The 144179-nt window shown below is 45.9% G+C and overlaps 5 protein-coding genes across 12 annotated transcripts in view; 2 read left to right on the top strand and 3 right to left on the bottom strand.

Annotated features, from left to right (window-relative positions):
- EMC3 (ER membrane protein complex subunit 3) overlaps positions 1-3352 on the bottom strand; it is a 33879-nt gene extending 30527 nt beyond the window's left edge. Inside the window, exons 1-2 of the mRNA XM_068133210.2 lie at positions 3120-3352; positions 1-49 (exon numbers count right to left, since the gene is read on the bottom strand). The exon at positions 1-49 is cut by the window's left edge and continues 9 nt beyond it. Of these exons, the coding sequence (XP_067989311.2) occupies positions 1-49; positions 3120-3274 (204 nt within the window). The 5' untranslated portion in view covers positions 3275-3352. The remainder of the gene's footprint in view (positions 50-3119) is intronic.
- A 463-nt stretch (positions 3353-3815) lies between these two features.
- On the top strand, positions 3816-41301 carry LOC137438185 (twinfilin-2). The gene is made up of 10 exons (XM_068133211.2): positions 3816-3910; positions 4120-4203; positions 7846-8024; positions 25897-25992; positions 26185-26289; positions 26475-26600; positions 27991-28141; positions 34029-34150; positions 38430-38589; positions 40325-41301. Exons 1-9 carry the CDS (start codon positions 3886-3888, stop codon positions 38586-38588), a joined length of 1047 nt encoding a protein of 348 aa, XP_067989312.2. The 5' UTR covers positions 3816-3885; the 3' UTR covers position 38589; positions 40325-41301.
- A 7604-nt stretch (positions 41302-48905) lies between these two features.
- On the top strand, positions 48906-52599 carry LOC137438186 (twinfilin-1-like). Of its 2 annotated transcripts, none has more exons than XM_078766494.1 (4): positions 48906-49656; positions 51246-51341; positions 51532-51636; positions 51814-52599. In XM_078766494.1, exons 2-4 carry the CDS (start codon positions 51258-51260, stop codon positions 51898-51900), a joined length of 276 nt encoding a protein of 91 aa, XP_078622620.1. In that variant the 5' UTR covers positions 48906-49656; positions 51246-51257; the 3' UTR covers positions 51901-52599. The 2 variants fall into 2 exon arrangements, with proteins under 2 accessions (XP_078622620.1, XP_078622621.1); XM_078766495.1 differs by lacking the exon at positions 48906-49656 and having other exon boundaries at positions 50232-51341; positions 51814-51946; positions 52263-52599.
- Positions 52600-54349: 1750 nt separating this feature from the next.
- BORCS6 (BLOC-1 related complex subunit 6) lies at positions 54350-70151 on the bottom strand. Of its 6 annotated transcripts, none has more exons than XM_068133217.2 (5): positions 69931-70151; positions 64939-66180; positions 61324-61484; positions 60075-60158; positions 54350-54956 (listed from the first exon to the last, which is right to left on the bottom strand). In XM_068133217.2, the coding sequence occupies exons 1-5, from the start codon at positions 69953-69955 to the stop codon at positions 54831-54833; spliced, it is 1638 nt and encodes a 545-aa protein (XP_067989318.1). In that variant the 5' UTR covers positions 69956-70151; the 3' UTR covers positions 54350-54830. The 6 variants fall into 6 exon arrangements, with proteins under 6 accessions (XP_067989318.1, XP_067989317.2, XP_067989316.2 ...); XM_068133216.2 differs by having other exon boundaries at positions 61324-61481; positions 69846-70082; XM_068133215.2 differs by having other exon boundaries at positions 69846-70080.
- A 2500-nt stretch (positions 70152-72651) lies between these two features.
- On the bottom strand, positions 72652-141604 carry ELP2 (elongator acetyltransferase complex subunit 2). Of its 2 annotated transcripts, XM_068133221.2 has the most exons (22): positions 141459-141604; positions 140077-140167; positions 136235-136305; positions 132997-133144; positions 127149-127226; positions 126139-126203; positions 117726-117792; positions 110508-110651; positions 109105-109200; positions 106340-106434; positions 103010-103141; positions 96387-96530; positions 91822-92019; positions 88876-88945; positions 88616-88714; positions 85139-85196; positions 84969-85041; positions 84659-84854; positions 84009-84130; positions 82500-82633; positions 79338-79451; positions 72652-72993 (listed from the first exon to the last, which is right to left on the bottom strand). In XM_068133221.2, the coding sequence occupies exons 1-22, from the start codon at positions 141585-141587 to the stop codon at positions 72849-72851; spliced, it is 2469 nt and encodes an 822-aa protein (XP_067989322.2). In that variant the 5' UTR covers positions 141588-141604; the 3' UTR covers positions 72652-72848. The 2 variants fall into 2 exon arrangements, with proteins under 2 accessions (XP_067989322.2, XP_067989323.2); XM_068133222.2 differs by lacking the exon at positions 88616-88714.
- Positions 141605-144179: the final 2575 nt, after the last annotated feature.

Raw genomic sequence — 144179 nt, 5'->3', positions numbered from 1 at the left:
GATATACCTTCCATTCTCTCGCAATATTCTGCTTCGCAGGAGCACCTGGCTGCAAATACAACAAACCCATAAGCCTGACATACGCAAAACATAGACACCCAGACACAGACACAGAGAGACACACACACAGAGAGACACACACACAGAGAGAGACACACACAGAGAGAGACACACACACACACAGAGAGACACACACACACACACAGAGAGACACACACACACACACAGAGAGACACACACACACACACAGAGAGACACACACACACGCAGAGAGACACACGCACACGCAGAGAGACACACACACACGCAGAGAGACACACACACATGCAGAGAGACACACACACACGCAGAGAGACACACACACACACGCAGAGAGACACACACACACGCAGAGAGACACACACACACGCAGAGAGACACACACACACACGCAGAGAGACACACACACACACGCAGAGAGACACACACACACACGCAGAGAGACACACACACACACGCAGAGAGACACACACACACACGCAGAGAGACACACACACACGCAGAGAGACACACACACACGCAGAGAGACACACACACACGCAGAGAGACACACACACACGCAGAGAGACACACACACACGCAGAGAGACACACACACACGCAGAGAGACACACACACACACACACGCAGAGAGACACACACACACACACGTAGAGAGAGACACACACACACACGCAGAGAGACACACACACACGCAGAGAGACACACACACACGCAGAGAGACACACACACACACGCAGAGACACACACACACACACGCAGAGACACACACACACACACGCAGAGAGACACACACACACACACGCAGAGAGACACACACACACGCAGAGAGACACACACACACACGCAGAGAGACACACACACACACGCAGAGAGACACACACACACGCAGAGAGACACACACACACACGCAGAGAGACACACACACACACGCAGAGAGACACACACACACGCAGAGACACACACACACGCAGAGAGACACACACACACGCAGAGAGACACACACACACACGCAGAGAGACACACACACACGCAGAGAGACACACACACACGCAGAGAGACACACACACACGCAGAGAGACACACACACACACGCAGAGAGACACACACACACGCAGAGAGACACACACACGCAGAGAGACACACACACGCAGAGAGACACACACATGCAGAGACACACACACACACACACACAGAGAGAGAGACACACACACACACACACAGAGACACACACACGCAGAGAGACACACACACGCAGAGAGACACACACACGCAGAGAGACACACACACGCAGAGAGACACACACACGCAGAGAGACACACACACACGCAGAGAGACACACACACACGCAGAGAGACACACACACACGCAGAGAGACACACACACGCAGAGAGACACACACACGCAGAGAGACACACACACGCAGAGAGACACACACACGCAGAGAGACACACACACGCAGAGAGACACACACACGCAGAGAGACACACACACACGCAGAGAGACACACACACACGCAGAGAGACACACACACGCAGAGAGACACACACACGCAGAGAGACACACACACGCAGAGAGACACACACACGCAGAGAGACACACACACGCAGAGAGACACACACACGCAGAGAGACACACACACGCAGAGAGACACACACACGCAGAGAGACACACACACGCAGAGAGACACACACACGCAGAGAGACACACACACGCAGAGAGACACACACACGCAGAGAGACACACACACGCAGAGAGACACACACACGCAGAGAGACACACACACGCAGAGAGACACACACACGCAGAGAGACACACACACGCAGAGAGACACACACACGCAGAGAGACACACACACGCAGAGAGACACACACACGCAGAGAGACACACACACGCAGAGAGACACACACACGCAGAGAGACACACACACGCAGAGAGACACACACACGCAGAGAGACACACACACGCAGAGAGACACACACACGCAGAGAGACACACACACGCAGAGAGACACACACACGCAGAGAGACACACACACGCAGAGAGACACACACACGCAGAGAGACACACACACGCAGAGAGACACACACACGCAGAGAGACACACACACGCAGAGAGACACACACACGCAGAGACACACACACACGCAGAGAGACACACACACACGCAGAGAGACACACACGCGCAGAGAGACACACACGCGCAGAGAGACACACGCAGAGAGACACACACGCGCAGAGAGACACACACACACGCAGAGAGACACACACACACACGCAGAGAGACACACACACGCGCAGAGAGACACACACACACGCGCAGAGAGACACACACACACGCGCAGAGAGACACACACACACGCAGAGAGACACACACACACGCAGAGAGACACACACACACGCAGAGAGACACACACACACACGCAGAGAGACACACACACACGCAGAGAGACACACACACACGCAGAGAGACACACACACACGCAGAGAGACACACACACACGCAGAGAGACACACACACACGCAGAGAGACACACACACACACGCAGAGAGACACACACACACGCAGAGAGACACACACACACGCAGAGAGACACACACACACGCAAAGAGACACACACACGCAGAGAGACACACACACGCAGAGAGACACACACACACGCGCAGAGAGACACACACACACGCAGAGAGACACACACACACGCAGAGAGACACACACACACGCAGAGAGACACACACACACGCAGAGAGACACACACACACGCAGAGAGACACACACACACGCAGAGAGACACACACACACACGCAGAGAGACACACACACGCAGAGAGACACACACACACACGCAGAGAGACACACACACACACGCAGAGAGACACACACACACACGCAGAGAGACACACACACACGCAGAGAGACACACACACACGCAGAGAGACACACACACACGCGCAGAGAGACACACACACACACGCGCAGAGAGACACACACACACACGCGCAGAGAGACACACACGCAGAGACACACACAGAGACACACATTGCGGCCTTCACTCCACTCCTCTCTTCGATCAACACTCTACCTGTCAGACACTTGCTCCAGTTCCACTTTCTTCTCACTGTGCAAAAGATGTGACACGTAATGCCTTATGATCCCAACAAGGAACGTAATCAATACGATCGGGAGAACAACCCAGATTCGGATATTTGAATCGAGAAGAAGCTCCGGCTCCGTCATGGCAAAGCTGTCACTGCGGGTCCGGTCTGGTGCGGTCCAATCAGATTCTTACTCTTCCTTTTCCTCACCCTCTTCCTTATTTTGTTTTTGGATTCTTCAACTCGTTTTTGTTTCTCGTCATCAGATGCTTTTAAATTGCTTTGATTTAAATTATAAAACATAGATTAATATACCCTTACATTATTAAAATAGAAAAAATTTAAATTAACCAACGGAGTCTTCTGTGTCTCGTTCTCATTGAAAACTCTTCGTCACCAATCATCTTTCTGTATTTAATGCTATAAATCCTCATTTTCTCGATTTTTAAAACGTAGACATTAAAAATACACAGATTTTAAATTTAGGAGGTGTATTGTTAAAACCAAACTGGAATCGTTGGTTCCTCGTCCATTACTGGAAATACAATTTGGAATAAAAAATTTTAAGAAATGCTGTCTAAAAAAAAAAAGATCATAATATCGATCAAAGTAACATATCAAACGTCAATTAATTTTATTAAACTCTGGAACGAACGTTGAATAAACGAACAGGTTCGGTGAACGGAACGTGGGCGAGATTAAATTAAATAAATCGCTCAGAATCACTTCCGCGTTCCTCCAGCAGGTTCGGAAATGTCCCATCAAACGGGCATCACCGGTGGGTTTCCTATCATTGTGTCGATGTTCTCCTATCGAATGATCAAATTTCGTTTTCGGTTCCATTTTTTGTTGTCCAGAGCGTCTTTGTTTTAATGGACGTTCGGTACGAGCTCCATGAGGAGCTTCCAGGCCGCGCAGACGTGGTCACGTGACCCCGACTTGTACTTCACTTGTGATTGAATTTTTATTTGTTTTCTCTTTCTCCAGCGAACGATGAACTCAAAACATTCTTTGCCAAGGCCCGGAATGGCGACGTGAGGCTTGTGAAGGTTTCCATCGACATCGAGGACGGTAAATGAATGCATTAACATTAAATAAGTAAGTCATGTATGTATTTCGATGAACGACAAACACCCGCTCCCGTCATAGGAAGTGACGTCATAGGAAGTGAAGGGGTATTTATTTATTTATTTACATATACCCTGGGTACTACACTACCAACATGTATGCAAACTTTGGTGGAAATTGGGCCAGCCCTGTTTTATTTATTTATTATTATTTAAATAATGAACGTGTACACACACACATATATATATATATATATATATATATATATATATATATATATATATATATATATATATATATATATATATATATACACACACACACACACACACACACACACACACACACACACACACACACACACACAGTGTATGACCAGGATGGCTGTCCGTTCCCGGTTCCGCTGATTGGCTGTGTGAGATGAGATGCAATGTGATAGGCTCCTGGCAAGATGGAATAATGTATCGTAGAGGCTTAATAAAAGCTGATATTCGGAATCTGATTCCATATTTCACGATCAGAACTCATGGCCTAAATAATTATGTCGAAATCTCGCGTGAAATCGGAACAAAATTAGGAAAAAGCGATTTAAAAAATTTAGTAATAGGCACCGTGAGACGTGAGGTAAAATTGCTCCAAAATTCATATTTTTCTTTCTTTTACAGGTAATTATTGTAAATTATTTTTCGTAATTTTAATAATTGGTAATTATTGTAAACTAGTCGAAAGCACCCGGCATTGCCCGGGTTCTTTTTGAATGAATTTACTACTATAATTCAGCTTTTACTCGCGGCCGTAGAAGATTGACTACTATAATTCAGCTCTTTGCGAACTCGGCAAAGCTCGAGCTATAAGCTCGGCTTTTAATTGCGAAATGGGCCCAGCCCGGCCGAAGCGGCCTGGACCAGCCTCGCCACCTAGCCTATAACCTTCCCGGGGCCCATTCCGACATTTTTTGTATTGGAGGTTTCCTCCTATCTTTCACCGTTCAGGAGATTAGCGCGTGCAGACAAACAAACAAACAAACAAACAAAAACTTTCTTTTATATATGTAATATATTATTTTTCATAATTTTAACAATTGGTAATTATTGTAAATTATTTTTCGTAATTTTAATAATTGGTAATTATTGTATGCCTCAAACCTGACTGATCTCTCTCCATACAGATTGCTTCTGACAAACCAGACTTAATCTGCTTAACAGAAACTTTCCTCCTTCATGATGTCTCTGATTCCTTGGTATCTCTCCCAGGTTACTCCCTCCTCCGGTATGATAGACCTGAGCCTCGTCCTGGAGGTGGGGTGGCTATCTTTATCAAAAACTCTCTTCCGCACTCTCCTTGCACTGTCCTCTCTCCACCCCACCCCCAGGAGTACCTCTGGCTCTGGCTTCCCCTTCGCTCCCGCCTTTTGTTCATGTATGTGTTCTGTACCGTCCACCAAACAGTGATGACTCCATTTACATTTCGCTGTCTGATAACATGGACCAACTTCTATCTACTCATCCCAACTCTCTCTTCCTCATATGTGCGACTTCAACTGTCACCATGCCAGCTGGCTGGGTGTGGATTCCTCTCACCAGCCATGGCACCTCAGCAAAGGACTTCTGCGACTCATTGGGACTGACACAATCTGTCAATTTCCCGACCTGGATCTCGATCAATGGAGTATCTTCTCTTCTCGACTTGGTTATGACAAACGTCCCAGCAAATGTCTGCTGCTCTTCTGACCATATGCTTGTTAAAGTGGACATCTCTCTCTGGCCGTTCTCAGAGAGCCTCCTCAGCGTCGGCGAGTCTGGCATTTCACTCAGACCGACGGGCACGGTCTTCAAGCAGCCATCAATCATCTGGACTGGTCTTCCATCTCTACTGCCTCTTACATCAACTCCTCCTGGGAATTCTTCCAAAGTAAATTGATATCTCTATCTCTATCTCTATCCCTATCTCTATCCAAAAAATCCAAAAAAAACAAACAAAAAAAACATCCCTATCTCTATCTCTAGTTGTCATACCATTCCTCCCGTCCATGGTACTCTGAATATTGTGGTGAGGCAGTTGCCCTGAAACAACTTGCCTTTACCTCCTGGAAAGCAAATCGAACAGGAGGAAATCTCATTTCCTTTCACAAAGCCTGGAAGTTTGGGTGAAGTTATTTTCCTTTTTTTTTTTTTTTTTTTCTTTTTTTTTTGTGGGTGAAGTCTTTGAAGAACCTCATAGTTGGTGTCGACATTCTCCTGAAGGTGACGAGGGTTTGTAATTTATTGAGGGTGCGAGAAATAACTCGCTTCCTCAGCACGAGAGTCGTATGTGGTTTAAAAACAGTCGTCATCTTCCACCAACTAATGCTATCAGACAGGACACCCAGCTTAATGTATATCTGAGGGACGGCGCACTTTGTGCTGCAACTTCCTGCATGTGAATCACCAATCTGACAGTTTATCGTCAGGTCGGGTATCTAACCCAGACTAAACAACTCAAAGGTAGGTCTGCACCATCCTGTCGAACAATAATAATAAATTGTTGCCTTGTTGCAGGATTATAAAAAATATAAAATAACCACCTTTAGAGGCCATTTTCCCCCGCAAAGCGGGGGTTGGCCTTTTTCGGGAACCGTGGTTGTTGTTGTTTTTTGGTCCCCTTTTTGAAACAATGTTTTACGGCCGGATGCCCTTCCTGACGCCAACCCTTTTTGCCGCCTTTAACGACAAACAGGGAATTACCAGTGAACTGGTACTCAATTAGCCGACCTCGGAAGGATGACAGGCTGAGTCAACCCCCCTGGCGTTAATTCAGCGATCGACCGGGATTCGAACCCAGGATCCTGGGATCCTAAGCCGGCACCCTAGCCGCTAGCCCAACACCAGGGTTTGAGCTAGCAGGATTGCAGGATTGATAATCATAAATGGATACAAATTTAACTATGCATAATTGAAGTCATACTTGTATACAGTCAACCCTCGTTAATCCGGACTACCTGTCTTGTGAGTTTGTGACCGAGGAACAACTTGTTTAAATCGAATGTTATATTTTGAACACGAATCGGAACATGAATATAAAGAGAAGCTTGCAGTTTCGCAGTAGTTTGGTTCTGAATTCGTCCCGACAGCACATGCGCAGACAGGAGTGAGATCATTATTTATTTTATTTTACAATGTCTGCCTCCTTGGCAGTCAAACAGAATGGAAAATCATTCCAAACAGGAAACTTACTGTTTTTAAGGATGTCATGATGGACCCACACGACAAGTACGAGTAACTAATGTAATGTGTTAGATAAGGTGTTGTGATAGAAACCGGGAAATGGCGTTAAAAAGAGAATAAATTTATTTATACGACTTTAACAATCATATATATTTATAATTTTTCTTTTTTTATTATTATTATTATTTAAATTTAATGAAATACTTTAAAATTGTAGAACACAAATCACCTTCTTGTCACTTTTAATAACCTCCAGTTTTGCAGTACTCAATTTAAATGAAGGTTCAATGGGATGTTTATGGGTGGTGTTTGGGACTGCTTCTGTATTACTACAATAACTTTCGGATTTTTTTAAACGAACATTCAAATATCTCTTCTATTAAAATTTCAGTAACACATTTCCCATATTTTTTTAGCGAGAGTTTTTCATTTCTTATTTTAGAGTCGCTGGTGCTTGCTGGGAGTGAGACCCCGATTGGGTCTTGGGATGTGGACTATGACAAGTTTGTTCTGTCAAACGTGATGGATGATCAACCGTGCTACCTGCTGTATCGTCTTGACTCCCAAAATGCTCAAGGCCACGAATGGCTTTTCATCACATGGTCACCTGATTCATCTCTGGTATGGGAGCTCTTATGTCAAAGGTGATCTTTTGTGATTTGGGGCACAAGTTGTCGCAGTCGACGCAGATGCTTGTACTTGCCAACAAACGTTTACTCGTCTGGCTGGAAGGCCGTTCATCGTTATTGCTCAGGTTTAGTATGATTACTCTTATTAGCTCACCTGGAACATAGTTCAGGGGAGGTATTAGCATCGTGTGGTGTCGGTCACTGAATGCGTAGACACTTGGATCTTCTTCAAAACTACATATACATAATACACGATTTCAATGAAACTTGACCACAACCTTCATCACCTGTGATGAACTAAAAATTGTTCACTACATTAAAAACATCGGTCTAAGGAGTTCTACGGGGAAGGGGAGAGGGTGTTGGGATGGAGGGGTCAAAGTGGGTCCAGGTTTGACCTCCCAAAATAGACATTTGCTTTCTTCTCTGAAACTGCATAAACAATGTCGATGAAACATCCCTCCATATTTCAAGACGTTTTCCCCCCTCTGAGGTGCTGTGGATAAATTTAACTTCACAGGGTTGTTACAAGTCGAGATCTACTGCATACCCTGCAACAAAGCCGACTAATTGGAAGGAACTTTGACATCTTCAAACTTAAAAAAAAAAAAATCCCCATTAAATCAAACGCCTGCCACAAACAAATCAAAACTTACCGTTTTTCGGCATCAGGAAGTTAATGGAAGAAAGTGGTCTCCATAGGTGATATGCCATAGCAATCACTCTTTGAACCTTTGTGACCATATTCCGCAAATCCTTCCTTGGCATCTGTTATGGCATCCATAGCAACCGAGGCGCAAATGCCTACAGCAAGTCGCTGATATACGTTGTGGATGCTTTTCCTAAAAACTGCGACGTTGTACAATTTCCCTTTATATATAGTGTTATAATTGGGGGGATGCATTGCCAAGAAAAAGTTTTGGTCACTCTACCTTAACTTAACCATCACTTAAGTACATATTACACATCCTTAAGTACATATTTAAGTAACCTTCACCACAGAGTGAAATGCGTGAGATTGGGAGATAAAGTGATGTGCATCCACTTAGCGCTTGTCTGTTTTCCACCAGTGGGTGACATGATGTCACTTCCACACTGGCAGATGACACGCTACTGTACTGTACTGTACTTAAAATTTAGAGGGAAACTGTCAGACGAGCGCGACTTTAATAGACTATTATCCCATAATAAGTCGACGACGTTCTATTGAAACTACGCAAATAGACTCAAGGTGAATCAGCGATTTACTGTATTTTGACAAGAATAACAGGCTTATGTAGGTTTATAGTCATGTTTGTTTCCAAAATGCTGAATTTGAAGTTGTCTCTGCGTGGAAGCATTGCTAGTTGCGTGCAACTTTTATTTCTCTTTTGACAAATCCAAACTGTTAATAGAAAGATGTTTGAATCAAACCATTCTTCATTGAACGACTGTATTTCAGTCCTTATGTGGTTCTCTTAATTTTTCATTGCTTCCAGTAAAACTGCAGGTAATTGCAGAAGTGCACAATGTGCCATTATCTTTGGTTAGAACTTCATCATTTCTGTTCTTGCACTGCACCATGATCAGTTAATGTTCACAATTAACGTTTCATATTGTTGTGTTCCCGGCGTGAACACCCCTGGGGACGGATAGACGAACGAGCTTTACACTCCGAGGTGTTCAATTCAACGATTGCGGAGTTAATACGTGCGGGGGATGAGGCAGCGAAGGGTACCGACACTCTTACCACAAACCAATCAAAATGCCTACAGCAAGCTCTTGCCTGCACTGACCCCACTGGACGTGTTCAAACCTGGTAATCAACTCAACCCGACACGGAATTAAAATGTGCAATAAAATTGTTTTATAAAGTAAATGCACGATAAAACTAATATCCCAAATGGAGCGCTCCCCACACAGACTCGAATACAACACAGTGGTTAGAAAGTAAAATTAAAAAATGCAAAAAATAAAAATAAAGGAAAGTAAAAACAAAAAAGTAGTGTTTGTGGCTTAGCTTTGGTCCTTTTGATCGTCCGGGGTCGTCACAGGCCTCGACACGCAGTCTGTGTGCGGGAAACACAGGCCAAGCCACACAGCCAATGCGTGGGAAACACAGGCCTCAGCGCACAGTCCGTTCACCCCAGCCTCTGAGCACAAAGCAAGGAGGCAGAGGTCCTTCCTCGTCGTCCGCTCCACACAGCACCTGAGTCCACGAACTTCAAACGCCTTTTGCCACGAATGTCGAAACCAAGAGCGAGGACAACTGTGTCCGCTCATCGTCAAAACCCCGGACCCAGAGAAGAAAAAGTGACTGTGCACAATGGGAACCCAGCGCAAGAGATATATGCGACTGCAACAGGATGAAAGCCAGGGACCATGAAACCTCCAACTGTTCGCTATTAAAGTCAGAACAAGACTAGCAAGAACATGACCTGCGTCCGTCTGCAGTAAACTCGGGACCAAGAAGATCAAAATGTCTGGAACCCAAGCCTTTTGTTCCATGGGCTCGTACGTCATAAGATGACGTCTGCGTGTCCTCCAATATGAGAGTCCCATCTCAGCAGTCCTTGCTTGAACCAATCACCACTCCTCAGGGCATGGCCTCACGGACCTGCCTACTTGGCGTTACGATGTGGCGGCTGGCAGCGCCAGCGGTATTGTTCAATGTCTTGGTTCCGGTTACTTTATTTAATGTTATTGCGCGCCGATTGCTTGCTGGTAGTGTGTGTGTCGTGTTATAAGGAACGTAAGATAAATTGCAGAGGCAATTTACATACAGGGAATTTACCATTAATCCCTAACTAATTAACATAACCCTACCCCTTGTCATGGGGAAAAAAGATACACTTGCACGACATCCGGTCTAATGGAATCCCTACTCTTGTACATGGGGGGGGGGTTTCTTCTTCATTGCGACATTCGGAGCACACTATACTATACAATTCTACCTGGACTAAGGTATTGCACTGCCTACCCCCCCCCCCCTTAAACGTAACAATCTATATTATAATAGCCGTAGATGATTCTGTCTGTCTGTCTGTCTGTCTATCTGTTGGGTGTCTGTCCGGGGTGTGGCTTACTCGGTTTGCAGAGTAGCTCCACCCATAGCTCCACCCATTCTGGGAGTGGCTATAAACAAATATCCACCATTTTATTAACTCGCATAGCTTTGAGTCCTGTTTTGTAGGCCCGTGGTGTCTTGCTCTCCCCCAGTTTTATTTCAAATCAAATTCGATAAATCATTTCATTTTTCACAGTCGCTAACATAGTTTTTGACTCGGTTGAAAAAAAACGGGAAGAAAATCCGATGAAAGTTGCCGTTTATAGAACGAAATGAATTCTCAAAGGCCTGTAACTTCAAGGCCATTGAGTCTCTCTCACGCCTTTATCTCCAATCTAACTCACCATATGATTTCATTTTTATCGATGGTTTTACTTTTAGACTCGGTGTCAGCAATAATTGAGAACAATCCACACACGCGGGAAAATGCAGAGATATATTTTTTAAAATCGCGTCATGGTGTATCATACACCGCCCAACATGACACCGCCGGCAATGTGTCGATATATATTAAAAATTCGCTTTTGCTTTTCCGTTATGATATATTACTATTTCGTTTGATGATAGTCGTCACAAAAACGTCAACAATGATGCCGACATATATTTCTTCGTTTTTATTTCATTCAACATATTAGCCGGAAGTAAAATATGTTTCAGGAAATTACCGAGATATTTCTTCGTTTTTTTTATTAGTTATGTGCGCATACACTTTAAATAGGTTTATTTGAAATCTTTAATTTTCCACAAACATTCCACACACGCGGGAAAATGCAGAGATATATTTTTTAAAATCGCGTCATGGTGTATCATACACCGCCCAACATGACACCGACGGCAATGTGTCGATATCTATTTTAAATTCGATATATCATTTCATTTTTCACAGTCGCTAACATAGTTTTAGACTCGGTTGAAAAAAAACGAGAAGAAAATCCGATGAAAGTTGCCGTTTATAGAACGAAATGAATTCTCAAATGCCTGTAACTTCAAGGCCATTGAGTCTCTCTCACGCCTTTATCTCCAATATAACTCACCATCATGGTTTTAGACTCGGTGTCAGCAACGCGGGAAAACGCAGAGATATATTTTTAAAAATACACCATATCACCGCCCAACAGCCAACAAGTATCATACACCGCCCAACATGACACAGACGTCAACATTTCGACATTATCGCTTTTTCTTTAAACCGAGCCGAACCGAATAAACCGAGTGAATTCACCGTTTACCTTTGATGACAGTCGTCACAAAACGACATATTGTTACAGATACGACTTTGATGGTATGGTGGGCCGAGCGGGATGGCCGCCGTATCCGTACAAGTTACCCGATTGTACTCGAACGTCGACGAAGCCGCGCTATGCTGGCTCAATAGGAAAGAGAAGACACCCGGCTGGGTTATAATGACACAATACGACACCAGGGGTTCAGTTCTCAAGACCTCCGGAGGAGGTTATATTAAGGCGGAAAAGGTTAGATTACAGGGACAAGAGGGAAACATAGGAAGGTGGGCACTTAGACACAACCTTATATTAACCCTAGACAGACCACAGATAAACGGGACAACGCTGACTCACACGGGATTTGATGGCAAGGAAAGCGGCAGTCGATGGCTCAGGTGCACCTGGCTCCGGGACAGAATCACGTACGGTGGTGTCCAGCAGATGCGGGGAGGTCGCTCAGCGCTCGTGGGTCGCGACTTTGGTGGAGATGCCGGGGAGGTCGCTCAGCGCTCGGGAGGGTGGCGTCTTGTCCTTCCAAGCTCGGGGGCGCATCTGACGTCACGTCCGGCGCGGGGCCGCGTATATCCGGCGGGGAGTCACGCCCTCGCTCGTTAGCTCCGCCCCATATGGCATCGGCCCATGGCTTCTCATTGGGTGCGGGGGTTACCGGCTCCGCCCTTGACGAGGGGCCGACAGGGAGCCCCCTTCTGGGTAACCCCGTCGAGCACATGTTCAATGGCGGCCAACCGAGCCGGAGTGAGGACGCAAAGCCGCTGTTGTTGTGGTTGTTGTTGGAGCTTGAGATGATGGGAAGAGATGCGGGGAGGTATGGGAAGGTCCTAAACTCCTACTGGTGCCATATCATCACATTCTGGTGCAACGAAGAGTCATAATTAATGGAAACAAGTCCTTAACTGACATAGATTAAGAATAACTAGCAAGATGTCCTATAATGGTCTACGTGTGGTGCGGGGGACCTGGGCACGACATTTAATGGGGGAATGAAGGGGAAGATCGGCTCTAATGGGTGTTGTTTACAGACAATGGGACTAGGGAATGGGGTAAGGGGAGAGTTGGGGAGTATCGGAGAAGATAGGGGAATATTTACAAGCGGATATGGAGGTCAAATTCCATATTCGCAACATTGCACCCTTCTCTACCCTCGGGGCGTCCCGACCCGATAAATTTTTACCTACTTTAGTGTGGCACGCAATGTAGTTCCCTCTACTATTAACTCTACCCTGAGTGCGACAGTTTTACAGATATTCACAAATGAGTAAATATGTCCCCCTGCGACGTTGCACCCTTCTCCTCACAGAAACACACCCACAGGATAACCGAATCCGGAAAGAATTCTCAAACTAAACATACAGCCGGTAGGGAGCATTATTTACAAGACTACGCTGCTATTTACACTACGATCCAGGACCTGTTTTTGGAGGAACACATGCAGATGTTATGCATAGAGAGAGAGCGCTTGCCAACATCGATACACCAACCCACGAGTGCTCTGTGGCCGACGGCCTTTAATAACGTGCAGAGCACCCTTTCCCAGCATCAAAAGCACCACCCCACCACCAATCGGTGCAGTCACCATTGTTCATTGGAATAAAAATAAATTCGACAACCCCTAACCCTGCAGGTGTCTCTTGCTCTTCTTGTGGTGCACTTGGTGTTTAACTAAAAGTGGTTCACCTGTATGGCATAGGTGCCACGTTGACCCATAGGTCCATCCCCGGGTGGTGCTTGGCCGCAAAAGAGCTGCGGTCCATTGTGGGTGGCCACAAACATTGCGGTCCATATGGTGTATCGATCCAGACAGCCAACAGCGAAAGTGCAGGCCCACAACTGCGTAGCCAGCACCTCTCTCTCCTCTCTCTCTACCCCAAAGCCAGATCCTCGGAGGTGGGAGACAAAAGAAGAAACAAGTGAGTAAGGTGGTAAGGGCGCAAAAGTGCACGCAATATAAGGTAATGCACACTGGGGGCACATGGGAACCAGGTGAGACAGGTACGTTCCTATCGTACGCCCCCCCCCACCAGGTAACCTACATGGCCCCTCCCTTACCCCTTACTGCATCCACAAAACACAACCCTACTCATAAACATCTACTTTACAAATCAACAAACATCCCTACTGTCTTCCCCGTTCCTCCCATATACCAAATTCGTCTTCTCTCCCTCCTAACCAATCAAATTTGCCATTTTCAACTCACATCAAAATTTGCCATTTTCAACTCAACATCATAATTTGCCATCTCCAACTCATCATCAGTCCCTCCTAAGGAGGGAGAGATGGAATCACCCCAATGTCTCATCCACGTCGTGATGCGTCTCACCAACCCACACAGCAATTCATCTCCTGCAACAAACAAAGGAAACACAGGTGTGGAGTCATCATCATCACCACAGGTAAGTGGTTGCGTATGGTGCGACAGGTTCATCAATCCTAACTATCTCCTAAATGACTTTAACAACTTTACACTACCCGGGGTCTTTCTCCGGCCAAACCATTGGCCCTCTTACACTATGGGTTCTAAAAAACCAATTCCCATTGGCCAAACTGTGGTGCTCTTCAATTTGGGGTCTCACTCCCCCCGATTCATCTCCCGGTGCCCTCGCACAATTTCTGGGCTGCGACGTGTACCTCTCCCAGCGGGTCTACCCACCTGCACACCTCCACCACTGCAGTTGCCACCGAGCTTACCTGCTCCTTACCCTAACCTAACTACCAGGGGAAGGCCCTCTGGCTCTCTCCCCACTCCGTGCCCTCTCTGGCACTGGGCTGCCCGATCCACACCCGGGATCCTCAGGCACCCACTCACAACTACCGGCTCCCAGAGCCCACCTGCGGCCTCACCTGGCCGACATCCTCACAGTGGTGGAGTGCCCAACCAACTACACACACTAACAGGCTACACGCCCAGCCATTTCCACAACACTAATGCACCCATTCACAACACCATTCTGCAACCGCACCACAAATGCCAATATCCAACCACAATTTACCTGCACCCTCTACCTAACACTTACACTACCCGCCCCGGGTGCTCGTGAAAGGGGTCCACTCTTCCCCCATCCACACCTTCGCACCATGCACACCACTCCGTACCACTCACTCCAACTCTCTCCACACACCTGTACCTGCACACCTGTGCTCTCACACCTGGTGCCACCTGCACCCTTCTCTCCCCAAGCGCATTCGCGCTGATCCACACACTCACTACTCATACACGGCTCCACACACCTGTCCAGTTGCACACCTGTGCAATCACACTTGTTCAATCCTCACACACACAGCATCATCTCAGCTAACTACTCCCTTCTGAAACTTGCGCTTCCTAGTCGTCCCTTTAAACTATTGCGCTCCCTCGTCATTATCATCCATACTAATCTACCTGCGTCCCCACTACAGGTATCAGTCACTAACTAATCTTAGCGTTACCTAATGTCATCTTCTAGATCCCTACACACAATATCCTAACCCACCCGGGCTAGTTTTCACTGCCATACACCCCATAAGCTATTGCTCCTTTGCCCCCCTCATGGGAAAGGTGGCAGGGATGCCACCCTCTCCCACCGGGCCTATCGCTCCTCAATCCCCCAGTCCTCTCTCTGGCACTAATAAGCCCCCCTTATTCAGAGGTACTGGGTCCCGCCTCGGCATCTAAAGCCGAGGCAATCCACGGGGGCGCCTGCTCGCCGGTGTAAGGTCTTATCCGGTCGGCGTGGACGATCCGAGGGAGGGCTCGTGGCCCCATTTTGATCTTAAAGACCACGTCACAGATTTGCGACAGGACGACTCCTGGGCCTTGCCAGGGGGAGGTGAGTTTTGGGCACCTTCCCTTCCGCCTCCGGGGATTAAAGAACCAAATCTTCGTCCCCGGAGCGTATTGACTCCCCTGGCTCCGGTCGTCGTACCTGCGCTTCATCTTTTCCCCCGCCAGATGGAGTTGGCGGCGGGCGAAGGCATGGACTAGCTCCATGCCTTCCTCTAGGTGACGTGCGTACCCCTCCCTCGGCGGGTTAACCACTGTGTCTGGCACGGGACCGCATAGCAAGTCGGCGGGAGCCCGTAACTCCCGCCCATACATAAGCAACGCTGGACTGCATGCGGTGGCCCCGTGCTGGCTGGTCCGGTAGGCCATAAGCAAATAAGGGAGATGTTCGTCCCAGTCATCCTGACGGGTGGTGGTGAACAGTGCCAGTTGTTGGATTAGAGTTCGATTGAATCTTTCCACCATCCCGTCAGATTGAGGTCTTAAAGGCGTTGTTCTGGTTTTCCGAATTGACAGGAGACTGCACACATCTTTTAGCAATTTGCTCTCAAAATTTCGTCCCTGGTCGGTGTGCAACTCCTGTGGAATCCCATGCCGGCACACAAATCCTTCCACGAAGGCCTGCGCTACCACCCCTGCTTCTTGGTTGGGGAGGGCGTAGGCCTCCGGCCACTTGGTGAAGTAGTCCATCACAACGAGGATATACTTATTACCTTGGCGGGTGCGGGGCAGCGGTCCTAGAATATCCATAGCCACCCGCTCAAGGGGGGCCCCCACCTGATGTAATTGAAGGGGGGCCCTCATCCTCCGTGCTGGTCCCTTTTTGGCAGAACAGGCGTCGCATCTCCGACACCAGTCCTGTATGTCGCGCCCCATATTCACCCAATAGAACCTCCGGCGGACCCGAGATATTGTCTTTGTCCTGCCCAAATGGCCGCCGGAGCGGGTACCATGCACCTGTTGCAATATGACGTTCTTGAATTTGTCAGGGACTATCACCAGCCAGGAAGTTCGATCAGAGGGAACCTCCACCCACTTGCGATACAAGATGTTGCCTTTCAATTCCAGGGTCTGCCACTGAGCCCAATATGCCTTTGTCTGCGCCCCGAGGGGGGTGACCTCTTCCCCCTTTGGTCTTTGCCCCAATTTGACCCATTGGAACACCGGCCCCAGAACAGGATCCTCCTGCTGGGCCGTGCTCCAAGCCAACTCTCCAAATTCCTCGTCCGCGGTTAGTGGCAAAATTGGCCCTCTCACCCGGGTTGCCCGGACGACGAGAATCGGGGCGGAATCGCCCAATTGCTCCCTCTCCTCGTGTCTCGCACAAAATTTACAGTTTTCCCCCAGACAAGGACGCCGAGAGAGTGCGTCCGCATTACCATGGGCCTTCCCGGCCCTATGGGCCACATCAAAATCGTACTGCTGCAACTTTTCCAACCACCTTGCAATTTGGCCCTCCGGTTCCTTGAACCGAAGGAGCCATTGCAAGGAGGAATGGTCAGTTCTAACCAAAAATTTCCGCCCGTACAAGTACGGGTGGAAATGGTTCATGGCAGCCAGCATAGCCAATAACTCTTTGCGAGTGACGCAATAATTTCTCTCGGGCCTACTTAAGGCCCGACTATAATAACCAATCACTCTCTCCACGCCCTCCTGTGTCTGAGACAAAACTGCGCCCAATCCTTCCTGGCTCGCATCCGTGTCCAGGGTAAATGTCCCGTCACTAGTGGGGTAAGCTAGAAGGGGTGCGGATGTTAGACACCCCTTCAATTTTTGGAAGGCCTCGTGGCACTCCCGTGTCCAATTAAATCGCGTCCCCTTCTCCGTAAGCCGGTGGAGGGGACGGGCCAACTCCGCAAATTTCGCCACAAAGCGCCGGTAGTAGGAGCAGAGTCCCAAAAATCCCCGCACCTCTTTGATGGTACGTGGTGCGGGCCACTCCTCTACCGCTTTAATTTTGTCTGGGTCTGTTTTTACCCCCTCGCGGCCAATCACGTGACCTAGATAGGCCACCTCTCTTGCAAACAAAGTGCACTTACTCGGGTTCAGCTTCAACCCTGCCTGTCTGAGGCACCCGAACACCTGGTCCAAATTAGCTAGTGCCTGGGGGAACGTTTGGGCATGTACCAGGACGTCATCCAGGTACACCAGGCATGATTGCCATGGCATGCCGCCTAGTACCTGCTCCATCAATCTCTCAAAGGTGGCGGGGGCGTTACACAAACCAAACGGCATCACAGTAAACTGATACAGTCCCTTACCTGTGGAAAATGCCGTTTTCTCCTTCCCTGCCATATCCATCTCCACCTGCCAATACCCACTCTTGAGGTCCAAAGTTGTGAACCAATTTGAGCCCGCAACGGCATCGAGGGTGTCATCAATCCTTGGCAGGGGATATGAGTCCTTGAGTGTCACGTTGTTTAGCTGGCGATAGTCCACGCAGAACCGCGTGGTCCCATCCTTCTTTTTGACCAGCACAACAGGTGACATCCAAGGACTTCCCGAGGGCTCGATCACACCTGCGTCGAGCATTTTTGCAACCTGCTCGTCAGCTTCCGCCCTCTTGCTCCAAGGGAGCCGTCGGGCGGCCTGACGAATAGGCCGGGCCTCACCGGTGTGGATCTGATGTTTCACCAGGCCCGTACGTCCAATATCCTCGGTGGACAGGGAGAAGAGGTCCAAATGGGACCCAACCAGTTTGTGTAAGGCCTCCCTCTGGGTACCTCCCAACTCTACGCTACTACGATTTACCATCTCGCAAATGGGATCGGGCCAATTCCTACTTGTTATTGAAGGCTCCCCCCGGGGTCGGCTCGGCTGGACGTTCTCGCCCCTCACTGTCGCGACTTCCTCAACTGGGGTGCAGCCAGCTACCCTCGTGCCCCTTACTATAGTGCGTGGTTCTGTACTCACATTTACTACTCGGACGGCCACTACCGGTCCGTCCGTTTTTACAAGGGTGCGGCCCACGATTAAACCCGGTATGGACTGCGCTGCCACCGGTTCGACCAGGCCGCAGGACTCCTGCCATGTTGGGCGAGCTGCCCACCGGGCCGGCACTATCGCCTCGGCCCTTGGGGGGATGGTCACGGCCTCGGAAGCCTCCAGCTCCGCTCTCTCGGCCGTGCTCACTCCCCCTAACGGCAGCTCTTCTACTCCCACCTGCAGGATCCCCCGGCACAAGTCGATTTTACAACCGCTGGCAGTCAACAGGTCCAACCCTATTAAACATGGGTCGCACACCTCCGCCACCCAAACATCTATCTCCCTCCTTACCGACCCTAACTTGAGGGTCACAGAACCACGCCCTATGATCGGGGCCGTTACCCCGGTAGCAAGCTGCAAACTATAATTTTGCAGGCGCTGGATCTTATCCCAGCCACCTGCGCTCGAATCAAGGACCACAGGGCTGATGATCGTGGCGCTAGCTCCTGTGTCCACTACGGCGTCTACCCCCACGCCGGCAATTTTGCATCTAATTGTCAGGCTACCGGTTCCAATTTGGCCACAATAAATGACCTGTCGCGTCAATGAGGGCTCTCCTCCATCCTCTGCTGCCGAACACCGCCCTACGTGCCCGACACCTTCTAGTTTCCCGGGGTCTGGCGGGGGGGTGTCTGGGGTCGGCTAACCCGCTCCCCCCTGGGCGGAGTTGAGGACCTCAACTGCCGGGGATCATCCCGGCGCGCGTTTCGACAGTGCCGCGCCAGGTGACCCAGGCGGTTGCAGGTATAGCACCTCACCTGATAAGGTGCTTGCCTCCGGAATTCCAAATTCCCCCCCCTGTAGGTCCGAATTGGATTACCCGCTCGTGGTCCACCGCGGGCCACCTCCGGGGCCGCCTGCCATGGTCCAGGTCCCGCCAGGCGCTGGTCCACCAGCCTCCGGACCATGCCCGCCAGGTCAGGACCCACGTCGGGGGCGGGTCCCCTAAGGGGTCCGCCCTCCATCGGGGGTCCCACCTGGCGGACCGCCATTGCGAGACGCTCGCCCCCTCGGGCTAGGGGCCTCGCTGCTTCCCAACGGGCCGCAGCGTCAGCCGCCTGGCTCAGAGTCTGCGGGCGCCACATGGCGAGCTGTTGCCGGAGCTCAATATCCGGGAGGGCCTGGATAAAATGGTCCAGCGCCAGGCTTTCCCGGGAATCCGCTGCCATGCTAGCATGTGCGATCCCCACTGCGCGGCGAATGTCGTGGGCAAGTTCCCCGATGGCTTCCTGGGGCTTGCGTTTTCGCAGCGCGAGCTGAGCTTTAACAAGCTCGCTCTGCTGTTCTATGCCGAATCGATTAATTAGGGCGTCGCGGAGGGCTGGCAGGGTGAGAGCACCCGCTGGTAATGCCGTCAGCACCTCCGCCGCCGCGCCGCGCAATGCGGCCACCAGGTGTACTCCACCTTCGTCCTCACCCCAACCGTTGCCCTTACACACACAGTCGAACTGCGCCAGGTACGCGCGTAGATCACTCTTGCCGTCATACGGCGCGAGTGGGACCTTGTGGGACCACCTCGTATGTGAGTCGTTGCCCGCCTGCCGGACCCCGTGCGTCGCCCCTTGCGGGGTCAGCGCGGGGCCGAACCGGCCGGGCCCCCACAGTACACTACCCCCAAGGGGCTCTCGTGCCTCCCCGGTCCCTCCAACAACTACCCCTGTTGGTGTCGATGCATGGGTCACACCTCCGCAACCCGCTACCCATTCCATACCACCACCACCACAACCTTGCTCACCCACACCTCGCACCTCTCGTTCCATACCCTCCGGACCAGCCATACACCTCACTCTTGGCCTCTCACGAACATCCGGGTCTATCTCGACCCCCAAGCTTATTAAATCACCTGGCGCATCATACGCACGACCATATTGGTCACCACTTACACCGGGTCCTCTTTCTCTTCGCTTCTCCTCCATCACCTGCGAATCCCTCATCCGGTTAATGAGCACATCATCACGATCCGAACACAGACTCTGGACCAATTCTTTTACCTCCTCTTTTATCTCTTTCTTATCCTCTCTCCGTCGCTTTTTAATTTCGCTCACCCCTTCTTCCACTTCTTCTAATTTTTGCTTCATCTCCTTCATCTCTTCGTGCGCCCCTTTAAGTTCTTCCTCTAACTCCACTTTATTTTTTTCTATGTGCTCCCGCACCTCCCGCTCTTTAACCTCCATTACCTCTACCACCTTGTCCATTTTCCTCGTCAGGTCCTCATGTACCGTCTGACACTCTTTTTTAATTACCCCTACGTCCTTTTTCATCTCCTTCTGTGTCGATTTTAAACCCTCTATTACCGCTGTGTTCTTCTTTACCTGGTCCCCCAACTCCTTTTGTCCCACTGTCAGTTGTTCTACTCCCAGCGTCAACTCCTCTATACCACCTTGCAATTTTACAGTCCCCTTTCTCACCTCTTTCTCCATGCGCTCCTTACAGTGCCTCACCTCCTCGCGCACTCCTCCGACCTCCTCACTCACTCCTTTTCTGATCTCCTCTCCCATCACTTGCATCTCCTGCCCAGATGCCACCCTCATCTGCTCCATTTCCTCCCTGTGAGCATCCAGTTTGGTTTCTACCCCCATTCTGACCCCCTCTATCTGCTGCCCCATTTGGTTAACTTCCCTTTCCGCTTGGTCCCTCATGTCCCTCAATTTGCCTTCCATGGTGTTTTCTAACCCCTCTAACCCTTTTTGCATCCCTTCCATTTGATTCTCTTGAGCGGCCATTCTGTTTTCTACCCCCGTTAACCCCTCCTGTATTTCCCCTAATCTATCGTCTAATTTCCCAAATTTCATGTCTAATCCCTCAAAATTATTGTCTAACCCCTCACTGGTACCCCTCGCTTCGTCCCTCATTACCCCCATTTGCTCACTCTGAGCCCTCGCTTCGTCCCTTATTACCCCCATTTGGCCCTCCAATCGCTCACCCTGAGCATCCATCCGGTTCCCCATTTGTCCCATTTTGGCTTCTAGCCTGTCCATAAGGGCCCCCATTTGCAGGAGGAAAAGGTTCGGATCCACCAGGGGCGCTGTCACGGTCGCCGGCGCGGTGACCAGCGAGGCGCCATTTTGCGCGCCTGCTACCCTCGCTGTTTCGCTCTCCTCACGTCCCTCATTTTGGTCCTGGATCGACCCTACCTCACTCTCCCCTACCGGACCCCAGCCGTCTTGATCCGCCATAGCGCGACTTGCAAAATTCGAGTTTCGTAAAACAAAACAAATTTCGGCCGCTCCAAATTTTGACCAAATTTTTTTTTTTTCCTCTATTCGTTTTTTTTTTTTTCTTCAAAATTTGGTCGGGCCTCGAATCTCACTCCCGACACCAATTGTTACAGATACGACTTTGATGGTATGGTGGGCCGAGCGGGATGGCCGCCGTATCCGTACAAGTTACCCGATTGTACTCGAACGTCGACGAAGCCGCGCTATGCTGGCTCAATAGGAAAGAGAAGACACCCGGCTGGGTTATAATGACACAATACGACACCAGGGGTTCAGTTCTCAAGACCTCCGGAGGAGGTTATATTAAGGCGGAAAAGGTTAGATTACAGGGACAAGAGGGAAACATAGGAAGGTGGGCACTTAGACACAACCTTATATTAACCCTAGACAGACCACAGATAAACGGGACAACGCTGACTCACACGGGATTTGATGGCAAGGAAAGCGGCAGTCGATGGCTCAGGTGCACCTGGCTCCGGGACAGAATCACGTACGGTGGTGTCCAGCAGATGCGGGGAGGTCGCTCAGCGCTCGTGGGTCGCGACTTTGGTGGAGATGCCGGGGAGGTCGCTCAGCGCTCGGGAGGGTGGCGTCTTGTCCTTCCAAGCTCGGGGGCGCATCTGACGTCACGTCCGGCGCGGGGCCGCGTATATCCGGCGGGGAGTCACGCCCTCGCTCGTTAGCTCCGCCCCATATGGCATCGGCCCATGGCTTCTCATTGGGTGCGGGGGTTACCGGCTCCGCCCTTGACGAGGGGCCGACAGGGAGCCCCCTTCTGGGTAACCCCGTCGAGCACATGTTCAATGGCGGCCAACCGAGCCGGAGTGAGGACGCAAAGCCGCTGTTGTTGTGGTTGTTGTTGGAGCTTGAGATGATGGGAAGAGATGCGGGGAGGTATGGGAAGGTCCTAAACTCCTACTGGTGCCATATCATCACATTCTGGTGCAACGAAGAGTCATAATTAATGGAAACAAGTCCTTAACTGACATAGATTAAGAATAACTAGCAAGATGTCCTATAATGGTCTACGTGTGGTGCGGGGGACCTGGGCACGACATTTAATGGGGGAATGAAGGGGAAGATCGGCTCTAATGGGTGTTGTTTACAGACAATGGGACTAGGGAATGGGGTAAGGGGAGAGTTGGGGAGTATCGGAGAAGATAGGGGAATATTTACAAGCGGATATGGAGGTCAAATTCCATATTCGCAACAATATATTTCTTCGTTTTTATTTCATTCAACATTTTTAGCCGGAAGTAAAATTACCGAGAAATTACCGAGTTCAGGAAATTACCGAGACATATTTCTTCGTTTTTTTATTTATTAGTTATTTGCGCATACACTTTAAATAGGTCTATTTGAAATATTAAATTTTCACAATGTAATTTACTTGCTATTTGTCATTTGATAATTATGAGACACTTCCTATTGAGGATCGTGACAATTCATGCGGTGCGTGGAAACTTCCATTTCCAAAATGGATGAAGAACGCAGCCCTGAACAGGATGCAGCAAGAAAACGAATGAGAAGGGCGAACGAGTCCGTCGTCGAACGTCAATGCAGACTTGAACAGGATGCAGCCAGAAAACGAATGAGACGGGAGAACGAGTCCATCGACGAACGTCAATGCAAACTTGCGGGGTCACCCGTGGGAATCCCTCGGGCATGGATGTGTGTGACATTTCGACATATTGAGTTAGATGCTGCACATTCTTTTTACAAAATGGTTACTGGCAAGTCATCAGATCCAGAAATGGTGTAAAAACCACCGTTTAGAGGCCATTTTTCCCCGCAAAGCGGGGGTTTGCCTTTTCGGGGACCGTGGTAGTTGTTGTTTTTTTGTCCCCTTTTTGAAGCAATGTTTTACGGCCGGATGCCCTTCCTGACGCCAACCCTTTTTGCCGCCTTCAACGACAAACAGGGAATTACCAGTGAACTGGTACTCAATTAGCCGACCTCGGAAGGATGACAGGCTGAGTCAACCCCCCTGGCATTAATTCGGCGATCGACCGAGATTCGAACCCAGGATCCTAAGCCGGCACCCTAGCCGCTAGCCCAACACCAGAAATGGTGTCATGAACACAATTTATTTACGCACAAGCACAAAAGCAAGACGGGCCGATTTCCGATTCCGACGGGCCGATTTGGAGCAAGAAAAAGAACGAGACGGGAGAAAAAGGAGAGAAACGAGACGGGGAAAGCCGATTGGAGAGGCGAGTGAGGCGCGATTGGAGAGGAGTGTGAGGCGCGATTGGAGAGGAGTGTGAGGCATGATTGGAGAGGAGTGTGAGGCGCGATTGGAGAGGAGTGTGAGGCACGATTGGAGAGGAGTGATTGGAGGGGAGTGTGAGGCACGATTGGAGAGGAGTGTGAGGCACGATTGGAGAGGAGTGTGAGGCGCGATTGGAGAGGAGTGTGAGGCGCGATTGGAGAGGAGTGTGAGGCGCGATTGGAGAGGCGTGTGAAGGATTGGAGAGGAGAGGAGTGTGAGGGATTGGAGAGGTGAGGGATTGGAAAGGAGAGGGATGTGAGGGTTTGGAGAGGAGAGGAGTGCTGGGTGGAGAGAGGAGTGCTGGGTGGAGAGAGGAGAGTGTCAGGTGGAGACAGGAGAGTGTCAGGTGGAGGCAGGAGAGTGTCAGGTGGAGAGGAGTGAGGGGTCACATATTATGTGAAATAAATAAATTGTGTTCATCACACCATTTCTGGATCTGATGACTTGCCAGTAACCATTTTGTAAAAATGAATGTGCAGCATATAACTCAATATGTCGAAATGTCACACACATCCATGCCCGTGGGATTCCCACGGGTGACCCCGCTAGTATTTTATATATAGAGCATTATTTGGGTGGGCAGGATGGCCGAAAGGTACGCATACTCACCTCTAAGCTGTTTGGCTTGGATTCAAGTCATGACCCCGCTATGAACTGCCATCCTGGTGGTTCACAGGCAGGGTGATTCATCAATGTGTGTGCGCCGTCCCTCGGATGGACATTAAACTGGCATCCCGTTTGCCAGCATTAGTTGGTGGACGTTAAACATCCCACGGTGTCCTTCCCGAAGAGTAGGTGAGTTATTGCCAGCATCCTGAACAAATTACAAATTCCTTCCCTGCCTTTCTAGTGGCAACTGATCCAGGATTGTAACCCTAGCCAAGAAACCGCTTTTGAAGAACCGACGCTCTGCATGGAGCATGTTACGTGATGATGATCATCATGAATTGCTTTAAAAATAAATAACCTTTCCACATTGCTAAGCTTGACCCCACCATTCCTGCTCTGTTCTCCTGTATTGAACCCCAAATGTGTTGTTCCCAATCCGTACATCAAGCCTGGTGTTGGCTTAACGGTAAGGATGGCTACCTTAAGATCCTAAAGTTTGTGCCCCTGTCGTGCCATTAAATACCACTCAGCCTGTCATCCTTCTGACGTCTTAAATATATTACCAGCATATTGTCAACAGGGGGTGATACATCAGCGGCACAGCCTAGCAACCAGTCGTGGCTCGCTGCATACGAAATAATAAAAAACCTGTACATTATAATTAGTTCCATTGTAACATGTGTGATCATTTGTGGTGAGTTGTGCTGGTTTAATCGATTTGTGCTGTGACTAGGTGAGGCTGAAAATGCTCTATGCTGGGACTCGTGCCACTGTGAAGAAAGAGTTTGGAGGCGGCCATATAAAGGATGAATTGTTCGGTACAGCGAAGGTGAGCTGGTTATGTTTGGGATATCGCAGCTACCAATATTATGTGGATGAACACTGAGTTGCTTTGAGTCTTGAATATTGTATTGATTTCTTCGACCCAGCAATTATTGGAAACTGCTGGTGTTTTTGCTCATTTGTTCGAAGGGTACTATGCGGATGTGGGAAATGGTTTTGTTGATTTTTGTGTTTCCAGGAAGAAATTTGCCTCTGCGGTTACAAGAATTCTTTGCAGTATGATTCTGCTCCCCTACCTCTGACGGATGCAGAGAATGAGTTACAGAAGTTGAAACTGAACGAGGTTCTTTATTTTTATTTGTTCCCCTTTGTTGTGTACTGTCATTTATTTTTATTTATTTATTGCTTCTGCTTTCTGGAATCGCCTTGATTGGTTGATCATGCGACATTGCTCAAATTTCATGTCCTTTATCAACAGCATCTTTAACGTCGGATTCATTCAGCTTTTTTTGGCCATTTCACATCCAGGTGCGAACGGATGTCAGTGTGGATAGTAAACACCAACACCTGCAGGGTATTGCTTTCCCCATTGAGAAAGAGGCCTTGGAAGCCATGCGTTCCTTCAAAGATCAGAAGATCGATTACATCCAACTGGTTGGTACCATATTTGGAGTAAGCATTATTGAACATAATTGGACTTCAGCATCAGGAAGTTGATGGAGAAAACTGATTTTTGTGCTGTAGGCTATAACGATCAGGATTTAAACATTTGTGACCATATCCTGAACATGAATTTGATGAATTTCAAACGCCTTTGGCAGGAAGATCGTTTCCACTCTTAAAAACCGACTGCTTAAAGTAACTTTGAGTAAATTGATAACAGCAATAAGAAACACACTTCAGCTCAACGAAAACACACACACACACACACACACACACACACACACACACACACACACACACACACACACACACACCATTTTCTTACAGCACTTCAATACTCCATTATGACCGAGGATCTTTAACTGTGAGCAAGGAGCAAATGCTTGAGGAATGGGAAGCCGCCCGCCAAGAATGGTCTCCTGGTGGCCCTTAAATAGTCACTCCCAAGGGCACACCCTGATTCTGGGCCGATGACTCATGGAGCTTGCCTGTTTCTTCCAACGGTGCTGTGCTCTCTGACCCACTTCACCTCTAGGCTTGACCTGACCCTCATTTTGCCTTTCTCCTATTTACCAATCCCTTGCCAACTGCTGGTTCCTTCACCCCCCACCCTCGCCTATTCAAGGGGTGAGCCAGAGCATACCTTGCTCAGCCAAAAATCCCTCCACGGCTTTGCCCCCCTCCACATTTCCTGGGGCAGAGTGTTCACCCTCTCCCCCATGTTATCACTGGGAAAAATAAACAGAATGATAAACATGAGTTAGGGAAAAGGGTAAAACGGGTTTGTGGGACATGTGACAATCTATTCTACTCTGTCTGTTATAATTGGGTCCAAGGAAACAACTTTGAATATCAAAACTACATCGTCGTAAAAAGGATCCTAACCCTTTCCCCTCATCTCAGTTCAGCATCTGGTCTGCCAGTCTCTGCATCTCTCAGATTCATATTAGTCCATATGTAGGTGAGGATGCTTAAATCACAGTAGATTAAGAAGATACTTGTGATGGTTTGTCATTACCGATGTTGATACATTTGTTTGCAGATTTCCTTTATTACCTTTGTGTTTGTAAGGTCGAGGTTGCCTCCTTTTGTCAGATGTGCACACGTCTGTGTATGGTCGAATGTTTCTTTTTTGTTGTTGTTTTGCCTTCAGGTTAGGCACTGGTTAGTCTCCTGTGGAACACAGGTGTGGCTCAGATGATTGCTGGTAGATGTCATCTACTTGCTCGATGGAAAATGGCCATTTATTGATGTCATCTGCTTGTTTGTTTTTGTTTTTGTTTTCTACTTGTACGACCGCCTCCAACGAATGTCAAAATGGATGTTGCCGTCATGGTCATGATTATTTTCTGACTATGCTTCCATGTTGCGTCTGTTGCAGCTTGTGGACACCGAGAAGGAGATCATCAGGCTGGTTAGCACAGCACCTACTGACCTGGTCGATCTACCTCAACGCGTGCCCACCAACACAGCTCGCTACCACCTGTTCCTGTACAAGCACACGCATGAGGGAGATTATACGGAATCAGCCGGTAAAAGCTTGTTAGCACCTGGAGTAGCAATGCCATTCGCTTGAGTAATTTTAACGCCAAGTAATGAAATGATCCCAATCTCTACTCGACCTGCTGCTCACGCAGTGAATGGAGTCCTCGCTTCTTCGACCTTAAGGGTAAGGATCACAAATATTTACCCCACGCGCACCAAGTGACGTGCAGGATTAACCAATTGGTTCACTTTGTCGGTCTCTGTCCGTCTACAAACGTCACTTTATGATCGAGGAACAACTTCATTTTGATTGAATGTTATATTTTGAACATGAATCAGAACAGAGACTTGTAGTTCAGCAGTACTTTGGCTCTGAATTAGGCAAATTGTACGGACTCTCATCCTGCGTACGCATGCGCACAGATGGGTAGGGTAATGGTTTTACTCTGTCTGCCTGTCTGGCAGTGAAACAAAATTGAAAATCATTCCAAACAGAAAACTTACTGTTTTTAAGGACATCATTAAAGAACACAAGCAAAAGGCATAAGTAACTAATGTAACATGTTAAATAAGGTGGTGTAAAAGATGCATAAGGTGGTGCATCAACAGCGGTAAACTTCTCAAAAAAATGAATACAGCCTTTAAAGTCTTTATTTTATTTCAATTTAACCATATAATTGAACATTAGAGAACACAAATCGCCTTATTGTCATCTTCCTGAGAATCATCCTGAAAATCCTGAATTATGCAATCAAATCCAAATGCAAATTCATCCTGAAAATCCGAAACACTGAAACCCTGAATACCAGGCATATTGTTACTGAATGTTGAAGAGCCAAAAGTAAACACCTATGATGAGCTGAATGGTGGTAGAAGGTATTATGTATGGCACGTGTGATTTGCAAATTGGAGGGAATCCAACACATTAACCTGAATGGTAGAACAGATTCAGGTGTGTGGGTGGATTGCCAAGCAGTGGAGAAATACATGATGGTGATGGGAACGATTCTCTAACTAGTGGGGCTGGTTGAAGTCGATTGGACAGACAATCGTGTAGAGCAGCATAGAAAGATAGGATCGCAACACGGAAAGTCCAATCGAACGATCGCAACACAGGGAAAGGCAAATCAAACAATCGCAACATAGGAAAAGGCAAATTGAACGATCGCAACATAGGAAAAGGCTAATCAAATGATCGCAACATAGGAAAAGGCAAATCGAACAATCGCAACATAGGAAAAGGCAAATCAAATGATCGCAACATAGGAAAAGGCAAACCGAATGATAGCAACACAGGAAAAGGCAAATTGAACAATCGCAACATAGGAAAGGGCAAATCGAATGATCGCAACACAGGAAAAGGCAAATCGAATGATCGCATCACAGGAAAAGCAAATTGAACGATCACAACATAGGAAAAGGTAAATTGAACAATCACAACATAGGAAAAGGCAAATTGAACGATCGCAACATAGCAAAAGGCAAATCAAATGATCGCAACATAGGAAAAGGCAAATCAAACGATCGCAACACAAGAAAAGGCAAATCGAATGATCGCAACACAGGGAAAGGCAAATCAAACGATCGCAACATAGGAAAAGGCAAATTGAATGATCGCAACACAGGAAAAGGCAAATCAAACGATCGCAACACAGGGAAAGGCAAATCAAACGATCGCAACATAGGAAAAGGCAAATTGAACGATCGCAACATAGGAAAAGGCAAATCGAATGATCGCAACACAGGAAAAGGCAAATCAAACGATCGCAACACAGGGAAAGGCAAATCAAACGATCGCAACATAGGAAAAGGCAAATTGAACGATCACAACATAGGAAAAGGCTAATCAAATGATCGCAACATAGGAAAAGGCAAATCAAATGATCGCAACATAGGAAAGGGCAAATCGAATGATAGCAACGCAGGAAAAGGCAAATTGAACGATCACAACATAGGAAAAGGCAAATCGAACGATCGCAACATAGGAAAAGGCAAATCGAATGATCGCAACACAGGAAAAGGCAAATCGAACAATCACAACATCGGAAAAGACAAATCGAACGATCGCAACATAGGAAAAGGCAAATTGAACGATCTCGCAACATCGGAAAAGGCAAATTGAACGATCACAACAAAGGAAAAGGCAAATTGAACGATTGCAACACAGGAAAAGGCAAATTGAACGATCGCAACACAGGAAAAGCAAATTGAACGATCACAACATAGGAAAAGGTAAATCGAACAATCGCAACACAGGAAAAGGCAAATCGAACGATCACAACACAGGAAAAGGCAAGTCGAACAATCGCAATATAGGAAAAGGCAAATCAAACGATGGCAACACAGGAAAAGGCAAATCGAACGATCGCAACATGGGAAAAGGCAAATTGAACGATCACAACAAAGGAAAAGGCAGCTCGAACGATCGCAACACAGGACGAGATGGTATTCATAGAATACTTACCCTGCGCAGTCAACTTGGTATGAGCCAACTCTTCTGTTTTTGAACGTTTCTTTTTTTTTTTGATCCAATATGGCTGCCAGACCACGTGAGAGATGACATCATAAATTTATATTTTCTAATATAATTGTTGCATAGATCAACAACAACAACAACATGCATTTTATGGCCATTTTCCCTGCTAGAGCGGGGGTTAGCCTTGCGGTCCCCATGACAATCTTCTCCATTTTGCCCTATTTTCTGCATCTCTCCTTGTTAACCCCCTTGCCCGCATTTCTTCTTCCACCATCTTTAGCCAAGCCTTTCTCGGTCTTCCCCGTCCTCTACTTCCTTCTACATTAATTTCCATCACTTCTCAACCAGTCACTTTCATCCTTCCTCAACACATGACCAAACCATCTCAACCTGTTCCTCTTCACAGCATCAATCACAGGCAATATTCCCATCATCTTTCGCAATTCATCATTTGTCTTCCTCTCTCTCAACGATACTCCGCACATCCATCGAACCATTCGCATTTCCACCCTTTCCAGCCTTCGTTGCTGCTCTACGTTCATTACCCATGTCTCGCTCCCATAAATCATAACACTTCTCACACATGCAGCATACACCTTTCCCTTCAGCTTCAGCGACACTCTCCTCCTCATCAGCATGCCACTCAGTTCCCGAAACTTCTTCCGTGCACATCTCATCCGAGCAACCGTTGCCGAGTCTGATCCACCTTCTCCATTCAGCATGTCTCCGAGGTAGCAAAATGTTTTCACACCTTCCAGCTTCACGCCGTCTCCAAGATCCAACTCAACATTTCCTCCATCTGCAGCTCCCTCTGTGCACACCTTACATTTGAATGTAGCTGCCACACTGGTAAATGACCCTCTCAGACCACTACATTTTTGATGAACCCACTCAGCGCACATTGTACATTGAATGGAGTTGACTCCGACACCCTTCCTGCACACAGCACACGGCCACTTCCCAGTTCTTTCCACCTCACCACATGCTTTACCACTTGCCATCACCTTCGTCTTTCCGATATTCACCTTCAGACCTTTTGTCTCCATACATTCCTTCCACTTGTTCATCTTTTCCTTCAGTCCATCCATATTTTCCGCAATCAACACCAGATCATCTGCATACAACAACTCCCACGGTAAACCCTCCTTTACGTTCTGAGCCAGCACCTCCATCACAGCTACAAATAGTAGTGGACTTCGTACAGACCCCTGATGCACTCCCACCTTCACCTCAAACTCACCACTGTTCCCGTCCTTCGTCCTTACAGCTGTGCGCGCTCTTTTGTACATTGCCATCACTACTCTGATCAACCATTCCTCCACTCCTAACTTCCTCAATGCCCATGTCAATACTTTGCGTGGAACCCTATTGAATGCTTTCTCCAGATCAACAAACCCAAAAAACAACTTCTTCCTCTTCTCAATGTACTTCTCCTGCAACTGCCTCACAATGAAAAGCGCATCTGTCGTTCCTCTTCCTGGCATAAATCCAAACTGCATTTCGTCGATCTTCACTTTCTTCCTTATCCTCCTCTCCAACACCCTTTCCAATACCTTCATTCCATGCTCCAATAACTTTATCGCTCGGTACGAGCCACACTCCAGAGGGTCACGTTTCCCCTTGTATAGAGGGACGAGGGGACTCAGTTCCCAATCCACTGGAATGCAGCCACTGTTGTTCACTGTTGTTCACTGTTGTCCACTGTTGTCCAATCCACTGTTGCATGTATCATGCTCAATAAATTTCAAACTGATCAGACTAAGCGTTGTCCCTGTCGAATTATGACGTCATAATTATGGCACCAATTACGTCATCGTTAACACCTATTCCCCATATGGAGTTATTTACAATGAGTCACGTTTCAATTTTTTTTCCATGCAGTGGTTTTGGAGATAGAGGTGCAACGTTTTTTGGTTTTTCCAAGATGGCGCCTGTAACACATGACCTATGTCGTCATGATTATCATCAAAATATTCTAAAGGAGGAGGCGCTCCTCTGGTGAAAATTTCGTGTCCATCAGACCAACAGTTGCTGGAAATTTTTTTAAATAATGATCGGATGGATAAGTGTTGTATTTGTCGAATTATGACGTCATAACGAAGGCACCCATGACATCATCATTAACATATCTTATTCCCCAAGCGGAGTACTTGACAATGAGCCAGGTCTCAAATTTTTCCATGGAGTGGTTTCAGAGATATAGAGGTGCGAAGTTTTTCCAAGATGGCGCCTCTACCACGTAACCTATGACGTCATAATAATCATTACAATATTCTACAGGAGGCGGCCCTACTATAGTGAAAATTTCGTGTCAATTGGACCAAGAATTGCAGATAAAAAAAATTCATACTGATCGAATCAAGTGTTGTACTTGTCGAATTATGACGTCATAATTAAGGTGTCGATTACATCATCATCAACATATTTTATTCCCCAAGCGGAGTACTTGACAATGAGCCATGTTTAATTTTTTTTCCATGGAGCGGTTTCGGAAATATAGAGATGCAACCTTTTCCGATTTTTCCAAGATGGCGCCTGTACCACGTGATCTATGATGTCATAATTATCATTTTAAAAATTCCACAGGCGGAGCCTCTCATATTCTGAAAAATTCGTGCCAATCGGACTAACAGTTGCAGAGGGATTTTTTTTTTCATTCTGATCAGATCAAGCGTTGTACTTGTCAAATTATGACATCATAATTAAGGCACCGATGACATCATCAACATATCTTATTCCCCATGGGGAATACTTGACAATGAGCTATGTTTCCATTTTTCCATTGAGTGGTTTGGGAGATGGAGGTGTAACGTTTTTCCAAGATGGCGTCCGTACCACGTGACCTATGACGTCATAATTAGGAATGAAAAATTTCTACAGGCGGAGGCGCTCCTATGGTAAAAAATTCGTGTCAATCGGACCAACGGTTGCCGAGAAAATGAATTTTAAAAATGGAGACACGGCACACGTACGCAACCAAATGCCTAACCCCGCTTTTCGCTTCGTGAGCGCAGGGTAAAAAGGCAAATCGAACGATCGCAACACAGGGAAAGAAGGCAAATCGAATGCTGTTTAAGGCTGAATGCACCAACGCTATTCAACCCAAATGGTATTGGTCTTCAAGTGCTGTTTGGGTTGTAACATTTGTCCTGTTGTGTGTTCATCCTTGAGGGACTCCAGTGCATATGTGTTGTGGGCCTGTGTATAATTTGACCTCTCTTACACATACGTACCATCTTAAAAGTCTTTGTTATGAGTCGGACAGGGTCCGAACAACCGACGACCGAGACTCAGTGGACGCTCTAACCATTACACCACCGGGTCTGCGAGCCACCCAGTATAATAATTAATAACAATGTTTCCACTCCATCTTTTGTTTAAACCAGGTGGTGTTGAGTTTGTTCTTTTGAAGTGTGTGTTTGTAACTGGCACGGCGATGTCCCTCACCTGTTTTGCAGTGTTTGTATACTCCATGCCGGGCTGCAAGTGCAGCATCAAGGAGCGAATGCTCTATTCCAGTTGTAAGGGTCCATTGCTCGCGACCATGGAACAAGACCTGGGGCTGCAGATTCAGCGAAAGGTGATTTTAATATTTGATTCATTTTGTGAATGTTTTTTTGTTGTTGTTGCTCTGCTATATTTTTCTTTTCCAACTTCATGGAGCTTTAATCGGTGTTATTACCCGTTTCCTTTTTCATGAGGGGAATTCTGCGGCCTATTTGATTGGTCACAGATCAATACTGCTTTTATCCAAGTCGACATCCACGGAAATATTTTCTTACATAACCCGGAAATCAAATGGATTTGCCTGTTTACCCTCGTCTGAGGAGAGAGTATTGCATTTGAGTCCGTCTGTTTGTCTGTCCGCACAGAATAAATAGGATTTTCTCTGCAACCGTTGGTCCGATTGACAGGAAATTTTCACCATAGGTGCAACTCCACCTGTATAATTTTTTAATGATAATTATGACGTCATATGTCACGTGGTTCGGCCGCCATCTTGGAAAAACCTAAAACATTTGCACCTCTATATCTCCGAAAGTGCTGCATAGAAAAAATTGAAACATGGCTCATTGTAAAGAACTCTCCATGGGGAATAAAATATGTTTATGATGATGTCATAGGTGCCTCCATTATGACGTCATAATTCGACAAGTACAAAACTTCATCTGATCAAGATGAAATTTCTTGAACATAATCTAGGAATAAATTGGTGGAGAAAAATAATGTTATCAGTCACGTGGTTCGGCCGCTATATTTGTTTTAACACAAAAGCCTTAAAAACCACTGAAAATACATCCTGGCGAGGGTTTGCAATCTCTGATTGCTCTTTCTTGTTTTAGTTGCAAAACCGATCCAAGCTTCGCGTGAAGGTGAGTTTCACCATGGTGCCATGGTCCCCTCTCCCTCAAAGGTAGGCGCCATGCCCCTTCCCCCCAGAGTGGGTGCCATGGCCCCCTCTCCATCTAAAGTGGGCGCCATTCCCCTTCACTCCAGAGTGGGTGCCATGGCCCACTCTCCCTCAAAATGAAAGTGGGCGCTATGCCCCCATAATTATCATTTATAATCTCGTGCCAAAAAGAGCATCCCTGTGAGTGATTAAAGTTCTGTCGTTTAGCTTCCCTAATGTCGTTTCTATTTCGATTTTTTTCTTTCAGGTCTCTTGTAAAAGTGTGGATATTAAAAATCCCATGTGATCGAGTTAGCATTTTGGTAAATACTGTACAATGAAAATGATACATTAAATTAAGTTGGGGGAGGGAGATGCTGCACCACGTTGTACATGTACAGTAAATGCATACATCGTGGTATTGTACATGTACAGTGCATTGTGGTATCGTACATGTACAGTACATGTGCCAATATGCTGATGCAATAAGTGGCATGGAAGCATCCAGAGTTCAGTGGTTTCATTTCATGCGCATGGTCAATTTATCAACTTTAATTTCTAATCTTCTTCTTTCGCTAATGGCTGCAGTTATTCCCCCATTTGTGTGTGGCCAGGGGAAAGGTTTTGGCCCAAATCTTTCACGAACCACCTGGCCATGCCTGATGTTTGACTAAATAGTTGGGGCAGGAATTTGGAATTTGTTCAGGGTGTGGGCAATAGCTCACAAACTCTTCACAAAGGACACGGTGGGATATTTATCATTCACCAGCTTAAATGCTGGCAAACGGGATGCAAGTTTAACATCCATCCAAGGGACGACAAACACATTGATGAATCACCCTACCTGTGTAACACCATGATGACCATTTGTCGTTGGGCCGAGATTCAAACCCATGCTAGACAGCTTAGAGGTGTGTGCGTACCACTCTAGGCCATCCTGCCAGCCCCCTTTGACATCTAATTTTGCTTCTTTATTGCATGTGTATCCGTTAAGAATAAAAATCTTCCTCCTCCTCCTCCTCCTCCTCCTCCTCCTCCTCCTCATCCCCCTCCTCGTCCTCCCCCACCTTCCATTCCAACTTGGTCCCTTGTGTGGGCAGTGTTTTGTTGGCCATTTTGCGAATGCTTTAAAGACTCATTCACAATGCATGAACTGGTACCCAGGCAAGACAGGAAGGAATGTTGCATCTTTTTAATAACCGTCATTTTCATAAGCCTGCAATTTCTATATGATCCAATATGAATTTTAAGCTGTGTGACGTTTACTCAGCTTTGATGACGTTATTCTGTAAAGATTGTTGTGGACTTGAATAATTAAGTGGATTGTGATTTGGCACCCTGCCAAGTCTAAAAGTTACCCTGTCGTTTTGCATCTAGACTACAGACTAGCCTCAGAGCCAAACTACCAGAGGGAGATTTTAAAGCCTAATACAAATTCCACAAAAACACGACTAAAGAATACAGCAGGCATTGCTCGGTCACCTGACCTTGCTGGGGCATCTACACTGCACTGTCATTACATCTGAGACTACTTTGTAGCCTAAATGTAGGCCCAGGCCTCCAAACTGGCACGGTAACTCACATCATGGCACCCACCTTTGAGGGACATGTCCGTCTGTATGGATGTCCCCTCAAATGTAAACTAATCAGAGCTGAGTATCTGGTCACATGACAGGGTGATGTGATTACGTCTGATGTCATTATGGCGATACGGCGGCTGACTCTCCACACTCTGGCATTTTGATTCCAATTTCGTTCAGACCGAACATATCGTCGAACCTGTCATATATCGCAATCGTCATGCTCTACCTTGACGTTTTTTATTCTGTGGGAAACACAAACAAACCGATTGTTAAAATGATCATCAAATATCGAAAGCATCGGCGTTGCATCTCTTCCAACAATACGGTACAGTACGTATAGGCCTTCGGCGTTACGATTCATCTTCGGACAAATTAAACCCAGGTTTCTTAATATAGTAGTGTATCGTTTCAGTAGTATCTGGTGCAGATGATGCAAATGATCTGGTGTTGATTGTGGAAAGTATGGATGGACTGAAGGAAAAGATGAACAAGTGGAAGGAATGTATGGAGACAAAAGGTCTGAAGGTGAATATCGGAAAGACGAAGGTGATGGCAAGTGGTAAAGCATGTGGTGAGGTGGAAAGAACTGGGAAGTGGCCCTGTGCTGTGTGCAGGAAGGGTGTCGGAGTGAACTCCATTCAATGTACAATGTGCGCTGAGTGGGTTCATCAAAAATGTAGTGGTCTGAGAGGGTCATTTACCAGTGTGGTAGCTACATTCAAATGTAAGGTGTGCACAGAGGGAGCTGCAGATGGAGGAAATGTTGAGTTGGATCTTGGAGACGGCATGAAGCTGGAAGGTGTGAAAACATTTTGCTACCTCGGAGACATGCTGAATGGAGAAGGTGGATCAGACTCGGCAACGGTTGCTAGAGTGAGATGTGCATGGAAGAAGTTTCGGGAACTGAGTGGCATGCTGATGAGGAGGAGAGTGTCGTTGAAGCTGAAGGGAAAGGTGTATGCTGCATGTGTGAGAAGTGTTATGATTTATGGGAGCGAGACATGGGTAATGAACGTAGAGCAGCAACGAAGGTTGGAAAGGGTGGAAATGCGAATGGTTCGACGGATGTGCGGAGTATCGTTGAGAGAGAGGAAGACAAATGATGAATTGCGAAAGATGATGGGAATAGAGCCTGTGATTGATGCTGTGAAGAGGAACAGGTTGAGATGGTTTGGACATGTGTTGGGGAAGGATGAAAGTGACTGGTTGAGAAGAGTGATGGAAATGAATGTAGAAGGAAGTAGAGGAAGGGGAAGACCGAGAAAGACTTGGCTAAAGATGGTGGAAGAAGAAATGCGGGCAAGAGGGTTAACAAGGAGAGATGCAGAAAATAGGGCAAAATGGAGAAGATTGTCATGGGGACCGCAAGGCTAACCCCCGCTCTAGTAGGGAAAATGGCCTTTAAAATGCATGTTGTTGTTGTATCGTTTTTGTAATAATAATAATAATATCGTAAATATGACCATACCACTTTAATCCCAATGTCGTGAATACAAAGTTTGTGGATTGAAGCGGTGTATGGTTCATGAATCAATGATAAGCGGTGTACGGTACTAACAACTGTGGAAGTAAGGAATTAGCCTCGTTTTTTTGATAGCATGTTATAAACCCAACCCTTGTGGGGTATATAGATTACAGTAGATCTTCCCTCAGTTCTGTAAGTAAAACCTACCTCATGGATGTCTGGATTCCTCCAAATTTCTTTGTTTAATGTTATAAACAGCATTAGCGACTGTTTAAAAAGCTAATAATTTGTGTTTGTGGTTTATAATATTTCACAAGCCTGGCTACACCGCTGCTCGACTTCCGGTCTTGTTTTTTCAAAATGGATTTGAGCTATGAACCATTTTTAAGTGCAGTGCAACTCTTTGGTATCTTCCACGCAGGTCGAAATAGAATGCGGTGACGAGCTCACGGCGGAGTTCCTTTATGACGAGGTCCACCCCAAGCATTGCATACAAAAGCAGGCATTCGCCAAGCCACAGGGACCAGCCGGAAAAAGGGGTTGCAAGCGCATCATCCGTGGGCCAGGCGATGAGGACTGAGGTGTTTGTTTATCCGATTGGTTAATTGGATGGATGGATGGAGAAGGGGGAGGAAGGTAACGCGGGAGTGGATTTCAGTAGTCAGGTAGATGACGCGTCGGCTTCACATTGTGCACGTTCACCTCGACCGCCACTCTGACGCATTGATGTGCCGCATGAGACCACTACGAGATTTTGTTCTTCTTCTTCTTTACATTAATAAGCTTCGCACAACACCGTGGTGTAACCGCTGTACAACTAGCGACGGTTTGTGATCACACCGCCGTGTTTACAATTCCATGATGCTCCAAAACTACCTGCTCGGATGCACACGTGCCGATTTGGCAGATTTGGCATCACGATTGCTTTGGATCAAACTGCTTTCACGAATTGCATTCGGAGGAATCATTACAAGTGTGACATTCGTCTGTGATTTGCAGATAACTTGTTTAATTGGAGTTTGTTTGTTTTTTTTCACTGTCCAAAAGCTCACATATCGATTGCGAACCTCGGAATGATTTCCACTGTGAATACTTCAAAAGTCGTTAAATGATATTTTGAAACTATATGGTAAATTTTTCTACAAAAAAAAATTGAACTGGCGGAGCTGGAAGAGTCTGGCCTTGTTGTTCTTCTTCTTCTTTTAACGAATCGGAGCATCTGTATTGGTTATCTTGCAATTAGACCCATGACAAACGCGGCACTAATATACTGTGGTCTATTTACCTTTTATTCTTCTTCTTCCTCTTCCTCCTCTTCTTCTTCTTCTTCCTTTAATGAATCGGAGCATCTGTATTGGTTATCTTGCAATTAGATCCATGACAAACGTGGCACTAATATACTGTGGTGTATTTACCTTTTATTCTTCTTCCTCTTCCTCCTCTTCTTCTTCTTCTTCCTTTAATGAATCGGAGCATCTGTATTGGTTATCTTGCAATTAGACCCATGACAAACGTGGCACTAATATACTGTGGTCTATTTACCTTTTATTCTTCTTCCTCTTCCTCCTCTTCTTCTTCTTCTTCCTTTAATGAATCGGAGCATCTGTATTGGTTATCTTGCAATTAGATCCATGACAAACGCGGCACTAATATACTGCGGTGTATTTACCTTTTTTACTCTTCTTCTTCTTCCTCTTTTTTAGACATTTAAAAGTCGATGCTAAACACTTGTGGGAATGTAAATTTTTTCTTTCTTTGCGCTGCTCATAAGAATTGCTTGATAATCGGTTTTCTCGAACTTGATTTGTGTCGATCTCTAACTTCCAAAAATATCTAATTGTTGGGTTTGTTTCATTTGTGACGTCATTTTCTGCCTCGAAGTGTCATTTTAACATCTCGGGCTTGTCGAGGATCGTGTATGCAAAACAATATCGGAGAAATCGTGAAACTTTAACAACAAGGACGTTTGGATTTTCACCTTGAACACCAAACGAGCAGGTCCAAACTATTCGACCCCACCTTTACCTCGATTTACTGTGTTGATCAAATTTGCGCTTCAGGTCGCATGACTTTTAATAAAAGGATTAAGTTAGGGAGGAGACATTTATTTCATGGTTATGTGGGCCTTGTTACAGCTAGACTTTAAAGAAACTTGAGAATTGTTCCTGCAGATGAGATTTCATGACTTTATTTAAATAAATAAATAAATAAATAAAAACCAAAAGCATGCATTCTGTCTTAAACACCTTTTGCTTTGTTACCGATGGCGAACTTGTCCTGACTTGAATCTGTCTTTCATTGTTCTTCATTTGCTAGTCGTTGCTCAGGTCCGTTGCGTCTTCCTCCGCCGCCTCTGCTTCTTCCTCCTCCATGTGAGCACAACATGCAACAATGTCGTCGAGTTGTACGATCCCGCTCGTGCTCTGAAATTTATAGGTGATGTACGTCGGCATCGTGTAACCATCGCTTCACAGGTGACCTATATTTACCTGCCTGCGCTGCGGTAAGCTTTAATTCTCGCTCATGGCGTTTTATGTCGCGTAAATAACGTTACGAGATTGTTTGGTGCATAATCTGAGCTTCGTTTCCCAGTGGTTCACCGTGGGGACTCTTGAAGTCCGGTTGTTGTTGACTCTGTGCAACTGCGTTACCTGGAACTCTACACAGACATCCTCATAGGCTTGACATGACATGTGAGAGAACATATGATTCGGCAGACCCCACATGTTCCGTTGACTTGATTCTTTCTGGAACCTTCTGGAAGCTCCTGCCCCGTGCTCTGGTTCTCGATAGTTTTCCCTCCCTCGATGTTGATCACCAGGTTGATTTTGTTGCTTTTTATTTTGTACTTTGATGATTTCTGTTTTGTGTTGCACGTCGGTATGTGAAGCGCACGATGTTTCAACGTCACGTGATTGCTTTACACGTACTTGCTCAACTTGGGGGTTTTGCACTTTGCTGCATTCTCTTGGGGGTTTCATTACCCTGTCCACAGTTGTTGCCCCATCTTACTTTCTGAGAAATGGATACTTTAACCTTAGTTATTGTTTTTTTCCTTTTTGCTGAAGTTATTTTGTTTAATTTTTATTTTTTTTACAAAATTACTTGATTTGCTCTGAAGATGATTTGCTCTGAACATTTGCAAGTGAATCTGAGGTTTTTTTTGTTGTTGTTTTTCTTTCAGTCTGGGCTTATCTTCAACATTAAACCTGCATGATTTTCATTGCTCGTGAAATGCAATTCATGCACTTGCAATAAAGTGTTCATGGTGAGTTCGTTTTGAATGAACATTACATTGTTGTTGCAGTGGTCCCGATACTTGTCGTGACTCCGGGCGTGCGTGCGTGCGTAAGCGAAGGACCGCATTCGAATTTGGTGTGTGGGTGCAACCCACGTCAAAATCCAAGATGGCTGCCGCCATGTATGTCTGGTGCCATGTATGTCTGAACCTTGTGAGCGGAATATCTTGAAAAATAAGCGAAGTACCAACTTCTAATCTGGTGTTTGGGAGTATCTCGGCATAAGGAAGAACGCTATTGAAAATTGGGTCGCCACGTCAAAATCCAAGATGGCCGCCTTCATGTATGTCTGCACCTTGTGAGTGGAATATCATATCATATAGCATGTTTTCTGCGTCTTCCACTTTGTCAACTCGCATCACTTCCCCGACGGGGGACCGAGGCGTAACGCTTATTTTGTTGTTGTTTTTCTTTCAGTCTGGGCTTATCTTCAACATTAAACCTGCATGATTTTCATTGCTCGTGAAATGCAATTCATGCACTTGTAATAAAGTGTTCATGGTGAGTTCGTTTTGAATGAACATTACATTGTTGTTGCAGTGGTACCAATACTTGTCGTGACTCTGCCAAAGACGATGCTGATTGTTGATGTCTGTGACTTCAAGAGTTTGTCTTTGGAAAATGCTCAAATTTAGCCATAACGTGATTAAGCTGAGTTGAGCTTTAGAACTGGTTTGTTACCTCCGCCACCAAAGACGTCTGTCTGTCTGTCTCTGTTTGTATGTCTGTGAACAAGATATCTCAAAAAGTTGTGGACCGATTCGGACGAAATTTGGCAGAGATGTAGCGTATGTGACAAGGACGAAATGATTAGATTTTGGTGAAGATCAGATTTGGATCCGGCTTGTAGGGTATTTAAGTGATTCTTCACCATTGGGATATCGGGCCAAAAAAGATACATTGCAGGAAATCTCAAAAAGGTATGGACAGATTTAGACGAAACTTGGTGGTGTACAGGTTGTGTGACGAGGACGATTCGATTGGATTTTGGTGAAGATCTGAATATGGATTCGGATACGAGAGTTATTTAATTTTTACCATTGAGGGGTGGGGGGGGGGGGGGGGGGGGGGGAAGCGATAGATAACGATGTTTAAAAAAAAAAAAAAAAAGTTATGGACGACTTGTGACTAAACTCGGTGAATGAGTTGGTTTTGTGACGAGGACGAAATGATTCGATTTTGGTTCAGGTCCGAAGCCAGATCGAGCCTACCTTTGGGATACAAAACAAACTGTATAGCCTAGTGGAGGTATGCGCTCCACCGGCGGCCGATCTCGTTGTGCATGGATTGGCAGGATAGCCGAGAAGTTTGTGTGCTGAGTCTGAGTTGTCGAGCCTGAGTTTGAATGTCGGCCCAGCTATAAACTGTCATCCTGGTGTCTCGCAGTCAGGGCACAGTATCGTGTGGGCCGTCCTTCAGATGGGTGTCCTGTCTCCCAGTATTAGTTGGTGGACGTAAAATATCCCATGGTATCCTTCGCACAGAGTTGGCGAGCTATTGTTGGTACCCGAAACGAATTGCACATTCTTGCTCTAACCAGCAGGGGGTGCTGCACAGTGGTGTCCTTGTGAGAGCTGAGGTGAACCCACATCCATCAGCTGCAAATGAACTACACATTTTGCACAATTAAACTTCAAGCTACGACTGTGGTCTTCTGGTCCCCGAGTGCGGCGGGTGCCCCCATGTTGTTTTACTCTGCTGCATGCTGTGGAATATGGTCGAGACTTAAACGAATGGCTACGACGACATTAAATGCACTGATACTCGACGTTCTCGTTCATGTTTTCAACACCATGAGGCCCAATGATATCACGGAGTACACCAGTCGTCTCACACATGGGAATTGGAATCGTTCAACATGATGGGGTCTTTGTCATGTATCTTTGGTTTCATCCATTCAAATATGGAAGGTGTCTTCATCCTCTGAATTGCTGAGAAGGGGTGGTGTGTATGCTGAGATGAATGGAGGTTGCCCCCATGGGAATGACAACTCCATACTCTCACTTTCACCCTTTCCACGGTAGTATAAAGTAAAATGGTCCTTTAGATGTGCATTACCAAGGTGAAGGCTTTTACTGAGGGAACAGATGTAAATATTGTCACGTCTTTTGGGTCCGCTAACGGACCCCAGTAAACGTTGCGTCGAGCCCGGTTTTAAATCTCCGTGGGAAGCAGTGATTTTATAAAGCCAATCCCAGCGGTCCAAATGCCAACAGGACAAACAGGACGACGAAGGTGACACGTTCATTAACTATATCGTCAACAGGAAGAAAAACACACAAAATGTCATAGCCCTCCCCCCACCCCCGTAGTTTTAGTAATTTTACTGTACGGAGTCAAAAGCTGTCAGTCGGCCATCTTTGGTCGGATGGCAAAACAAAATCTCCTGCATATGTATGCTCTCATTTCTTGTCTTTGTGCTAAGTTTGAAGAAAATCGGTCCATGCATGTCCGAGAAATGGATGGGGACACGTTTTAGTCACAAAATGGCCGCCAGTCGGCCATATTGGATCTGATCCTAAAGAAACATGACGCTCATAAGTAAGCCATCATTCATTATGTGTCAAATTTGAACAAGATTGGTAAATCTCAAGAAACTCATTTTGCAATAAATGTTCGTTTCCCATTAATCGTACAATTTTCAAAATCCCATCACCCCAAAATCCCATTTCCCATCACCCCTCCCCTCTAAATCTACCCCCTTGCCCCTCCCCTCCAAATCATCCCCATCACCCATTCCTTTCAAATCTCCCCCCACACCCCTCCCCTCCGAGACTCTCCCTCGCTCCTCCCCTCCTAGACTCCCCTCTCACCCCTCCCCCTCAAAGCGTCCTCCCCGCTTCTTCCCCCTTACAACTTTCACCTTCATCTCCCTCAACCTTCTGCCTCGCTCTTCCCCCTCGTCAAATAACACCTCACTGCGCCTCTCCCAATCACCATCAAACCTTTTGTCTGCCCCATTCTTCCCTTTCTCCAAGCTATTCTGTAATCTCCGACACACCTTCAACAGCTCTCCCTACCTCTTCCTCCTCTTCCACATCTTACCCTACCGCTCCCCCCCCTGTTCTGTATCCGATGCTCCCCCTTCCTCTTCCTTAACAGTATAGACCTCAAACATCCGGGGCCTTCGCTCAAACTTGTCTGATCTCTCCATACAGGTTGCTTCTGACAAACCAGACGTGATCTGCTAAATAGAAACTTTCCTCCTTCATGATGTCTCTGATTCCTTGGTATCTCTCCCAGGTTACTCCCTCCTCCGGTATGATAGACCTGAGCCTCGTCCTGGAGGTGGGGTTGCTATCTTTATAAAAAAACTCTTCCTCACTCGCCCTGCACTGCCCTCTTTCCACCTCACCCCCAGGAATACCTTTGGCTACGGCTTCCCCTTCGCTCCCACCTTTTGTTCATATGTGTGTTGTACTGTCCACCAAACAGTGATGACTCCATCTACATCTCACTGTCTGAGAATATGGACCAACTTCTATCTACCCATCCCAACTCTCTCTTCCTCATATGTGGTGATTTCAACCGTCACCATGCCAGTTGGCTGGGTGTGGGTACCTCTCTCACCAGCCATGACTTCAGCGAAGGACTTCCGTGACTCACTGGGACTGACACAATCTGTCAATTTCCCGACCCGGATTTCAGTCAACGGAGCATCTTCTCTTCTGGACTTGGTTATGACTAACTTCCCTGAAAATGTCTGCTGCTCTTCTTCTGCTCCAATCGGCTCTTCTGATCATGTGCTTGTTAAAGTGGACATCTCTCTGACCATTCTCAGAGAGCCTCCTCAGCGTCGACGAGTCTGGCATTTCACTCAGGCCAACTGGCACGGTCTTCAAGCAGCCATCAATCATCTGGACTGGTCTCCCATCTCTACTGCCTCTGACATAAATTCTTCCTGGGAATTCTTCCAAAGCAAACTGCTCTCTCTCATGCACAGATTTATCCCATCTCGTTTTCTGTTGTCATACCCTTCCTCCCGTCCATGGTACACGGAATCTTGTGGTGAGGCTATTGCCCAGAAACAACTTGCTTTCGTCTCCTGGAAAGCAAATCCAACGGAAGGAAATCTCATTTCCTTTCACAAAGCCCGAAACAAGTGTGTGTCCACCCTCAGGAGAGCCAGGAAACAATATCTCTCCATTCTCAGGACCGAACTCTCTTATCTGTCTCCCTCTTCCAAATCCTGGTGGCGTCTGGTCAAATCTGTTTCTGGTGTTTGTTCCCCCTCCGTCCCCTCCCTCACCTCAAATGGCCACACGGCTGACTCCGCACGTGAAAAAGCTGAATGCCTCAACTCTGTGTTTGCCTCTAAATCTTGTGTCCCAAACCCATCCCTCTCTGTACCCACCGTACCCAGTCGTACCCAGCTGCTCCTGGATTCTGTGTCCTTTCCTCCTGACAAGGTGGAAAAGTTTCTGTCAACCCTCGACTCGGATTCTGCAACTGGACCTGACGGCATCAGCCCACGGGTCCTAAAATCCTGTTCTTCCGCTCTTTCACTCCCTCTCTCCGTTCTCTTCACCCTCTCTTTTGCTCAAGGTCATCTTCCATCTGCTTGGAAATCTGCCAACATCACTGCTTTGCACAAAAAAGGTGCAAAAACAGATCCCAGAAACTACAGACCAATCAGCCTTCTCCCAATTATCAGCAAAGTCATGGAATCCATCATTGCTTCAGATATGAAATCTTTCCTCTTCTCCAATGGCTTGATCTCTGATCATCAATTTTGTTTCAGACCTGGACACTCTACTCTGGACATGCTGCTTCTGCTTTCTCAACAATGGATGAAGGTCCTCAATGCCAAACAGGAAATTAGAGCAGTCTCCCTTGACATATCACGTGCCTTCGATACGGTCTGGCACCCCGCTCTGCTCACCAAACTCTCCTCTTTTGGTATCCATGGAAATCTCCACGCATGGCTGGCGGACTTCCTTTCTCGTCGTAGTAAACGTGTGGCCCTGAATGGGTTTCTCTCATCTCCTCTTCCTGTTCAGGCTGGAGTTCCACAAGGCAGTGTTCTGGGCCCTGTGCTTTTTCTGGTCTTCATCAATGATCTCTCTGACTCTCTTGAAAATCCTCTGTATCTCTTTGCTGATGACTCTACTCTCTGTCGCTCCATTCTTCATCCCTCAGATCGGCAGTCTGCTGCCTCCTCACTCTGCAGACCTGGACAAAATCACAGACTGGGCAAACAAGTGGAACATGTCTTTCAGTCCTGACAAATCTCACACTCTTACGATGTCTCTCCGAAAAGACCGACTGGACAACCCTCCCATCCACTTTCTGAATAATCCTCTCCAAGAAGTTCTGTCACTCAAGCTTTTGGGTCTCACTATCTGCCATGATCTTTCCTGGGAAAACCACATTTCAAATCTGGCCTCCAAAGCCAGTCGCCGACTGGGCATCCTCCGTCGTGCAAAGTCCTTCCTTGGCACACCTGAGCTCCTCACCACATACAAGGCTTTCATCCGCTGCTCAATGGAATACTGCTCTCCCCTCTGGGCTGGTGCTCCTGCCTCACACCTAGCTCGTCTTCACGCTGTTGAAACCAAAGCATTCAGAATCATTGGAATCTCCCGCGATGAAGCTAACTCCAAGGGTCTCTCACTCACTCACCGCAGGCAGGTTGGTGGTCTTTCCATCTTCTACCGACTCCTCACTGGCCTTGCCCCCCCCCCCCCCCCAGCTCTCTCTGGGCTCTGTCCCACAAATATTCCTACAGGTCGCACAAGATCTGCCTGCAACCCTCTTATGGTCAAACTGCCAAAATCAAGACTCTGCTCACCTTCACTCCTTCATTCCTCTTTTCTCCTGCCTCTGGAACAAACTCCCTCACTCTCTTCAATTCCACTCCACCCTCCAGGTCTTTAAAACAGCTGTTCACTGCCATCTCTTATCTTCCCCCATCCAAAACCTTGATCTTTTCTACCCCCGCTAATTTCACCCCAATTCCACTTTTTTGAAATACCAACTTCTGTCCTGGAAGTCCTTGGTGTCCTTGTGTTTTATACTTCTCCCTCCACCCCCCCCCCCCTTCCCACGCCTCCTCCCCCCAAGCCCTCTCCCTTCCACACATCTCCCTGCTCTCAAATGTTGTGTTTGTGTGCTTCCCCTTTTCTCCCCATCTTGTTTTCCGCTCCCTCTTTTTATATATTTTGTTTGTCTGGTAGATTTGTTTGTGAAGTAAATGTTAGCTCTTTCACGAGCCTCGATTCAGTATACAAAAAAAAAGAAAAAAAAGAAGCATTTCTGAGAAATGGTTGACATGTTCAATGTAGGAGTTTTTATACCTACGTTGACAAAGTCGCCGGAGACATCATGTTTTCAGGTTGTCGGTCCGTCCGTGGTTTTCGTTCCCGCGATAACTTGAGAACGGCTGAAGGAATCTGTCAAACTTGGTGCAGGTATGTATAATGAGGTAAGGATGAACTGATTCGATTTTGGAGTCATGAGGTCAAAGGCCAAAGGTGAGGTCATATCAGGTAAAAATGTGATAACTTGGGAACAGCTGAATGGATTTAAATCAAACTTGGTACAAGTGTTATAATGACGTAATAATGTGGGCGGAGGCATATCGGTCGACGACGTGACGTCGTATCGGGTTCTGTAAAATAAACGCGTTTCTTTTTGTACATTTAATTTGGTGTTCGCTTGATTTAATCTCCACAGGTTTGAGGGTTGAAGGCGGAACCGTGAGGTAAGGAACTTCAGCATCCTCCCCACTCTCCTTGTCCTCCTCCCTCCCCGCGTGTACGAACTCTGCCATATTTGAACTGAACGCCTTCGGAGTTAAAGCTCGCTCGGTTAATCTGTTTCCTTGGTCGGTTTTTAAATCGCGAGGAACACGACAATATATATTATCTATACTAGCCGAAAGCACCCGGCGTTGCCCGGGTTTTTTTTTTAATGAATTTACTACTATAATTCAGCTTTTACTCGCGGCCGTAGAAGATTGACTACTATAATTCAGCTCAGCTTTTAATTGCGAAATAGGCCCAGCCCGGCCGAGGCGGCCTCGACCGGCCTCGCCACCTAGCCTATAACCTTCCCAGGGCCCGTCCCGACATTTTTGTTCTTTTTGAATGAATTTACTACTATAATTCAGCTTTTACTCGTGGCCGTAGAAGATTGACTACTATAATTCAGCTCAGCTTTTAATTGCGAAATGGGCCCAGCTCGGCCAAGGCGGCCTCGACCGGCCTCGCCACCTAGCCTATAACCTTCCCGGGGCCCGTCCCGGCATTTTTAGTTCTTTTTGAATGAATTTACTACTATAATTCAGCTTTTACTCGCGGCCGTAGAAGATTGACTACTATAATTCAGCTCAGCTTTTAATTGCGAAATGGGCCCAGCTCGGCCAAGGCGGCCTCGACCGGCCTCCCCACCTAGCCTATAACCTTCCCGGGGCCCGTCCCGACATTTTTGTTTCGGAGGTTTCCTCCTATCTTTCACTGTTCAGGAGATTAGCACGTGCAGACAAACAAACAAACAAAAACTTTATTTTATATATATAGATAGAAGATAGAAGATATATATATATATATATTGTAATGGATTTGAGAATCCTGTAATTTTTGTAAATATTACCCTCTGTAAATAGTAATTCTTGTAAATACCTCCGTTTTGTGTGAAAGATCAAAGGTCGTCCTTTTAGTTAGTCCATCGCATGCACGTAGAAAATCATAGACCTCTCTATAGTTATTTCTTATTCTATGTTAGTTTAAGTCTCTGTTTCCCATTAATTGACACTGCATTGCACCAGATCAACTAAGGTAGAATCCCCTTTCAATTGCCCCAGAACCTCCATTGCCAATCGCATTACCAACTACATTCGCCCTCCATTGAACACGAGGTCAACTCGGGGAAGAAGGGTGTGGCCCCACATCGTCAGCAGAAGGAGGAGTGAACCAGCCCCGATCAACCAACCAAGGATGAGGGGTTTGGCCTGAGAGGGCGGAGAGAGAGCGTTCGAGGAGGTTCGCAAAAGTTCCATGGGCGTGGTTATATAACCCGTCGCGCGGAGCCCGCCATAGCAGTCCACCGGAGCTCAGTTGAGAGAGTTCAGTTGAGAAGGAGAGAGTGAGTTCTGGAGAGGAAAGCGCATAACCAAGGAGCACAAGGCGAATGAGAATCGGCACGCCCTGCTCGCGATACCAACCAGCACTCTGAAGAACAACCAGTGCGGGCACGCGAACCTCGACGTGCCGCGGTCCTCGGATCTCCCTGTCGTCCGTTCTGTGAACCAGAGTGCGAGGAGTCGGAGCTGTCACCTCCAGCCCTGCCGTTTGCACGGACCTGAACCTTCTCATCCCTCCACCCATTCCTGCCATTCCATCCTTTTGTGTACGTGAGTTTGTTTTGTGTGTCTTGTCTCTGGGAATAAGTTAAGCTTGTATAAGTAGAATTGCACTGTCTTCTTCTTCTTCTGTAAATTGCTTTCGTTTTCTTTCCTTCTCCTTGGTTTCTTTAATTGTGTGAATAGTAATTAATAATAAATCCCTGTTCTTCCTACCTTTGCCTTCCTTTCTTCACATCCGTTCGTCTTTGTGATTTCCATCATTTAACACCTGTGGCACGATTTTGGCCAACGCATAAGAATCGGGTGTAGTACTTGCTAATGGTTCGAGCCGCGGGCTGCTAACCCGCTCGGCAAATAACATCTTGTCCGTGGTCTCGAACGGGGCTATCCACCGGCTTCGTGGAGAGGTTGGCGGAGGTGTACGTGACTCCCTTGACCAATCACCTCGGCCAATCTCACCCCACGAAGAAGCGGGATAGCTTCAGGAGCGGAGACGGCCAGTGAAAATAAAAGGGGGATTAACCCCCCCCCCCCCCCCCCCCCGCTAAAGGGGAGCGCCGTACTCCGTTTCCGTAACAATATATATATATATATATTGTGCTTTCACATTTCAACATGATGTTTTAACTTGGTCTTCCTAATAATGAATTCATGTTGTACAATGTCGAATAATGATTCAGGAAATCTCGTTACGTTATGCCTTTAAAATATACTCAAATATTGATATAAAATGTTTTTACTGAGTTCAATTAGTAGGTTTTAGGAAGATATGGATGTAAAGAGGAGGTTTTCAAGGTAAAAAATATGATACAGCTGGCACCACGTTGACTGGCCCGGGAGAGAAGCAAATTAACATTCAAAGAACTTTTTTTTACCATGTCCATTGTGTTTGGTAAAACAAATTTCTATCGACACAATGTTTTGCATTTGCAATGATTCATGTGTGTGCATCATGTGATTCAACACATCATGTGTGTGCCGTCCCTCGGATGGGCATTAAACTGGCATCCCGTTTGCCAGCATTAGTTGGTGGACGTTAAACATCCCACGGTGTCCTTCACGAAGAGTAGGTGAGCTTTCGCCGGCATCCTGAACAAATTACAAATTCCTTCCCTGACTTTCTGCGTCAGAGTGGCAACTGATCCAGGATTGTAACCCGAGCCAAGAAACCGCTTTTAAAGACCCGACGCTCTGCATGGAGCATGTTATATGTTGATCATCATGAACTGCTTTAAAAATAAATAACCTTTCCACATTGCTAAGCTTGACCCCACCATTCCTGCTCTGTTCTCCTGTATTGAACCCCAAATGTGTTGTTCCCAATCCGTACATCAAGCCTGGTGTTGGCTTAACGGTAAGGATGGCTACCTTAAGATCCTAAAGTTTGAGCCCCTGTCGTGCCATTAAATACCACCAGGTGCATTGACTCAGCCTGTCATCCTTCTGAGGTCTCAAATATATTACCAGCATATTGTCAACAAGGGGCGCTGCATCAGCGGCACAGCCTAGCAACCAGTCGTGGCTCGCTGCATACGAAATAATAACGATCTGTACATTATAATTAGTTCCATTGTAACATGTGTGATCATTTGTGGTGAGTTGTGCTGGTTTAATCGATTTGTGCTGTGACTAGGTGAGGCTGAAAATGCTCTATGCTGGGACTCGTGCCACTGTGAAGAAAGAGTTTGGAGGCGGCCATATAAAGAATGAATTATTCGGTACAGCAAAGGTGAGCTGGTTATGTTTGGGATATCGCAGCTACCAATATTAGGTGGATGAACACTGAGTTGCTTTGAGTCTTGAATATTGTATTGATTTCTTCGACCCAGCAATTATTGGAAACTGCTGGTGTTTTTGCTCATTTGTTCGAAGGGTACTATGCGGAGTGGGAATGGTTTTGTTGATTTTTGTGTTTCCAGGAAGAAATTTGCCTCTGCGGTTACAAGAATTCTTTGCAGTATGATTCTGCTCCCCTACCTCTGACGGATGCAGAGAATGAGTTACAGAAGTTGAAACTGAACGAGGTTCTTTATTTTTATTCGTTCCCTTTGTTGTGTGCCGTCTTTTTTTTTTTTTTGCTTTGCTTTTGATTTATGGAATCACCTTGATTGGTTGATCATGCGACATTGCTCAAATTTCATGTCCTTTATCAACAGCATTTTTTGTCAACTTTATCAACTTTTTTGTCATTTCCCATCCAGGTGCATACAGATGTCAGTGTGGATAGTAAATACCAACACCTGCAGGGTATTGCTTTCCCTATTGAGAAAGAGGCCTTGGAAGTGTAGAAGTCTGCATGGACTTCTGAATTTCTTGAAATGTCCCTCTTTCTTTGTAAGTGAGTTATCACTTGCATCCTGTTCTAACCTGTTCTTACTCTTCTCATTGCAGGAAAGCACAGAAACATGGGTGTTGCTTTGTAATACTAATTGTGATGCACAGCAGTATTATATAATCTTTGGAATATGGAATGCTAATAAAGTGAAAAAAACATATACTTAGTGATAACTCCATGAGTAATCTGCCTTATGAATTTAAAAAGCTATGTGCTGTGCTTCGATATACCTTAAGGAATAAAACTTACATTGATGATCTGTGCAAAGATGATACACAATATTACTTTAAAGAAACCATGAAACTGCTTTTCCAGATGAAATGGAATGTCTGGATTCTTTGTCTGAAAATGCTTATCTTTATGGATTATCCTGAGATATGAACCAGATGCTTTTCTACCCTTGCTTGGCTGAATCCCTGACCTCTCGTTCGAACCCTCATCGCTCAAGCCAGACGCCACAAAGTCCAGAAGAATTTATTTTGTCTTAGCAAAACACTATAAAAGACAAGAGGCAGACCGAATCGGGCATAAGACCTGCTCTATGTCGTCTGGAGTCCTGTTTGAGTACGCCGGCATAGTACTGTTTGACTGTGTTGTAATCCTTATTATATTCGAGGGAGGCTTCTCCATTGAATTAAAACTTGACATTGTTTTTGAGGTGTGGACATTCTATTTTGTGTACACCCTTCTATGACAATTTTGGCGTCCTTTTGTGGGCCACTAATGCCCTGTGGGTCGAGGCACGGTGCCAGCCAAGGCGACTCCAGGACTCTGACTTTGCGGAAAAAGCAAATGGATCTCCACCTGCTGGTAACATTGTTCCTCTGGACCCTTGGGGTAACGTGACTCCGGATCATGTGAAGATTTAATTCTCTGTTGTGTTATGATGTTACTGCGATGTCAATGGTGTCGTTATGTTGAATTTTGATATGAGGCTAATTCCCTCTGGGGTGAGGTAAGTGCTGGGAAGTGGGAAATCCTCGCATTGATCATGCAAAAATCCAATGTCTTAGAGGTCTGTTTATGGTCTGGAGGGTCTGCTTGGCCAGCAGTTCAGAAGAATGTTGTCTTACCAGCTTTGCTTGTATGTGCCATTTCTCAGCAGGAACTGAGATTGGTGCATTTATGTTGTCTGGTCGGCCTGAGAAGAGGCACATTGTGAAATGTAAGGAACGTCTTGTCCAAGTGTAGATTGGTGAAAATGTGTGATGTATTTTGTTGAAAGAAGCCTCACGATGCCAGAGGAGAGGTTCGTGTGTGCACCAGGAACCTACCTGTGGTCTATATGAGCCAACATTAATGGCTGAGAGTCCGGGTGAATCAAAGAAAGTCATGAGTAAAATCGAATGAGCTGTGTTTTACAACTGGACGGACCTCGGTACGAAATGAATGAATTCTGTTTGCATCCAGCCTGATATAAATGGTTCGCGTAGTGAGAATGGGTGGTGTATAATCGGGCAGGCTTGGTGTGCGGCGTGTTGGGTGTGCTCGCTTGGAAAACCTGTTCGCGAGTGATCCAAAGGAATCTGGAGGAATGCGCCTCCGAGCGTTCCCTTGGAGTGCTGGATGGAAATCGATGTGGAATGGATTAAAGTATTCTTACGTTTGTGGGGGGTAGGCAAATTTATCAATTTGAACTGAAGCAATATGGATAACAAATCATGGCTGTACGTCAATGACTTGCCGACCGAGATACAGAACTACGTCCAGATTTACGCTGACGACAGAAAGCTCTATGGGGATGTCACAACCCGAGCACACTCAAGATCATTACAAGAGGACCTTGTCACATCTGCAAGATGGGTCGATACTTGGCAACTTTCATTCACCCCAGCCAAATGTAAGGTCATGCACACTGGCAAAGGAAACCGGGATGTAATGTACTACCTCGATGGAGAAGAACTACAAGTTACACTGGAAGAGAAGGACCTTGGTGTTATAGCCAATGAGCTAACCTTCCATGCACCTTTTCCAGCTTCACCTTGGAAAATTTCCCACTTCTCTTCAACTCGATGGTTCGTCCTCTCCTAGAATATGGAAATAAAATTTGGAATCTGAGATTTAAAGAAGACGCCGATAAGATCGATAGGATGCAACGGAGAGCGTCAAAGCTCGTAGCAGAACCTAATCAACTCACATATGAGGAAAGACTCAGATAACTGGACATGTTGTCCCTTCACACCACAATTTCAGGTGTGACACCACACAAACATTTTGAAACAATTTACACTTTACAGTTGCTTTGTTTTTCAGACAAACGACTTGCATTTGTCAATCTTTTTCACAAATGTGAGAGCGCCTCGGTTTGTAATGGAGTAGAGTTAACCCCACAGGAAGAGCGATGGAACAAACCCAATGTTGTCCTTTGTAGGATTTCTGTACATGTCCGGTATCCACAGTCATGTTGCTGAAGACTTCTTTATTGCATTGCATGCACTGCATTTCTTGAATACCTTGAGTCACTAACAACGACTCTTGGATACTTTGAACATCTGTACAAAGTTTAGCAGTTACAAAAGCATTCGGTGCCAAATTTTATCAAACTAAATATACAACGGCATTTCATATATACAAACAAACACGCACACAAACAATACATTTGAAAGACATTTTCATTGTACAATTCCACGTGTCAATGCAATGAGGAAATGCCTTAACGGCAGCACATCATGTAGCAAAAAGTCCCCAATTAATTAAAAATTAAACCGCTCAGGAACGACTCCGACTTGTGGCCCAAGTGATGTCGCTAATAACATTGTGAAACCATTTAAGCTTTGTTAAACCCAACGAATGTGCGGCAAATCCGATAGTGTAAGGCTTGTGCGTGATGGTGAAGGCAATAAATGGACCCAAGTAGCAAAAAGCTTTTATTTATTTATTTAATTATTTACAAAGGGTTTCGAAGTAATCCAATAACCGCTTGACTTCCTTGATTTGTTTGGTGAGGGAATGAACAGGCCGCATGGCCTGATCCAGTTCTTCGGTGCGTGCTATCAGCGTGTACATTGCCTGTCCAAATGAAGAGGATGAGGCAAAGAAAGAAAGAAAAAGATATTAACAACGTAACGAAAACCTTTCATAAGGAAATGCATCAGTATGCCACCAATATTCAAGTCAACTCTGTCATTCCAATTAAGGTTGACTTCCAACCAGCCATTGACTCGACATTTTGTGAAAAATGGACAAAATATTTTGTTGGAGGTTGTGGCACATTTTATAAATCCGAAGAATGCAGGGAAATTTTGTCATCCATATTGCTTCAGTTCAAATTGATAAATATTGTGTCATTATGATATTCTTAATGATGCTGCTGTATTTTCAGGGTTGGCACATTCCCAAGTGTTTTCCAAGTGGATAGCTCAGAGAGAGCACACTTTCCTTGGTTTAAATCGTGACCAGAGGTTGCAAAAGTCACTTTGGTGTTTCACAAGTATGTTGTTACATCCATATTGCTGTCCAAATTTCAAAAAGAATTACCATTACGTGACAATGCTGAATATTAAACATCAGGCCTACTATTATTTCAAACTATGGTTTGCCACATTCCCAAGTATTTTCCAAGTGGAAAATTTCCAAGAGAGTATATATATTATTATGCTATTATACACTGGTGTTGGCTTAGCGGTTAGGGTGCCGGCTTGGGATCCTAGGATCCTGGGTTCGAATCCCGGTCGATCGCTAAATTAACACCAGGGGGGTTGACTCAGCCTGTCATCCTTCCGAGGTCGGCTAATTGAGTACCAGCTTGCTGGGATGAATGATCACGGTGTGTACCCCGGTTTAGAATAGGTACACCGTATCCCTGCGCATCGTAAGAGGCGACTAAGGGTTGGTGCCAGGAAGGGCATCCGGCCATAAAAACATTGCCTCAAACAGGGAACCATTATTGTCATGGGACCCGCAAGGCTAACCCCTGCTCTAGCGGGGAAAATGGCCTTAAAACGATCATTCATTCATTTTTTCATGCTATTATACACTGGGCCGCTGTTATTAAATCAAATCGAGACCTTGTTTCCACATATGAGGCTTAATTGGAATCTATCTCCACATACCCTATACGAACAGAACAAAGAATAATATCAGAACTACAGCAAAGATTCTACTAGCATTTCATTGTTTATAAGCAAGCAAATAATTAATTCCCGTCATACCTTTCTCGAGCGTCCGCTCACAAAATACAGATACGAAACCAAAAACTGCTCCTTTCCCCTACAACCCGTCATATACCCTTCTCAAGGCTATTCCATTCGAATCCTCTTCTTCATATTTCATCACAGCCGCCATAAAGGCCGAGCCGAGTGATAGACGTAATGCCGTAATGACATCCCAGACGTAACGCCGTCTTACCACACCGCCACATTACAAAATCCGTCATGTCAACGCCTAGCGTCTGTCGTCTGGCATTTATCCCGTCACTGGCGGATGTCAGTCAGACCGAGTCAGTTATATGGGTCATGGTGTTCAACTGCCGTCAGCGAAGTGACGGGATGGGATGAGTGCTGGACGCTGCCGGGAGGATATGCATGCCCTTGGAGGCCTTGCTTAGCGCCAGACCTAAAGCCGTAATGACGCCCCCGAGGAAGGAACGTGACAGACAGAGGGGTGGATGGACGGATACATCCGGCTACTTTAATACATAGATTATATCAATCCCACCGCATCCTGAAATGCTTCTGGCACTTCCGATATTATTCCTTTAATGGACTAAGTCTGCCAGAGTTAGCTGCTAGTTAACAGGAAAGATCTCACATTGCTTTTTCAAAACAGGAGGCGATTGTTGCCGACATCCTGGCCAACTACCAAATCCTTGCCCCAATGTTTACCACTGATAAGTCAATACACAACAACAACAACATGTATTTTAAGGCCATCTTCCCTGCTAGAGCGGGGGTTAGCCTTGTGGGCCCCATGACAATCTTCTCCATTTTGCCCTATTTTCTGCATCTCTCCTTGTTAACCCCCTTGCCCGCATTTCTTCTTCCACCATCTTTAGCCGTCTTTCTCGGTCTTCCCCGTCCTCTACTTCCTTCTACATTCATTTCCTTCACTCTTCTCAACCAGTCACTTTCATCCTTCCTCAACACATGACCAAACCATCTCAACCTGTTCCTCTTCACAGCATCCATCACAGGCTCTATTCCCATCATCTTTCGCAATTCATAATTTGTCTTCCTCTCTCTCAACAATACTCCGCACATTCACCAAACCATTCGCATTTCCACCCTTTCCAGCCTTCGTTACTGATAAGACTCTGACTGATGTCAATAGCAAACCACTAATGGATTTCTTTTCCAGGAGGCTGCATCAGAAGTTCCCAACACCATGGAAATGGAGTGGGTATAAATCGTGGTGTGGGAAGCAGTTTCTTGGCTAGAGTTACAATCCTTGATGGGTCGCCACTCACAGGAAGTTATGGCAGGAATTTGTAATTCGTTCAGGGTGCTGGTGGATAGCTCTCCTACTCTTCACGAAGGACACCGTGGGATCGTTAACGTCCACCAACTAATGCCAGCAGATGGGACGCTCTTCCATGAATGCCAGAATGAATACTATTCATTGGAACAGGGTACACTGGAGACATGAACAACCTATTTATCATTTGCACATTTGAAATTTCTTTAATTTGGTGAGGAATTTTGGGCAGCACGACCTTTTCGAAGGCAGGGTTGTCAACATTCGGGTTTACACTTCCGGGTTATTGGCGTGTGGACGAAGGCTGCTTCACTCCTCCAAAGCCAAGTTCTACCTGTCGGATTATTTTGAATCTGTCCATTATCAAATCTATTCAACGTTGTAATGTTCATTGTTTTCCTTGACAGTTCCGTATTTCTTCGGATACATTATTAAGTTTCTCAGTAGGTCTCACGTGCTCCACTATTTTCCTTCCTTACTTGGTTGGTTGGTTTTCATCCCATTTCTGCTCTTTGTAGTCCTACCTTACCTGTGAATTTAAATTTTAAACATAAAGTCCCTTGTATATTTATATATTTCTGTTCTATCATTCATTCATGCTCCAAATAGTCTGGTTCCTTCACATCACATCATCTGATTTTTGCTCACCTTATTACCTCCGCCACCAAAGGTGGATGGAGGTTATGTTTTCACCCCTGTCTGCTTGTCTGTTTCTTTGTTTTTCTGAAAGGATATCTAAAAAAGTTGTGGATGGATTCTGAAGAAATTTGTTGGAGAGGTTGGATATGTGACACGGCTGAGATGATTATATTTTGGTGAAGATCTGGATCTGATAATTTTTTGTGGTTCTTCACCATTGAGAGATAGAGCAAAAAAAGGATATATACACAATATCTCAAAGTTGTGGATGGATTCAGACAAAACCTGGTGGACAGGTTGGGTGTGTGACAATAAAGAAGTGATTCAATTTTGGTGAATATCCGAATCCAAATCCGGATACAAGAATTTAAAATTTTAAAGGTGATTCTTCACCATTGAGTGATGGGGCCAAAAACGATGTATAGCATGATATTTCAAAATGTTCTGGCCCAATTATGACAAAACTAAGTGGATCAGTTGCTTAGGCGACAAGAAACAAGCCGATTTGATTTTGGTTCAGATCCGAATCCAGATCCGATCCAATCGGTGGATACAAAACGTAAACTGTTCAGCCTGGCGGAGGGATGTGCTCTACCTACCTCTACAACAATCATAAAACTGTAGAACATAACTGTAGATCCACAGTAGTATATTTTTGTTGGTTCTGGCTCACTGTGCCCCCGACTATGTCGGGGTTCAACATGGTTCAACATGGTTCATTTTTCAATTTTCCAAATTTTTACGATTTTCCAAATTTTTAAAACTAATTTTCAATTTTTTTTTTTTTTTAATTAAATTTTCTATTTTTTTATTTAATTTTCAATTTTCAATTTTTTCAATTATCAATTTTTTTTTTTTAATTTTCAGTTTTTTCATGTTGTGGATGGATTTCATGTTGTGGATTTCCCAATTTTTTAATTTAATTTCCAATTGTTTTTTGCTGAATTTTTTTTTTCCCTTTCCTCTGAGTGATGTGTTATCCGTTTAATTAACTAATTTGGAAAATTACTACTTTTCTCCCATTCCTCCTTAACCTTCTCCCCTTCCTCCCTCACCCTTTTCTCCCATTCCTCCCTCACCCTTTTCTCCCATTCCTCCCTCACCCTTTTCTCCCATTCCTCCCACTCTTCTCCTCCTCCCTCTCCTCCAGCTGAAAAAGCTTGAATGTGTGTCTGTTGGTTTGGAGGTGTTTTTTGTAATTTTAGGAGAAGGAGCAGGAAGAGAGGGAGTGGGAGGAAAGGGAGAAAAAGGAGAAGGAGGAAAGGGAGAAAAGAGAGAGGGAGGAGAGGGAGGAAAGAGAGGAAAGAGAGTTGAGGGAAAGGTGGGCGGAAAAATATAAAAAGATGGGAACCGGTGAGGTTCTTAAAGGATTGGCGGTATTACAGAAAATAAATCAAACTCAACGCACTGCGGAGGAAAATAAAGACTATAGCATGCTAATGATAAGATTACACCAGCTAACCTCCGGGAGATTAAATAAACATTTTGGAAATTAAATTTAAAAATTGGGAAAATTACATAATTGGAAAAATTGAAAATTAAACAAAAAAAATTGATAATTGAAAAAATTGAAAATCTAATTTTTTTTTTTTGAAAATTAAATAAAAAATTGAAAATTAAAAAAAATTGAAAATTAAATAATTTTTTGGGGAAAATTGAAAAATTAACCATGTTGAACCATATTGAACCATAGTCGGGGGCACAGTGAGCCAGAACCAACAAAAACATACTACTCACAGGGAACTTGCATTGCTTCGTTATCATACTTGGACTTGGATTTTTAAGTTGCCATTCATCAAGCCGCAAGGAAGAAGAAGGTTGTCTGCCCTTCCCAGTTTAACATCTCGTCCGTGAACCCTGCCATTGTTTAGCTACTCTGTGGGCCCAGATTTCCATACAAATAAAAATACAAAACCTCTGACATTCCAGCCCAATGACCTTACCACGAGGCCACCACCACATTTGGTCTAAAGTTAAAACATCATTGTTCAGCACTGTCGTCATCATTTGAACATGTACAGATGTCAAGGTTAAGCAACTTTGAGAAAATACGACAATAAAAAGCAATCATCATACCTTGATACTAAAATCCACCGATTCACCAAGGCTGTCGACAGAATCCCGATACGTCTGCACGTAGCCGACACTCAAGGCAGTCATCTGGAAGATAATTCGGCATGAAGCTCAAGTTACTAGGGCCTTGACTCCACTACCTAGTTTGGAATTACTTAGGAGCAACAACTAGGCCAAAGCAGAACTGAGGAATAGGCTTCATTATCTTCACTATCAAGGAAGAAGCCTTGGGCAGACGTAACTATGGTAACGACATATTCAGTTTAAACCAACAGACGTTCTGTTCAGACACATATGGCTTCGTTTGATCACATTCGTACCTGTTTCTGCTAAAGTGCAGGGATAAGGGTTTGCAGTGAGACTTGATCTCAAGCCCCGTGACCAGAGCACTGTCCCATGGAAGTGAAAAATAACCTTGTGCTACGGGCCTTTATCAAGTGGCGTCAACCAATGGTGGCATCTATAACCATTACGATTGCATACAACAAGGGAGATAATATTTCATATATGATAATTGCTCATCAAACCACAACGCAGTCCACATATCAAAAGTCAGTTCAAAGGTCACTTCTAGCTTACGATTGTATAGTCACAGTCACGTTGCTGTGAGTTAGAACTTCCATTTACTCATTTACTGATAATGATGCCAAACAATGTTTATCCTCATGCTTTTTGACAAAAAACGAGGGGATATTGTAATCGGCTCCGTCTGTCCGTCCGTAACGCTATGATCTCCTAACAGTTGGGCAGAAATTTACTAAACTTGGTAGTTATGATCACCACATGGCAAAAATGGGGTGGAATCACAAAAGGTGAAGTACCAAAAAATGCAATTAGGGGCACATTCTTTTTGTAAAAAATTCTGAAAAGAAAATTCCACTTTGACATTATGGGTTATGTGTTGTTCAGTGACAAAAACAAATCTCAATGTAATCCATTTTAAATTCAGGCTGTAACACAACAAAATGTGAAAAAAGTCAAGGGGTGTGAATACTTTCTGAAGGCAATGTAGATATAATTTGTCCGAAGGAAGAATTTTCAAACTTAAACACGAAACACAAAGCCCAAGAATGGTGAGTAGAGTTAACAAGAAACATGTAATTATCAGCTGTTTGAACATTCATTATAGTCAATCAAGAATCTACGTTCCACAAGCGTTGGCTTTGTGTTGAAAAAAAAATAAAAATACTCCGCTTCAGTTTGTATTTCTACTCTGGCCAAAAAACCCTATTAATAATGTGTCCGAACTCACACTTTGTATGGCAGAATTTAAAGACTTCATCATGTTGTCCACATTACTCGCCACCTCTTTTGCCTGAATCTCCAGGTCGACGAGTACAGAGGGGTCAATGGCGGGGATATCAGCGCTTCTTTGAAAAGAACTCGAAACCTCCAAACTTGTCCTCGAGTCTTCTGAAAAAAAAAAGTTTAATCAAGAAATAAAAAATTAAAAACACAAGGATACAAAAGCAGGAATTACAATTTGTTGTTGTTCCGTATGCAGCCTGTGGCTGCTGGTTGCGTCCTTTCTGGAAGCACGGCTAGGCCGCTGATGCAGTGCCCGTGATGGGGATTCATCAGACCCCTCACACGGATGGAGCCAGATTGTGGACAAGACAAAAAGTTTACATGTCGCACTGTGCCCTATAGACAGGAGTCAGAATGTGTGGCTCTGGTTATGCTTTAAAACAGCATTGCATTGATTTAACCTCGCCTCGTCAACTGTGTACTATTTCTCTCTGCGAGGCAGCGATCCGTATCGGTGGAAGGAATGAACCCAAAAAGCATGTTGATAGTTATTTCGACCTTGGGCAAAGTATATTAACGCCAGTGTGACTTGGTGGCTCCCTAAGATTCTGGGTCGTGGGAGCTCAGAAATCTTCCTTACATGTAAGCCTTATCTTGAATAAATTCTCTTGTACATTGTCTGGAGTTCTAAAAGTGCTTTCCTAGGTAATGGATAAAGGTAAAACCCCTGACACCAGTTACCAGTAAACTGGTACTCATTTTCCCGACCTCGGAAGGATGACAAGCTGAGTCAACCCACCTGGTGTTATTTCAATGGAATGACAGGGGCTCAAACTGAGGACCCTAATGCCTAGGTCACACATAGGCGGATTTGTCGGCGACTACTGGCGACTGAAAAAATCGCCACCATCCGCCGACAATCGTAATGAAACCGTAATGGACGGTCGCCTGTAGTCGTGGTTATCCTCCCCAGGTCGCCTGCAGTCGGCAAGAGTCGCAAAGGGGCCAAAAAGTTTTTAAAATGTTTAAAAACGGCGCGCTCAGTCGCAATGGAAAAAAATCCGCCATGCTGTCGTGATGGAACCGCCATGCTGTCGTCGGTATCCGTAATAAGAGCATAAAGCGGCCGCAACCCAGTCGCTCATAGTCTTCCGCAATCGCCCCCACCAGCTAGCACGGCAGAGATGCGAATGCCATACGGCCTTCCTGCGGCATCTTCCCGACTACGGGCCGACACTGTTGCGGCTGCATATCGACTACAGAAAAACTGTCACGTCTCCCCTGCGGCTATGGGAGACTGACGACGACAGCAGTAGGACTAGTGGCGGCCGAGTTACGAGTCAATGTGGCCGCCTGCAGTCGCCATACTGCCGCCTGACCATATTTTATGGTCACATTACCACCCGACATCGCCAGTAGTCGCCAGTAGTCGCCGAAAAATCTTGATCGCCGGCAGTCGCCGGTAGTCGCCAAAATATCCGCCTATGTGTGACCTAGGCATAAGATTTCAGGTCAGCCGCCTTTACCGTTAGGCCAACAACAGGCTTATCCTAATCGATCAAAAGTATCTAAAATTCAAAGCTACATTTCGGTACCGACAACCTTATGTACTGGGGCCTCAGCATCAACTCTCCTGTATTCTGCAGACTCTAAACCTCTCAACATTATTGCTGTTTATTGCAATGAGAACAAAGCACAAGGAACATTGCTCTCTCATCGCAGATATGTCAGGTGGCCTCCTCCAGTCAAATCCTTCTGCCCTCTCCATATTCCAAGCCTCTCCTGCTCCTCCAGGGCAAACATGCTCATCCTGTAACCCCATCCTGGGCCCCAAAATTCAGGTTTCTTGCACACCTACTCTTTTGCTCATATCGTCTCCTCTTTGTAGAACTTAAAACTGCCTTCTGGGGAAGGTTCAAATTGTAACGGGTTACATGGGGGTAGGGGAAGAATTGCTGCACTTTGAAGACATTTAAAAGCAATGTCTTGCAATCAGTTATCCGCCCGTAGATGCTATATTATTGTGTTTCACAATTTCACCTTTTGTAAAATATCAAACTTTACAATTGGATATTTCTATCAAGGAAACGTGTTCACAATTTAAGGGTTGTTTATTTTGTACACTTTTCTATTATCAATTCCGGTTATTGCAAAGAAAGTGCATGGATTTGTTTGTTGTGTATGGTATGTGTGCATTCTGGATCTTTCGATCATCATCTGAGCATCAAGAATAACCGTTGTGGTAACGACCAGTTCGACTGGGGTGGAGGACGTGACTTTAAGTTGGAAGTGGTCATCCAGACCTAGTAGAATGTTCCAATGCATTCCCAGGGTACAACCACTACTTTTCAGCTTATTTCATCAAGTGGTTTGGAAGTGCATGCACAAAATACATCCCGGTGTGCTAACTGCTAAGGGAAACCCTTTGGCTCGAACAAATGGTTAACTCCTGAAACGTCAGCTTCTCCTCACTTCCCACAACGGCTTGGCTTCCATCAATCAAGTCCTGTCGATTCCATCCGTTGAAATGGAATATAATTGAGCCGAGCCCATCATATAGACAAAAGAGAAAAACTATACATAATGGAGAGAAAGTTAACCTATAGTTAACCTAGAAAGTTAACCAAGAGAGAAAAACTACATATCATGGAGGGGAAAGTAATTAAACTTGCACAGGCACAATTTCAGGTGCCCTCGTTAATCCCTGAAAGCTTCAGCTTCCTCGGTCAAATTTTCACAGAGGAGTAGATGATACATGCAACATACTTTCCCTCCATCAAAAAACAAGAAGCACCTGCTCTATATGGAAGCCGCCAGAGGGAGGAGGGGAGGGAGGGGGTCATGTTATTATCTTTATGATTATTAATACCAGAGAAGAGTACCCACCCTACGAGCAATCTTACATGCAACACGTTCTTCTGACGCATCCTTTTATTTGGGCAGTGTATAAGCAATAGACCGCTGCCTCAATCACTCCCAAAAATAAAATAAATCTGGGTTACACATATGAAACGAAAACATGCGTACTGCATATTGCATATATAATGCATTGCGGTTATATAGCTCGGATAATTCCAATTTCACCCACCCTCAACCTCGCCCCCTTACCCCCTTCCCCCCTACCCACCTCCCTCTGCTTCCCAAAAAGGAAGAAAATCTCAAGATGGGTGATGTTTTTTTCCCCCAAAATTTGAAGGAATCAAACGAAACTTGCACAGCCACAACTTCAGGGTGTCCTCAATGGTCCCTGAAAATTTCAGCTTCCTATGTCATTTATCGAAGTATCCTAGCCATGGGAAGCAAAGAGGATCCAATGTGAGAATCTCTCCTTGCTTACCACAAGCCCACGGTGGTTAGAAGACTTTGATTAAGTGTTCTGTCGATTGCATCCATCTTTATACATGTCTGACGCCACAGACAAACACAAGCCTTCACAAACACCCGTTTGCCATAAATATCAGTGAGTTTGTGCTGTTCGCCTGCACAACGGACGACAGAATGGAGCAACGTTTAAACGTGCAAGTGGGTTCTTACCTTCACAATGATATTTTTTTTATTTTACAATATACCTTACCGTGGACACAGCGTTACCGTGGACATATTCACAGAGTTGACTCACCATTTAGATGCTTCGATGAGCTCAGTTTGATTTTCTCTTGAAGATCCGCAGCCACAAAATGGGTGAGGTTGCCTTCCTGAACGACTGTTCCCTCCAGCTCTAAAGAGCTAGCGATGGTTGCTCTCCTTCCTTCCTGCTTTAGCTCCTTTGGTTTTATGTCTTTGGACATGTAAAGCTGGCTTATACCATCCAGGCTTCGACTGTCCTGCAACCAACGTGAAGGCCTGGGCTCTCTCCGAGTAGCATTACCGACTTGGACTTGAGCGAACACGTGCTGAGGTGAGAGGCCTGGCGCTTGTGGGGCAGCACCGCGAGCGACCGCATCATCAGCTGCATCGCCAAAGTGATTCTCACACACGTCTTGACTCAAGTCCTTGTCTTGCAAGTAGTTGAAGGGATTAATTCGCGGCTTTCGAGGACCAAGACTATTGTGGCCGGTAACGGTGCTGGCTCGAACTGAATTTTTGTCTTCGATGCAAGGTGTAAAATCCATGCAGGTGTCTTCGCTTAAAAGCGACCTATCATTATGAAGTACATTTTCTTCGTCAGGAAGGAAGCTCTGCTTCTGCGGAGCAGACTGTCCTCGGCTACAAGACGCACGGCTTGAAATTTGGACAACCGATTCGTCACTAAAGTCCGGATCAGCCCCATTTTCCACTCCTGATTTTACAAGATCTGATGCAGATTTGGAGCAATCGTTGATCGGTCTTTCATTGTCGGAGAAAGTCGTTTTCGTATTATCTTGTAAGTCACGTGATTTTTCATCAGACATCACAAGGTGCTCAAAGGAATTGATGACTGAGCTTTTGACACTTTCCAGTTGCTCATTTTCCATCGTCAATGGCAATGCGTCATCATTCCCAGCGCACAAGAGGCTACAATCATCCTTTTCCAACATACTTTCCGCAAAGTTTGTACCAGTTGAAAAGGTATCATTGGTAGAAGGCAAGCTTTCCATTTCTGGCAAATTTCCTCTCTCTGCCATTAGCGTCGTATCCACAAGGTCTCCACGTGACACGCTCCCAGCATTGCGCGAATCCAAGCTGTTTTGACATTGTCCGTCACTCCGTTGGACATCGAAGGTTCGCTGGCTCTGCGTTCCACTACCAGAGGTCTGTCTGCTCCAAACTCCATCTAAATGGTCGGAATTTCTATCGAATCCAAGGTTATTGTTTTGCAAATCCGGGTGAGAGAAATCAAGCTCCTGCACCTCTCGGCTGCAAGGTGCACCGACATCGTGTTCTGCAAAGCAAAACAAACAAACACAAGCTGGCAAAATCATGCGTTGAAGCCACATAGCAAACAACAACAAACTAACAGGCCATTTACTGATTACAAACACTTACAAATGCATACTGACACAAAGTTCTCAATTAATGTTATAGAGCAATGCAACTGTAAAACAGATTATTGGCCATATTATTAGCTCACCTGGAACGAAGTTCAGGTGAGCTTATGCGATGGCGTGTCGTCCGTCAGTCCGTCCGTAAACACTTAAACTTCTTCTCAGAAACCGCTGATGGGATTGCGACCAAATTTGGCACAAATGATATTTGTTGTGTTGTGACTAAAGTTTGTTCACGGTATTTAAAAAAAATCGGGGTCAAAGTGGGTCTACTGGAGGTCAAAGTGGATCCAGATTTGACCCCCCCAAAATAGGTATTTGTTTTCTTCTCTGAAACTACACATGCAATTTCGATGAAACTTGACCACAACCTTCATCACCTGTGATGTACCAATGTTTGTTCAAGGCACTAAGAAAATTGAAGTCCATGGGGATCCTTCCTCTTCTCCAATGGCTTGATCTCTGATCATCAATTTGGATTCAGACCAGGTCATTCTACTCTGGACATGTTGCTTCTGCTGTCTCAACAATGGATGGAGGTCCTCAATGCCAAACAGGAAATTAGAGCTGTCTCCCTTGACATATCACGTGCCTTCGATACGGTCTGGCACCCAGCTCTGCTCACCAAACACTCCTCCTATGGTAACCATGGAAATCTCCACTCATGGTTTGCGGACTTCCTCTCTGGTCGTAGGCAACGTGTGGCCCTGAATGGGTTTCTCTCATCTCCCCCTTCCTGTTCAGGCTGGAGTTCCCCAAGGCAGTGTTCTGGGCCCTGTGCTATTTCTGGTCTTCATCAATGATCTCTCCGACTCTCTGGAAAATCCTCTCTATCTCTTTGCTGATGACTCCACTATCTGCCGCTCCATTCCTCATCCCCCAGATCGGCAATCTGCAGCCTCCTCACTCTCTGCAGACCTGGACAAAATCACAGACTGGTCAAACAAGTGATTCAATCTTTCAATCCTGACAAATCTCACACTCTTACTATATCTCTCCGAAAAGACCGACTGGACAACCCTCCCATCTACTTTCTCAACAATCCTCTCCAAGAAGTTCTGTCGCTCAAGCTTTTGGGTCTCATTATCTGCCATGATCTTTCTTGGGAAAACCACATTTCCAAGCTGGCTTCCAAAGCCAGTCGCCGACTGGGCATCCTCCGTCGTGCGAAGTCCTTCCTTGGCAAACCTGAGCTCCTCACCACATACAAGGCTTTCATCCGCAGCTCAATGGAATACTGTTCCCCCTTCTGGGCCGGTGCTCCTGCCTCACACCCAGCTCGGCTTCACGCTGTTGAAACCAAAGCTTTCAGAATCAATGGAATCTCCTGCGATGAAGCTATCTCCGAGGGCCTTTCACTCAGTCACCGCAGGCAGGTTGGTTGTCTTTCTGTCTTTTACGGACTCCTCTCTGGCCTTGCTCCCCCAGCTCTCTCTGTGCTCTGTCCCCCCAATATTCCTGCAGGTCGCACAAGATCTGCCAGCAACCCTCTTATGGTTAAACTGCCGAAATCTAGGCTCTCTGCTCACCTTCACTCTTTCATTCCCCTTTTCTCCCGCCTCTGGAACAAACTCCCCCACTCCCTTCAATCCCACTCCTCCCTCCAGGTCTTTAAACAGCTGTTCACCACCATCTCTTATCTTCCCCGATCCAAAACCTTGATCTTTTCTACCCCCGCTAATTCACCCCAGATACACTTTTTTTTGAAATTCCAACTTCTTTCCTGGAAGTTCTTGCAGTGTCCATATGTTTTACACCTCTCCCACCTCCCCCCCAAGCCTCTCCCTCCCACAGTTCTCTCGATGTCCCTGCTCTCAAATGTTGTGTTGTGTCCTTCCCCCTCTCTCCCCATCTTGTCTATCGCTCCCCTTATTTTGTGTTTTATGTGTCGGTTTGACTTTTTGTGTGATTAATGTTAGCTTTTTCACGAGCTCCTGATAAATAAAATTTTTTTGAAGATGTCCAAAAAAAGAAAAGAATTTGACAATCTTGTATACAAAAAACAAACAAAAAAATCTATGGGGGGTCAAAGTGGATCCAGGTTTGACCCCCCAAAATAGGTATTTGCTATCCTGTCAGAAACTACACACACAATTTCGATGAAACTTCACCACAACCTTCACCACCCGTGTTGAACCAAAGTTCTTTCACAGCATAAAAAAAAAATCGGGCCGTGAGGAGGTATACAGGATGGGAGTGGGGGAGGGGAGTAGGGGGGCGAGGGTAGGCGTTGCCCCCCAAAATTGGCATTTTTTGTTTGTTTGTTTGTTTAGTCTTATGATTATGTTCGTATGATTCTACATGTTGCCCTGTCCTGTAGCAACCGTTCAAATTGGTTTAAAATACCTCAAGTCAGTGTAGTATACTGCTTATTCTACCTGGTGAGCGCCGGGAGTATTGCCCCAACGTTTAATACGACAGAAGGGGCGGCTTTTGTCGTCATCTGTAACTGAAATAACTTCCCCCACACTCACCTCTGAGCTGCCTAACCTGGGTTCGAATCCCGACCCAGCAAAAACTGCCATTCTTGTTTCACAGATCGGGCGATTCATCAATGTGTGCGTCGGATGGACGTTAAACTGGGCGTCACATCTGCCGGAATTAATTGATGCACGTTAAAGATCCCACGGTGTCTTTCATGAAGAGTAGGCGAGCTATCGCTGGCATCCTGAACAAACTGTCAGTGTGTGTGAGACACTTTTAAGTTTGAATATGGTTATTCGCAACCAAGATAATGCTAATATCGTTATGTCGAGATTGAAGCTCACTAAACTATTCACAGCTTTTTAACGTTGATCACATTGCAATGAGTTTCCGTTCACCTTAAACGGAAATTTAAAGCAAATTCACCTTTCACCTTAAATTCACCTTTCACCTTTCAAATTCACCTTTCACCTTTCACCCAAAATTCACCTTTCACCTTTTCACCTTTCACCCGTTCACCCGCAAATTCACCTTTCACCCGTTCACCTTAAAGCAAATTTTGAACCTCGAGCGAGAGTGAGCATTGCCGCGAACTACAACGCCATGGAACACACCATATGAACAAGCCGTGCCGAGTTATTTTCCGAGCTTTATTCTGCTCGCTGTGATCGGTTTTTCTGCGCACATAATTAACATAACATGATAAATAATAATACATAAGCCATTTCACATGTTATAACACAATCAACGAAACGTTTTTACCGAAGCGGGGCCATGGCGAATTCGATTTGCAAGGTTCGCATTATACCGACGGCTACATCACCGTAACTGGCGGTGTAAACCGAAAGAGCAATCACGGGGAGAAGTTAAATGAGGAAACACCTCGTTGAAAGGATTGGAACGAAGGCGTCCATGTATGTAGGGGCAGCAAGGCTGCAAAATCGAAGGATTTGTTTCAATGAAACGTCACATTTTGGTTGTTAATGTTAGTCGCGACCGCCGAGCAACTTGTACTAAACGCTAAAAGTAGTGGGTAGTGCGAAGATTGCAATGGAACTCGCAGAGAAACTGTACCGGAAGTTTAAATAAGAGGTTTCCGGGCGATGCGAGACCGGGTTTCCGGAGACATGCGGCTTACTGAAGACCCCGCACTCCATACGGACCCCGCGCGTTGGGGGATCGGCGTGTCGTGTCCATGGAGCCTCCCGAGGTCGGATTCGTACCTTCGGCTGCTGTTGCTGTTGCCATCTTCTGGCAAGTGCTCGCATCATGTCACGTGGCGTCACGCTCCGATGTTTTGTTGTTGTTGTTGTTGTTGTTTGTATGAGGGTGGGGACAAGATGACGGCGACGCGACTATTAGACAAATGAAAAGAATGAACGAACAGGAAAAGAGAGGGAGGCAACAGCCAACAGTGACCCGGAAGGGTATTCCCTGAGCAAGCAGCTTGTTATCGCTCTCCAAGCCAGCCGTTCCGTACCAACCGCTCGGCAAGCGGAGCAAGCGATTCGGTTCGTTATGTTCGCAAAAATGGCCGCCGTAGTCGGATTCAAAACGATGCGACAACCAATTAAACAAAAACTCAGCTGGACACAGTCCAGTTTGCTTAAAGCGACACAATCATTAAAATTTTAAAACAGATATTCTTTAGAGGATGATATCCCTGACCCATTAGCACAAAAATAAATAAAAAATTGGGAGAATAGTTATCCGTGTTAAGTTAGCTTATCATGGTGTTTCGATCCCAGATCTACTGTAATCTATATATACCACAGAGAAGATAGTACCATGACCCTTCCTGTATCCCCTTTAGGGAACAGGTGTACTGGTACATAAAAACTGATAAGGGTTCTGTCACCTGTTGCACTTGAGCATTTGCATCATTTATCTGAACGAGAAAGCATAACCTAGTACCTTGCCGTTTATACCACCCATAAGGACCTTAACCCATGACACGCACAGGTCGACCAGCCACGATCGTGGCCCTACCAAATATGGTCATTATATGGGCGTGTTCTAGCCACTATTTGTATGCAAATGAGCTTAAGCTATCTCAACCCAAATAACGAATCATGGCCTTTCTTACAATGTAGAATACCCAGGGTAACTTATGAAAGCTTGCTTCCAATTGGTGGAGGAAGGCCAATGACAAAAAACATTTGTGTCTTACGAACCAGGGCATCCAGCACTTTATGGGTTAATGTCTGATGAGAAGGTCTTTATGGGTTAATGTCTGATGAGAAGGTCTTTATGGGTTAATGTCTGATGAGATGGTCTTTATGGGTTAATGTCTGATGAGAAGGTACCCTTGTATAGGATCTCTACACTCTGACTTCTCTGGTTCAACAAACTACAGACCCAAAGAATTAAAACCGGTCTAACATTTACATCTATGGATTTCATCACATTATGATCAATCAAATCAAAAGCTTGAGAGAAATCCGTTTCCACCACCGAGGTGTGACTTGGTGGTTAATCGGCATGCTGTACAGATTATTCACAAGTTTAATGAGGTTGTGACTCGTTGAGGAGCAGGACCTGTTGCCACGGATACTGATTTCTGTCAATTTCATCTCTAATATCAATTAAACATTTTGATACAAAACTCTCTGCGACCTTTGAAAAGTATTCAGTTAACGACACCGATCTCAATTTGCTCCAGACTGATTGAGTCCATTTAGGAATTGGAACTACAATTGCTTTCTTCCACTGAGCGGGAACAAGTCCTGCAGTGAAGGAAGCATTCAGAAGATTGGTTATTCGACCTGGAAGTTCACCTGCAAATTCCCGAGTTATGCGAGCAGGAATGCTACCTGGGCCTGAAGCTTTGTTCTGATTGATATGGTGCAGGACTTCATGTCACGCTACTTGTGGACAAGGCAAGGATACAGGCAGGTTTGCCGGTAGGGCATCCGCACGTAACGGTGGAACACCATGTGCGATTCCAGTAAAACAAGCGTTACGCCTAGGTCCCCCGTCGGTGAAGTGATGTGAGTTGACAAAGTGGAAGACGCAGAAAACATGCTATGATATGATATTTCGCTCACAAGGTTCAGACATATATATGGTGGCGGCCATCTTGGATTTTGACGTGGCGACCCAATTTTCAATAGCGTTCTTCCTTATGCCTAGATACACCCACACACCAGATTAGAAGTTGGTACTTCGCTTATTTTTCAAGATATTTCGCTCACAAGGTTCAGACATATATATATGGTGGCGGCCATCTTGGATTTTGACGTGGCGACCCAATTTTCAATAGCGTTCTTCCTTATGCCGAGATACACCCACACACCAGATTAGAAGTTGGTACTTCACTTATTTTTCAAGATATTCATCTCACAAGGTTCAGACATACATGTCATCAGACATACATGGCATCAGACATACATGGCGGCGGCCATCTTGGATTTTGACGTGGGTTGCACCCACACACCAAATTCGAATGCGGTCCTTCGCTTATGCACGCACGCACGCACGCCCGCCCGCACACAAACACGCACGCCCGCACGCACGGACGGAGGGGAAAACCATAGTCCCCCTTTCGCTCCGCTGTGCGACGGGGGACAATAAGCGTTAATGCCTCCTCTGAACTCTTGATATGTTGCTAGGACCGAAGATCGCATAACAAACTACAAAAACTAGAACGGTACTTGGTAGAGAGCACACCTGGAGCCAGGCTGGACGGTATACGTTTTGTATCCCCATCGAGAGGCCACATCTGGATCAGTTCCTGAACCAAAATGGAATTGGCTCGTTCTTGTCACCGAACCAACTCATCTACCTAGTTTTGTAATAATCCATCAATAACTTTTTGAAATAACTTTTGAAATTTTTTTTAAAACAGGGGTGAAAACATAACCTCCGCCCACCGATAATGAACAGAAGGCAGGAAAAGTGGGTGCACAGGAAGACTCTGCATCACTCCACTATTATCAATGAAGTAAAGATGTCCAACACTGTTTTATTCTAAATCAGCATCAAGTCCAAGAAGCAATACATAGCGAATATATAAAGCGTGATTTAAGCAGGTTGCATCGTTACAAGTTGGCAGGAACTTATAAAACATCAAAAAGAGTTCATATACACACACTATGTACAGTACATGTGAAGGAAGGGGCAAGAGGGGGAGAGAGTCGTTTTAGCAAAGAGTCACATCAAATATCTTGACCATATGATCAGCACCCGCACTGGCCAACTGCAGGCCGCGTTTGGTCCTTTCACTCTCGGCTGGAGAGCATAGAGGTCGCCAGCAGAGCCGGTTAACAGTGAGAGCGTGAGACAAGCTGGCAGAAATGTGGGTCAAGGTTAGCAGAACTGAAAACAAGAACCAACAAAAACAATTCTATGGAGAAACCTGGGTAACCGATAACCACAAACCGATGTCGCACTCAACCCCCGAGCTGTCCAGACTGGATTGCAGTCCCGATCCAGCTATAAACTGCCATCCTGGTGTGCCATCAATTTGTGTGCCGTCCCTCAGATGGGCATTAAACCTGGGAGTCCTGTCTGCTAGCATTAGTTGATGGACGTTAAAGATCCCACGGTGTCCTTCGCGAAGAGTATGTGAGCTATCGCCAGCACCATGAACAAGTTACAAATTCCTGCTCTAACCTACAGGGGGAGCTGTATCAGCAGCTCCCCCTTACAAATTCCTGCTCTAACCTACAGGGGGAGCTGTATCAGCAGCACAGCTGCACCCCACAAGTTGATGCCATCCGCAGCTGTGTGTGCCACGCAAAACAGGAAGGATCAAGAAACTGACATATGCATCCAGACAGATGTTTGAACTATCATGTCTGGGGTTCTTGCATTTTGCTTAAATCGTTTTTGTTCATCTATCGTATTTGTTTTTGTTTACAGTATTGACATTTTGTATTAATTTCTTGGTTAATTGTTATTTGCTGCTAGTTTACCTCTTTAATCCTTTCTTTTTATTCTTCCCTCTATGGGATCACCTTGCTGTATCTGCACAATCCTATTCTTTCCAGGTAACTGGGACATAATCCACATTCAAAGTACGCATTCAAATTATTAAATTAGATGTAAAATTGTTGTGGTTACTGTAGTGAAATCGTATTCGTACTGAACCCGGGGTGATGCTCGCTGCTCGTTGACACCGCTAGGGGCGTGACTATAAGACCCGCTGCTGCGAACGGTGCTCCGAGACTTCTCCTGTGACACGTTACATCTGGTAGACTCGCTAACGGTACGCCTGCATAGAATATCCAGCTTGCTTGCATTGAATGATATGAATGGACCCATGTGATGTCACATCGTATACTTATTGTATTTTCTACTTTACAGGATGATGTTATGATCTAAATGCAATTAAACCAACCCGTTGGACTAAAGTTGTGTGGACCTGATTTGGTTTTCCACAACACTTAATTGCATTTAAGATCTACCGACATGGCTGGCAACAAGACGCTGACGGTGTCCGTATTCTGCGCCAACCCGCAAGCCCCGGATGGTGGCTTGCAGCTGAAGCACTGGCTCAGAACATTGGAGAATCTTTTTGATGAGCCTGAGACCGCGCCGACGGCTGCCGCGAAGCTAGCAACTCTACATTCAAAAATCGACTACCGGGTGTACAACTCTATCGCTCAATGCGCGACGTATGACCTCTCCATCGCGGAGCTCAAACGGCTGTACATAAAGGAAAAAAGCCCGGTGTATGCACGATATTTGCTGCAAACGCGACGTCAGCAACCCAACGAGGCGATGGACCACTACGCCCAGGAGCTCCGGCAGCTCTTGCTGGACAGCGTCAGGGAGCCACGGACTCCCGCGCAGGCTCAGGATGATCGTCTTTTAGATGCCTTCATTGCAGGGGTCTCCTCCCAGGAACTAAGGCTCAAACTCTTAGAGAAGACCGACCTGACCTTCGCTACGGCACTCGAGCAAGGGACAGTATACACTGAAGCGCGGATGCAATCGAACACCTATGATCGCACGCGCCTCTTGGCGGGCACCACACTACACGCCCGGCCAGAGAGTGCTACCGCCGAGGACGCGGATCCGCTCGCTGAACTCCGGGATGCTCCGGAGGAAGACCCAGCCCTGACGGCTGCCGTTACGACCAGACCCAAGGCCTTACGCGGGGCCGCATGCTTTTTCTGTGGGGGGCCACGTCATGCCCGGGTCGTGTGTCCGGCACGAGACGCTATATGCCATTTGTGCTCGCAAAAGGGACATTACGCGAAAGTGTGCAGGAAAACGGCACGCGGCTCGCGGCTCATTGACTCGCGGTCGCGCGGGCGCGGCGACCTTGAATGGGCTCATTGCGGAGCCCGCGAGCCGAGCCCGACACCCGGCGCCTTACCCGACTTCGAAGGGGAGGGCCCCTCTCTGCGGGCCCCTGGGCGCTCAGACGTCCTTGGCGGGCGTCACCGGACAGCCACCACCGTCTCATCCTCCATCGGGCACAAAGTACGTGTCCTTGACCAAACTCCGGGCCACGCAAGGGGCTTTGAAGCCTCGCCAAGCCCCAGCGGAATGTTCTCCTCGAGTCGTCCACGAGCTAACGGCGGCCCACGCCCCGACAAAGGCGATTTCAAATACTACGGAGGCCTTTTGCTGCCAAAAGTGTCAAAAGGCGATTTCGAATACTACGGAGGCCTTTTTCTGCCTCTGCTGCCAAAAGTGTCAAAAGGCGATTTCGAATACTACGGAGGCCTTTTTCTGCCAAAAGTGTCAAAAGGCGATTTCAAATACTACGGAGGCCTTTTCCCGTCAGAATTGTCGGATTTTGAATCGCGAAACACCGGAATGCTTGGGAAAGCCCTCTGATGGCGTTAATGGATTCCCCATGGTCAACGCAGACTCCGGCCACGACCGCAAAACTGCTGCTGGCGTAGGATCCACCCGCGAGGCTGGTCCGACCCATTCGGGGGGCTCAGTCCCGCTCCCAGCAGCCTCGTCTGGCCTGGCTCAAGCCCTTATTCCCCTCATGGTCGAAGGCCATTGTGTTCGGGCCTTGGTGGATACAGGATCTACGGATAGTTTTATCGACCAGCGACTTGTGCTCAGGCATGGATGGCGGATCTGGAGGTCTACGAGACGGATCTTCATGGCTTCCCAGGGGCTTCGACTCAGCACGAAGGGGGAATGCCGATTGAAACTCGTGCTAAAGGGACGGGTTTTCCCTGATGTACACCTTATGGTTTTACCCGCATTATGTGCTGATATTCTGTTAGGACACGATTTTCTTAAGCTGCATGGACGTCTGGTAATGGAGTTTGGTGGGCCTGACACGCTTGTTGTGGGGGCGGACGACGCGCTTGCGGTGTGCGCCCTAGCGCAAATGGACGTCCAGCCGCTTTCGCTGTTCCCCAATCTAACCTCCGACTGCACCCCTGTCGCGGTGAAATCACGGCGCTACTCTCGCGCAGACATGCAATTCATTGCGGACGAAACGGCTCAGCTCTTGAAAGACGGCATCATAGAACCTAGTAGGTCGCCGTGGCGTGCCCAGGTCTTGGTGGTGCGTAGCGAGGCCCATCGCAGACGCATGGTAATCGACTATTCCCAAACGATTAACCGCTTTACACAGCTGGATGCCTACCCCCTTCCGGGGATGGACGCGCTAGTGCAACAGGTGTCCCAGTATTCGGTCTATAGCACTCTCGATCTCCGTAGTGCGTACCACCAGATCCCTATCTCTAGGGCGGATCGTATCTATACCGCATTTGAGTCGGGGCAGCGGTTGTACCAATTTACGCGATTGCCTTTTGGGGTAACGAACGGGGTCGCTTGTTTCCAGAGGGCCATGGATGACCTCGTTGCGCGGGAGCACTTAACCGATGTTTTCGTCTACCTCGATAATCTTACGGTTTGTGGATATGACCAAGGGCACCATGATGCTAATCTGAAGCGCTTCCTTGAGGTCGCGCAGCGGTATCACTTAACTATGAACGAGGATAAGTGCCAATACTCCCTACGCACGATAGATCTTCTGGGGTACACCGTGACCCATGGCTCTGTCGCTCCGGATAAGGAGCGTCTGCGACCATTGCTCAACATGGCCCCTCCCTGTGATCGGGCGTCCCTGAAGCGCGCCCTTGGGCTGTTCGCCCATTACTCCAAATGGGTGCAAAGTTTCTCCGCGAAACTTCGCCCCCTCGTGGCCTGCGACACCTTCCCCCTGAGTCCGGCCGCATTGGCGGCCTTTGAAGGCCTTAAGGCCGACTTCGCCCGAGCCGCCGTGGCGACAATCGACGAGAGCGGCTCGTTCGTCCTCGAAAGTGACGCCTCGGATCAGGCCATCGCGGCGACCCTCTCCCAAGGGGGGGCGTCCCGTGGCTTTCTTTTCACGGACTCTTACCACCGCTGAGCGGAGACACTCGTCCGTTGAAAAGGAAGCGTATGCGATCGTCGAGTCTATTCGGCGATGGCGCCCGTACTTACTCGGGCGGAGCTTCCAAATCATCACGGACCAGCAAAGCGTTGCGTTCATGTACGACACCTTACACGCCCAGCGCATTAAGAACGAGAAAATCACTCGCTGGCGTATCGAACTCGCCGACTTCTGTTACACCATCAAATATCGCCCGGGGAAGGATAACCAGGCCGCCGATGCCTTATCACGACCGGCTACATGTGCCGGTATCACCTCTTTGGAGGGCCTACGGGTGCTGCATGCCACTGCGGGCCATCCCGGCGTAACGCGTTTCGCTCATTTTGTGCGGTGTGGGAATCTCCCATACTCGATTGACGATATCCGCCGTATCTGTCGCGACTGCGCTATCTGCGCGGAAATCAAACCGCGTTTCTATAACCCTCCCATGGGGACTCTGGTGAAGGCTACACGCCCGTGGGAACGCTTGGCGATGGATTTCAAGGGCCCATTGCCGGTGTCGAGCGGCTCTCGCTATCTGCTCACTATCGTTGATGAGTACTCGCGATTCCCCTTTGCTTATACGTGTGCGGACATGACTGCAGCCACGGTGATGCGATGCTTACAGAACTTGTTCTCAATGTTCGGTTACCCGGCCTATGTCCATACCGACCGGGGTGCGGTCTTCTTGTCTCAGGAGGTGCACGGCTATCTGCTCCAAAATAACATTGCTTCTAGTTACACCACGCCGTACAGACCCCAGGCTAATGGGCAGATCGAACGCTTCAACGGGATTATCTGGAGAGCCGTCATGCTCAACCTCCGGACCCTCGGCCGGGGCCTCGATAAATGGGCTTGGTCGCTACCTGCGGCGTTGAACTCGATCAGGGCTCTCCTGAGTACGGCAACCAACCAAACTCCCCACGAGCGACTTTTCCACCACCACAGGAGCTCGGGATGTATACGGTCTTTGCCAAGTTGGCTCGCTGGGCCCGGGCCGGCCTACCTTAAATGGGCGGTTCGCGCGAGCAAGTACGACCCCCACGTGGACAAAGTGCAGATTCTCCAGGCTAATCCTGAGCATGCTCGTGTGATGACGACTGATGGCCGTGAGGCTACTGTCTCCGTCCGTCACCTTGCCCCTTGCGGGGTCGCCGACCTAAGTAGGGAATCGGACGAACCGATCGAACCCATCTATGAGACTATGGCCTCTCCCGACGCTCCCATCACCGAAAGTCTACCGACCCTCCCCTCGCCGAGACTACCTGGGCCCGACGACTTGGAGTTACCCCCTTCGTCACCCGACCCTGTTGGCGCCTCCGACGCCGGGGACACAGGGATACGTGATGCCGTACCCGGGGAATTTCGGACGCGTGCTGGCAGAGAAATTCGCCGCCCGGCCCGATATGGTTGGGTCGACTGATGTTCCACCCTGTTCGTGCTGACGCTCACTCGCTTCTAGCCGCACTGCCGTATAATTCTGACGGGGGGAGAATGTAGTGAAATCGTATTCGTACTGAACCCGGGGTGATGCTCGCTGCTCGTTGACACCGCTAGGGGCGTGACTATAAGACCCGCTGCTGCGAACGGTGCTCCGAGACTTCTCCTGTGACACGTTACATCTGGTAGACTCGCTAACGGTACGCCTGCATAGAATATCCAGCTTGCTTGCATTGAATGATATGAATGGACCCATGTGATGTCACATCGTATACTTATTGTATTTTCTACTTTACAGGATGATGTTATGATCTAAATGCAATTAAACCAACCCGTTGGACTAAAGTTGTGTGGACCTGATTTGGTTTTCCACAACAGTTACATTTGACAACTTTGTCAAACTGTGCTTAAGGCTGTCTGGAGGCCAATATTAAGGTTTATCTACATGTGGCCTCACCTACTGAAACCGACACACAGACTTGCCTTTTTGGGAGAAGCTCATAATGGACGGTTGAACAGTAAGCTATCGGTGATTTGAACCTGGGATATTCCTCTACTAGCAAAGCCACATTTCAAAAATCATGTAAATGTTGTGTACTGTGACAGGAAATTTTAACACCGAGACCTAACCTTGCGTAGCCAGAAAGATTGTCTCTGTTTATCCACATTTACAGCTGGGCACTGACCACAACATACAGAACATGCAAATTTGGCTGCAATCACTTTGGCTGCTTCCTTTCAGAAGTTGAAATAGCAAGCCAACCCATTAATGTTTTGGCAAATCCGTTCACGAGTTTGGAATACCAACACAATAGGACCTCTGTGGTGTTCTGCAGGATTATTGAAGGATACTGCTCATCAAAGGAAAGCAATGGCAACCAATCGGCCCCCGTTGCTCGGTCTGCTTTGTGGTTCCACATGTGCAGGACGATTCCTCCACACTCCAGCCCCATTGCCACGATGTAGCTGTACAAACAAACATTAAAAAATAGGCTGGCGTTGCTAAAATAAACGTTGGCTGCATGACCTGCAGACAGCAGTGCAGCAGCTCAAAATACATGGGGGCGGTGGGCGAATTCGCCCTCGAAAGCTACAAAATATCCCTTGAAAATTCAAAGACGGGAGGAAGGGAGAGGGTGTGGGGAATTCAAAATATTGAGAGAAAAGTCGTCCCCCGTAAATATCAGCATGCATTATAGCAAGTTGAAGACCATCCAAAAAAGTTTACTACACGTACGACTTATTTTCCACTCCTGCTCCACGAACGATCACTAGTGATCTGTGTGCGAGTGCGGCCATGACAGCATGGTGCATGCTGGAATAGGCATCGCGACTGAACGCTAAATGATTCAACCGAAACCTGTGAAACCTACCTATGTGAACTACAAAATTTTCAAAAGTGACTTAGAGATCATCTTCTAAAACAAAAAAGTAATCTACCATCTCTAACAATAAGAAGAAGACGAAGCCTATTTCCAATGAAAGCACGTAAATGTGTGAATAAAGTTATAAAAGTGTAAAAGCCATTGGATGTTTAAAATTTCATTTCAAAACTGCAAAAACCCATGCTATCCATTTGCAAAACTACAAAAAAGGTCAATAAAAAGAACAAAACCCAAAAAGATCATTCAACACAATTAAAGATGGCAATGGTAAAACTACGTGACTGCATCACATGACTATAACAGCACTCGGAAGAGCACATACCTCCATCAAGCTGAACATTTTACGTTTTGTATACCACTGGTAGGCCAGATCTGTATCCAGACCTCATCCAAAATGTTACTTTTGGTATCCCACGGATAAGACCGGATCTGCATCCGAACCTGAAGCAAAATCAAATCGGCTTGTTCTTGTCACCTACCCAACTCATCCACCTGGTTTCACCGTAACCTGTCCACAAATTTTGAAATATCATGATATATACAGTTTTTGGTCCAATCTCTCAATAATGAAATTGCTTTGAATTTTTTTTTTTCATCTCGTGTCCGGATACAGATCTTTACCGAAATCGAATAAATTTGTCCTTCTCACACCCGAACCTGTACAGCAGGTTTCGTCCAAATCCGCCATAACTTAATGAGATATCTTGCTCACAGACAAACAGACAGGGGTGAAAACATAATCTTTGGTAATGGATGTAACAAAGAGCGAGTGAATATTAAAAAGGAATCGCCGGAAACAAACACAAAAAAAAAATTAGCCCTCAAAAAAAATTAAGCTAGGCAGTTTTTTTATTCTCAAAAAGAGCCCTCTAAATATATATATATATATATATATATATATATATATATATATATATATATATATATATACATGTATATATGTGTATATATGTATATATATGTATATATATGTATATATATGTATATATGTATATATATGTATATATATGTATATATATGTATATATATATATATATGTATATATATGTATATATATGTATATATATGTATATATATATATATATATATATATGTATATATATATATATATATATATATATAGCCCTGATACATGTGTATCACCATAGTGACATCTCTGAGTATTCTGTGTGTATCACCCTGGTGACGTCTCTGTGTAGTCTGTGTATCACCCTGGTGACATCTGTGCAGTCTCTGTGTATCACCCTGGTGACGTCTGTGCATTCTCCGTATATCACCCTGGTGACGTCTCTGTGTATCACCCTGGTGATGTCTGTGTATTCTCTGCGTATCACCATGGTGTGGTCTCTATGTATCACCATGGTGTCGTCTCTATGTATCACCATGGTGTCGTCTCCGCGTATCGCCATGGTGTCGTCTCCGCGTATCGCCCTGGTGACGTCTCCGCGTATCGCCCTGGTGACGTCTCCGCGTGTCACCCTGGTGACGTCTCCGCGTATCGCCCTGGTGACGTCTCCGCGTGTCACCCTGGTGACGTCTCCACGTATCACCCTGGTGACGTCTCCACGTATCTACCTGGTGATGTCTCCGCGTATCTACCTGGTGATGTCTCTGCGTATCTACCTGGTGACGTCTCCGCGTATCTACCTGGTGATGTCTCTGCGCATCACCCTGGTGACGTCTCTGCGCATCACCCTGGTGACGTCTCTGCGCATCACCCTGGTGACGTCTCTGCGTATCACCATGGTGAAGTCTCTGCGTATCACCATGGTGACATCTCTGCGTATCTACCTGGTGACGTCTCTGCGTATCACCCTGGTGACATCCATGCGTATCACCCTGGTGACGTCTCTGCGTATCACCCTGGTGACGTCTCTGCGTATCACCCTGGTGACGTCTCTGCGTATCACCCTGGTGACGTCTCTGCGTATCACCCTGGTGACGTCTCTGCGTATCACCCTGGTGACGTCTCTGCGTATCACCCTGGTGACGTCTCTGCGTATCACCCTGGTGACATCTCTGTGCATCACCCTGGTGACGTCTCTGCATTCTCTGTGCATCACCCTGGTGTCGAAGTCGTGCAGGCATGATTTTGAACTGGCCTCCTTCGGCATTAATATTTCTTGAAGTTAATATCCTTTAAAGATTAGTAAATACATATGTCGAGGATTTCATGCATTTGGCTCTGTCACGAGGCAACCCTTAAGCATTCTGGGAACTGAGCAAAGCCAGGCAGCATAAACTTTATAATATAACCTGTTGTTGAAGTTTTCAGGCTCCGACCTTGGGCAAAGCTGCGTAGGCAAGAAGATAGCTTTTCCCTTACTAAACAGCCTCAATTGTTGTGCCTTTCCTCTTATCTTCAAAGTCTCCTTTCATTATTTTCTGTACAGTATATAAGCCCTGGCCTGCTGTGGGCTGACTGAGAGGCTGGGCCGTTACTTGCTTAAACGGCAGCTTTCCCATGTACATGTGCCCCTCCCTTTAATAAATATTCCTGTGAATAGTCTGAGTTGGTCAGGTGACTATTCCTAAGGGGGGGCCACCCTGACACATACGCACAAGCATGGATAATGTGGAGAGATGACAGTAGTTTCTGGCTTGGAAGTTAAATAATAAAGTATCGTACCAGCCACTTTGTTCCATTCTGGGAGCAAATGCTACTGCTGTCACAGCATCTCTCGCAGCGTGAACGGAAGAGCATTGCTGGACTGAGCCGAGAGGTGGAATCGGCTGCTCTTGCCCCTCCTTCCACACAACCACCTATAAACACACCATTCAAGCTCTTCTGTCATGTCTGATCGTGAATTATTCATTTACCTGGTCCTAACTTTTCCACTTGTGACACATTCTTCATATTCTAATCCTCTTTTTTGTCTGACCTGAAAGGTAGCTTTCACCTTCTTACATTAAATGCAACAAACCTATACCTCTCCATCATCTTGCTCTTCCATGAGCTTCAATGAGAAAGAGAGAGGGAGGTGTGGGAGAGAGGGAGGTGTGGGAGAGAGGGAGGTGTGGGAGAGAAAGAGATGGAAGTGAGAGTAAGAGATGGAAGTGAGAGTGAGAGAGGTGAAAGAGAGAGAGGTGAGAGACAAAGAGAGAGAGAGAGAGGAGAGAAAGAGATGGGGGAGAGGTGAGAGAAAGCGAGAGGTGAGAGAAAGAGAGGTGAGAGAAAGAGAGGTGAGAGAAAGAGAGGTGAGAGAAAGCGAGAGGTGAGAGAAAGCGAGAGGTGAGAGAAAGCGAGAGGTGAGAGAAAGAGAGGTGAGAGAAAGAGGTGAGAAAGAGAGAGAGGTGAGAAAGAGGAGAGGGGAGAAAGAGGAGAGGTGAGAGAGAGAGGAGAGAAAGAGAGAGAGAGAGAGGAGAGAAAGAGAGAGAGAGAGGTGAGAAAGAGGAGAGGGGAGAAAGAGGAGAGGTGAGAGAGAGAGGAGAGAAAGAGAGAGAGAGAGGAGAGAAAGAGAGAGAGAGAGGAGAGAAAGAGAGAAAGAGAGAGAGGTGAGAGAGATGGAGGTGGGAAATTAAAATATAAATAAACATTGTGAGGTAATTAATACACCGTTAAGATTACTCAGTTCATCATATCTCAACAACATTCTAAATCCCAGCATTCCCATATACTTTACTGTACTGTGCCAAGTATAAGGTGAACACCAAACAAAATGTGTCACACAATGTCCTGCTCTTTTCAAAAGTGAGCATGAGATCTTTAGCCTCAAACCGGAATGGAGATGCAACATTTGACTCCGGAGATGCAACATTTGACTCCGGAGATGCAACATTTGACTCCGGAGATGCAACATTTGACTCCGGAGATGCAACATTTGACTCCACATCGCCCATTTGAAAGATGTTGTGTTCCATGATCCAGCAACGCATGGTAGCTCTGCGCTATTACAGTAGTTTTCTTACAAATACGACTCATGGGGAATAAACCTAGCAACAAACAACTCGTCAACGACAACACCAACAGATGAGTTGAATTGTGCTCCTGCAAATAGGTTGATACCCCGGTCGTCTTCTTCTTCATGACATTACAGCAAGAAATGCAAATTTTATATTTCCTCATATTACCTCACATTCCTTTAACCCACTGCACACCTCATTCCCTCTTCCCTGTCCTTTCCTTTGCTGTACTCACTTTGTGATCACGTCCTGCGGTGACAAAATAATCAGAATCATGTGACCAAGCGCAGTCCCAAATTAGTCGGCTGTGGACAGCAGTTGCTTTGTCTGTGGCACCGATGAGCACAAAAGGAAGTTCTGAATGGGTAGGAGGGGGTAGATGGGTGAGACATGAAGAAGAGATACCAAACGAGTTAAACCGCAGTCTTTGGGAGCAATGCATCCCTAACCCTGGTGTTAGGGTGCCGGCTTGGGATCCGAGGATCCTGGGTTCGAATCCTGGTCGATCGCTGAATTAACGCCAGGGGGGTTGACTCAGCCTGTCATCCTTCCGAGGTCGGCAAATTGAGTACCAGCTCACTGGTAATTCCCTGTGTGTCGCAAGAGGCGACCAACAGGGTTGGCGGCAGGAAGGGCATCTGGCCATAAAACATTCCTTCAAAAAGGGGACCACGGTGCCCGAAAAAGGCCAACCCCTGCTCTGCGGAGAAAAATGGCCTCCAAAGGTGGTTCTTTGGGAGCAATGCATCCGTGGGCATATTGAGCGAATATAATGATTATCCGACATGATAATAATGGGCAGGGCCGAAGGAGGAATTGAACACTCGTGATATGCAAAGCAAAATCAATTTTAAACACGGTGCTTGCTCCAAACAAGATTTTTACCTTCTTTCGACGTGTCCGTTTTGTCACGACGCTGCCAGAGAGACCAAGTGCGGTCTCGCGATGCAGCAAGGAGACGGGAACCATCTGGAGAGAAGGCTAGAGCTGTGACGGTCAAGTTGTGGTGGATCAGGGAGCCCAAGAGTCGCCATTGAGCCACACTCCACAAAAGTATAGCGGCTTGATCGGGATGAGATGCCTGCACAAGCACAATGGGACAAGGAAAGCAGAGCAAGAGATAAAAGGAGGAGGTGACAGGTGACTTCATCCAAAATGTACAATCCTTTCACTTTTTCTCTTCATATCTACTTACCTTGCACGCAGAAGCAATGAGTGTGCTTCCAGGATCAGTGGCAACTGCAAAAATCTCAAAACCGTGCCCGTATCTGCCGAGAGTCATAGAATCATGAAACTCAAGCCAAACAACATTTTCGTATTACAGGATTTTAAAAAAGTGTTTTTTTGTGGCACGACCCCACTCACAGCTTCTGTACTTCCGGCCATAAGGTATTCTGCAGTAAATGATGCTCTGCAGGTGGCTCTGTGTGTGGCATGGTGGAACAGGTATGGACAGAAATTAGCAGACGTTGTGATCCTTGGTTGTCCTCACCAAACAATCCGAGTCAAACGTAACTGAGTCATGTGGAAACCCACCAGGTGATGTTCACAAGACCTATTTCCGTTCGTACGCGTTTAAGCCCACAAATGTAACACGACTCCATCATGCGGGTGAAAAGGTCTTTACAACATGCAACAACAACATGCATTTTAAAGCCATTTTCCCTGCTAGAGCGGGGGTTAGCCTTGCGGTCCCCATGACAATCTTCTCCATTTTGCCCTATTTTCTGCATCTCTCCTTGTTAACCCCCTTGCCAACATTTCTTCTTCCACCATCTTTAGCCAAGTCTTTCTCGGTCTTCCCCGTCCTCTACTTCCTTCTACATTAATTTCATCCTTCCTCAACACATGACCAAACCATCTCAACCTGTTCCTCTTCACAGCATCAATCACAGGCAATATTCCCATCATCTTTCGCAATTCATCATTTGTCTTCCTCTCTCTCAACGATACTCCGCACATCCATCGAACCATTCGCATTTCCACCCTTTCCAGCCTTCGTTGCTGCTCTACGTTCATTACCCATGTCTCGCTCCCATAAATCATAACACTTCTCACACATGCAGCATACACCTTTCCCTTCAGCTTCAGCGACACACTCCTCCTCATCAGCACGCCACTCAGTTCCCGAAACTTCTTCCATGCACATCTCACTCGAGCAGCAACCGTTGCCGAGTCTGATCCACCTTCTCCATTCAGCATGTCTCCTAGGTAGCAAAATGTTTTCACACCATCCAGCTTCACGCCGTCTCGAAGATCCAACTCAACATTTCCTCCATCTGCAGCTCCCTCTGTGCACACCTTACATTTGAATGTAGCTGCCACACTGGTAAATGACCCTCTCAGACCACTACATTTTTGATGAACCCACTCAGCGCACATTGTACATTGAATGGAGTTCACTCCGACACCCTTCCTGCACACAGCACACGGCCACTTCCCAGTTCTTTCCACCTCACCACATGCTTTACCACTTGCCATCACCTTCGTCTTTCCGATATTCACCTTCAGACCTTTTGTCTCCATACATTCCTTCCACTTGTTCATCTTTTCCTTCAGTCCATCCATACTTTCCGCAATCAACACCAGATCATCTGCATACAACAACTCCCACGGTAAACCCTCCTTTACGTTCTGAGCCAGCACCTCCATCACAGCTACAAATAGTAGTGGACCTAGTACCGACCCCTGATGCACTCCCACCTTCACCTCAAACTCACCACTGTTCCCATCCTTCGTCCTTACAGCTGTGCGCGCTCTTTTGTACATTGCCATCACTACTCTGATCAACCATTCCTCCACTCCTAACTTCCTCAATGCCCATGTCAATACTTTGCGTGGAACCCTATCGAATGCTTTCTCCAGATCAACAAACCCAAAAAACAACTTCTTCCTCTTCTCCATGTACTTCTCCTGCAACTGCCTCACAATGAAAAGCGCATCTGTCGTTCCTCTTCCTGGCATAAATCCAAACTGCATTTCGTCGATCTTCACTTTCTTCCTTATCCTCCTCTCCAACACCCTTTCCAATACCTTCATTCCATGCTCCAATAACTTTATCGCTCGGTACGAGCCACACTCCAGAGGGTCACCTTTCCCCTTGTATAGAGGGACGAGGGTACTCAGTTCCCAATCCACTGGAATGCGGCCTTCTTTCACCACCAGATTACAGATCTCTGTCATTCTCTTCACACCCCAACTTCCTGCTGCCTTCAACATATCTCCCACAACTCCCGTCGGCCCTCCCGCTTTTCCACTCTTCATTGCTTTTATCGCTTCCTCAAATTCCTTCTCAGTTATCTTCTCTGCCGGTCCTAAAACTGGGTTACTCTCTATGTTGCCATCCCATTCATTCTCTGTATTCAACAGCATTTCCATATATCTTTTCCATCTTCCTTTAATTCCATCTGGGTCGACAACGATTTGTCCCACTTCATCCTTCAAGCAACTCACCCCCATCACATCACACCTCTCTTTCGCTATGTGCTTTGCAATCCTGAATACTGCTTTCTGACCCTCTTCCGAATCCAAGCGTTCTCCGAACATTTTCCTACATGCCTCCTGCGCCTTTGCTACCTCTTTCTTTGCAGCCTTCCTGGCTGCCTTATAACTTTCATGCTCTGCTGTTTCTGCTCCCGTACCCTTCGCCTTCTGCTCCCGTCTTTACACAGAGTTAAATTCCATTTCCGACATTGCTGGACTTTATCAGAACCGTTTGTGTTCTTGATATTCCAGTTGACCCTTGGGCAAGTCTTCTGCTGAAGAAAATGTCTTCAAACAAAAAGTTTAAAAAAACTAAACACATTTACACTTTGTGACCTATGCAATGTGACCTACGCAATGTGACCTACGCAATGTGATCTACGCAATGTGACCTACGCAATGTGACCTACGCAATGTGACCTACGCAATGTGATCTACGCAATGTGATCTACGCAATGTGATCTACGCAATGTGATCTGCGCAATGTGATCTACGCAATATGACCTACGCAATGTGATCTACGCAAATATCATTTTTGTGATTATTTTTTTCATGCATAGCCGAGGCTCGTGGAACAGCTAGTGCGAGTACACTGAACGGAGCAGGACGTAACAGGGCGAAAGGAATAGTTGGGAGGAGGTAAACACCAACAGTAGAATTGAAAACAAAGATGGAGGCTGACTTGGGCAAACAATGGATGTGGGGCAGGAGAGAATGGTGGAAGTGGACAAGATGGATACAGAAGGAAACTTTCATAAAGGGGAAACTGGAAATGTAGGAGGAAGATTGTGGTAGGGGTGGGGGGATGAGTGGGGAGTTGATGAGGGTCCAAATGATCGTGGTTTGGGATGGGGATGATCTGAAATTGTAGTGAACAGCTGTCTTGAAGACCTGGAGTGCTGAATGATGTGCTTCCGGGCTGGTATTGTTAATGTGGTGTTGATGGAGCACAGGCATGGTGGGCCAAAAGGCCTCCTCCTGTGTCAAACTTCCTTGTGTATACTCTTTGTGTGAATCGTCAATGGTAGTGAGTTTCAAAACAAATAAATAAAAGTCAGTTGGGGAAGGAAATGGTGTTTCGAGTGTGTAGCAAATTCACGATCAGTTCTGAGCAGTCAATGTACTTTTGTTGATTACCTTTTTAAACCAATAGTTAACTGCACTTGAAGTTACTAAAAGTAAATATTGCTCAACAAAATGTTTCATTTAATGAGGATCCCACGCTACCCCTCCGATCCCCCCAACGACCCAACAAAAACATTCCACAACAGCTGCCACCCTCCATTACTTCCTGTTCAACAAATCACAAACCTGTGGAAATACATTTTGAAAAAGGTACAACTAAAATAAACCGTTTACCATCAAGCTGGCAGGCATGAAAGCAGGATTGGGGATAACGGTCACTTGTGCCCGACTTCCTTTCCTTTTCATCATTTGTATTTCCTGTATTCTCCTCCGCTACACAGAAGCAGAGTTGCAACGTAACAAGGAAACTACGCATCTTCATCACATCTGACATGAGGCCATCTGAATGGTCCAGCAAAGTTAACAAGGAAAATTGTGAAGGAAATACAATATTCAATGCAATATGTACATTTGTTAATAATCACGTGACAAACCTTGGAAAACAGCTTTGTTGGAAAGGCCTAATGCTGGAATGCAGGCTCCTTCGGCCAACCTCTCTTCACCCTGTGTGAAGTCAAGGAGATGGACAGATCTCCTTTGCTTTCACAAAGACAAAAACCTTGAAGGTGACGGACAGCAAGCCTGTATGTTACCTTCAGTCTTGAACACGTTATTCGTACATTTAGGGTTCAACACAACAACACACCAGGCATTTTAAGGCCATTTTCCCTGCTGGAGCGGGGGTTCATTGCCTTTAGGGTTCATTGCCTTTAAAATACTCCACTTGTTACCAGCTCATAGGCCATGTAATGAAATTGTGTCTAAGTTGAACCCAAGTGTTATGCCGACTCTGTCCACTGAGAGGCTCCTATAAGAATTCGGACTGGACAGCGCTCCGATGATTCCTGTGACATTTACTCTGTGTGATGTAGTGCATTCTCAGATGGTGCGTGTTACTCTAGGTTCTAAGCTTGCTTGTACTAATTGCAAAACCATTACTTACTTCTATGATTACTGTATACTGATATGTGGCTTGTTGATTTCTTACAGGTATTGCTAGAGATCGATTCTGAATTAAACCTACTCTTGGGACAATGTTGTAGATCTGATTCTTACAACAGGCCACACAGAGGCAGATTGTTTGTCATTTCTACAATCAGAAAAAGAAAAAAAAGAACCGCCTTTAGAGGCCATTTTTCCCCGCTGAGCAGGGGTTGGCCTTTTTCTGGCACCGTGGTCCCCTTTTTTGAAGCAATATTTTATGGCCGGATGCTCTTCCTGCCACCAACCCTGTTAGTCGCCTCTTGCGACACACACGGAATTACCAGTGAACTGGTACTCAATTCGCTGACCTCAGAAGGATGACGGGCTGAGTCAACCCCCTGGTGTTAATTCAGCGATTGACCGGGATTCAAACCCAGGATCCTAGGATCCCAAGCCGGCACCCGAACCGCTAAGCAAACACCAGGCACTATTTCTAGAATCAGAGATTTAAAAAAAAATAATTTGTCTTCACCTTTATCACCAACAACGTCATTTCCTGAAATATCCTTTTTTTTTTTGCACGACACCGCATACTTTCTTTACATTTTGTGGAGCAAGTAAACTATTAAATGATATGTTGCCTTCATTCGTTCTAATCCATCCCTGGTGTTGGGCTAGCGGCTAGGGTGCCGGCTTAGGATCCTAGGATCCTGGGTTCGAATCTCGGTCGATCGCCGAATTAATGCCAGGGGGGTTGACTCGGCCTGTCATCCTTCCGAGGTCGGCTAATTGAGTACCAGTTCACTGGTAATTCCCTGTTTGTCGTTGAAGGCGGCAAAAAGGGTTGGCGTCAGGAAGGGCATCCGGCCGTAAAACATTGCTTCAAAAAGGGGACCAAAAAAACAACAACTACCACGGTCCCCGAAAAGGCCAACCCCCGCTTTGCGGGGAAAAATGGCCTCTAAACGGTGGTTTTATTCGTTCTAATCCATATGTTAAAGTACCCGGATTTCTCCATCCGTCTGTCACGCTCTTTTCGCTGAGATGTCATTGCTGTGTTACATCTAGTGCTAGGCTAGGCCTATACGGATGTACACGTCATCCCGGCGTCCACCACGCAACCCGTCCCATCGATTTGCTGATGGCAGTTGAACACCTTGACCCATATAATCTGATGCCATCTGACATCCATAGGCGATGGGCAGAATGCCAGACACTAGGCGTCGAGACGACGGATTTAGTAAGATGGCGGTGTAGTAAAATGGTGTCACATATGGGACGTCATTACGTCTAGCACTACACGAGGCCTTCACGGCGATTTGTTATTCACTAGGGCATGCCCGTACTATATATATATATCTAAAATTATATCACCCCCCTCTATTTACATGAAATGGTTTGGTCCAAAGCGAACGGCTTGCGAGTACGGTGACAATCCCCCCCCCTCTATTTACATGAAATGGTTTGGTCCAAAGCGAACGGCTTGCGAGTACGGTGACAATCCCCCCCCTCTATTTACATGAAATGGTTTGGTCCAAAGTGAACGGCTTGCGGAGTTTGGTAAAGAAATCGCCATAGCGTGCACAAACGCGCAGGAAAGCGAAAGAATCGCAAATTAGTTTTAATTAGTTTTAAAACATAGTTTAACGCCAACATAGTTTGCCAACGTGAAATAAATGAATACGCTCTCAAATGTGCCGTCCGAGGCAGAGTCTGTTCGCCACGTTCGGCACACGTGATAACTCGCTGCTCTCTGATTGGTTGAATCGTTTTTTGGACATAGCTCGGTAACTACTTGTCCGATTAATATGAAACCTTGAAAAGGCACATCCTCGGGTCCCCAGCAATATACCTGGCAAGTTTCAAGTATATCGGACCCGTGGTTGTCGAGAAACAGCGGTCACAGACAAACACACAGACATACACACATACACACACACACACACACACACACACAGAGATTACTGGAATTATAGATAGATGACTCGGAGAATTGATCCCTGAGAACATAAAACGAATTGATGATGATGTTTTTTTGGTGCTATTGAAGCGGGCACTAGGCCGCAATCTTGGTCGTCGGGTCACCACTCCGACTCGGGAAGTTAGGGAGAAATTTATAATTTGTTCAGCGTACCGGCGATAGCTCGACTACTCTTGGCAAAGCACACAGTGGGATCTTTAACATCCACCAACTAATGTCGGCAGACAGAAACAGAATGCCCAGTTTAATGTCCATCCGAGGTACGGCACACACTGATGAATCACCCTGTCCGTGAAACACCAAAATGACGATATAGTTGGGCCGACATTCAATGCGTAACTCCAACCCATATTTTCAGCCCTTGGCTTTTAAGCAACAGGTATCAATCCAAATTGCTTTCAAACGCATCCAAAACTGTGTGCCTCTTCATCACCTGGTGCGCGCGAGTGTCTTTGATGAAGCATTTTCAGCTCACCGGTGTCGGCTCGAGATCCAGATGCACACACGATAGGCTTGCGAGTCGAGCGAGGTTCTCTAGCGCATGGCGTGGTGCTGCAAAAGCTCTCAACAGTTTCTCATCCGCGCCGGAGACGAAACGGAAATGAGGAAGTGGTGAAAGGCACTGCAAGGCGTAGCCATGAATCTGAGGCCTGCAAAACTCATGCCAAGTGCTCTGCAGAGGGAGGAGAAGGGGGTGGGTGGGGGCATGTAAGTGTGCATGTCTATAATACTCAATTTCACAGTTTGTCATAATGTGTGTATGTCTTGATGGAGTACCGTTACATTCCAATATGGGTACCTGTTCACCACAGTGGGAAAATGTCCAAAGGTTATCACCGTGAAAAGCTTAAACAACCGCGTTGAAAGAGGGGGATATGTACAAATGCCCAAGGAGAAGCGTTCATAGCTATTTTATGGGATTCATTAGGTATTTCAAACGTAAGAAAGGGCAACAGGCAGGCCAAAGACTCAGACTGCCAGATCACTATTTGGATGAGAAATTGTTAAAATATCAGGGTTTTACTCCAGCCGATGTCGAAAACGTACGTGGGTAGACGAGAAACAGCCACTATCCCCAATGTTGATGTCGGTCGTATGGTCAAGAAGTACCGTTTGAAAGCCGAAACTTTCAGAGATTTCTAAAGAAAGGCTCAGAGACTATGAACTCGCAAGAGCTTATTGACAATTGAAGAGAATGCCAAGCACTACTGCATTTTTCTTCTTCTCTCGTATGCAGCACATGCCTGTGGGTAGCATCATTTGCTGATGGCGAAGCTCTGCTACCGATGCAGTGTCCCCTGTAGATTAGAGCAGGAATTTGCAATTTGTTAATGGTGCCGGCGATAGCTCGCCGACTCTTCACAAAGGACACCGTGGGATCCTTAACGTACACTAACTAATGCCAGCAGACGTAACGCCCAGTTTAACGTCCACACGAGGGATGGTGCACACATTGACGCCTCGTCCTGCATACAAAACATCAGGATGACAGTTTCTAGCTGGGAGGAGATGCAAACCCAGGCTAGACAGCTTCGGGGCGAGTGTGCGTTCCTCTAGGTCTAGGCTATCCTGCTATCCCTTATTGCATTCTGGGATAACTGCAGTACCTGAAATTTCAGATGAGAAAGATAGGACGAAGATACAAATTGATTCGCTGGAATACGATCTACTAAAGCCTCACAGAGCGAGATACCCACAATAAGCTAGCAATGTGATGCAACCAACAGTTATCAATGTTTGCAGCAGTGGATGGCATAAACTAACCAGATGGTATTCATAGAATACTTACCCTGCGCTGTGCTGTCAACTTGGTGTGAGCTAGAGTCCCTGTATATAGAGAGTTGTGTCAACTCAAATTTGGACGCCATTTTGTGTCTAAGTGTGTCGGATTAGATATACATGAACATTCGCGATATGGGGTGATATATTCTAAACCTGCTAAAAAAAAAATTACTGCACATATTTAGTCTTATTATTACATACAGGTGATATTTGTTTTGTCAAAAACTCAGCTATTGCCGTGAAAAAGAGCTGTGTGGTGATATTAAAAGTGGTATGGCAATGCATATTACAAGCCAACACTGCATATAAGAGCTAACATTATAAGTAAGACAAACCAATGCTGTCGTTCTCTGAATTTTAATAACTTTTAGAAAGGAGTGTGGGCATTTCCAATATTTTTTAAAGGGTGCCGAGAGCAATTCCGGTGTAGGACTTCCAGCCGACATATAGTCTAACACACTTAAAACAAATTCTGTACGTGGTATTGCCATATTTCTATAGTGTACAACTTTAGTTTTATCGACATTTATATTCAATTTCCATTGTAATGATTTAACAAGCTGCAAGTCAGCTTCTGTCTCTGACATAAATAAAACGTCATCGGCATCTAGTAAGATTGAAACGTTCATTTATTACTACACCCTTGCCCAGAACTCTGATGGATATTGCCTGATCGATTAATAATATGTTTCATAGCTGGCGACTTAATTAACACTTAATTTTCGACTGCGCCAAGCCGTAATTAAACAGAGAAAAAACTTTAAAAAATACCTGCAGTGTGCACGGTTCGTCTAGTCGAACAGATATGGAAAAGCACAGATAAGACGTCGTATTCACCATAACTTGTTTAATTTCACCAGGAACACGATGAGGCCAACACAGTAAACATTCAGTACAAAACTTGGTTCATACATTCAGTACAGAACATGATTCATACATTCAGACCGTAGGAAAACTCTGCCCGTAATACAACACTCTGACCAGACCAACACTTCATCCCACTACGTTCACTCCTCACAAGTGAAACTCATCACTACTCCGTTCACTCCTCACAAGTGAGACTCATCACTACTCCGTTCACTCCTCACAAGTGACTCATCACTACTCTGTTCACTCCTCACAAGTGAGACACCATCACTACTCCGTTCACTCCTCACAAGTGACTCATCACTGCTCCGTTCATTCCTCACAAGTGAGACTCATCACTACTCCGTTCACTCCTCACAAGTGAGACTCATCACTACTCCGTTCACTCCTCACAAGTGAGACTCATCACTACTCTGTTCACTCCTCACAAGTGAGACACCATCACTACTCCGTTCACTCCTCACAAGTGACTCAACACTGCTCCGTTCATTCCTCACAAGTGAGACTCATCACTACTCCGTTCACTCCTCACAAGTGAAACTCAGAACTGGCAGAGTCTCGAGGAGTCGATCGCTTTCCAGCTCTTTCGTCTGACTTTCGCTTCCCAAATTTGTCTTCTGACTTTATCACTTGGAAATCTATACATCTTATATTTCCCAGATTGGTTTGAACAACCAAAAGCAAAACAACCAGTCATTTTGTTTGGCAATAAACAACATTCCCGTACCAAGCTGACGTTCACGCACGGTGAAGTTAGACACAAAATGGCGCCACGAAATCACGTGACCAGAAATCTCGGGTCAGCGCATGGCGCAACTCTCTTTATACAGGGACTCTAGCATAAACTAACCAGATGGTATTCATAGAATACTTACCCTGCGCTGTGCTGTCAACTTGGTGTGAGCCAACTCTTCTATTTTTGAACGTTTCTTTTTTTTTGATCCAATATGGCTGCCAGACCACGTGAGCGATGACATCATAAATTTATATTCTCTAAATAATTGTTGCATAGATCATGCTCAATATAATTTTAAAATGATCAGACTAGCGTTGTCCCTGTCGAATTATGACGTCGTAATTATGGCACCAATGACGTCATCGTTAACAATACCTATTCCCCATATGGAGTTATTTACAATGAGCCACGTTTCAATTTTTAAAATGCTGACATGGCACACACTTTACTTTACTGAAATGCAGACACAAATGTTATATTTTCGTCAGAAATCGTCAATTTCGCCACATCTGTTTTGGTCGTGTGTTAATATACCTCAGTGATTAACAAATCTGAAATCAGAATTTTATTTGAGGTCAAAATGACCACGTGAGGTCGCTCCGTACTTTGCCTGCTCGTCATTTGCAGTGTGATAATTCATTCCATGCCGTGCTAGAAGACTCTTCTTCTTCACGCAATAACAACTTCTAGCTTCCAGACCGTACATCCAATCATCTTCAAATTTTGCAAACGTTTTACTCTTCATGATTTCTACTACAGTATGAAGTTTCACGTCGATCAATGAAGTTGTTCAAGAGATATAAATGTTTTTATTATTTGCGTTTAATTAACAATGTCTGCCAAACCACGTGACCTATCGCAAATTCCAAAAGGGCGTTTTAGTAGACTGATATGCTGAACACATCTGTGAAGTTTCCTCTCGATAGGATAAAAAATGAGGCAAGAGCTAGGTTTCAAAAGTTTATGCTTAAAAACGTCATAACTCCGAAACCATGTGACGCATGACGTCATGCTCACTGACTTTTTGTTCATCATGGGTATGCGATTCCGCCAGCAAAGTTTGGCCTCGATCTGTTCAGTCGTTTTGGAGAAAATTGGATTTCAGTGGTTTTTCAGGCTTTTCACTCAAAACAATATGGCGTCCGAACCACGTGACATACAACGTCATTATAATTTTATTTCTGCATCAATTTATATCGAGAAGATGCTCAATAAATTTTATCCTGATCGGATAAAGTTTTTTTACTTGTCGAATTATGACGTCATAACGGCGGCACCTTTGACGTCATCATTCACATATGGTATTCCGCATGGAGAGTTCTTTGCAATGAGACCTGTCTGAATTGTTTCTGTGCAGCGTTTTTTGAGATATAGAGGTGCAAAGTTTTTTGGTTTTTCCAAGATGGCGCCCGTACCACGTGACCTGTGACGTCATAATATTCACTAAATTATTCTACAGGAGGAGGCCCTCCTTTGATGAAAATGTCATGTCAATTGGACCAACGGTTGCCGAGAAAATTAATTTTTAAAATGCAGACACATGTACACACGTATGTACGTACCCGAATGCTTAACCCTGCCTTTCGCTTCGCGAGCGCAGGGTAATGATTGCTGTCGGGATGCAGACATACATTGTGGGGGATGGTCATGCGTACCACACACGGGCTGTGCACCCACTGAGCGAAGAGGCGCGTCGTCTGATCAGCTCCGGCACTAAGCAGAAACAATCCTGCCGGATCCCAGGCCAGGTCGTTCACTGACCCTGCATGCCCAGAGACCGCAGGATGAAGGTTCCATTCCTGCCAGATGAAGATGAAGGAGATATATATAGGGCCCGGTGGTTATGAATACACAAACAATGTACCCAACCAAACATACTGTTATGGATCTCAGAGACGGCACTCCACTTAGCAAGGGGGGGAGGGGGGGGGGGGTTAATCCCCTTGGCCTGTTAAGCTGGCCGTCTCTAGTCCTGGTACTTATAACGCTCCTTTGCGGGGTGAGATTGGCCAGGGTTATTGGTCAAGGTGTTCTCCCGAATACCTTTACCAATCCCTCCGCAAATCAGGGAGACAAGTACCGCTCGAACCACGGACAAGATGGTATTTGCCGAGCGGTTTAGCAAGCCGCGATTCGAGCCGTGAGCAAAGGAACTAACTCGATGTAAAGCAGTTGGCCAAATCGCGCCACAGGTACTCAATTGGAGACAGGACAAAAGCGATCGGGGGAAAGAAGAAACCAAAGGTAAGAAATAACAGACATTTATTAATTATGTACACCTTATGTGTTTCAGTTAAGGATCTGTTCCCAATAGTTGAATCTGCATTGCATTAATCAAATAAGATAGGCCCCATTCCGTCCATTTTGCTCTCCCTCTCCAAATTGTGGTACTTCGTTTGCCAGCAGCGTTCGCCGCCGTTGCATTGGGCAGTTTGCTGGCACCACGCCGCCATAAGCCATGCGGTTAAGCCGAGGAAGAAGGGGGCTGAGCCACAAGAACAGGGTGTGGCACGTCGACTCGTCAGCAGAGGTGGAGTCAGCAAGCCCTTACCGACCTACCAGCGCCGAGGTGGGCCAACCGGTAGGCGTGTCATCGGAGCCGGCGGCTTGATTTCTACACCGACAATAAAAGCGGCTGCTTGGACAGAGGAGTGAGGGAGTTGAGTGAGAAGGTACAGAGGAGTTGAGTGAGAAGGTTCATGAGTAGTTGAGGAAGAAGACGTGATCCGGCAGATGAGTGAGGTACCCTGGTGTTGGGCTAGCGGCTAGGGTGCCGGCTTAGGATCCAAGGATCCTGGGTTCGAATCCCGGTCGATTGCTGAATTAACGCCAGGGGGGTTGACTCAGCCTGCCATCCTTCCGAGGTCGGCTAATCGAGTACCAGTTCACTGGTAATTCCCTGTTTGTCGTTAAAGGCGGCAAAAAGGGTTGGCGTCAGGAAGGGCATCCGGCCGTAAAACATTGCTTCAAAAAGGGGACCGAAAAACAACAACAACCACGGTTCCCGAAAAAAGGCCAACCCCCGCTTTGCGGGGAAAAATGGCCTCTAAAGGTGGTTTTTTATTTTATTTATTAATTAATTATGTACACCAAAACCAGAGAAGAAGAAACAAAAGTAATATACAGAACGAAGAAGAAGAAGCAGGACACAGGGCAGCCTTAAACAGTCTTATATTATACCCCAGGACAAACACACAGACTTACACGAAAGGGGAATAGCAGGCAGGAATAACTGGAAGAGGGAGAAGGTCCAGGTGGGACAGCAGGGCTGGAAGGTTCGGGCAGAGGCACAGCATTGAGGTCCGCTCCAGGTCCACGCTCCAGGCTGGAAGTGAATAGCCAGCGGCAGCTTCTGGTCTCGTATCTCACACGGTCGGACAATGCGAATGAAGCGCGGGATTGTCGCCGTCAAACGGACCCACTCTCCTCCTTACAATTAGTGCAGCGGCATAGCAAACCAATTGTGCATTTTGTGATGGAAGCACCAAATTTGGCAGAATGATAGAATATTATATGGAAAACATTTTCAGATATGGAACCACTTTGGAATTCACCCCAATGTGGCCGCCATATTGGATTTCAAAATGGCGGCTTAAAAATCTTTAATTACAAATATTTCTGGTTCTATACCAGCTACAGCCTTGATTTTAGTGTCTGGATGTACAAACTTGAGGTCAAGGAATTGAATGGTTCTACTTAGAAGTTGATTTACTGACGCCATATTGGATTTCAAGATGGCGGAAATTGATTTACTGACGCCATATTGGATTCTGGAGAATATAGTCTGGATGTATAGTCTGGAGAAGAGCTCTGAATCACTCTTTGCAGAGGCTACTTGTTGTTTGCTCTTCTGGGCAGCTTTGACCTTGATGGATGAAAACAACGGGAGTTTGTTGCGTTTGATGACATCATTGAGTGGCTTGGATCTGTCTGCCAGACGTTCCTTCTCAAATGAATGGAACTGATCTCTCCCAATCTGTAAAGCTGTACGCACAGTATCTACAACAGCTGGGCCCAAGATCTCCAGTGTGCCCAGGACCAGCAAATCTGTGCTTTCTTCTTCAAAGGGGCTGCCCATCTCTTCGATGACTGTTGTCAGTGCACGGACATCTTGGACGAACTTCTTCTGCACACTGTCGGTTTGCTCATGGTGGTGGGTGTGCTCTCCCCTTTGGCGCAGTTGCTGTGAGGTCTCAAATTCTGTGATGACCCGAGCAACTTCGGGGCCAGCCACCATCCACCGTCGAAGGGCACTTGGATTTTCAGTTAGGCCCACTGCCCCGCCATCGCCTTTGACCGTGGCATTGTTTTGTTCATGAGCCTGGTCTAGGGAGATGGCGGAGAAAGCATGCCTAGTCTTCTTGGATGTGAAGTGCCCCGCATGGAACTTGGCAGCAACATCTGGGTGTTTCTCTGCAATGCCAACCATGTCCCTGATGTGGACTGGTAACCAGCGAGCATAGTGGATATGGCCCAATGCAGCGAACCATGCAGCTAGCTCTGGTAGGGTGTCCATGTACAGCGTGAAGTTGGACTCTCTCAGTGAACGTATGTAGAGGAGTATACAGAGCTCCAGGTTAAGTACAGTGGCCCAGTACTGAAACTGTGGACATGCCGCTGCTCTCTGGTCACACCATGCCTCGAACTCCAATGGTTCCTCATCTCTTGCAGTTGCTCTTTCGTTGTATATGTCATATGCACGATGCTGCAGTATGTGTAGGGCAGCAACAGTTACTTGGTGGGCGCGTCTTGTACGGCTGACGTGAGCTGCACGCAAGAAGGAGTCTGCTGTGCCAGCTGTTGCTATCTCTGCCTGAACCAATGCCTGTGTCCAACCGCTGTCTTGCAGCCAGTCTCCTGCTGTCTTCAAAGCTGCCATCTCTGTGTGTAGACCACCCAGCATGACCACAAAGAGATCTTCACCATGTGTGTCTGGCCAGTTCCATTGCACCTGCTTGGTGATCGCATAAAGTGGTTGGTCCAGTGTGACGACGGGTATCTGTCCAGGGTTTAGCTCATTGATCGCTGCTTTCACGACATCCATGGCATGGCGGATCATTGCCACTGAGTGGGCTTGGTCATGGAAGAGGGGAAGCAAGGCAGTGGGTGTGACTGTGATACTAGTATCCTTGGCCGATTGGTTCTCTGCGTGATGTGCAGCCCAAGAAATGTTTCCTGGATTCTGTGTGTCACCACTGTCACATGCATCCTTCACAGTCTGGAGCCACCTCTTCTCTTTATCCAGTTCAGCTTGTGCAGGATTCCTCTGCAGCGACGCCTGGGTTCCAGCTGGTACAGGGTGGCTTTTGGCAAGTGAACTAACTGGTTGTACATCTGTGTAATACCGTGGAAGGTCCTCCACAGTCTTGACATTTGAGACACCCCCGATGATGACAATACCTCGGTCTGTGCCTTGATTGTCATAGTCTGGATGTTGTATCAATGAAATACCAGTTCCGTGGAAGGAGTCGTGTGCTGTCGTGGAACTGGGATTGTGGTCTATATTATCCACAGCTGATGTGGTGAACACTCCACCGCGGAGCTTTGGGGGACAGACCACCTTCTCCGCCCGAAAGCGCTGACAGACCCCGTTCCCCAGCTCTGCAGAGATCCGTAGCACTCTATCATAGGCAATGCTGATCCCTAGTCCAGATAATGTGTCAACCAGTTCCCTCTTTCTCGTATGGGCATGAAGCATCAAGCCAAGATATATTGGCAAAGGAGTCTCTTGACTAATGCTGTGTCGTACGTCTGTGCCTGCACCTCTCCTCTCATGCTTCACACTGTTGTATTTGAGAAGTTGAGCTATTGTCACAGACGCCGATGCCGATGACTGACATGCCTGATCTTTGATGCCTGCGCCCTCTAAAATCATGGAGACCATTGTCAGCAGCAGTTGTGGCACAGACTCTTCTTGACATTTGTTTGAGAAGGACCCATTGAAAGGCTGAGATGACTGGAACATATCCTTCCTTATAATCCCTGCAGCTCGTGCCAGGTGCACAACATCACTGTCAATATCATGTTGACATGCCTTGGCTAATGCACTGCCAATGTCTTCCTGAAACACCAGCAGGACATCTCTTCCCTGCCTGTGCTCCTGCAGATCAGGGAAGTGTGCCAGGATACGCTCCTTGAGTCTGGTTGTATGGACTCGTGTTTCCAGCACAACTCCGAACTGTTCCATTCTCATTGTGTAGAGCTTGGTGAGGTCTGCCATTTTGAATACAGGAGCAGTGTCTTCTTCTTTAGCAGTTTCCTCTATGTACGTTACCAGTTCAGCAAGGACTATTGCTGAAATGACATCTACCGTGCTCTGGCTTTGCTCAGCAAGCTTTTTTGCTGCCCTCACGCGGTTGTATAGGGATGTCAAACATTTCTTATGGTACTTGGCCTCTCTTGCGACCATGTCCCCAGCACTCAGTTGGGCTAACAAAGTGGTATCCTGAAGAAACTCTGCAGCCTTGCGAACGTGTTTATCTAGTTCCAATGTCGCTGCTTGATGAAACTCCAAACCAAGCTCTTGCTGGCAGAAGAAGCACAAATTGTCGCATATGCTATCAACACAAGCTGCCTGAGACCTAGTAAGCTTGTACTTATCTGTGATTGTACTGGGGATAGGGCTTCCCTCTGAATGATTTCTCTTCTGTACCCGCTGTAGCTTGGTAGTGTTATATTTCACCCTGCATGACTTGTGCCACTTGGCTTGGTGGGCAGCTAGAGTGGCAGCTATCCCTTGGCCTTCACCCAGTCGTTGCAAGTCCACGTCTTGTGGCAGCTTGCCTAGTTTATTGAATGCTGATAGATTGTCTTCAAGTGTCTTGTATCCAGCACCTGCATCAGTTCTTTTCGTGACAGCAGGACACTGTAGGGACTCTCCTATATCAACTTGACACAGAACACAGAGTTCCCAGTCCAGTGGCGTCTTTGGCGTTGAAGTTACATGCTTGGTAACATGAACTAACTTGAACTGCTTCGACATGATTGAAACCTGGATGGAGCAAACAAACAAAAAAGTCGTTTAATTAGGGGTTAATCAACGGACCAGCATGTTTTATCTCCAGGACAATACACGACCCCCCTTGAAATTTGACACCAAATGACCTCTTTTAGGGGTATTTTTGGCCGAAATTTTCAAATTTTTCACTCCCCAGACCCCGAGATGTTCCCTTGAGCTCAGAATCGCCGCTGTAATGTGTCTACTGATGTTAGAAAAGATATAGGGTGAATGGGGCAATAATTGTGCCTGTAGGATTTGTTTCCGCCACCCCCCCTAAGGGTTACAGATTTTTAAAGCCGCCATTTTGAAATCCAATATGGCGGCGACCTTGGGTGAATTTCAAAGTGGTTCCATATCTGAAAATGTTCTAAATATAACATTCTATCATTGTGCCAAATTTGGTGCTTCCATCACAAAATGCACAATTCTTCTTAAATTTTTGCTATGCCGCTGCACTAAATGCTCCGTATCCTCGTCGGGTACCTCACTCATCTGCCGGATCACGTCTTCTTCCTCAACTGCTCATGAACCTTCTCACTCAACTCCTCTGTACCTTCTCACCCAATTCCCTCACTCCTCTGTCCAAGCAACCGCTTTTATGGTCCGTGTAGAAATCAAGCCGCCGGCTCCGATGACACGCCTACCGGTTGGCTCACCTCGGCGCTGGTAGGTCGGTAAGGGCTTGCTGATTCCACCTCTGCTGACGAGTCGACGTGCCACACCCTGTTCTTGTGGCTCAGCCCCCTTCTTCCTCGGCTTAACCGCATGGCTTATGGCGGCGTGGTGCCAGCAAACCGCCCAATGCAACGGCGGCGAACGCTGCTGGCAAACGAAGTACCACAATTTGGAGAGGGAGAGCAAAATGGACGGAATGGGGCCTATCTTATTTGATTAATGCAATGCAGATTCAACTCTTGGGAACAGATCCTTAACTGAAACACATAATAATGAAATAACTACGGAGAGGTCCTATGGTTCGCTACGTGTTGTACATGGACTAACTAGGGTGCGATCTTTAACAAAGCCAATTGATGGGGAAATTTACAGGGGAACATTTATAAGGGAAACATTTACTAAAATTTACTAGTGAAGGTTCTAAAAACCGTAACAATACACATGAATGTTAACAACGTTTGTCAACCATAGGTATACCAACTATGCAAATACAGTACATATCATTCTACTTTGATAGAGGTGTACCAAGCAGGACAGTAATCACGTTGTACAAAGACGAGAGTAAGGCCTTTCTTTAACCTGGTGTGCAAGGGCTGTGCTCACCTGTGATTCGCTGTCAAAACACCAAAGCTGCAGAGCACCATGAAAAACGTAGCCCATTATGGCACGGCCGTCGTCACGAAACTGACAACCAAGAAACCCCAGGGTGTTCCCTCCGACATCACCGACGCGTACCTGTAAAGCACAATATCTTCACCAAACATTCAATCTCAAGAAACACCACGCTCCTCTTCGCACATCATCTCGCCGACCATACTCGATGGATCCCAATTTTCTCACATCTTCTCTCATAATGATCACCCTCAACTAATGAACTCTCGTCATTTGTCAAATCGTCATGCACGGACAATTTGGGTTGAGCATTAAAATGTTACCCTAAATAAATAAATAAATCCCCATTGACTGAATCGAGGATGTCAATAAAATGGGAATTATAGCGCAACTGAAATCCCGGATTTATGTTCAGATGAATCAAAATCTCAGTCAAACAAACCGAGGAGTTAATTCTTTACACTAATAAATGGACAAATCATAAATACTATCGATCCACATCTCTACGGGCTGGCAGGATAGCCGACACTCCGACAGGTATGCGCACCTGCGTCTGAGCTGTCCAGCCTGGGTTTGCATCTTGGCCCAGCGATTTTCGCATCTGCACACCACTGAGATTCTGGTGTTTCACAGGTGAGGTGATTCATCAATGTGTGTTCCGTCCCTCGGATGGACATTAAACTGGGCGTCCCGTCTGCCACCATTAGTTGGGGGACGTTAAAGATCCCATGGTGTCCTTCGCGAAGAGCAGGCGAGCTATCGGCGGCAGCCCGAACAAATTACAAATTCCTGCCCTGACTGCTGAGAAGGCAATGGCAAACCACCCAGCATAACCAGGTACAGAAACTGCTTCGGCAACACCAACACAGTGTAAGGAGTATGGTAAATCTCCTCATCACATCTCTATAAATTACTTTTTACATACAGGCTTACATAAACTATCCATAGGCCTACATAAACTATCTATAGGCCGACATAAACTATCCATAGGCCTACATAAACTATATATAGGCCTACATAAACTATCCATAGGCCTACACAAACTATCCATAGGCCGACATAAACTATCCATAGGCCTACATAAACTATCCATAGGCCTACATAAACTATCCATAGGCCTACATAAACTATCCATAGGCCTACATAAACTATCCATAGGCCTACATAAACTATCCATAGGCCTACATAAACTATCCATAGGCCTACATAAACTATCCATAGGCCTACATAAACTATCCATAGGCCGACATAAACTATCCATAGGCCTACATAAACTATCTATAGGCCTACATAAACTATCTATAGGCTTACATAAACTATCCATAGGCCTACATAAACTATCTATAGGCCTACATAAACTATCCATAGGCCTACATAAACTATCTATAGGCCTACATAAACTATCTATAGGCCTACATAAACTATCTATAGGCTTACATAAACTATCCATAGGCCTACATAAACTATCCATAGGCCTACATAAACTATCTATAGGCCTACATAAACTATCTATAGGCCTACATAAACTATCTATAGGCCTACATAAACTATCTATAGGCTTACATAAACTATCTATAGGCCTACATAAACTATCCATAGGCCTACATAAACTATCTATAGGCCTACATAAACTATCTATAGGCCTACATAAACTATCTATAGGCCTACATAAACTATCCATAGGCCTACATAAACTATCTATAGGCCTACATAAACTATATATAGGCCTACATAAACTATCTATAGGCCTACATAAACTATCTATAGGCCTACATAAACTATCTATAGGCTTACATAAACTATCTATAGGCCTACATAAACTATCCATAGGCCTACATAAACTATCTATAGGCCTACATAAACTATCTATAGGCCTACATAAACTATCTATAGGCCTACATAAACTATCTATAGGCCTACATAAACTATCTATAGGCTTACATAAACTATCCATAGGCCTACATAAACTATCTATAGGCCTACATAAACTATCTATAGGCCTACATAAACTATCTATAGGCTTACATAAACTATCTATAGGCCTACATAAACTATCCATAGGCCTACATAAACTATCTATAGGCCTACATAAACTATCTATAGGCCTACATAAACTATCTATAGGCCTACATAAACTATCTATAGGCTTACATAAACTATCTATAGGCCTACCTAAACTATCTATAGGCCTACATAAACTATCTATAGGCCTACATAAACTATCTATAGGCCTACATAAACTATCTATTGGCCTACATAAACTATCTATAGGCTTACATAAACTATCTATAGGCCGACATAAACTATCTATAGGCTTACATAAACTATCTACAGGCCTACATAAACTATCTATAGGCCTACATAAACTATCTATAGGCCTACATAAACTATCTATAGGCCTACATAAACTATCTATAGGCCTACATAAACTATCTATAGGCCTACATAAACTATCTATAGGCCTACATAAACTATCTATAGGCCTACATAAACTATCTATAGGCTTACATAAACTATCTATAGGCCTACATAAACTATCCATAGGCCTACATAAACTATCTATAGGCCTACATAAACTATCTATAGGCCTACATAAACTATCTATAGGCCTACATAAACTATCCATAGGCCTACATAAACTATCTATAGGCCTACATAAACTATATATAGGCCTACATAAACTATCTATAGGCCTACATAAACTATCTATAGGCCTACATAAACTATCTATAGGCTTACATAAACTATCTATAGGCCTACATAAACTATCCATAGGCCTACATAAACTATCCATAGGCCTACATAAACTATCTATAGGCCTACATAAACTATCTATAGGCCTACATAAACTATCTATAGGCCTACATAAACTATCTATAGGCTTACATAAACTATCCATAGGCCTACATAAACTATCTATAGGCCTACATAAACTATCTATAGGCCTACATAAACTATCTATAGGCCTACATAAACTATCTATAGCCCTACATAAACTATCCAAAGGCTGACATAAATAGGTATAAATAGGTTGATACCTTTTTTGCTTATGGAGTGTGGGTGATACTACTTTGTGGGCAGCATTCTGTCCCCAAGATTTTTATAATACCTTCGGTGTCATGTCATTCATTCATTCATTCATTATTTATTCTATAAATTTATTATTTATTATTATAAAATTTATTATTATAAATTATATTATTATAAATTTATTATTATTAATTTATTAATTTATTCATTTATTCATTCATTCATTCATTCTTCGGTGTCATGTGTGTTATTATTTTCTACCAGCCAGCACATGAGCGCAGTCTTGCTGACCTGTTCCAACCAAACTCCGGTGTCTGGATCGGGAGCCCAAATGACCATCGTCTTATCCATCGAACAAGACAGAAGGCGAAGAGACTGGAAAACCCCTGTGTAACAATCACACAACAATGCACAATAACTAACAACAATACAAATTAACAATAATAATAATTAATAAATATGAAAGTTTCATATGCAAGAATCTCAGAGCTTTGCAGATGCGAAAATTATTGATACATCAAACTGGATACGATAGTATATACAAAAGGCTTTTAGAAATAAAAAGGCCTGTAGAAAACAACCAGGAAACAAATGAATCATTGGATGGACAAAAATAGAAATAATTCAGTGAATTGAGGAGCATATTATCTATAAAAGGAGCTCCCCCCCCTGTCCCTCCCCATCCCTCTCAATATTCCCGTCAGCGAAGCGACCCTGCATTGCGCGGCGTTTCTTGTCTTTATATATAAACGCCATTGTCTGTCCGTCTCCCTGTGGCTTTATTACCTGCACCACCAAAGGTGGATGGAGGTTATGTTTTCACCCCTGTCTGTCTGTCTGTCTGTCTGTCTGTCTGTTTGTTTGTGAACAAAATATCTCAAAATGTTTTGGATGGATTCGGACGACATTTGGCAGAGATGTAGCGTATGTGAAAAGGACGAAATGATTATATTTTGGTGAAGATTCGGATTCGGATCCGGATAGTATAATTTTTGAAGTGATTCTTCACCATTGGGAGATCGGACCAAAAACGACACATAGCAGGATATCTTAAAAAGTTGTGGACGGATGATTTCGATTAAATTCGATTCTGTATTGTGATTTTCTAGTCTACTCTGGGATACAAAACGTAAACTGTTCACCTGGCGGAGGTATGCTCTCTACTGAGTGCCGTTCTAGTTTCTTCTTTGTTCCATATGCACGGCCGCATCCTTCAAGTTACAAACTCCAATCTCGGGGTACAAATATAACTTTGTGTGCGGTTAACATAGGCTACATGGCCGCAGCCTCACACATGGGTATGAGGGAGGGTAGGGGGGGAGAAGGGTGGGGTTAGAGGGGTGGAGAGCATAAATTCTCTATGTAAATGTGTACCATGTAGCGCCACCTGGTGGTGGTAGCATAGGGTATTACCATTTCCTTTTTTATTTGGACAACACCGAGGTTAAAGCACTCTTCACACAGGTAAATTTGGCCTCCATTCCTTCTCCCTCCCTCTTCCCCCCCACCCCCAAAAATGGAGGGGCCTGTCAAAGCCTTTCACAAAAGCCCACAATATGTATAATGCCATACATCTCTCCCCTCCCCTCTACCTTCCCCTCCCTCCTCCCGCTCCCCCCTCTAGCAGCAAGGGACGTGATGACCAATTTGTACGTCAGCAAAGCGCCAGGTAGGCTATTCTATTATTATATAAGCTAGTGAGGTACCCGTGCTACGCATGGGTGGGAGGCCAGAAGCAAGCAGCCAATGCAGAAACGGCGAATGCTAAAGCATGAAACCAATAAGTTCCACATTCCTGTAGCACCTTCAGTCGCACATCAGACATGGACAGCAAGTTCGTGAAGGACTTCCATGAAAAACGTACCAGTTCGCAAACAAATGGGTATGTTTGTTCTATACCCAATCAATGGCGAATCTGCATATGGCGATCCACGAATATCACACTCAGAACGTAAAACCATCACGGCATATCGTCATTCACTAGAACTCGATATCCCTTTTTTCATTCCAAACAGCATAACTCCAATCACAAATTAAATAACATTAATATAAAAAATTAACTTTTAACAACATTCGTGACATAAACAAATATTTAAATCCTGATGTGAAGTTCCGTACGGTTGGGTGAATACAATTACGAATTCAAAATCGTAATTGTATTCACTCAATTCCAATCATCAATTGATACTCTAACAAAACGATTAACACGATTAACGTTTAATGATTAAACATTACAATTGAATGACGGTTGTATTGGGATATTATCAAACCCGCTCATTGCCGTAATCTGTCCACTTCCGCATTCGCGGCAGGTTCATAAGTCTCATCAAAATCTCAACAGTATTTGTAGAATTTCAATAAAAGCCACATCACTGTTCATATCGGTAAATATTATTCCATCGTGTTTGGAAAAACTGGAAAATTGTAAAAACAATATAGCCTATTTTACTCCAGGGTGTCCCAGGATTACCCACCCAAAATATCGTTGCGATCGGTTCAGCCGTTTTTGCGGTACCTGGGAACGGACGGACGGACAGACAGACATTTGGTGAATTATAGTAAGATGCCTGTACACCAACAGTTTTCAGTTTGTTTTTGGTATTGAAAGGAATAAGGCTCAAGGTACTCTACCACATTTAAGATATAAAACAAGAACCACGTCAAACAGGAAAACAGGAACAATCCACGTAAAATCTTAGGAGTGGTCCACAGCAGGCTGGTAGAATTGTACAATGTTTGAAGAAATATGGAGACATTGTAAACGCCCGTTGTAAAAAAAACTGTATTGTCTCGATTACCTGGCTAAGTTATTTAATGCCATGCTGTTCGTAAGAAGAGCAATGACTGTAAATAGGTAGAACCATCCACCCACATACAAAATAAGTCCATTGGAATGCTGCAATATACAGAAGAGAAATGGACGACAAGGTTTGGTACATTTGGGGCCTATAGTAGTCGATGCTACTTCTTGGCCTGCGTGAAGAATTACAGCAGGTGAAAGACCTATTGTCAGCTGTCTGTGTATGGGAACTTCGTGCATTCTGTGGTATACTCACCCTTGCTGGAGGAAGACTGCCAATGCACTCCGAGGACCCATCCATCATGGCCGGCCAGCACCGCCTCGGCTGTAACGATGAACTTCACAACTAAATCTGCAATCACGGTACAGTGGAAAAGGAATACTGCACAAAAAGACAGACAAAGATGAACATATTCAACATATTGAGGAGTTTCAAGGACTTCGTCTGCTTTCTCAGTAACAAATATAGAGGACCAATGGTCCTGTAGCTCACCTGGCTGGTTGCCAAAAAGTGAAGGCTTACTTTGGCCTCCTTATAGGTGGAGGGAGAGGTTGCCATGAACAAACTTAAGTTCTACCACACCAAAGATAATTTTAGCCAAATTTGGTTACAATCCCATCAGCAGTTTCGGAGAAGTTTCAAGTGTTTATGGATGGACGGACAGACGGTGTTCCAGGTGAGCTCTAAATGAAGGCACCGAGTACAGTTCATACCTTTGCTGGCTGGGCAGCTATACCAATTAGTGATGCTTCCACTTTTGAATGTAAATCTTCCCAATTACGAGCGGTTCTTCTTTTGCAAATGTCATAATTGACAACTCTCGTTTCTGTGGGAAAAATGTGACGATTATTTATTTATCCCAGTGCAGGCACAAGGGATGACGCACATATTTGATCGGTGGTTTTGGAGCAGCAGATTTACGAATAATCGCTGTATACACCCAAGTATGGTTCACATTATATTAAAGTCTATACAATTCAACATTTCTGTGGAAACAAAAAAAACAAAAAAAAAAGCAACATGGATATTATTATTAAGCGACAACAGGAAAGAATAAATGTATATCACAAGAGGAGGAATTGTCTTTAACTTTCACCGGTGATCAAACATACAGGTAGTGTACAAAAAAATGGAAATACCTGGGTAAATGAGGGACACAAAGCAACGGCTTCCACGCAGGTGTGGCCGATGTGTCAATTAAGCAAACAACATCCCAGCGTGCTTCGGGTCATGTATAAAAATTCTGCACAGGCCTGATTGCCTATAATTATGGCAAGCATGGCTGCAAGAGGCGACCCCTCAATGCCCCCATCTACAAAGCACATGTGGTCACCCAATGGTTTTATTGGCATGACACTGATGTTATCCATATATGATGGCCTTCCCAGTCACCAGATCTTCACCCAATTGAGCATTTATGGAATATTCTGGAACAACACCTGACACAGCGTTTTCCACCTCCATCAAAAATGTGCGTTAAGACTTTCTTGTATAAGAATGGGGCCCCTCCTGCAGAATTCCAAATGTTGGTGGGCTCAATGCCCCAGCACATACAGGCCATACTGGCCGCATGTGGTGGCCCAACGCCCCATCAAGTGACATTTCATTGGTGTTTCCATTTTGTTGTCCACTACCTGAAGATCGTGTGTATGCATCACCTGCTGTGGACACGATAAAGGCATTTTCTGTCACTCGCAATGGAGCATCCATATCCTGCGGGGGCTTTTCGGTCTGGACACCGATCTGCCAGAGTCGAATATAGCCATCTTGGGAACAGCTAGCAAGCAGGAGGTCTCCAGGACCTGCACACAGCTCCACAAGTAGAGGGATAAATGGTATCAATATCAGGCATGCAAGCTCACCGACTCAATTGCCCGGTGTGTGTGGAGCAGATATTGCAAAGACAAACCATGGTGGTCTAACTCTAAAGAATCCGATGATATATTTTTTTTTAAATATTTCTTTTTGTATACAAGATGGAGGCTCGTGAAAGAGCTAACATTCATCACAAAAAGAAACAAACGGACACATAAAACATAATGAGGGGAGCAGTAGATAAGATGGGGAGAGAGGGGGAAGTACGCAAGCACAACATTTGAGGGCAGGGACATCGAGAGATCTGTGGGAGGGAGAGGGCTTGGGGGGAGGAGGCGTGGGAAGGGGGTAGGGGGTCAACTTTAATGAGTGGATCAATTTGACTTGTTTTCCGGTGTCACTGCGGTTGCATGCGGATCACTTCAAGACTCGTTGTCGATATCGGTTTCTCCCCCTCTCGAAATGCTTTCCCCAACATGTAACGGTGCTCACATCGATGGTGGAGTCACGTACACATTCTTTAAATGCGAATGAATATCCACTGGAGGAACCTCTTCCACAGCAAGAAATTCAACAATTGCGCTCTGCTTCGTACGCACATACAGCAGGGCAGCCATTTTAAAAGCATTGTGTGATGTCACGTGACCGATCACAGTGCTGCTCAACTTAAAATTGGTAGGAGATGCAAACCTTTCATTGTGATCTCACGTCACTTTCCTACGATGCTTTGGTTACAAAACGAAAAACAAGTGGCATTACCTTCATACCGACCCTCACATTCATGTCGATCATACCGACAAAATTCAGTGTAAAAGCACAAATAAATGATTTTTTTCACTCCGTCAATAAACTTCTGATGTAAATGACTTTTTGCATTTTCCAGCAGTGGTGAAGATCACGAAAGTGATTCCAGTGTTAAGTGATAAAATTAAATGACACATTCACCAGGGAATCCTCCATTCTTGCTCATTTAGCTCCTCGCAGGTGGTTTGCTTTTGCGATTTACTGTTCTAATTTGGGTTTTAAAAGCTGATAAAATATTGTTCAATTTCAAGCTTTCATCTGCAGCTCAATGGAATACTGTTCTCCCCTTTGGGCCGGTGCTCCTGCCTCACACCTAGCTCGGCTCCACGCTGAAGAAACCAAAGCGTTCAGAATCATTGGAATCTCCTGCGATGAAGCTGATTCTGGGGACCTTTCTCTCGCTCACTGCAGGCAGGTTGGTGGTCTTTCTGTGTTCGACCGACTCATCTCCGGCCCAGCTCCCCCAGCTCTGTCTGTGTTCTGTCCCCAAAATATTCCTTCAGGTCGCACAAGATCTGCCAGAAACCCTCTTCTTGTGAAACTGTGAAAATCAAGACTCTCTGCTCACCTTCACTCTTTCATTCCTCTTTTCTCCCATCCCCTGAAACCAATTTCCACACTCCCTTCAATCCCACTCCTCTCTCCAGGTCTTCTAAACAGCTGTTCACCACCATCTCTTATCTTCCCCCATCCAAAACCATGATCTTTTCTACCCCGGTTAATCCACGCTAAATCCACCTCCTTCAAATTCCATTTTCTTTCCTGAAAGTCTTATTAGTGTCCATCTTGTTTATCCCGTGTACCCCTCCCCAGCCATCTCTCTCCCACAGAGCTGCCGATGTCCCTCTTCGCTCCTGTTGTTGTGCTTCCCTTTCTCTTCCCCTCTTCCTCTTGTCTTCCGCTCCCTTTATTATGTGTTAGCTCTTACACGAGCCTCAATTTAGTAAACAAAATATACACCGAAACCTGGGAGAATGACAAAAAAGCCAGAATGCATAACCAAGAATGACCGACCGCACTGTAGTCCCAACCTGCAACAAAATCTGGTAACGGGCTGATTAGGAAATGCGTATTTAATGTGCTATTAAAAGATTAACTCGACACCTCTTATCCATGTCACCCTCCTCACGGTTATATTCGAACGAGCTGATTCATTACATGGTCAGGGATTGCTTAACCCCAATGTAGGGTCATTCTAACATGACACAACGCTATTTTTTTTTAGTAATTTGCATAACATTACGCTTGATTACTGTGCGTTATGACAGGCTTGATTAAACCTGACTATTATTCGACATATAATTAGATTTTTCATGGACCCTCGTCGTGAATAACACTTGACCCAAACAAAGTCAATGGAGATCTAATGCAACAAACCCGGGCAGTGTATAATCAGCAGAGGTCTATCGGCCTAATGTGTTAGGCCCACCAGAAAACCAACTCTGTGCTATGGAATTTGGAATTTGACTCTGTGCTATACTGGTTGGAGTCAAGTGACAGATGTGAGTGTGGTCCAGCGGCTGTCCAACCAATGGGTACACATTTAAAAAATCGACCCCAACAACAACAATAATGAGAAGCTCTTGTAGACCTGCAACGTGTCGCAAGTAAAAACGAGTTGACATAGACATAGACAAAGAAAGCTCATTGGAATGGCTAAGAAGAGGTCAGCTCAACTGGGATGGAGAACAAACCATAATAAGTGCCCAATATCAAGACCTAGGATACCAACAACTTTAAGAAAATGATGGGACTGATTCAATCAAATAAGTGTAGCTTCTGCAAGCTCGAAACAGAAAGCACGAGCCAACTCCTATAGGGATGTAAATAGCTCATGTCAGAACATCTGTACACATAAAGGCACAAGAAGGTATACAGAAATTTAATATCCCAGTTCCAGAAAAAGAATGGAATCATGAACCAAATGCAATCACTGAAAACAAGGAAGTAACGCTCATGTACGTCCTAATGATCCCATGAAGCGTGAACATAGAAAACAAAGCATTCCAACCGGATATAGTACTGTGGTTCAAAAAAGAAAAGAAGGCATTGCTTATTGAGGTTTCTGCAACCAGCAATTTTGGCCTAAACAATGCAGAAATCAAGAAAATAACCCAACACCAAGATCTCAAAAATGAACGGAAACATCCTGGAATCTGAAGTACCAAAATTGCACCTGTGACATTTAGAGCAACAGGAATGAAGAAGAACTTTCGGAGATCTTAAAAACCATCCCTGGGAATATTACGACTTGAAACGAACCACAGTTGGAGGCTGTCTGGGGCTCAATGACGATCGTGAAAAGAGTACTTGGAATAAAACTCTGAGTACAACACAACTTCAAAACATAGCCCATGAATCGCAATCCTTCACCAAAGTGGGGGAGGATACTTCGAGTCATGGGAGGACTCGTTTCCACCTTCGAAACCCAAATTATGGAGATAATAACCAACGACACACACATATTTATATATTGGTACGGTGGCCGGAGCGAAATCGTACTCCCGGCACTAAATGTGTTACGGTGCTCGGACAGGAATCCCGCTCCTGAACGGGGTTCGGGTTTACTATGAGGGGGTTAACCTCCGTTTACTACGAGGGGGTTAACATGGGCCCAGCACACTTTCATGAGGGAGGGTAGGGAACGAACAAACGAACGAACGTAGGAAACCTGATAGCACAAATGCTACGATGCTCTGGATGCCTCTCCTCGCGACGCCCCCGTCCCGGTGTTGCCACTGAGCAGCACGAACAGGTAATGACGATCCCAGCACGGACAGGCAGAGTGAGGTCGATCGTCAGCACGACAGAGTGACCCAGGCCAAGAGAGGAGCACATGTGCTAGGTCAACAATTCAGGCCCCAAGAATGGAGCACACGTGCTCAGTGAACCCAGCAGAGTGAGACAGGCCCAGAGTCGACAAAGAGACAGGCCCAGAATGTAGCAATCTTGCAGACACGTGGTGAGTGCACAAAAGACAGGCCCAGAGTGGAGCAATCTTGCAGGCACGTCGTGAGTGCATAAGAGACAGGCCCAGAGTGGAATAATGCAGGTGTAGAGGCCTGCGAGAGGGAGACCAGCCAGAGCAAAATGTCCACGTACTCAGTGGGGCAAGAGAGAGCGGCCAGAGAGAGAATCAATGTCTTGAAATCTCCCTTTGTTCACCCTCGCTGAGGGTGGGGGGGCCTGGTGGTATCTTGGAGGTCTCCTGGCTCCCGACGGGTGGAGCCCGTTACTCCACCCCACAAGCTCCCCCAAAATGTTTCAGGACCTGATTGGTGGCTTTCTGAACCTGGACACCATGGTGTGCCTTGTAGCCTGGTGCGTTGCCTGGTAAATGATCCCTTATGAGAGGAGGACCGATCCTTCCTTTCCCCAACGCATAACGACATACGAACCCAAAATAAGGGGAAGGGCTAAGATAATGGTCTGCTATGAAATAACTATTCGAAGGGACCTGTATGGTGGTTGCCCTTACTTTTTAGTGGTTTCCCAAAACCGCAACAATATATATTATTATATTGTCATGTCGCCGGGGATCTAGAACCCCGACGACAGATAGCCGAAATGAGCTTTAACTCCGAGGCGTATTTTTAAACTTGGCGGGATTATCTTTTCATGCGTGCGGGAAAGGCCTGAAGCCTTATCTAATCGGACGGCCGCCACGGGGTTATTACTCGACCCCCAAACACAACTATGAGACAGCAAAATTCACAATACAATAAATTGAGATTCCAAAAATAAAGGATTTAATGCAAATCGATGCAAGGATAATTTAAAAAACGAAAGGTAAATTAAAACTAAATTCCTATATTGAGACGTCTTCACTCAGACTCGTATACAAACAAGGGAATGATTGAAGAAAATAAATGTTTTAAGTCGGCTGGTACTCAGTTTTGCATCTCAACGAGGACTTTTGAGGAGCTCGGTGGTCGTTGAACCCGCGCGTTTCCAACAACCCGAACAAATCACCGCGCGTCGAGGCATCCGAACAATGGCGCCGGTTAAGCGCGCCCTCACACCGAACCAGCAGCAGGCAGCCAAACGTTCACCTCCCCCCTCCCCCCCCCCCCACCCCCCACTGTTCGATCCCAAAGCCGGCACAAGAGAGAGAGAGCGAGTCCGCTTTCTCCTCCTCCTCTCCACGATCACACACGAGCTAGGAACAAAGAACAAAAGCAACTGCCCGATCCGATTGCCAGAACCAAGAAGAGTCAAAAGAAAAGCGACCGTTCGCCACGCACGCCAGGACCAGAGAGAGAGAGAGCTAACGGATTATTCCTCTTCTCGAACCTTCTAGCTCTCTGACATCATACGACCAATCCTGACGTCCCATTACATCAGTCCATGGCCAGAACCAATCATCGTCTTCGGGGCGAGGCCTCACGGCCTTGCTTGATGCCCAATGACGAAGGTCAAGGCGTGGCCTCCCAATCACGTGTCGTCGTGGGGGCAGAGTCTAATCCCTGTTCGGGAATGTTCGGATGACGTCGGGGCAAATGTGCTGGGTTTCTGTCAGGCTTTTCGGTGTGGTGGTGGCAATGTGCAGATTGCATGGCTGGCCGAGTGAATTTTATAAGAACAAAGGGAAAATTACAGGAAGCGTTACACACTGGGGATTATAAAAAAAAAAAAACCACCTTTAGAGGTGTTGGGCTAGCGGCTAGGGTGCCGGCTTAGGATCCTAGGATCCTGGGTTCGAATCCCGGTCGATCGCTGAATTAACGCCAGGGGGGTTGACAGCCTGTCATCCTTCCGAGGTCGGCTAATTGAGTACCAGTTCACTGGTAATTCCCTGTTTGTCGTTAAAGGCGGCAAAAAGGGTTGGCGTCAGGAAGGGCATCCGGCCGTAAAACATTGCTTCAAAAAGGGGACCGAAAAACAACAACAACCACGGTTCCCGAAAAAGGCCAACCCCCGCTTTGCGGGGAAAAATGGCCTCTAAAGGTGTTTTTTTTTTTTTTTTTTAGAGGCCATTTTTCCCCGCAAGCGGGGGTTGGCCTTTTTCGGGCACCGTGGTTGTTGTTGTTTTTTGGTCCCCTTTTTGAAGCAATGTTTTACGGCCGGATGCCCTTCCTGACGCCAACCCTTTTTGCCGCCTTTAACGACAAACAGGGAATTACCAGTGAACTGGTACTCAATTAGCCGACCTCGGAAGGATGACAGGCTGAGTCAACCCCCCTGGCGTTAATTCAGCAATCGACCGGGATTCGAACCCAGGATCCTAGGATCCTAAGCCGGCACCCTAGCCGCTAGCCCAACACCAGGGTTAACGGGGGATTATTAACCATAATTCCTATTTAACTAGCACAAAACCACCCTCCCTATGGCGACATGCAAATGCTCTTACCCGCACAGTCGGCCTACTTACACTACTCACAATAAGTTAGGGATATTGGCAGGTTCTTCGGTGTGGTTGATTTTGTGTATTAATTATGTTGAAAAAAGTTGTTGGTCCTAATTCTGTGGTTATTAATGAGTGTGAAAAAACACAGCATTCTTGATTTCAATACCATAACCCTAACCCCTATAAAAAAAATAAACTCACTCCCACAATATCCCTAACTTATTGTGAGTAGTGTAATACTTCTTCTTCTTCGCATCATACGGTCCATTCTAAACTATACATTCCTGACTTCACCAAGGTATTTCATCTCCTTCCCTTACAAACGTAACAATATATTTATATACGCATACACACAAATACACACACGCACACCTGAACTTTGCCAAGCCCCTCTCCATTCAAATAAAATTTGTTTCACCAGTTACACAGAAGGGTTAAAACCCCACCTTGTCCATTTCATCACAGGCGAGTGAAGGGCCAAATGACAACACACTAAAGAATGCACAATTATTAGAGGAGTATCACAATTAGCTGGCCTGTCACAGCTTCGCCTTTACTGGGGATCCTTAGAATGAGTTCAAACCCACCCATCACCCCCAATCAGAAGTGACACAAAACCCACCAGTCTGACCACATGGTACTCAGTTATTGCTTTCAATTAGTCTTTGACATGTGTATTGTGTAGTATTACTTTCTCTTCCTATTGACATTTAGTGTATCACTAGGGAGAATGATTGGGGAAATAAATAGAATGGAGGGACAGGAGCAACTGCTTTCCTCGATCAATATCTTGGATTGATATGCCGAACAGGTAATGATTTCACCTGGCATGAACACAGGATGTATAAAACTCGATAAGTTGGAGTAATTGTTAAATGGGACATGGAATAGTTTTGTTTGTGGGACACACCGTTTATAGCAAAATCGAGATCCCGCACCCAGTCCTCATGGCCAACAAGTCTCTGTTTCAGCACCATCTGTGGAGACATCACCACACACAAAATCTGTCACATTTAAATAACTCCAGGTCCACTCTATTAAAGACACCTCCATTTTTGGAATAAAAGATGTTCAAAAAAACTGATCTTAGGATTGGTATACTGATATTACCAACAATGACTCACTGAGGATTCTCCTTCAAAAAGTGAGATAGGAAGCAATGTATAACAAACCATAGTCTGTTTGAATTAAACTCTTCACGTGCCCCGTAATCAACGTAACCCTGGGATATACCGTATTTTTCTGCGTACAAGTCGATACTTGTTTTCGCAAAAGTCCGGGCATCGACTTATACTCGTATTCGATTTCTCTATGGTTTAAGACATAACGATTCTGTCACTTGTTTTAAATACTGTACCCCGATAAGATATGATAACAAACATGTGGTAAAACTACCATATTTACATTCCGAATTTATCTGAAAGGTCGTTCCACAAATTAATTCAAGAATACACACCAAGCAGCTCATTAACGTTCATGGCCCTGACAGAACCAGCTGGCGATGTGTTGCGAGTGTGCAAATATACCGCAGTTGATCTCGCTTCAACCTGTACTCCACATCCACTTGTACGACAAAAAATACGGTAATAGTTCACACTGTATTCACTTGCGGGGAAACTGATTAGCAGGGATATATATGTATGTATATACATATATATACATACATATATCAGAGAGTACGCTAGTACACTCTATGTAGGGATGGCGTGGAAAAAAATGTCGCTCCCATCTGCTACATACAAAACTAAAGTTGGATTATCTTCTTTAAAAACTCACTTAGGCTACATATGAGAGCCTACCTGGTCTGTTCAGCTGATTGTCGAGGTAGGGATCACTTTTCAGTTCTCCAGACCAAGGGAAAAGCAAAATAAAGCGAAAAAACGAGATCGGTCAAACCCGGGAATTCATCTTCTTGTTCATCTATATAATAATAGCGTAAGGACTCGACTTTGTTATCCCTTTTACGCCGCACCCAGTGACCCGATGCCCACGGCACTAATGGATTTACGATCTACGAACCGCGCTCTTTGTTTATCACGTACGTAGACATACTCGAAAAATCTGAATTAGTCGACGTTGGGGCCCAAAAGCATCCGATTAACTGCTGATACGACGCCATCTTACGACGCCATCGTATTGGCGTCCGCTGGTCGAAGGCGAAGCAAGCCGTCCACTGAGTGGACAATCCAGAGCATGCATTTGTGCCGGTGTCGGCGATCGTTGTTCATATACGCACTCTTCATTCTCATCTTTCTTCCTAACTCTTACTCGGACAAGCAAATCCCCTATGCCATCCATAATGGTACACTCTATCCATACACCACATCCTCCCTTCCGTGGATGTTCCATGGGTTTCGGCTAGTAATAATAATAATCTTCTTCAGATGGCACATTTCCGAGCTGCCTCTATCAATGGCAATGATTCTGCTACCATCCGACAGAGTTTTACTTCCTGCAACATCCTTTGGTATTATAATTCTCGCAGCTTGAAAGGATTCCACGAGAAGTACGTAAAACTACATTCCTATGTGAAAGAATCGGACCGGGGTAGGCGTGGCTATGACTGTCAATCAGCGTGATGGGGGCGGAGCCGCCAGACACATTTGCCTCAGTGTCGGTGTTGTGCGTGATAATGTGGAATCAAATAATATCAGCAGAAATAGAATGCCTCGGGAAATGCCTTGTTTTTCAGTTTTACATTTATAAAAATAAATAGCGAGGTACCAGTGCGACACGCCACACACGGGACACGTGATCACGGACCCTCTAGTCGCAGGTCAAGGCAAAAGCAAACCACGTGATCAATAAACCATCTCGAGTCACGGTTTCTCGGCGCCAGATTCGCTACGTCGACACATCACTGATGCCGTCGTATAAAACAACCTGAACAAGGAATCCACGCGAATTGAATCTACAAGTGAATAAAAAATTTTATGCTAAATTAAAAAGGCAATGTAGGGACCACAAACGACAGTCTAAAAAAGGTCCTAAACAAGATAGGGATGATGTTGGTTTAGAGAGTAGCTAACTGTATTGCCATCACATAACAATCCCGACATCACTGCCTCCAGACTATTGTCTAGGGCTAGGCCAAGCTAAAAGTATTAGAATCTCCTATATTTCATTTCTGCATAAGGAGAAGAAGCTCCAATATAATTTCAGGGACTTCTTGCAGCTTCAGTTGTCTTTCCTACTTTTCTTTTTTATCAACTTAGAGTAACCAATCACAAATGGAGATAATTATAGAATGCTGTTATTAGAGATGTCCATGCAGTTTGTAAGAAGTTGATGATCATGTGCTGATATTACAACATTCGCACTTCCTGGGAATTGTACTTGGGCTGCTAATTTGTAGAGTCTCAGTACGTGGCTCCACTACAAGAGTAATCAAGTACTGTTGCAACCAGTGGAGTGTTTGTAGAAGCTCGAAGCAATAACTGATGAAGTGTAAATGTGGAGGTTGAAGGAACTGCGCTCCAACGCGAGTCGAAAGAATTGACGCGACCAAAGACGGAATTCGTCCGAGTTGCTTTATTGAAACAAAACAGCTCAGGTATTCTGACAAGCCCGTTTTTCGGGCAACAATATATATACACATTTATGTCGGGAAGTTTGCCCGGCAAAAGCTAAACCGGGCATGCCCGGGTATCAAGGGCGAGCCTTGGAAAGGCGAGTCTGGACCTGCCCGGGCGTGTTTGGCTGCGGCCTGGCAAGTCGAGGCTGGGCGTGCCCGGGCGCTCTGGGCGAGCACTGGAAAGGCGATAGCGGGCATGCCCGGATGCTCTGGGCGAGCCCTGGAAAGGCGATAGCGGGCATGCCCGGACGCTCTGGGCGTGCCCTGGAAAGGCGATAGCGGGCATGCCCGGACGCTCTGGGCGAGCCCTGGAAAGGCAATAGCGGGCATGCCCGGACGCTCTGGGCGAGACCTGGAAAGGCGAGAGCGGGCATGCCCGGGAAAGACGAGACCGGGCGTGCCCGGGAGGTTCGGGCGTGCCCGGGAACAGTGAGTCCGGGCATGCCCGGGAGAGGCGCGTCTGGCCGTGTTCTGGCCGGTGCAAGGCGATTATGTACATCCAGCGGTAACCGCTACACACGCCCCTCCAGAATCGACCTGCACCGGCAGGGTCAATTTAAGGGGGGTCCGGATGACCCGGCCAAAGCGACCCCTGGAGGGTCGTGGGGAGGGGTCTGACGTGGTGGTGGGTGGTCGAGCGGGGGGAACTGTGGACGGGGGGCGGCCTTGCCGCGGAGGAAGGGCCAACCGTGGTGGTCGGTCGACGTCCATGTGCGCCGGTTTGAGGCGGTCCACAGAAATCCGGTCCGGCCGGCCGCCGAAGTCGACGATGAAAGACTTGTCGCCCCGTCGCAGGACCCGGAAGGGCCTGTCGTACGGCGGCCGGAGTGGCCCCCGGTGCGCGTCATGACGCACAAAGACGTACTCCGCTGTGCGAAGCGCCGGGGGGACGTAGGACTGGGGGCCACCGTGGCGGGACGTCGGCACGGGGGCAAATCGTCGGGCGGCCTCCTGGAGGTCCGAGCGCTGGCGAGCGGCGGACCAGGGACTGGTAGCGTCAGGCACGAATTCGCCCGGGACGCGGAGTGGCTGGCCGTAGACGAGCTCGGCGGCGGACGCCTGGAGGTCTTCCTTGGGGGCCGTGCGAAGGCCCAAAAGGACCCACGGCAGCCGGTCGGCCCAACCATCGTCCTGAAGGCCGGCCATGAGTGCGGCTTTCATGGAGCGGTGAAACCGCTCGCACAACCCATTGGCTTGGGGGTGGTAGGCCGTGGTGCGGTGCAGCGTGACCCCCAACGAACGGGCGACCGCGCCCCAAAGCTCAGACGTGAACTGTGGGCCACGGTCGGATGAGATGTCCGCTGGTGCGCCGAAGCGCGCGACCCAGGTGGCGATGAACGCCTGCGCCACGTCGGCGGTGGTGGTGGAGGTGAGGGGCACGGCCTCCGGCCACCTGGTGGTCCTGTCCACCATGGTGAGCAGGTGGGTGAACCCCCGCGAGGGGGGCAGGGGATCCACCAGGTCCACGTGGACGTGGTCGAAACGCCGTTCAGGCACGGTGAAAGGTGCCAGCGGGGCCTGGGTGTGGCGGTGGACCTTGGCTCGCTGGCAGGCCGTGCAGGCGTTGGCCCAGTCGCGGATGTTTCGTCGAAGGCCGTGCCAGACGAAACGCGCCGACACCAGCTTCTGAGAAACTTTCCGGCCCGGGTGAGAAAGGCCGTGGATGGAGGCGAAGATGCGGCGCTGCCAGGAAACGGGCACGATGGGGCGAGGCTGGCCCTGGGAGACGTCGCAGAGCAGGACGGTGCCCGCGAAGGGGATGTCGGCCAGGCGGAGGCCCGTGTCCGCCACGCGGAGTGCCTGCACCGAGGCGTCGGTGGTCTGGTCGGCCGCCATGAGCGTGAAGTCCACGCCGAGGTGGACCGCGTTCGCGCTGGCCCGCGAAAGGCAGTCGGCCACGGCGTTGTCTTTGCCGGCGACGTGCTGGATGTCCGTGGTGAACTCAGACACGGCGGAGAGGTGGCGCTGCTGGCGGGCCGACCACGGCTCCGTGACCTTAGCCATTGCGTAGACCAACGGCTTGTGGTCGACGAAAGCCGTGAACGGGCGGCCCTCCAGGAGGTGTCGGAAATGGCGAACGCCCAGGAATAGCCCGAGCAGCTCGCGGTCGAACGTGCTGTAGTTTAACTCGTTCGGCCGGAGTTGCCGGCTGAAAAAAGCGAGTGGCTGCCAAACCCCGTCCACCCATTGCTCATGGACGGCGCCCACCGCGTAGTTGGAGGCGTCCGTAGTGAGGGCGATGGGCGCGTTGAGCACCGGGTGAGCCAGCAGCGTTGCGTCGGCGAGGGCCCGTTTGGCACTGGTGAAGGCCGCGTCCATGGCCGCGGACCAAACAATGTCATGCTTGGCCGGCTTGCCCCGGAGGGCCTCGTAAAGGGGCCGCATGAGCTGAGCAGCGCGGGGCACGAATCGGTGATAAAAATTCACCATGCCGAGGAACTCTTGGAGGGCCTTGATGGAACGGGGACGCGGGAACGTGGTGATGGCCTCGACCTTGGTCGGCAGCGGCACGGCCCCGGTCTTGGTGATGCGGTGGCCCAAAAAGTCAACGGTCGTCGCGCCGAAGTGGCATTTGACCGGGTTGACAATTAAGCCGTGCTCGCTGAGGCTACCGAACAGTGTTCGGAGGTGGAGGAGGTGCTCGGCGCGGGACGTGCTGGCGACGAGGATGTCGTCCAGATAGACGAAAAGAAACGGCAGGTCGCGCAGCACGCCGTCCATCAAGCGCTGGAACGCCTGGGCCGCGTTCTTGAGGCCAAACGGCATCCGCAAAAATTCGAACAGGCCGAACGGCGTGATGACGGCCGTCTTCGGGACGTCGGCCGCCCGGACAGGTACCTGGTGGTAGCCCCGTATCAGGTCAATTTTCGAAAAGATGACCCGTCCCGCCAAACGGGCGGAAAAGTCCTGAATATGCGGGATCGGGTACCTGTCGGGGGTGGTAGCGTCATTGAGACGGCGGTAGTCGCCACACGGGCGCCATCCACCCCCCGGCTTTGGCACGATGTGCAGTGGCGAGGCCCACGCGCTATCGGAGCGCCGCACGATGCCGAGGTGCTCCAACGCGTCGAATTCGGCCTTTGCCACGGCGAGCTTGGCTGGGTCGAGGCGGCGGGCCCTGGCGTAGACCGGCGGGCCCGTAGTGGGTATGTGGTGCTCGATCCCATGCCGCACCGCGACGGCCGAAAACGTCGGCCGCGTGAGGGCCGGGAATTCCACGAGCAGGCGAGCGAACTCGTTCGTTGCCGGGAGGGCGCACGCCAGTTCGGTCGGCGCGGAGCTGCTCATTGTGCACGCCAGGGAGCTGAAGGTCTCGGCGTGGACAAGGCGACGTCGTTTGACGTCGACCAGCAGCCCGTGCGCGCAGAGCAAGTCGGCGCCCAGCAAAGCCACGGGGACGCTGGCGGTAACAAAAGTCCATTGAAAGCGCTGGCTGCCGAAGCAGAGGGTGACGACGCGTGGGCCGAAAGTGCGTATGGCCGAGCCATTAGCAGCGACCAAAGAGGGGCCGCAAACTGCGTCCAGCCTGTCCTGCTCGGAGGCAGGTATGACGCTCAGTTGGGCGCCGGTGTCGCACAGGAAACGCCGTCCAGACGCTTTGTCCCGAATAAACAGCAAGTTGCCCGAGTGGCCGGCGCTCATGGCTGGGAATGAACGCCGGCCCGGCCGTTTCCCGACCTGCCGAAAGTGCACGGGGGCCGGCACGTCCGAGCCTTGTGTCCGAACCTGGCGTGGTAATAACACCACGCCCGGTCAGGTGGAGGCCCCGGCCGTCGTGTCGGAAGCGGGCGGTGCGGCGTGGCGGCCGCCAGTTGCACCGGCAGTTCGGCCTCCAACCGCGCAGGGCGCTCGGGCGTCGCCTCGGACGGCGGCGGGCTCCAGGTAACCGCGCCGATGTGCTGGCCCGCCGAGGAGATCTTATCGGCTTCCCTGGCGAGGGCGCGGGAATCCGTGATCAACGTGCCAGCCAGGGCGAGGCGTACCGGGTTAGGCAGCTGACGGAGGAACACCAGCTCCCGGAACAGGAATGCCAGAGAGTGCTCGCCGAGCAACGAGAGCATATAGTCCATGCGCTCGGACGGGCGCGTGTCGCCGAGCTCGGGCAGGTCAAGCAGGCGCCGTGCGCGTGCTGCCGGTGAGAGGGCGAAAGCGCCGAGGAGGAGCGTCTTCAGCGCGTCGTATTTGTCAGCAGCCGGCGGGTGCTGGAGGAGGCTCAAGGCGCGGGCCGCGGTTGTGGAACCGAGCGCCGCCACAACATGGTGGAAGCGGGTGTCGTCCGCGGTGATGCCTCGCAGGGCGAACTGGGAGTCCGCCTGGGCGAACCAAACAGCCGCGTGAGTCTCCCAGAAGGTAGGCAGTTTAAGCGTCACTGCCGTATCCATGTCGGTAGGTCACCAATGAAGGAACTGCGCTCCAACGCGAGTCGAAAGAATTGACGCGACCAAAGACGGAATTCGTCCGAGTTGCTTTATTGAAACAAAACAGCTCAGGTATTCTGACAAGCCCGTTTTTCGGGCAACAATATATATACACATTTATGTCGGGAAGTTTGCCCGGCAAAAGCTATACCGGGCATGCCCGGGTATCAAGGGCGAGCCTTGGAAAGGCGAGTCTGGACCTGCCCGGGCGTGTTTGGCTGCGGCCTGGCAAGTCGAGGCTGGGCGTGCCCGGGCGCTCTGGGCGAGCACTGGAAAGGCGATAGCGGGCATGCCCGGATGCTCTGGGCGAGCCCTGGAAAGGCGATAGCGGGCATGCCCGGACGCTCTGGGCGAGCCCTGGAAAGGCAATAGCGGGCATGCCCGGATGCTCTGGGCGTGCCCTGGAAAGGCGATAGCGGGCATGCCCGGACGCTCTGGGCGAGCCCTGGAAAGGCAATAGCGGGCATGCCCGGACGCTCTGGGCGAGACCTGGAAAGGCGAGAGCGGGCATGCCCGGGAAAGACGAGACCGGGCGTGCCCGGGAGGTTCGGGCGTGCCCGGGAACAGTGAGTCCGGGCATGCCCGGGAGAGGCGCGTCTGGCCGTGTTCTGGCCGGTGCAAGGCGATTATGTACATCCAGCGGTAACTGCTACAAGGTTATGTTTTCACCCCTGTCTGTTTGTTTGTCTGTTTGTCTGTGAACAAGATAACTCAAAAAGTTGTAAACGGATTCAAACGAAATTTTGCGGAGAGGTAGTGACAAGGACGAAATGATTAGATGTTGGTGAAGTTCCGGATTCGGATCCGGCGAGTAGAATTTTTAAAGTGATTCTTCACCATTGGGAGATAGGGCCAAAAACGATACAGAGCAGGACATCTGAAAAAGTTATGGACGGGTTTGGATGAAACTTTGTGGACAGGTTGGGTGTGTGACAAGGAAGAATCAATTGGATTTTGGTGAAGATCTGAATATGGATTCGGATACGAGAATGACTTAATTATTAAGTGATTCTTCACCATTGAGAGATTTGGTGAAAAGCGATACATAACATGATATTTAAAAACGCTATGGACAAGTTATGACTAAACTTGGTGGATGAGTTGGTTAGGTGACAAGAACAAGCCAATTAGATTTTGGTTCAGGTCTGAATCCAGATCCGGCCTATCAGTGGGATACAAAACGTAAACTGTTCAGCCTGGTGGAGGTATGCATGCGCTCTGCCGAGTGCCGTTCTAGTTTTCTAAGCAATGTGGTCTACCCAAGCTACAGTACATGAAGCCATGACTCAAGTTATGATAGAGAAGTGCAGAGGTTTGTAGAAAGAGTATACCTTGTTCTCTTGCAGCGAATACAGGTCAATAGTTCGGTCATTTCCACCACAGGTCAAAATTGGTACTGGAGGAAGTGACAGGTACAATTAACACCAAGTAACCAAAAGTGATGATGTTTTGCACATGCAGATAATAAATGAGCATACATTACAAATAATAAAACGTGTAAAAGAGCGTGTGTGTGTGTGTGTGTGTGTGTGTGTGTGTGTGTGTGTGTGTGTGTGTGTGTGTGTGTGTCTGTCTGCACGAGGAGTGTGGGGGGACGGGAAGTCAAAAAGTTATCGACCTAACGTACTTATTAAACCTGCATGTGTAGGATGTACGTTGGGCCCATATAATTATGTTGAACTCCCCTTGTGCACACGCACACTTGTGCCAGCATTTCTGAACTTTAAAAAAACCCTTTAATTAGTCCCCGACACACAGAGGGGCCCAAAGGTTTGCTCTCCTCCTGTCTGTCCATCCGTCTATCTGTCCCACCTGTCGTTTTCTGCACTTTGTCCCCCATACTCTTTCACATATTTAACTGAAACTTGGTACATGGCTTTATGATGATAAGTTACAGAACAAGTACCAGTTTTGGGGCGTTTCATCAATTATTAAAATTCATTACGGCCTTTACTATGCAAAATTTTGGGACCGGTAGGGGACATTACTGCAGAGCAATTCTCCCTCTTGTTTAATATAAAACAACATTTGTTTATCTTGTAATGCAGGAAGGCCAAAACCCCACCCTTGGCCATTCGCTTAAAGGTGGACGAAACGGATGAAATGCGATCACAAGACACCAGGGAATGCACAATGATTGTACGGACATCGCGACTGACCGGCCTCCCTCAGTTTTGACTTCACGAGCGCATTCTTCGAACCAGTGCAAACCTTCCACGGCCACGACCATAAATCTTTACATTCTAACAAATATTTCAAATGTTCTCAACACCACCACCCAACCTCTTCCCACCTCTACCCCACCACCTTCCAAGCCACCCAAAATGACATGAAGCCTGACCTTCGGTGCCTGGCAGCAGGGCGAGGGCCAGTGCCAACACAAAGCCGTTTCCAAAGGATAACACCTGCACGCACACTGCTGTTGGGGGCATGGGATTGTAGTGTCAGTTGATTAAAGTAAGTACTCCAGTCATTTAACATTTAACATTCCATTGGGAGTATTCCTATACCACGTCGAGGCGGTTAGGTGACATGAAGCTGCTTGTTCATCACATCGTTATTGATGCAAATTTCAGATCGACTTTACAGAGATACAGACGCAGTAGCAAGCCACAAAAGAAGATCAAAAGTACACTTCTTCTTCGTCCGTATGCAGCACAAGGCTGTGGGGTAGCATCATTGGCTGAGAGCGTGGCTGTGCCGCTGATACAGTGCCCTCGGAGATGATGACCAGACTCAGTGGCGTAATGTATAGAGCATCTGCTCTGAGTCTGGGATGTTGGCAGTTCAAACCCGACTCCGACAGTCATATCAAAGACTAAAACATGCATATTAACTGCTTCCTTGCTTGACATTTAGCATTTAAGAGATAAAGCATGGACAAACAACCGTAGCTTGGCCACAATTGGCATTGAGCAGGCTTTGATGGGCCTGATGGCCTCTTCAATCACGAAAGCTCATTGTAAGATAACTCATATAACCATGACTGGACTTACAGCATCGCTTCTTTTATTCAGAGCCATGAGGCCCAATGAAATGTACACCTGCCTAGGTGACATTTACTCTGCTTTCCAAGGTCCTCAAAGCTTCAAGTAAATGTTGTTTCCCGGATGTCCTAGTCTTCCTAAAATGTGGTAAACTTAAGCTTTTCTCAACTTCTGTTCGAGAAAATCCATTATAACAATTATTTGCGAACTTCATTTGATTTTGCACAAAAAAAGTTTGATGGAGTTTCTTTGAATTAATCACTTTGACAGGCAGCGAGATAACTCAAACACTCCAAAGTGAATAAGCTATTTGGGCAAATATTACAGTTGTGTTTCCGCAAAACAATAACAATGATGCTATATTGTGTTTCTGCAAAACGATAACAATGATGCTAAATTGTGTTTCTGCAGAAACAATAACAATGATGCCAAGTTGTGTTTCCGCAAAACAATAACAATGATGCTATATTGTGTTTCTGCAAAACGATAACAATGATGCTAAATTGTGTTTCTGCAGAAACAATAACAATGATGCCAAGTTGTGTATCTGCAAAAACAATAACAATGATGCTAAGTTGTGTTTCTGCAAAAACAATAACAATGATGCTAAATTGTGTTTCTGCAAAAACAATAACAATGATGCTAAGTTGTGTTTCTGCAAAAACAATAACAATGATGCTAAGTTGTGTTTCTGCAGAAACAATAACAATGATGCTAAGTTGTGTTTCTGCCAAAACAATAACAATGATGCTAAGTTGTGTTTCTGCAAAAACAATAACAATGATGCTAAATTGTGTTTCTGCAAAAACAATAACAATGATGCTAAGTTGTGTTTCTGCAAAAACAATAACAATGATGCTAAGTTGTGTTTCTGCAGAAACAATAACAATGATGCCAAGTTGTGTATCTGCAAAAATGATAACAATGATGCTAAGTTGTGTTTCTGCAAAAACAATAACAATGATGCTAAATTGTGTTTCTGCAAAACAATAACAATGATGCCAAGTTGTGTTTCTGCAAAAACAATAACAATGATGCTAAATTGTGTTTCTGCAAAACAATAACAATGATGCTAAGTTATGTTACAGCAAAACAATAACAATGATGCTAAGTTGTGTTAGAGCAAAACAATAACAATGATGCTGAGTTGTGTTTCTGCAAAAACAATAACAATGATGCTAAATTGTGTTTCTGCAAAAACAATAACAATGATGCTAAGTTGTGTTTCTGCAAAACAATAACAATGATGCTAAGTTATGTTAGAGCAAAACAATAACAATGATGCTAAGTTGTGTTTCTGCAAAAACAATAACAATGATGTTAAGTTGTGTTTGTGCAAAACAATAACAATGATGCTAAGTTGTGTTTCTGCCAAAACAATAACAATGATGCTACGTTGTGTTTCTGAAAAACAATAACAATGATTCTGAGTTGTGTTCCTGCAAAAACAATAACAATGATGTTAAGTTGTGTTTCTGCAAAAACAATAACAATGATGCCAAGTTGTGTTTAATGATGCCCAATTGTGTTTCCTCAAAACAATAACAATGATGCCAAGTTGTGTTTAATGATGCCCAATTGTGTTTCCTCAAAACAATAACAATGATGCTAAGTTGTGTTTCTGCAAAATGATAACAATGATGCTAAGTTGCGTTTCTGCAAAACAATAACAATGGTGCTAAATTGTGTTTCCGCAAAACAATAACAATGATGCCAAGTTGTGTTTCTGCAAAAACAATAACAATGATGTTTAATTGTGTTTCTGCACAACAATAACAATGATGCTAAGTTGTGTTTCCTCAAAACAATAACAATGATGCTAAGTTGTGTTTCTGCAAAACAATAACAATGATGCTCAATTGTGTTTCTGCAGAAACAATAACAATGATGCTAAGTTGTGTTTCCTCAAAACAATAACAATGATGCTAAGTTGTGTTTCTGCAAAACAATAACAATGATGCTAAATTGTGTTTCTGCAGAAACAATAACAATGATGCCAAGTTGTGTTTCCGCAAAACAATAACAATGATGCTAAGTTGTGTTTCTGCAAAAACAATAACAATGATGTTAAGTTGTTTCCTCAAAACAATAACAATGATGCTAAGTTGTGTTTCTGCAAAAACAATAACAATGATGTTAAGTTGTTTCCTCAAAACAATAACAATGATGCTAAGTTGTGTTTCTGCAAAACAATAACAATGATGCTAAGTTGTGTTTCTGCAAAACAATAACAATGATGCTAAGTTGTGTTTCCTCAAAACAATAACAATGATGCTAAGTTGTGTTTCTGCAAAACAATAACAATGATGCTAAATTGTGTTTCTGCAAAACAATAACAATGATGCCAAGTTGTGTTTCTGCAAAAACAAAAACAATGATGTTTAATTGTGTTTCTGCACAACAATAACAATGATGCTAAGTTGTGTTTCCTCAAAACAATAACAATGATGCCAAGTTGTGTTTCTGCAAAAACAATAACAATGATGCTGAGTTGTGTTTCTGCAAAATGATAACAATGATGCTAAGTTGCGTTTCTGCAAAACAATAACAATGGTGCTAAATTGTGTTTCCGCAAAACAATAACAATGATGCCAAGTTGTGTTTCTGCAAAAACAATAACAATGATGTTTAATTGTGTTTCTGCACAACAATAACAATGATGCTAAGTTGTGTTTCCTCAAAACAATAACAATGATGCTAAGTTGTGTTTCTGCAAAACAATAACAATGATGCTAAATTGTGTTTCTGCAGAAACAATAACAATGATGCTAAGTTGTGTTTCCTCAAAACAATAACAATGATGCTAAGTTGTGTTTCTGCAAAACAATAACAATGATGCTAAATTGTGTTTCTGCAGAAACAATAACAATGATGCCAAGTTGTGTTTCCGCAAAACAATAACAATGATGCTAAGTTGTGTTTCTGCAAAAACAATAACAATGATGTTAAGTTGTTTCCTCAAAACAATAACAATGATGCTAAGTTGTGTTTCTGCAAAAACAATAACAATGATGTTAAGTTGTTTCCTCAAAACAATAACAATGATGCTAAGTTGTGTTTCTGCAAAACAATAACAATGATGCTAAGTTGTGTTTCTGCAAAACAATAACAATGATGCTAAGTTGTGTTTCCTCAAAACAATAACAATGATGCTAAGTTGTGTTTCTGCAAAACAATAACAATGATGCTAAATTGTGTTTCTGCAAAACAATAACAATGATGCCAAGTTGTGTTTCTGCAAAAACAAAAACAATGATGTTTAATTGTGTTTCTGCACAACAATAACAATGATGCTAAGTTGTGTTTCCTCAAAACAATAACAATGATGCCAAGTTGTGTTTCTGCAAAAACAATAACAATGATGCTGAGTTGTGTTTCTGCAAAAACAATAACAATGATGCTAAATTGTGTTTCTGCAAAAACAATAACAATGATGCTAAGTTGTGTTTCTGCAAAACAATAACAATGATGCTAAGTTATGTTAGAGCAAAACAATAACAATGATGCTAAGTTGTGTTTCTGCAAAAACAATAACAATGATGTTAAGTTGTGTTTGTGCAAAACAATAACAATGATGCTAAGTTGTGTTTCTGCCAAAACAATAACAATGATGCTAAGTTGTGTTTCTGAAAAACAATAACAATGATTCTGAGTTGTGTTCCTGCAAAAACAATAACAATGATGTTAAGTTGTGTTTCTGCAAAAACAATAACAATGATGCCAAGTTGTGTTTAATGATGCCCAATTGTGTTTCCTCAAAACAATAACAATGATGCCAAGTTGTGTTTAATGATGCCCAATTGTGTTTCCTCAAAACAATAACAATGATGCTAAGTTGTGTTTCTGCAAAATGATAACAATGATGCTAAGTTGCGTTTCTGCAAAACAATAACAATGGTGCTAAATTGTGTTTCCGCAAAACAATAACAATGATGCCAAGTTGTGTTTCTGCAAAAACAATAACAATGATGTTTAATTGTGTTTCTGCACAACAATAACAATGATGCTAAGTTGTGTTTCCTCAAAACAATAACAATGATGCCAAGTTGTGTTTCTGCAAAAACAATAACAATGATGTTAAGTTGTGTTTCTGCAAAAACAATAACAATGATGCTAAGTTGTGTTTCTGCAAAAACAATAACAATGATGCCAAGTTGTGTTTCTGCAAAAACAATAACAATGATGCTAAGTTGTGTTTCTGCAAAACAATAACAATAATGCCAAGTTGTGTTTCTGCAAAAACAATAACAATGATGTTAAGTTGTGTTTCTGCAAAAACAATAACAATGATGCTAAGTTGTGTTTCCTCAAAACAATAACAATGATGCTAAGTTGTGTTTCTGCAAAAACAATAACAATGATGCTAAGTTGTGTTTCTGCAAAACAATAACAATGATGCTAAGTTGTGTTTCTGCAAAAACAATAACAATGATGCCAAGTTGTGTTTCTGCAAAAACAATAACAATGATGCCAAGTTGTGTTTCTGCAAAAACAAAAACAATGATGTTTAATTGTGTTTCTGCACAACAATAACAATGATGCTAAGTTGTGTTTCCTCAAAACAATAACAATGATGCTAAGTTGTGTTTCTGCAAAACAATAACAATGATGCCAAGTTGTGTTTCTGCAAAAACAATAACAATGATGTTAAGTTGTGTTTCTGCAAAAACAATAACAATGATGCTAAGTTGTGTTTCTGCAAAAACAATAACAATGATGCCAAGTTGTGTTTCTGCAAAAACAATAACAATGATGTTAAGTTGTGTTTCTGCAAAAACAATAACAATGATGCCAAGTTGTGTTTCTGCAAAAACAATAACAATGATGCTAAGTTGTGTTTCTGCAAAACAATAACAATGATGCCAAGTTGTGTTTCTGCAAAAACAATAACAATGATGTTAAGTTGTGTTTCTGCAAAAACAATAACAATGATGCTAAGTTGTGTTTCTGCAAAACAATAACAATGATGCTAAGTTGTGTTAAAGCAAGATGATGTGTTGTCCATACATGGAATGACCCTACGGATGTTTTTAACATCACCGAGACACAACCAAACCCCATGTAGTGGAAAGAAACCACTTCTTATGTTCCTTGTTCTACCCAAAATTCAGTCTTGGAAGAAACCAAGAGAAAGCATCACAGCGAAAAAAGGATAGAGATAGGTTGAAGTAATGATGTGCCTCCCGTTCCCCAACATTTTACCAGCATCTTCCGGTGCAGGTCGCCGCCACACTCGAACAGAAGAGTCTGCCGCTGCTGTTACAATAATCAGATCATGTGAGGCCAGGTTAATCGAATCAAGTGCTGTTACGGGTCCCTCGTGTCCCTCCAGACGACCAGAACACGTGAACTGCCAAGGTGCACAGGCCAATCTTAAAGGTTAACAGCCTTTCAAGTTCAAGTATATAACCGATTCACCAACTCCACGTCATTCCATAACATAGACTAAATCATAAAGCAAACTGGGATTAACCGGGTCCGAATCGTGCTCCTGAACACCAGTTGTCCGAGTGCGACTCAAACCCAGGTCCAATATTCCACTCCTGGCTACCGTTTGTCGCATTGACATGGTTTGCTTGAGGGTCCAGCCATCCAAGCCACACCAAAGCAATGTGCTTCATGATTGGCCGAATCAAAGGAAATCACACTCAAGCAAGCAACGAAGCCCCCCACCTTCCTCCCGCTGCCCGGTTCGGGATCTCAATGTCGCTACTAGTCTCACTAAACAAATTAACTTTACTAATTTGTACCTCCCACAGGGATTACCCAAACATTGAAACGGTTTTGCGCATGCGCGAAGGCAATAATGAGCCACCACGTTATTTCTTAAGATGCTATTTCTTAAGAATGTGTGTCGCCTGATTACCGCCTTTTCGCATGCACTATAAATGGTGCAAACCGTTTTGGTGTTCGGGAAATCCCTGGAGGAGATATAAGTTGGGAAAGCAAATTCGGCTTGAGAGGCAGACGGGATTTAGATCTCAATGTGGTGAGTGCGCAGGGGCGGAATGTGCGTTGTCCAATCGAACGTGGCTTCCTCTGATTCGGTCATTTGCACAATACATGAGAGTAACTTAAGGCAGGTAAACTAGATTGCCTTGCAAATGATGGGACTAGCTGGGAGTCATTCTGTGTTTCCGTCCGCAAGTCATGCGACAAAAGGGGCATTTACAACAATGCGAGTGTACAAAACTTGTAAACATTATCCTATGCATTTCCAACACATTGTATCTCAAAAATAACATCGCACGAGCATACGTCTTGCCAAATTTAAGTGAAGGATCTGGAAAAAAAAAAGTTGATAAATATAACAAGATGGTGGTATGACAAAACGAGGACAATCAAAATAACGGCAGTGTTTGGCCATAGAGCACGAGAATCCCAGATTTTTTTATAAATATTTGGCAAAATATCCATGTGTTTTACATCAGTCGTGTGACTCTTTAAATCGCTTCACTCGCATTTTACACGTCACACCCATGTTAGCACACTCGACAGCATCCTTGGTGTGAGTTTTTAACATCTGCGGCCAAGCATGGTTTGTTATCATGTCTATCCAGCCAATGATCCTGGAAACTTGATTTCCAAAATGTTAGGTTCATAGTTTTGGTATTCCTGCCTGGTCCAGTAGATAGCCAGACAAACTTATTTTTACATGGGTGCCACCAAGAACATTTAAAGTCCAATGGCTGCATTCACCACATCGCATGCACGCACTACGCCACCAGACTTCTCTTGGCATAATAGTTAAACGGTCCTCTCTGAGTCTGGGAGGTCAGCTCTTCAATACCGACCATGGCGGAGTCATACCAAACACTTTCAAAACTAGATGGTATTCATAGAATATTTACCCTGCGCAGTCAACTTGGTGCGAGCCAACTCTTGTTTTTGATCCTTTTTTTTTTTTGATGCAATATGGCTGCCATACCACATGAGCGATGACATCATAAATTTATAATCTCTAATATAATTAATTGATGCATAGATCACTCTCAATAAATTTCAAACTGATCAGACGAAGCGTTGTCCCTGTCGAATTATGATGTCATAATTATGGCACGAATGACGTCATCATTAATATCACCTATTCCCCATGTGTTGTTCTTTACAAGGAGCCACGTTTCAATTTTTTCCAAGGAGCGGTTTTGGAAATATAGAGAGGTGCAACGTTTTTCGGTTTTTCCAAGATGGCGCCTGTAGCACGTGACTTATGACCTCATAATTATCATTAAAATATTCTACAGGAGGAGGTGCTCCGATGATGACGATTTCGTGTCGATCGGACCAGGAATTGCAGAGAAAAAAATTCATACTGGCGTTGTACATGTCGAATTTTGACGAAAGCCATACTTGAAATTTATACTTGCGAATCAAGCGTTGTACTTGTCGAATTACGACGTCATAATGAAGGCACCGATGACATCATCATCATATCTTATTCCCCACAGGGAGTACTTGACAATGAGCCTCGTTTCAACTTTTTCCATTGAGCGGTTTGGGAGATATAAACCACCTTTAGAGGCCATTTTTCCCCGCAAAGCGGGGGTTGGCCTTTTTCGGGAACCGTGGTTGTTGTTTTTTGGTCCCCTTTTTGAAGCAATGTTTTACGGCCGGATGCCCTTCCTGACGCCAACCCTTTTTGCCGCCTTTAACGACAAACAGGGAATTACCAGTGAACTGGTACTCAATTAGCCGACCTCGGAAGGATGACAGGCTGAGTCAACCCCCCTGGCGTTAATTCAGCGATCGACCGGGATTCGAACCCAGGATCCTAGGATCCTAAGCCGGCACCCTAGCCGCTAGCCCAACACCAGGGTCCCAACAACAGGGAGATATAGAGGTGTAACTTTTTTCCAAGATGGCGTCCATACCATGTGACCTATGACATCATAATTACGAATAAAATTTTTTATACAGGCAGAGGCGCTCCTATGGTAAAATTTCGTGTCAATCGGAGTAACGGTTGTCGATAAAATTAATTCTAAAAATGCAGACACACGCCACACGTACGCACGTCCGCAACCGAATGCCTAACCCTGCTTTTCGCTTCGCGGGCGCAGGGTAATGACATGTGCTGTTTCCTAGCTTGACGCTCAACAATTAAAAGATAGGGCACAGATAAATCCTACAGGTTGTCATCTATGAAAAGGAGGAAATTCCTCTTTAATTGGTGCTCATGTGAAGTTGTGCTTTTCTTCCGGCAGCCTACATTTTCCAAATAAAAAGATATAAATGAATAAAGCGATGATTTTGGAATCAGCACAACACTAAGTGTTTGGAATGAAATGGCAACAATGGAAAAGTACAGCTAAACAGGGAAGGGCAAAGCCAATTAAAGCCAGCCAGTAAATACAAGGACGGCGTTACGGATGAAAGGTAACCAAATATGTCAACGTCATCTTAACATAAGCAAAAATAATTTTCATTTAAAGTACTGTACCTGTTTGTCCTGCCGTTTCCACAAAAGTACCAGATTATCAGACGCTCCAGAGAGCAACTCCAACTCAGACTCTAAAACACAGGTTTACAAGAGGTGGTGGTTGAGTACAACAACAAACATTCTCCTCAAACAGAGATGGGTGGATGAAATTAACAGGATGTTGATTAAGGAATTCCAACGGTGTGGGAAGCAAGAAACCGACAGTTTGGGAGTTTACCCTTCGTCGGAGGAAAAGAGACAAACTTATCCCTGAACAAATCGAAGCGTCTGCTGTTTTGCTCTGACGAAGGGTTAATGTCCGAAACATCAGCTCCAGTACAGCGGATAAGCTCTCATATTTTAACAAATTGTGCATTTTTTGAGAAAAGCATGAAATTTCTAGCATAGTTAGTATATACCATAAGGTTTATTTTCAGATGTGGAGGGAAGTCAGATTTGACCTCTGAGGACCGTGAGAGGTCAAATCCAAAATGGCCGCCAGTCCACCGGGTCTAATGTTCAAACGCGCTTATAGGTGTCATTTCCAACTAAATTGGGGATGCCCATTCATTTGGTGATACTTTTGAGATCGCCAGAACTCAAGGACATGCATTTAGGTCACGGTCAAGGTCAAATTACGTTAAATATCTATTTTTATGATACTGCAGTTGGAACTGCTATTGGAAAAAGTTCATTTGAACTTTTAAAACTTTATTTTTTTCAGGTACAGGGAGGGATAGGTACAGAACACCCAAAGACCAGAAATGATGAAAAAAAAAAGTGTTTACACTGCAAGGAATGATGCAATAACCTCTGAAAAAATAACTGTAGTTAACCAAGTATGTCCACCAAAGCTTACATTAAATCAAGTGCAATGATGAAAATTGGTAATGATCTAAATCTAACAGTCTCCAGAACAGAAGCACAGTGCAGTGCACTTGAGTGCAGCTTTGGCACACTTGCATCGTCCAGTGCACCCTTTCTTGCAGCCACAGTCGATCAATTCATGGCACGATTTTGATGCTTCAGGAAGAGTGGTCCAAAGAGGCTGCCACCCAGTTGTCTCCTTTGTCCAGCCCCAGTCAGGTGGGTCTGGCATCTCTGGATCCATGACCAATGCCTGGTTACAACAGTTGGCCTGGTAGCAAGTGCGCTTGATGTGCTGCTTGAGTGTTGCCTGGGTTGGAGGAATGTTCTCTAGAGTTCTACACTTCTGTGTGAAGAGCTGTTTCCTGGCATCATTCACTTCCGTGCTCTCACTGGTTCTATCGTACATCAGCACCACAAATCGCTCTAGCAGTAACATTGAGCCTTCACTGACCTCACTTGGCATGCCTAGGAGTTCATTGAAAGCATCATTCACCTCTGGGCATCCCCAATTTAGTTGTAAATGACACCTATAATGTTTTTCTACACTATTTGGTTCCAAAATTAAGCGCGTTTGAACATTAGACTCGGTGGACTTGCGGCCATTTTGGATTTGACCTCTCACGGTCCTCGGAGGTCAAATCTGACTTCCCTCCACATCTGAAAATAAACCTTATGGTATGCACTAACTATGTTAGAAATTTCATGCTTTTCTCATAAAATGCACAATTGTTGTTGTTATCCGCTGTACTACTCGCTTTGCTTCCCATGGCGGTGTTAGCATACCTCGTTCAACGTCCTGTTCTACCAGTCCATCAAAGCAGACAAACACGAACCTTCACCAGCGAGACGAGGTCTTTATTAAATGATCATTTTATGGTTTATTCCTGCAATTAGTAATGTGCTCCCTCCAGGAGCGATATATCGTGTCAATACCCCAAAGCAAAAATTGCAATTCCTGTCCCCACCCTCATGGAAAGGGGGGGGGGGGTTATTTTATGCCCATGACATGACCCTGGGTACCCCAAGGATGTATGCAAAATTTGGTGAAAATTGGATTCGCAGTTTTCGATTCTATAACTATCAGACATACGGAGAATCGAATTTTATATCGAAGGTAGCCATTTTGAGAACATCATTATCATGTACCATGCTCTACACAGAGCGTCCGCTCTCCCGAAGCAATTTCTTGACTTGGGTTACAATCCTGGAACCGTGTCCACTCCAACATAAGAAGTCAGGACAGGAATTTGTAATTTGGCCGTGGTGCCGACGATAGCTCGCCTACTACCTACCGTATTCACGAAGAACACCACGGGATGTCTCACGTACCCCAACGAATGTCGGCAGACGGGACTCCCAGTTTAACAACCATATAGTCTAGTAGGAAGACTAGGTCCCCCTGCACCCCCCGGAGATATACTTCTAATCAGTGTTTCTAGATTGGAAAAAATGTGTAGAAAATGACTAGCTATGGCCCCAAGCTGAAATAATGTCCCACATACCATTTTTATGCAAATTACTGCTGCCATTATCAAAAAAAGACTAGGTCCCCCTGCACCCCCCGGAGATATACTTCTAATCAGTGTTTCTAGATTGGAAAAAATGTGTAGAAAATGACTAGCTATGGCCCCAAGCTGACAAAATGTCCCACATACCATTTTTATGCAAATTACTGCTGCCATTATCAAAAAAAGACTAGGTCCCCCTGCACCCCCCGGAGATATACTTCTAATCAGTGTTTCTAGATTGGAAAAAATGTGTAGAAAATGACTAGCTATGGCCCCAAGCTGAAAAAATGTCCCACATACCATTTTTATGCAAATTACTGCTGCCATTATCAAAAAAAGACTAGGTCCCCCTGCACCCCCCGGAGATATACTGAAACTGGCAGTGACTGGTGATTGAAATGCGGTGCCTTTTTGTGTTTCAGGTCGAGGTACGTGAACTCCCCACGATCTACAGCAACCAGGAAGAGACTGATACCAGGGTGGTTCTGTACCTCCATCATGCTGCTACCATCGGATACAAGAACGCTGTAGTCAGAACACCGGACACAGACATCCTCCTGATCCTGCTCCACCATGCCCACAACATCAAGCTGACGGTGTACCTGGATACAGGGTCAGGGAAGCATCGCCAACTTGTCAACGTCTCTGAGCTGGCAGAATCCCTGGGAGAGGACTACTGTGCCACTCTCCTGGGGTACTATGTGTTCAGCGGAGAAGACTGCACCAGTGCCTTCAAAGGGAAGGGAAAAGTCGGGCCCTTGAAAAAGCTGGAGAAGAATCCCAGGTTTCACAGGGCATTCGGTGAATTTCACAGGGTATTTAGAAAAATAAAACTTTGTGTTAACGTCTGTGTAGACGGACCTTAATATGAGTCTATTATTTCGTAAAACTGTGATTATTTTGTAAATAAAGCACTAATTAGCATACTAGTATACCATAGACACATGTAATCATGTTATGAATAGTTCTATCATGATCTATGCCCTTCAAAACATGGGTCTAGACACCTTCATTTTTCAATTATCTGCAATATTGGCTGAGATATGTCAAAAATCGTTTTTTTGATAATGGCAGCAGTAATTTGCATAAAAATGGTATGTGGGACATTGTTTCAGCTTGGGGCCATAGCTAGTCATTTTCTACACATTTTTTCCAATCTAGAAACACTGATTAGAAGTATATCTCCGGGGGGGTGCAGGGGGACCTAGTCTTTTTTTGATAATGGCAGCAGTAATTTGCATAAAAATGGTATGTGGGACATTTTTTCAGCTTGGGGCCATAGCTAGTCATTTTCTACACATTGTTTCCAATCTAGAAACACTGATTAGAAGTATATCTCCGGGGGGTGCAGGGGGACCTAGTCTTCCTACTAGACTAATAAGCATATTCCTGCATTTCTCTCAACAGCTCCACCAACCTTTTTAAAGCTCTATCTGTGCCACTATTTTAAGAGTTCTGTGCATGAAATTAAAATGGTGAACTTACCACGATCAGACTTTGAGATCCAACGCACGCAGTTCACCTTGCCATTGTGACCGTTGATTGCTTGCAAAACCCGTCCTCCATGCTTTGCATTCTGAAACATGAAAAGCACATAAATGGTTTGTATGGCACATGGTATCGCAGCTTTGAACACAAAATCAAAGGAAACTTTAAAAACAAACACACAAACACACACACACACACACACACACACACACACACACACACACACACACACACACACACACACACACACACACACACACACACACACACACACACGCATGTGCTAGTGCCTGGCAGGGATACACACACACTAATTGTGCACACACACAAACAACACACACACACACACACACACACACATAAGTGCATGTGCTCATGCCTGGCAGGGATACAAACACAAACACACACACACACAATCACAAAACACACACACAATAATTGTGCACACACACAAACAAAACACACACACACACACACACACACACACACACACACACACACACACACACAATAATTGTGCGCATGCACACAAACACACACACACACACACACACACACACACACACACAAACATAGTACCTGGCAGGGATACACACACACACAATAAGTGTGCGCACACACACACACACACAATAGGTGTGCACACACACACACACACAAGAAGTGTGCACACACACACACACACACAATAAGTGTGTGCACACACACACACACAATAAGTGTGCACACACACACACACACACAAGAAGTGTGTGCACACACACACACACAATAAGTGTGCACGCACGCACACGCACACACACACATACACACATACAATAAGTGTGTACACACACACACAATAAGTGTACACACACACACAATAAGTGTACACACACACACAATAAGTGTGCACACACACATACACAAGTGCATGTGCCAGTGCCTGGCACGGATACATATATATATATATATATATACACACACATAAACACACACACACACACAAACATAAACACACACACCGTTCTCGGTAAGTATTATACTGGATGGTTTGCCATTGCCTGCCGAGCAGTAGTTCGGGCAGGAATTTGTGGTTTGTTCATGGTACCGGCGATAACTCGCCTACTCTTGGGATCTATAAACAGTATAAAGTCCACTACGCCGACAGACGGGACTCTCCATCTCCATTTAACGTCTATCCGAGGAACGGCTCACACATCGACGAATCACTCTGCCTGTTAAACACCGGGATGAGAGTTTATCCTGAATTATACACTCGTACTGTACAGTTTGATGAAACAGTCAAGTGATAATATGTAATTGATGATCAGGTTGGTTCAGCTGGTACAATGTCAATGTCTCTAGACGAGAGTCCATGTTCCCGCCTTTGGACCCACCCGTGGTTCATAGATGACCACCGAACGAGCCGAAGCGAAAGCGACAAGACCGGAGGGACCGCAAGCAAGTGCATGTGACGAGCGATTGACCGCGCAAGCCGCATGCGCCATGCGTACGCTGGTCGCCATCTTGCACACCACGTGACTGTGACAGGAAGACTGTACACGATCTTGCATTTTGATGCTACTACATTCATCTTCATTTGCAATTTCAGTGAATTCATACGTAACAAAACATTTTTGAGATGATTAAATTAGACCAGAGATGAGGAACGGATTTTGAATGAAATTATGGGTTGACGTCACTTTGCATTACTTCCGGTTAGCGACGGTCGCCGCCATTTTGGCGCGGTGAAAACAACTCCTTAGCAACGATAAATTTTGTTGTGTCGTAGAGCGCCCAAATGTCATTCAATTACCTGGAAAATCTTAGCAACGATGCTAAACATCATTAGGAGGTGGAATTGGATGCGATCGGGCGAGAAAAGTGTCCTTATATGTATCCAGGTAATAGGAGATGTCTGGATTGACGATCCCAAGTCATGGCCACGCATTGAGTATCGTGAGGTGTTTGCAATTTCATTGTGACGTGTATTGCAATGCAGTGAGCCCGGATAGGCGGCCCTGGGGTACTGTAAGATAACTGCTTTATTCGGTAGGCCATGGCTGCGTGACGTGCTCTCGCGAGATTTCACACGATCCCGTTTGAGGTGGAAGGGAATATGGTGATTCACAAAACACGGAACCAAACACAGACATGGAACAGGAACCCAGCATGACATTACATCCTCTCTCCTTCAGAATAGAAATCAAATCAAAGGTCAAGTTTGTCCAGACGTTTTACAACACGGCCCGAGCAAGTAGTTTCGGCAACAGGCTCGTGGAACTGTTCACTAAAAACAACAGTGGGAGCAATGGAGAAACATCATGGTGATCATCAAGAGAAGGGGAGGAAGCATCGTTGTGCTCATCATAGTCCGATCTTCCTATATCTGGCTCACGCATATGGTCATTGTGATTGGCCAGCTTGCTTGGAGATCAGTGGCTCTGAGCACGTATGACCGAGGTGACATGTTTTTGCGCGATCTCACCAGGAATCCATTTGCTAGTGCCTGGCAGTGGTTCCACGCAGACCTGCTGACTGTGAACTAAAGGTGACCGCTCTCGCTCCACCTGATCATGATAGAACTTCTGCTTGGTGAACACAAACTGAACATGGTCTCGAAACCGAGTGAATTGTTCAAATAAATCCACCGCATCCCAATTGATAGCTGGGTATTCGAAGTTTGGAAACACCATACCGTACTTATGAATAGTCGTTTGTCGGAAAGCAGTAAGTTTGGTTAACTTCTGACACCATATAAGATGACTGCTTTATTGTCAGGCCATTAGTTGCAAGGCATAGGCTATTTCTCTCACACATTATTTTCTTGGCTTTATTATTTATCGTTCTACTGAACTCAAGAGTTCAAGGCACAGTCCAAGGCACAGTTCAAAAACAAGGCACAGTCCACCAACTGTCCTTTTCAGGGCACAACCACTGATAACGCACCTTCACTATTTATCTTGCACCCACCCCGCACCTCCACGATCACACATCTTAGAGCTAGACACTTAAGTATTTCCCCTGCAATCCCTCCCCTTAGCATTTGGGTCGCAGAGTCACGACGGCTCCCGCCTGGTAAGATAAAGAGGCCAATAACCCTCATTCTTCTTTCTTCTGTTCTTATCTCCCTTCGGCGGACGACCCTCGTACCCAGGTCTTGTGTATAGCCGGTAAGTAAAGCATAGGTTAAGTTCTGCATCTTGTCTATTTCACTTTACTGCACATATCGCTGCACTCTCTATTACCCTTTGTACATTCACCTATTCACCTATTACCCCTTTCTTTCACCCATTCTGCTCCCTGGTTTACCCCTGAATTCCGCCTGATGAAAACTCGTGCTCGCCAACTTGAAAGACTCCGAAATAAAACAGGTCTCACAGTTCACTCCCAAGCCTACAAGGACCACCTGCAGCACTACAAAGATGCCCTCTCCCGCGCCCGCTCCGCCTACTACTCTCAAATTATCCACTCTGGCTCCAGAAACCCAAAAGCACTCTTCTCTACAATAAACAAACTCCTCAGCCCCCTGGACACCACCACCGTCATTCACAGTAGACAACTGCATCTCCTTCCTTTCATTCTTCCAAAGCAAAATTGACAACACCTACAACAGCTTAACCACCACCGCACCTGCTCCCCCTCAAACCACCTGCCCCCCCTTATCCTGCCAACCCCTGTCTCAGTTCTCCCCAGTCTCCCCTACTGACCTCTCTGAACTCCTCATAGGAATGAAAACTGCCACCTGCACTCTGGACCACATCCCCTCCAGCTTTGTCAAGGCCTCCCTTCCTGCTCTCTCTCCACTTATCACTGCAACAATAAACTCCTCCCTGTCTACAGGCATCGTCCCACCATCCCTCAAAATTGCTGCTGTTACCCCCATTCTGAAAAAACCTGGACTAAACCCTGACACCCTAAACAACTTCAGACCCACCTCCAACCTACCCTTTCTGTCAAAAGTTTTGGAACGCGCTGTAGCCACTCAACTCAAACATCACCTCTCTGCCACTAACCTGTATGAAACATTCCAATCCGGATGCCGCTCCAACCACAGTACTGAAACTGCTCTCCTTAAAATCACCAACGACCTTCTCCTCTCCTCTGATGCCGGCAAC

The sequence above is a fragment of the Myxine glutinosa genome, chromosome 12 (assembly GCF_964187855.1).
Source record: "Myxine glutinosa chromosome 12, kmMyxGlut1.1, whole genome shotgun sequence".
Taxonomy (NCBI): Eukaryota; Metazoa; Chordata; class Myxini; order Myxiniformes; family Myxinidae; genus Myxine; species Myxine glutinosa.
Note: the sequence above shows the minus strand (reverse complement) of the source record. Positions and strands in the feature narration are given on the sequence as shown.

Coding starts and splice junctions, on each gene's coding strand:
- LOC137438185 (XM_068133211.2), top strand. CDS start 3,886: ATGTCCCATCAAACGGGCATCACCG. Junction 26,290..26,474: donor AGAAGTTGAAACTGAACGAG/GTTCTTTATTTT, acceptor TTTCACATCCAG/GTGCGAACGGATGTCAGTGT. Junction 26,601..27,990: donor AGATCGATTACATCCAACTG/GTTGGTACCATA, acceptor CGTCTGTTGCAG/CTTGTGGACACCGAGAAGGA.
- BORCS6 (XM_068133215.2), bottom strand. CDS start 69,978: ATGATGCGAGCACTTGCCAGAAGATGGCAACAGCAACAGCAGCCGAAG. Junction 66,181..69,845: donor TATGGAGTGCGGGGTCTTCA/GTAAGCCGCATG, acceptor TTTGCTTTGCAG/AACACGATGTCGGTGCACCT. Junction 60,159..61,323: donor TAAATTCTGCCATACAAAGT/GTGAGTTCGGAC, acceptor ATTATCTTCCAG/ATGACTGCCTTGAGTGTCGG.
- LOC137438186 (XM_078766494.1), top strand. CDS start 51,258: ATGCTCTATGCTGGGACTCGTGCCACTGTGAAGAAAGAGTTTGGAGGC. Junction 51,342..51,531: donor AATTATTCGGTACAGCAAAG/GTGAGCTGGTTA, acceptor TTGTGTTTCCAG/GAAGAAATTTGCCTCTGCGG. Junction 51,637..51,813: donor AGAAGTTGAAACTGAACGAG/GTTCTTTATTTT, acceptor TTTCCCATCCAG/GTGCATACAGATGTCAGTGT.
- ELP2 (XM_068133221.2), bottom strand. CDS start 141,587: ATGGCGACCAGCGTACGCATGGCGCATGCGGCTTGCGCGGTCAATCGC. Junction 140,168..141,458: donor TGGTCATCTATGAACCACGG/GTGGGTCCAAAG, acceptor TTCATGTTTCAG/AATGCAAAGCATGGAGGACG. Junction 92,020..96,386: donor GGGTGCACAGCCCGTGTGTG/GTACGCATGACC, acceptor CTCCCTCTGCAG/AGCACTTGGCATGAGTTTTG.